At 32.6% G+C, this 144179-nt stretch overlaps 4 protein-coding genes and 3 long non-coding RNA genes across 10 annotated transcripts; 5 read left to right on the forward strand and 2 right to left on the reverse strand.

Moving 5' to 3' along the window:
• Positions 1–1028: 1028 nt before the first annotated feature.
• On the reverse strand, positions 1029–7214 carry LOC143048442 (baculoviral IAP repeat-containing protein 8-like). 2 transcript variants are annotated; one of them, XM_076222133.1, is made up of 7 exons: positions 7081–7214; positions 6105–6273; positions 4980–5155; positions 4419–4515; positions 3143–3283; positions 2163–2309; positions 1029–1476 (listed from the first exon to the last, which is right to left on the reverse strand). In XM_076222133.1, the coding sequence occupies exons 2-7, from the start codon at positions 6250–6252 to the stop codon at positions 1274–1276; spliced, it is 912 nt and encodes a 303-aa protein (XP_076078248.1). In that variant the 5' UTR covers positions 6253–6273; positions 7081–7214; the 3' UTR covers positions 1029–1273. The 2 variants fall into 2 exon arrangements, with proteins under 2 accessions (XP_076078248.1, XP_076078247.1); XM_076222132.1 differs by lacking the exon at positions 7081–7214 and having other exon boundaries at positions 6105–6331.
• An 8320-nt stretch (positions 7215–15534) lies between these two features.
• On the forward strand, positions 15535–20140 carry LOC143048443 (uncharacterized). Its single transcript, XR_012969834.1, has 3 exons — positions 15535–15616; positions 17096–17178; positions 17827–20140. It is a non-coding gene; the product is annotated as an uncharacterized LOC143048443 (long non-coding RNA).
• A 13123-nt stretch (positions 20141–33263) lies between these two features.
• LOC143049580 (superoxide dismutase [Cu-Zn]-like) lies at positions 33264–44166 on the forward strand. The gene is made up of 5 exons (XM_076223183.1): positions 33264–33321; positions 38039–38124; positions 42543–42639; positions 43040–43236; positions 43988–44166. Exons 1-5 carry the CDS (start codon positions 33264–33266, stop codon positions 44090–44092), a joined length of 543 nt encoding a protein of 180 aa, XP_076079298.1. The 3' UTR covers positions 44093–44166.
• A 2016-nt stretch (positions 44167–46182) lies between these two features.
• LOC143049356 (superoxide dismutase [Cu-Zn]-like) lies at positions 46183–58573 on the forward strand. Of its 2 annotated transcripts, none has more exons than XM_076223028.1 (5): positions 46183–46276; positions 55054–55139; positions 55649–55745; positions 56937–57130; positions 58415–58573. In XM_076223028.1, exons 1-5 carry the CDS (start codon positions 46210–46212, stop codon positions 58517–58519), a joined length of 549 nt encoding a protein of 182 aa, XP_076079143.1. In that variant the 5' UTR covers positions 46183–46209; the 3' UTR covers positions 58520–58573. The 2 variants fall into 2 exon arrangements, with proteins under 2 accessions (XP_076079143.1, XP_076079144.1); XM_076223029.1 differs by lacking the exon at positions 46183–46276 and adding an exon at positions 48819–48932.
• Positions 58574–63980: 5407 nt separating this feature from the next.
• On the reverse strand, positions 63981–68258 carry LOC143048446 (uncharacterized). Of its 2 annotated transcripts, none has more exons than XR_012969836.1 (2): positions 68114–68258; positions 63981–65181 (listed from the first exon to the last, which is right to left on the reverse strand). It is a non-coding gene; the product is annotated as an uncharacterized LOC143048446 (long non-coding RNA). The 2 variants fall into 2 exon arrangements; XR_012969837.1 differs by lacking the exon at positions 68114–68258 and adding an exon at positions 67310–67438.
• LOC143048445 (uncharacterized) lies at positions 67183–92145 on the forward strand. The gene is made up of 5 exons (XR_012969835.1): positions 67183–67512; positions 70266–70382; positions 72678–73108; positions 73825–73993; positions 87537–92145. It is a non-coding gene; the product is annotated as an uncharacterized LOC143048445 (long non-coding RNA).
• Positions 92146–125010: 32865 nt separating this feature from the next.
• On the forward strand, positions 125011–139864 carry LOC143049581 (uncharacterized). The gene is made up of 6 exons (XM_076223184.1): positions 125011–125244; positions 128264–128377; positions 130584–131017; positions 132054–132222; positions 133027–136535; positions 139859–139864. The coding sequence occupies exons 2-6, from the start codon at positions 128281–128283 to the stop codon at positions 139862–139864; spliced, it is 4215 nt and encodes a 1404-aa protein (XP_076079299.1). The 5' UTR covers positions 125011–125244; positions 128264–128280.
• Positions 139865–144179: the final 4315 nt, after the last annotated feature.

Here is a 144179-nt window from a genome sequence, read left to right on the forward strand (position 1 = left end):
ATATTAAACGAATTGCCAATTGTATATTAAATGAAATTCGACGAAACTTAAATTATCCCCAAACACAGAAAAAAAACATTGATCAAAACAATAAAGCACATAAATGTTGTTCGATTTATGTTAATACAAAGATGTGTGCATACTTCAGTTGTAAAAATGCTCATCATTTCTCATATGAGTTATCTATTTTCTTACAATTTTTGTGATTTTTCAACAGGATCTAGGTAGTATTAGATTCTGGATTTTGAAAAATTTATATCAAGAACACCATGTCTTTCCAGCTGATGACTCTAGCATGTAAACTAAATTCATGTTTGCACAAATATATAATTATTAATCACATTTCCTAAATTAGAATTCATCACTTCCTAAATTAGAATTGATCATTTCCTAAATTAGAATTGACCATTTCCTAAATTAGAATTCAAGTCAAGCGCATGTTTCGTCTACAAAGGACTCATCAGTGACGATCAAATAAAAAAGTCAAAAGTCAATCATCAGATTTATAAGGAAAATTCAAATCAGAGACTCTCTAAACAAAAAGTAAAATCAAGCTCAAACACATCAAACGAATGGAAAAAAAACTGACACATTCTTGACTTAGTACAGGCATTTCCTAATGTAGAAAATGGTGGATTAAACCTGGTTTTATTGCCAGTAAAAATTTGGTGAAGAAGTCCAAAATTGGGGTACAGTAGTCAATTGCAACATTGTGTTATTGTGTTATAATATTATAGTTTATAAAAACAAACAGCTAAATCAGCAAAGAAAATCAAAGTGACACATAGACACTCAAGTAATTTGTTAAGCACATGAGCAAAAACGAAAAAACAAAGAAAAATAAAATTTAACCATAGCACAAAAAGACAATGTTCTAATTTATAAATACCGAGCCACGCCAAAAATACACGACAAAAATGGACTAAACTGTTAAGGCTGAATGTTTCAACACAATGGTATGTCAAATTAGACAGCAAATACTTGCAGAATCTTTTAGACTGTGTTACAGGTATATAAAATTTAACTCGGATGATTTCTGAATCTTTTTATCCTTTGTAATGGCAAATGAAACAATAAAATAAATATAATTTGATGCCGTTGTTTCATTCACATAAACGTGTTATCCTATCAAGCATATAACGATATGATATATTTCAAAACATAATTATGTATAGGTAAACAATGAAATCATGATTTTATTAGTCAGAAATTTTATCCATTATCCTTAAATTGTATTATTTAATGCGGTATAAATGAGATGTAAATAAAATATCTAAACTGCAAAGCTGGCTCTAAAAGAACCTTTGACTTCTGTCCTACAGACCGGGCAGTTTCCAAGAGATGGTGCACACAAGGAACAGCTTATCAGGTGACCACAAGGTAAAAAGGCAATACACACAATGTTTTCACAACATATTTTACATAACATTCTTTCTTTCATCTCTCTGTTTTCATGGGTCATCTTTTGTGTTATGTCTGAAAAAAAAAAAATATATAAGACAAATCTCCTTATTATATTCCCACTGCAAATAGAAGAAGATTTAAGGCCTAAATTCTCAACAAAGTAAATAAGAGACGGCTTTTTTTCAAAACACAAGTTATTTTCTGTGGTAGATAGTTGAGAACTAACGACACAATGATAAAAAAGTTCTGAAAACCCGATATTTTCCATAACGTGCATGCATTTTCAACTAGAACCGATCTATCGGTTATTTCTTAACAACGAACATAACCATGATAACCATAACTTAAAACCACAGAGAGGGCACAGTTTTCTGAAATGGAAATAAATTGCATCTAAAAGTAGCGAAACTGATTCCATGATAAACCGTATAAGGCAATGGAACCTGGCGGAAATATGTCACTTATTTCATTTTAATTAGCAATTACGACATTCAATTTAATTTAAATTAATATGTGATTTCGTTATCCTTATATATATAAGCACGCGCGTTGTAATAATTTTAATCAGATTGGACGACACGTACCTCGTCAGTTGACGATGTGAAATGTGAATATTATCATGAAAATCCATTTTACATGTCTGCAATTTTAACGGGTATATCTAGCCTCTATGATATAACAAAAAGTATAAAAGGATCATAGGTATTTCAGGTTAGAAAGAAAAGTGGGTTTATAAACTGGCATAAATCTGAGTATACCTAATATTGGCTCAAGTCTCCGCTTTTTGTTGATATGTATTGTGTCTTGAAGAAAGGGTTGCATAGTATCACACTCGTTTAACTGTCCATTATTAGATAGATTGGAAATTGTTCTCAATAAGGTTGAAGATGTCAATTCTCGCCATCCTGAAAATATTTAGGTAAAGATTGAGATAATTAAGAGAACAAGATTAAATTAATAGACTATATAAAATGATGTAGTATGACTGCCATATTAAAAAGACTTTTAAAGAATACTAATAGAACCGAAGTTATTCTAGTAAAAATATCAGGCTCAAAAGAGTCTCTAAAACATATCTGTCTTATGGTTTCGTTGGTGGAAGGTTTAAAGTACGAATTTGTAGAAAATTGAGAAAATCAAAATCCAAAGACGGTATGCTGAGTGTTACTGTGGTCAAGTATTTCTGGGTAAAGATAACTCAAGCGTTCGAATATCTAATTCGGAATTACCGAATTTCACATCAGATCTTGCAGTTAATATATCTCGTCATGTAAAGACAAAATAAAATAATATTTTAGTAACAAAGGTTTTGACAAACTGTTTGTTTTGGGCGGTTTGATTTCCGTTCCAACCAAACACTGTCTTTCAATCATACGTATTAAGGTTACAAAGAATGTTTACTGTGTTCACTGGTAATGATTTCACTAATGTTGGACAAATGTCCAGAAAAATTTAGCCAATTTAAGGGAATACCAAATTTTCAAAACATTACAAAACAATATAGCCGAACATGAAGAGAGAAATAAACGTGCGAGATCAATGGCTGCATTTCGTTTTTAATACATTAGAGATAGCATGAACTTATTTCGGAAAGAAATGTCATTGATTAAAGTAAGACAATTTTTAATGATATAGTGTACCAAAAACACAGTTTTAACGCATTTAACTAGAAAGAACGTCGGATCATTTAATTCTACGATTTGTACTGTCACACTATTAAGCTCTAAATAATATTTACCCTTTTCTTGCAATACAATGTCGATTGCAGTTTTAACAGTTTTAGGTAAATAACGATATTCTATCAGCGCTTGTGCTGCATTTGTAAGTAATGGATTCTTCTTTTCTGCTGCCGTAGGGGGTCGTCCACAGGGTAGAATGTCTAGATATACGAATTCAAAGAACAGATTATGTATAAGACAATGTAAACGATAATAAACAGTGGCGGATCCAGAACTTTTCCTAAGGGGGGCGGGGGGGGGGGGCGCTGACTGACATAGGGGGGGGGGCGCTCCAGTCATGCTTCAACGATTCCCTATATAATCAACCAAATTGCCCACGAAAGGGCCCCCCTGGATCCGCCTATGATAAACATGTCTGTTTTCGGCATCTAATTTACTGGTAGGGCAGGATCTGCTAACCCTTTCGGAAAACTTTAGATCATCCCCTGGTTTTTTTATGGGATTCTTGTTGCTCTGTCTTTAGTGTACTTTGTTGTGTATCTGTACTATTGTCTGTCTGTTTGTCTTTTTCATTTTAGCATTAGCGTTGTCAGTATATTGGCGACTTATAAATTTGACTGTCCCTCTGGTATCTTCCGTCTCACCTTTACATACTGTTGATTCGTCATAAGACGTCTCTCTTTTACATACTGTTGATTCGTCATAAGACGTCTCTCTTTTACATACTGTTGATTCGTCATAAGACGCACATTTTTTCTAACTTATGACTTGCTGTTAACACTCAGTAATACTTCATTGTCATTGTCGAGTAGTATTTAATAAAACGACATTTTCTACATATTCTGATTATTTTGCATATAGCCGGCACGTGTTTGAAATTATTTATTTATTCTCTTAAGCTGATAAACAGAAACCTATTTCTGAAAACTTGGTGTTAGAGTCAGAGATGTTGAACATTTTCGTAGTTTGTAAGTTTTTTTCAGCTGTGGACATGATCCATTAACCTGAAAGTTGAAATGGCTCCTTGCTTTTACTTTATCCTCCATATTAAGAACAGCAAATGCACTAAATTAATTTATTAGAATCGATCAATACTCCCCTAAATTATTTTGAGTAACAGTAACAGTGACTAACATGTGTATAACTTTGTAGTGCAAATATAAAATGAAATTCATTATGAAAATACAGTGACTTTTTAATTTCATATTTACTAGACGACTACATTCAAATACGATTTTTTCCGATAGCGAAAAACTTTACAAGTTTGTATATATTTCACTTGATTTCAATTGATTTTGATGATTGCTATCTGTATAATGGATGTAAAATATTAACCTTCGACTACAACAGACTGGCTTGTACTATTTTTGTTTTCTGTATCTTCTGAATTTAACATGGTTGTGCTGAATTCAGAATGACCAATCAGGTTTTCCTTGAACGAAAATATATACTAAGAAAGTATGTCACATTAATGCAATGAAAAAAAAAAGAAAGTTAAATATTAGTGCTTTGGTCAGGTTTTTGTCTCGTTGACACATTCTCCGTTTCCATTCTCAATTTTATTAAATAGTATATGTCAACTTGGAACTGAGAAATGGGAAGTCGGTAGATCGAAATGTCATCTTAGAACTGAATTTTTAAAAATCGGAAAGTCACTACATGGCTTATCTTTATCACGACATAGTACAACCTAAAATAATTGAACTTTTCTTATAAATGTAAATATGCTAATACTTCTGTTATGAATTTTCACGCATTATTACATACAACTGTATCTGCAAATTAAAGCAGTAATCCTTGAATTGTACAAGCCGATTGGCTCGAATCTGATATAAGACCGGCATAAAATGTCATATATCAATTTAGAAAGACAATTGACTGAAATAGTAAACTTACTGCTTCCAGTTGTCGAACAGCAGTTTGTACGGCATCTATGAACTCTTGACCTTTCTTTTCTATGATAAATCTACATGCTGGTGACCATCTAGCGTGTTCAACCATAGGATCATCCTCAGGCTCCCAACTTCGTAGACCAATACCACAGTCAAAACAACGAACATGATCCTCGTTACCTAAATACATGCAATTCAATACATTTATGATCCAAGCGAAGCTGTGCATAACATGTACAAAATATGTCATAACTCTATGTAAATGTCAACCGAAGGCGAAAATTATGTTCCGAATTTAATGTGATGTCGCATAGGAAGTACTCTTTGTCCTGGTCTCCGCGATCGCATATGGTGTATGTCTAATTTTCGTATCGAGTTTGGGAGGTCTTTGGTTCAAACTCCCGCCGCCAGGTCAAACAAAAGAAAAGACTTTAAAATTGATATATGCTTCTTAGCGTTGACGAGTAACACAAAAGACAGAGAACATTGTGTCCGTATAGGACTGTCACCCTATGAACAAGCACGTTTAAAACACGACTAAGTGTGTAGGAAAAACACACTGCAGGGTTAATATTCTTATCACATCGACATGCCCACGTCCTCATTCACTCCAGTGGCGGATCCAGCGAGGGGGATTCCGGGGGTTGGAACCCCTTTTTTTGGAAGGGGACAAGTGGTTGAAACCCCCTCCTTTTTGTCCTGGATTAGGACCCCCCTTGTTAAAATGGCTGGATCCGCCCTGAATATGCATACCATTTTTTGCTTGACGTTAAATTTTAGCGAAGTTATAACGTTATGCTTAAATAATTTGTACGTGTGTCTGTGTGTGGTAACAAATAAATTGAAAGTTTTTTATCCGATGCGCCGTCAAACCTTTAATTTCTTGGCCAAACCATTATTTTTGTAAAACAAGGTTACGAAAGTGACGTTGAAGATATCATCCCTCTGTGATGTTGTTTCTATTGATATTTTAGTAAGATTATAACCTCCCAACCTCACAAAAACAACAACAATAAAGTTGGTCCTGTCTATGACAACTACAATGTATGCAACAAATTACATGTGTCTAGTTGTGTTAAGATCTATATGAAAACAATAACATTGTTTTTCTAAGTAAAATGTAAAGTACCTGTGTAAAAGAAACCAGCATCAACCAAAGACTCTACACAAGCTGTGTCTATGTTTTTCCATGAGCTGAACGTTATGACACGTGACTGAGTTATACACATATTTGGGTACTTCATTGGTCGGTGAGGTGGTTGATACAAATTCTCCATAACAAACTGGCTCTGAGCAAATTGATCATTCATTCAACATTCAAGATAGAAAGAATAACAAAAATGAAAATCTACATAAAAAGTAAACAGGGTAAAACATATATGCAATATTTACCCTTTAATGGCTTTATTTATAAGAGGAATTTTGGAAAGATGGAGAAAAACAATCACAAAACATTTAATAGAATTGTTATAACACGTATCATTTACCTCATCTACCGATTATTGAATGCTCGATACTTTCAGATACATGTGAAATATTTTTCTCCTCAGATCTAAAACCACGAGCCACAAGATGCCACAAACCTAGTCGGTATTGCTGATATTATCTTTCACGAACCTAGTTTTTATTGCTGATCGATATCATCGTTCACGCATCTAGTAGGTTTTAATAAAAGAACAGAATATTAAATTAAACTTTCTCATTGTATCATGTCACAACATTACTATCTCTGAGGGTAATGAAAAGACAATAGAAAATATAGCGTATTGCAAAACTTGAATAAAATATTTGGTGCTAAATGTAGAAAAAGCAAAGTTTTCCTCCACCATTTACTTCATGTATTATCTCTCTTTCTTTTGCGATGCTTATCCTTCGGAAAGAAGGAGTTTGTTTACACACTTTGATACAAGGACGTGCTTCCACCTGTTTGTTATTTTATGTAAAGGAGTGTTGTAGTTTACCGTCTGAATTGTGTCTAATACACAGAATAGATTTAAAGTAAAACGCATGTATACACTTTATCATATTTAAATATGTCATACGTTATATAACATTGTATAATGCAACATATTATATATAAATATATAAATAAGTAGATATTTTACCTGATCATGAAAATATACTAAACATAATATCACTTTCAGGAATGTTGACGTAAAATTCTGCACTAGTATTCATTTAATAACAACTTATATAACCATTTAACAGAGATAGGTGGTACCAGGAAGTGAAATCTGTTGATCAGAAAATTTACAAACTGAATTATTTTTAGCTATTACATGCATTATTAACTACCTTTGTACACTTTCTCCTTTATCATATGTCTGTCGGTCATTGCACTTTTCATTTAACACCTTATTTTTATATCGACTTTTTTTCATTTTGAATAGCTTTCAAAGATCCAAGCAGTCGGTTAATTTATTAATAGCAATAGCAAAGAAGATTAACAAGTGTGTAAAGGAATAAAAATTACAAATTTTCAGTTCATATCGAATTTTGGTTTGATGATTTGGTAAGATTTGAAAGGTGTTATCATGGTTAATGAATGATAAAATAAATCTAACGAAGGCAAGAAGATCTATAAATTATGCTCATTACAAAATATTTCTTTTTTCCTAATTTTAACGTATCATTGTCTTAAATCTGTATGTATTTTAAATTTATGATCGACGAAAAGTTGCCACCATTAAGCATTTACTATGGAGTTAAAGTAGAAACTGAATCTAATCCATATAAATACATAGAAACTAATTTGACAAAAATTCTTGATGATTCCGTCTTCCGATGCAATGAAAACGACGATGCACTACAAACGTTTCACCCTCTGATGAATAAGGTTGGAGCATGAATAGGAGTGAATTAGTTTTTCCAACAGCAAAATATACATGTTACATACTGCGTGTATGAAATGGACCACTAAAACACTTTATGTGCTTTAAATTGTGTTGTGAAATGTTCCAATTTTCCAATTAAAACTAATAATTAATCATTAAAGAAGGCAAAAAGGATAAAAGGGATAAAACAAAACCATAAGTTGAAGAAACAAAAACAATACCATGATTATAAAAAGACGAATTAACAGAAATCAGTGACGTCCATGTTTGTGATAGGACATATGCCAGTGTTAAACACGTTTTTGTGATCTAAACCATCTGTTTCCTTTTCCAAGCTCGATCAATTGACTAAAAGTTACACCCCCCCCCCCAAAAAAAAAATATAATAAAAAAAACAACCCAAAAATCAAACCCAAGTAATTAATTAATAACACCACATTAAAAAATAATTGTAGCTATTGAAAGCAGCCAAAAGAACTAATAACAGACGGTTTTATTTAGTAACTTTATACCCAGTCCAACAAGACTATCTACACAACAAAATAAAATTGAAATTAGTGCATCAAACTATGAATACGCGAATTTTATGCATCCAAAAAAAATGAGACGCAATAATTTAATAACTATTTAATTATTATCTTTACAATTCTAAGTCTATAAAACCAAATGAATTGATGATGTAATTTATCAGTGGTGTAAATATCGAAACAATTAGGAGGCCAATAGGCTATTTGCCAATTCCCGTAATTGACCCTGTAATTAGAGATCCCTAATTTGGTTGTCTCCCTTATGACATTATTTTTTTATTTACCATGGAGAGCTAGCAGACAGAGCAAATTTAATGGACGTCAAGTTGGTTACTTATTTCTTATGCCTTATTCGTTACTTATTCCCTATTCCCTATTCGTTACCTATTCGTTACTTATTCCCTATTCCCTATTCGTTACCTATTCGTTACTTTAATATTCCTTATTCCATATTCGTTACTTATTCCTTATTCCTTATTCGTTACTTATTCCCTATTCCCTATTCGTTACCTATTCGTTACTTATTCCTTATTCCCTATTCGTTACTTATTCCTTATTCCTTATTCGTTACCTATTCGTTACTTATTCCTTATTCCTTATTCGTTACCTTTTCGTTACTTATTCTTATTACCTATTCGTTACCTATTCGTTACTTATTACTTATTCCTTATTCGTTACTTATTCGATTTTTGATATCCTTCCCCCTTTTTAATTGTTTATATTTTTATCTCTGGTTATAGTTCTAAAATTTGTTGAGGTAAAATGACCTTTTTATGACCTATTTATATGTGTTTGTGCTCAACCGATCCTGATGCTTTATGTTCGATACTTATTTGTTTCTTATATGATTTTTATACGTTCTACCTTTTAAATGTTTTATATTCGTATGTTTGAAGATCTGGTTCTTGGTTCGAAGAGGTGAAATCACCTTTTAGCGCTTGTATAAAAATGAAGATGTGGTATGATCGCCAATGAGACAACTCCCTACAATAGACCAAAATGACACAGAAATTAACAACTTTAGGTCACGATACTGCCTTCAACAATATGCAACGCCCATACCGCATAGTCAGCTATAAAACATGTTAGCGGGGTGTACATCGTTTCGGAGTTTGACTAATACCTTGTTTATAACACGCGTATTATACGTTGCACCTTTTAGAAAATGATTTTCAATTGTGATCTTGTCTCTGGCGGTTACTATGTGTTCTAAGAGATGAAATAACCCTATTAGCGCGTATATACCCGTTCCAGCGCTCGGTTTATACCCTGTAACTTATTCGTTCCTTAATCGCTTTTAATACGCGTGGTATACGTTGCACCTTGTAAAAAAATCGATTATCGATTGTTTCCATGTCTCTGGCGGTAGTTATGTGTTCTCTGAGGTAAAAAAAAAACTATTAGCGCATAAGTACCCGTTTAACCGCTACACTGGTACCCTGTTACTTATTTGTTCCTTATTCTCTTTTTAAACGCGTGGTATACGTTGCACCTTGAAATAAATCGATTATCAATTACTTTCATGTCTCTGGCAGTAATTATGTGTTCTCTAAGGTGAAAAAAATCCATTAGCGCATATGTACCCGTTTCAGCGCTCGACTGATACCCTGTTACTTATTCGTTCCTTATTCGCTTATAAAACTTGTGTTATGCGTTGCACTTTAAAAAAGAAATATTTTTGAGTCTCTGGTGGCAATTGTCGGTTCTTAGAGGTGAAATAAACCTAATCGAACATATGTACCCGTTTCAGCGCTCGACTGATACCCTGTTACTTATTCGTTCCTTATTCGCTTTTAATACGCGTGGTATACGTTGAAATAAATTGATTATCGATTGCTTTCATGTCTCTGGCGGTAATTATGTGTTCTCTGATGTGAAAAAAGACCATTAACGCATATGTACCCGTTTCAGCGCTACACTGATACCCTGTTACTAATTCGTTCCTTATTCGCTTATAAAACCTGTGTTATGCGTTTCACTTTAAAAAAGAAATATTTTTGAGTCTCTGGTGGTAACTGTCGGTTCTTAGAGGTGAAATAACCCTAATAGAACATATGTACCCGTTTCAGCGCTCGACTGATACCCTGTTACTTATTCGTTCCTTATTCGCTTTTAATACGCTGGGTATATGTTGCACCTTGAAATAAATCGATTTTGAATTCTGTGCATGTCTCTGATGGTAAATATGTGTTTTTAGAGATGAAATAACCATATTAGCGCGTATGTACCCGTTCCAGCGCTCGGTTAATGTCCTGTTACTTATTCGTTCCTTATTCGCTTTTAATCCGCGGGGTGTACGTTGCACCTTTTAGAAAAGGATTTTCAATTGTGTTCATAACTTTTGTGGTAATAATGTGTTCTCAGAGATGAAATAACCCTATTAGCGCTCGATTTATACCCTTGTAACTTATTCGCTTATTCAATTATAATACGTTTGTTATACATTGCACCTTTTAGAAAAGGATTTTCAATTGTGTTCATGTCTCTGGTGGTACATGTAACAATGTGTTCTTAGAGATAACATAACCCTATTAGCGCGTATGTACCCGTCCAGCGCTCGGTTGATAACCTGTTACTTATTCGTTCCTTATTCGCTTTTAATACGCAGGGTATATGTTGCACCTTGAAATAAATCTATTTTGAATTCTGTACATGTCTCTGGTGGTAACTATGTGTTCTTAGAGATGAAATAACCCTATTAGCAAGTATGTTCCCGATCCGGCGCTCGGTTAATACTCTGTTGCTTATTCGCTTTTAATAAACGGCCTTTGTTTTCAAGAAGAGATCTCTTACTACCGACCTTTTCATGATGATGATGTACTTATTAATTTTAAACGAATTCATAATTCCCTTTTAGAGTTATTTTCTTTCGGAACAATACATCTTTCTTGTGAAGAACCAACAACACCAGTCTTCACATATACGTACACATAAAACAAAACACATTGTAATAGAGGGACGAAAGATACCAGAGGAACAGTTAAACTCATAGATTGAAAATAAACTAACAACGCCATGGCTAAAAATAAAAGACAAACAGAAAAACAATAGTACAGAAGACGCAGAAAACCATAAACCAAGCAACACGAACCCCACCAAAAACTAGGGGTGATCTCAGGTGCTCCATACGAAAAAGACATCCCTACGACTACATAAAGTCATATGAAACTTCAAATTAAAACAAAAAGTTGAATATTTGAATATACGTGAATGGCTAAATTTTAGTAAAAAAACATTTTTTTCTTCTTCTGGAAATGGAAAGTTCTTTATATAATCAAAATCTTCATAAATATCCTGTTGTTGAATTATTGTATTCCCGTACACTAATTGGCCGATATTTCCTGTTTACAGTTACCTTAACTACGAAACCTCTCAGTAGAACTTCAGCCATCACAGAGCGCAAGTGCCAGAGGGAAATCGTGATGAAAGAATGTAAACAAATCATTTAACTAGAGAAACAATGTCATGTCTTTCAATTGATTTGTTATATGTTTTCAACGTGCTCTGTGTTAAACGTTTATTATAAGTGTCTGGATCTGGTAAATTTCGGCTACAAACTCGGAAGTTAATTAGTTTGCGATCGACATGCACTGAATGAAATATAATGTGTCGAAAATAAGTTATAATTCGTTTAAGTATAGAAATAATGCATGCAGGACTTTGAGTATCTATAGATGTAAGAAGATGTAGCGTGATTGCCAATGAGACAACTCTCCATCCTAATCACAATTTTTAAAAAGTAAACCATTATTTGTCAAAGTACGGCCTTCGACACGGAGCTTTGACCCACACCTACCTGCAAGATATAAAGAGCATACAAAATGACCAGTGTAAAATCCTTCAAACTTGAAAACCAACGGTATTATGTATATATTATAAACGACAAACACTTATGAAGCCATCAACAAATGAGAACCATTCATGTATTGTTCAATAATGTTGATGACATTAAAATAACAAATGTACAAGAAACTCATTTCATAGCTATATTACTTTTACGTCAATTGCCAGGTAATCAAAAGTTAACAACATCTAGACCAACATAGAAAGCACTAAACCGGATAGTGCAGTTGGAACATAAACTTGTCTCGATCTAACTGTCAAATATATCTAAATTTTCCCTGAAGAGTACACACTAAAAAAAAAAGGACAGGAAAAAATCAGCAGGGTGATTGCAATGAAATCAACTGCTGATAAATCTGAAATAGTATTGGCCAAAGTTGAAATTAAGGGTAGCAGGTCATATTACTATATATTATCCCTTTACAATCCAGAAATATCAAATGAACAAAGCTTAAGTGGTTTGACACTTCGGTTAGGAGAGCTACTGAAATACAAAGTGCCACAATATAAATTTGGGCAAATTTCAATCTCTCAGGATGAGACAATGAAAATAAAATATACTCATCAAAATATCATCATCATTTGATAGCGTAGTACAATTAATTGAACATCCCAAATGAAAGGACAATACACTAAAGCTTTCGATTACAAATTTACAGGGTAACACGAATCGTAATCATGACTGGAATCTCATAACATGACGTAGTCTTTATGAAATTCAAAATGACACCATCTAAGCTTAAGCAAACATTAAGCAATCTGCAGATTTACAACAAGACAAACTTGAACACAATAGATAAAGAAGAAACAAACATCAACACACGTTAATACACATACTTCTGAAGAAATTTGGCTCAAAGTCAAAACAAAACTAAACGAACAAGTTGATGAGCGTATTCCGCATAAAACACTCAATCCATAAAATAAAACAACATGGATTACATCTGGTGGATCTAGTGACAGCATGATGAACGAATATTACCAAATAATACATCAGATACACAAAAGCAGAGACAATAATACTGGCAGTATATTGAAAATATTGTTATACGTCTAAACCTCCTGATTGCACCTCGCTAGTTCCCCATTCATTTTTAATACGGCTGGTAACATTATTGTCGGTGACCTAAACATTGCTAATTACACGTCTCCGCCAAAAACCGTAGACGTAGATACTTTTCCATATTGATTTTAGGCTGTGAGGTCGTTGATACATACAAGAATTAAGAAACTGAATGGGTCTATTACATTTGTCATACCCATGATGCAGCAATCTTCAAAGACCCAAATGTTGAAAAACAATCATCCTACCTCCATGGCAAATATGTTGTTGTTCCGGAAGATAAAGCCCAAAAACATTTTTTTTTGTCACACATGTAGGAGTAAACCAAATTAAATAGACTGCATGGTAAATGAATAAGGTATTGAAAATTAACTTGAAAACTTCCATGACACTTGCTAAAGAGAAAATCCTGGATCATCATAGATTTGAGCTATGTTCATTCGGAATCACAACCAAAGATAATCACTGTATTGTAATAAAATAGTACAAACAATCTTACTAAAGACTTTCATCTTCCAATAGTATTTAAACATTTGAATTTTCTACATTTTAAACCAGTATTCCCCATTCAAAACTAAAATACAAATTTGCAAAAACTCGTCCTGTTTTGTTTTAAACAAAAAAGGGCTATCTTAGGAAATAAATAAATCCTACTTTGTGAAAATCACTTTGATTCAAAACAACAAATTCTCTTAAACTGATATTATCAAGATGCTCGATTTCTTGATTGACCATTTATTTTTATCGTTTAGAGGACGTGTTTTTCAACAAACAATGGGCATTCCCATCAGAAAAAACTGTGTCCCTTTTCCTGCAGACTGTTTCCTTTTTCATATGAGGCTGCCTTCATACAAGAACTGTTTGGGAAGAAAGAAAAGAAGTTAGCAGCGTCTTTAAAGTTTACTTTCCGCTGTTCAGAAGATGTTCATTCAATCGATTAAAACAATACAATACGGGTACTTACGACTGGCTTCACATATTCGTACAGCTGTTTGAAAATGAAACTAAGATTGCTTTGACAGTAGGATCAAGGTACCATAAAAAAATATGCGAAAAGTGAAAAGGAAAACAAGATATATGTAGCCCGTGGTGCTCATGTTCATTGTTGGTGGTACTTATATATAACATTTTTGTTTGGCAAGTTTAGAGAGCAAGATATAGCTTAAAGGTGGTTGTTAACCGGACCACCATATATGGTAGACCAATAGAAAATAGATTGAAACCCAAAAGAATAAAATAATCAAGACCTTGACTGTCACATATTTGTAAATGGTTGCTGTATCCCGTGTGGCTTAGGTTGTCTTGTAGACCGGACCACTATGTCTGTTGGCCATCTGTTCCATAATAACCAAAGCTTACCCTGAAAGAATTGTTTAGAACTCAGATATTGATGTAAGGACCTACAGGACGATATCTGCATTATGTTTTGTCGGTGCTTCTTATCTGTTTTTAAATAAGAGCTTTTTGTTATTTCTCAATTAAATCTTGATTTCATGAATCCTTGGGGTTTATTTCAATCTCTACATGGACACAAAATAGATCAAAAACACCTTTATTCAATATTTTACTTACAAAGTTTTTGGTACTGGTACGTATGTCGAATTGAAAGATAGTTATGTATTTTTCAAAAATTATAAGTGTATTATTTTTGTTAAAGGAGATAGATTTGTAAAAGCAAATTGCTTGTTTCTGAATCCTTAATATTATTTCATTTGTATAATATTGTTTAATGTTGATTTATCTGAATAAATACTGTTTAAACTAAAGATAGTTACAAATAATTTAGCCTACTAGTGTAAGTTCTATTTCTGTCTAAGTCTTAATTCATTTAGATTAGCAACAGTTGTTTAAGTTTAGACATTTTAACCTTTAGAATAGGAATTATTCCAATAGCTCTGTTTAAGGCTACGGACAATGGATTTAAAATAGCCATTTATAATTACCTATGACGCACATGTATACCGCGCCATACACTGTTTCGTGTATTTATGCAATACAGTAAGTAGAAACATTAAGATTACATAATATATACCACGTATGTTTTGGTGTTTTACGTTAAATGTTTATTTTCATATATAACAATTTTTTGTAAATAAAATTCGAAAGTACGATAAAAATATTTTTGCATTTTTTGAAGCCAAATCTCTACAAAAAAAGTCAGCAAATGGAATGAAAAAAATGTATTTATTTCTATTAATACAACCCGTATAATAGCTGTTACATAACCGTTAGATTTAGATTCCGACAATTATTTGTTATTACTACAAACAAATGTTGTGAACTTTAAATGATATTGAATTGTTGAATTGAAACAGTTACTATAAATAGAATAATGTTATGATCCATACCATGGTGTCTGTTACTGGGGATCAACGTAAGTTATTTTATTTTAACTAATAGGTGTTTGAAACAGGAATTGAATGGTTTAGCCAATGATAAATCCGATGCATGTTTTCTCTTTATTGATCCAAAAAATTAATGCATGATTGTTAACATTTTTGTTCATTTTAATTTCTGTACATGTGTTATTATTGATTTGTGAACGTTTCATTATTGGAGATTATCTCTCTATAAATAGATTGACGTCATTCAACGGAAAACACCAACAGATTGGAATAACCTACACATATACAAGAACTACTATGTATTGAAGATAAAACGTAGAGTCTGTTACACAAATATCAATCACCGAATATTTTAGTTTAAACTTACACAGACTATCAACGAAACTTACAACGCGCAATATTGTGTTCACTTATAAACTGGAATCCGCTTGTATTACGCTACACTCTATGAACATGAACAAAGTGTATTAGTCAGCCAAGAACCAGCTTAGTTCACTTATCGCTACACTAACGGTGCGAAGCTTTAGAAGGATTAGAGAACCATTTTACGCGCGAACTATACTGGTTCTAGTTCAAAATGAATAGATCCAAGTGTTGAAAACATAATCATCGTCTGTAACTAAAAAGAATTATTAATATATTACTTTAAAAAAGTTGAAGATCATAACTTGGCCGAAACTTGAAATCTGATCAAAACAAAAGAGATTTACAAAACACTAACATTATAATATAAAACTGAGTAACACCTTCGATATAGAATATTGTGATAAACAGCTTACTTGGCAGTTGTTGTACACGTATACCCAGCAATACTATTCGTTACAGTTAAAATAATAAAGCATGCAAATCAAGAGTTTCACTGCCTTGCTTGTCAACTTCGTTTCGTTGTTTGCTCAGACAATGTAATTAAGATTGACACAATTCAATGGGTATGTTTTCCTTGCTAAGGAGATTGACACCTAAATTTCTATGTTGTTAGACTTTTGTTTCGGGTGAGGGCGAAGGTAGGCGCCTATCAAAACGTTTAAATCTGCTGCAATTTATTGCACCTGTTCTAGCCAAGAATCTGATGTTCAGTGGTTGTCTGTTGATGATGTTAATAAGTGTTTTTCGTTTCTAGTTTTTTTTTATATATAAATACAACTGTTGGTTTTCCTGTTTGAATGGTTGTGCACTTGTAATGGTTAAGACCCTTTATAGCTTGCGAATCGTTGTGAGCCAAGGCTTCGTGTTGGAAACCGTACTTTCACCTTAAATGGTTTAGTTATACAAATTGTGACTGGATGAAAAGTTGTCTCAATGGCACCCATACCAAATCTTTAATTTATAATGATATTTATGGTCAAATAAGTTACAATATATTGAAATATGCATTAAAAAGTTAAGAGTCGTTTTCAATTGTATACAGCGATGTTCAATGTGAAACTTGTGATTTGGTCAAAGTGAAAGTATGATATTAATTTGTTTTCGGCATTGATGTAGAACTCTATTTTAATGGATGTTTACAGGGGTCTCAAGAAAGAAAGTGGAAATGCATTTTGCACGAAGATATATTTGATTTTATTCGAATGATAAAGATCGATCGAAGCAGGTAAATTTATAACATTTTTTGCCCCAGAGTAAATTGAAATCATTTTGACTTTTACAAAGATAATATAAAAAAATGTATAGCTAATCCAACATTAATATATTGAGGATACATGTAACAGTTCTGAAAGGAAGCAAAACCAAGAAAATCTATTCCTGGATTGAAATGCTAAGTAATTCAATCAATTCAAAGCAATTTAAACAGTTCATTTATAAACATGACCATTTCAATGTTACTGTGACATTGACAAACACTCGTCAAAGAAGTAAGGCTTATAATTTTGTATGCCGGGCGCGAGTTTCGAATGCAATAATAAAAATAAACACCCATCACTGACGCTGGAATCAAAAAAAGTAATAATCATAACAAATTACAAAGTTAAAGAACATTGAGCACCCACATTTCAGAGGACAAAGAAAATTACGTTTCACTAAAACTAAGTCCAATATGTGGTTGTTGTGGTGAAATGTCCAGTACTGTCCAATGAGAGGTGCATATGAAGTATAATTTGTCCAGCCAGTAGTGTTGTTAATTTGTAGTCTATTGGATTATACTTGAATTATTAATTATCTTAAAACTTGTCAATTTTTTGTGTGTAATAGATAAATAACATTTCATTAACATAAAAAAGTGAATTATTATGTTTTTTAGTCGTTCAAAATGGAGAAACTGAAGTATCGTTATAACTTTATTACTACTAATCGACAATTTTAAACGCAACATGGAATTGGAAAAAGTAAGATGTTCGACGACAGAAGTTGTTTTGCTCATTAATGACCCAACCGATGAGGATACGTGTGATTTTATTCGCGAAAAACTTACGGACAATAACATACTTTGCCGTGGACTGTATGATACCCCTGGTGAACAGATACTTCAGGTATTTGTGAATTTAGCTCCAGTTGTTAAGAAAGCGGTATTCCTCTTTTCACATTCTTCATCAATAAATAAAGGACTTCAGTACCTTATGTCTATGGTTATTTTCGGAATAGCAAAAGAAAACATAATAACAGTATTCACACCATATGAAAAACCTTTGGTAGATGAATTAAAACTTTTACAACAAACAATAGTAATAAGAACGGATTCAGAGTCATGGCTCGATGACTTAGTATCTGAATTGACATTAATGTTACCAAGGTATACACAAATATTGAGCAAAGGGAATTTAATAGACAGTCTTATGTTTCAAGGTTTATGTATTCAACATATGCAAACAGATATTCTAGGAGTGCTAGTGGTTGCCGACAAACTATGTTTGCAAATTGATTTAAACGAGTATTTAAAATATCAAGATCGTCATCAAGTATATAAAACTCCAAAGGTGTTAGAAGAATTCCGATGTTTACGTAACATAAATTCGTCAGTTGTAATAATTGTAAAACAGAAAGAACGTCAAAAAGCCCTGAAATCTGTCAAAGAAGATATCGGTGCATTTGCTGCTTCTGTGATTGACACATCGTTGGCTTTAGCAAGATGTGATTGGTCAGTCGCATGTACCGTGAAAGGAAAATTTCAGGCGGATGAACAAAAATTTCTCTCCGACATTTACCCTTGTATTTCTTACACTTTGATGAATACATTTATAGAATCAATTAAAGAACCAATTTTACCACAATTTGAAAGTGTACAGGATAGAATTGAATCGTATCCACAGACATGGAAACAGGAAAATTTTGAATCTGTTGAAAGTATGAGCACAGCAGGCTTCTTGTACGCGGGATTTGGAGAAACGGGGCGTTGCTTTCATTGTGGATGTGTTTTGACAAATATTCGTCAACAAGGACTTCCTCTAGTTGCACATGCAGCAAGATACCCAACATGCAGTTATGCTAAAAGTAATTTAACAGATGAAGAAATAACTGAAGCGATAACAGGGTTTAAGAATAACGATGAAAAGTCGAAAATTGCCGAAGCAGTAAAAGAAAAATTTCAAAACCTTGATATCCGAATAAAGACATTCGAGTCATATGAAAGTAAAAATGGTCGAACAGACATTGACATATGTAAGGTAGCTGAAGCAGGATTTTATTACATTGGACTCGAAAACATTGTTCAGTGTTTTCAATGTAGTGTGAGATTTTACGGAATACCCACCGATCAAAGTCCTTGGAGTATGCACGCATCTCTTTCACCGACATGTGCTTATGTAATCAAAGAAAAGGGAGAATGCTTTATCAAGGAACTTCAGACAGCAAAAGATCAAACCTTGAATTCAGATTACACGGTTATAACATTTATAAGAAAAACTTGTGATAGTACAAAACGACGAGAGTGGCCAAAGAATTTATTTCGGCCATGGTGACATTAAAGAGTTTCACTGAACCATACCTTTTATAAGCATTGTTAAATCTTTAGCAATATACAGGTGACCAAAAATTTTGTTCTACCCTAGGTCTAGTTAAAAAAAACCTAGCAATACTCATTTGTTGTACTGAATATTTACATATATGTTCACATGTGTATTTCTCAAATAGGAAATATTTGAGTATCAAAATTGTAGCCCAAACGAGTTGGAGCTGATAAATCCCAAAAGGATAAAATCAAACGCTAAATCCCGAAAGTGAATCAGAGCTATATACAAGGATCCTAAATTTCTTGAATCTGAACGATTCACAAAAAAAATAAAAAAAGACAGAAGATATTCAAACTCACAATTCGATAACAAACTGACAACTTTATGTCAATAACAACACCTAAAACGACAAACAACAAAATACAATACACAAAACTCAATGTAGAAAGCAAGAGACTGAGCAACACGAATTAAACCCCCAACAAAACCAAGGTGATATCAGATGCTCAAGGAGAGTAAGCAAAACTCTGCTCTATATGTTAAACCTGTAGTGCTACTCCTATAATATAAATTTGAACATCTTAACCTCCGGTTATGCGTCAATTACTAATGTTGAAAATAAAAGCATTATAAAGAATGTATATGAATTTAATAAAGAGTCTAAGAGGTTTCTTATTGTGTAATATAGCACACTAAAGTGCAAATACATGCATATTGTGTACACCCATTCACATCATCACACATTATCTATTCGTAGATCTAATATATATATATATATATATATATACTTGTATCCCTCCGCTTTATGTAATCCGTTCATCCTGTTTCGACTTTTTAAAATTCAAGAGTCTATCCTAAATTGAGGTAGATTATATGGCCTTCCAAATACCGTTTTGATCCCTAACATCACTGTAGAGACATAAATTGTCGAAATGCGGATATGGCGTACTAATTTTTGCACCTCATGTATGTGGTATAGCATCTTTGCAGCGCGATTATTGTTTTCTGTTTGGTATTACAATAATATTAATATCCATTTTGTTATATCTTGTGATCAATTTATTTGACAGTCGTCAATGACAGTCAGCAGGGTTTAAGAACATCAGTTGTTCAATGCGTTTTGTTAAAATATACTTTTTCACCCTTTTGGTCTTTTCTGAAATGTTGTTTGTGCTGTATTTAGACCTATCTACAACGACATTTGTTTTACATGCACATGCAATCATAGGTTTGAACTTGGTTTTCAATTTAAACGTGTTTAGATTGTTCGTTTGAGCTTGTATTATGTTTTCCCTCCGGTTTTTATATTCCGTTCATCCTGTCTGGATTATTTTAAATTCTAGAGTCTATCCTAAATTTAGGTAAATTATATGGCCTTCCAAATACCGTTTTGGTCCCTAGCATCACTGAAAAGACATTAATTGTCGAAATCCGGAAATGGTGTACTATTTTTTTACACCTCATGTTGTGGTATAACATCTTTGCCGCAAGTATGTTGTTTTCTGTTTGGTATTAAATTAATATTAATATCCATTTTTTTACATTTTGTAATTAATTTATTTGACAATCGTCAATGGCAGTCAGCAGGGTTTAAAAACACCTGTTAGTCAAATGCGTTTGTTTGGACTGTAATTAGACATATCTACAACGAAATATGTTTTACATGCACACGTATAAAAATTGCGGTTTTTATACAACGCAATCATAGGTTTGAACTTTGTTTTCAATTTAGACTTGTTTATATATATTTATATGTAGAAGGTATTGTTTACATGTATGCTTTGTAAATATTCCATTACACGTATTATTAAATTGTTCATCGGAAAACACTATATAACATTGATAAACCGACATCTCATATTTTTTGCATATTTAAGCAAATAAAATATGTTTAACTTAATATGTTTTGACAATCGACCGTTCAAGTAGCCAGTCAAGGTCGTTTAAAACTTCCACCGTCGTATTTTGAGAAGTTATATCCATATAACAAATGGAGGATAAAAAACTTTGGGGGTGGGGGTCAACATTGCTGCAAGTTTTGTTTATTTGACATCGACTTTATATATATCCCTATTGATCATTCAAGTTTTTGCAAAATTAAGTTAAGCTTTGTCTTATAGTATGAGGCCAGGTGTTACCTGTGAATAAGGACGAAGTAAGAAATCATTTAGAATACTTTACTTTATCCCTCGGTATAGGAGTATAAATTTAAAAAAAAATATATGAAGTGTGTTCATACCATAGCTTGCATAGGCGGATCCAGGGGGAGGGGTATACTTTTGTTTGAAAAATGGGTTTGATCATATATAATATTACTGTAGCATTGCTGGAGTGGTCCCCCTATAGTAAGGTAAAATAGTTAATTGGTGACATGTTAAAATTAAATCAGAGAACCTATATGCTTTTTATCATGTTTATTCATGTAGAAGTAAAACTATACTATTTATCATTATACATTTGTTAATATCTTTCAAATGACTTTGGATGTCTCAGTTAAAGAAAGACAATTTATGCACATGTACACAATATATGTGTCTGCATTTTCATTTAACAAGGGAGCATAATAAGTGTTAGCTATATGTCCTTGATTAACCTAATTTTTTTAAAGATATAAGATCAAATAACACATTCTTAATTTAATATATAAAGGTATTTTATTTTGACCAATAAATGGTTAAAAGCAGAACAAGGAAAAGGTTACACGAAGACCTTGTTGTGTCAGAATTACTGACTAAACCATGTACCTGCACGCAATGATAAGCACTAGAGAGGAACCGAATGTAACCCAAGGCAATCAAAAGATACCTGCTTTACGACATGTATTTAACTCCTGTGCACATTACTGGACATCAATTACCTTATGACGTACGTGAACATCTATGAGTTATCCTATTTGCGCTAACACTTGCAAAGTCAACCTGAAGGGTAAATTTACAAACTGCATGGTTACATATGTATTCCTAGAACCACTGCAATAGTAGTTTAAAGTTATATGTAATGTGGAAGGTGATATGCGGTACTTTTAAATCTTGATGCCATGAGACATGACTTACATACCAATACAATAGACAAATTAACACAATTAAAGTTATCGGAGTGCAATTAGTTAATAGTTATCAAAGGTGTCAGGATTATAATTTAGAACACCAGACGCGCGTTTCGTCTACATCATACTTATCAGTGACGCACATATCAAAATATTTATAAAGCCAAACAAGTACAAAGTTGAACAGAAAAAAGTTGTGCCAAATACGGCTAAGGAAATCTATGACTTGGATAAAAAAAATCCTTAGTTTTTCAAAAAATTCAAAGTTTAGTAAGCAGGAAATTTATAAAAATGACCACATTATTTGATAATCATGTCAACACCGAAGTGTTGACTACTGGGCTGGTGATACCCTCGGGAACGAATCATCCACCAGCAGTGGCATCAGCCCAGTGGTGTAAATAGTTATCAAAGCTACCTGGATTATAATTTAGTACGTCAGACGCGCGTTTCGTCTACATAAGACTCATCAGTGACGCTCATATCAAAATATTTCAAAAGCTAAACAAGTACAAATTTGAAGATCATTGAGGAACCAAAATTCAAAAAAGTTGTGTCAAATACGGCTAACTATATAAGTAATCTATGCCTGGTTTAAGAAAATCCTTAGTTTTTCGAAAAATTCAAAGTTAAGTAAGCAGGAAACTTCTAAAATTTAACAGACTGTGTTTATTATACATGTAGTCTGCATGTAACACACTCTGCTCCTGCAGTAAATATTTTTGGTCTTCAATGAATAGAACATATTAAGGTAGATCATAAGTATATATTTTTTGAGACAGAATTTTCTTATAATTTGCCAAATTGAAGATTTTTCTATGCTTTTTTCAAAAATGTAATAAAAAGTATATATTTCAAGCTATAAGTCGTTGAAAATTGACTAAATTTGGTTAGTTTGTTCATGAAAAAACACATTAGTGTTCATAAAAAAGATAAATTCTATGAGATAGAGTTTTGAAATAAATTGTGAAAAGATAGGTTTCATAATATGTTTTAAGAAAATAAAAAGAAAACATAGTGTCACCGAACTTGTTTTCTTGCTACAAGTAAAAATAAAAAAATTCCCTATTACCCCAGTATAAATTTTGTCCTAAAAGAGTTATCTTCCCTTAAATGGTCATTTGAAAATGATGATTTTAAAATCCAAAATATTTGATATTTGTAAAAATATTTTAAATAAAACAATAAATTCACAAGTTTTCTTTATATAAATAAACAATCTAACCATTAAATTGCAATCTGTCTCCAAACTTGCAGATTTGGTCAAATAACTAGAACGATTTTGTACCGTGATTGTACAATCCAAGATGGCGGTATACCATGAATCTACCTTAACAAGAACAATTGAAACTAGAAAAAGTATCAGCTTAGTTTCGGTACAAATCAATGAATTAGAAAAAAACAATTATGATATACTCTACAGCAAGAAACAATAACTGCAAAATTAAGGGCTCCAATTTAGAACAAGAACATGCATAATGTCGTACGAAAAACCCATTTAAAAGTCAGTTGAAAAGGGCTTACTTCAAAAGTAAAATCACCAAAATACCGAAAACAGAGGAAAACCAAATCCGAAAGTCCCAATCACACACTTATCGATATATACATGATATTCATTGTTTCTTCACCATGTTCACTGCTTCGCAGTACATCACACCTTTTTCACTTCTTACTATTATAATTGATGATGTATAGTTGAGTTCCCTTTCTTTAAAAATCCCATTGCATCATTTTTTCTTTTATTTTACTCTTTTGTGATACATAGGCTACAGCCTTACATGTTATTGTAGAAAACAAAAGTTGTGTTATTTTTGCTAAATATCTATCTGGCCTATAGCTTGTATGTTCATTATATAGGAAGATAATATCTAGATGTAAATAAAATGTATGTACATTTTTCTTATGTAAATGTAGAAAGATTTTATAATTTTGAATAAGAAAAATATATCTCAGTAGTGCGTTATCATAAAAATTTAGGCTTCGTTTAAAAGAGGGTAACATAACCAGAGGGACGGTCAAACTCATTAATCGCAGAAAATAAACTGACGACGCCATGGCTAAAAAATAAAAAGGCAAACAGATAAATAATAGTTCACAAGACACGAAATGAAAGCCAAATGAAGACTTAGCAACAGGAACCCCACCAAAAAATGGGGTGATCTCAGTTGCTCCAGAAGGGTAAGCGGATGCTGCTTCACATGTTGCACCCGTCATGTTGTTCATTTCATTCCAAACCCAGTAAATACGTGTAGTCTCAATTAGTAGGTCACATCTGTGAAAGGGAAGGGGATTGTAGTTACAATACAGGGAACATATCATTTACATCTGTAAATCAGTTATTTCATATCGGTGAAGCCATGACAGCTAGGGGACTGTACAATTACGAAGGATTGATTTCAACTTTACCATTCTGAACTCTTGGTTCAATAGCTTACTTATGAGCATCAACCCTCCATCAAGGAAATCATGATAGGAAAGATTCAGTTCTTTTTCATTAGCCAGTAAGTTTTGTAACTACAATTATTGAAATATATGATAAAGAAAAGTTGGTCTGTGCATGTTAGTTCGTTTTTTTATTTATTTTTATGTCCCATTAATGGGCATAATGTTTTCTGGTCTGTTCGTCCGTCTTTTCATCCGTCCGTTCGTCCCGCTTCAGGTTAAAGTTTTTGGTTGAGGTAGTTTTTGATGAAGTTGAAGTCCAATCAACTTGAAACGTAGTATACATGTTTCCTATGATATGAACTTTCTAATGTTAATGACAAATAGAAAATTTCCCACATTTTCACGGTCCACTAAACATAGAAAATGATAGTGCAGATTAGGCATCCGTGTTCTGAGGACACATTCTTGTGTTTGCTTATTTTAATTGTATCTTTGAGTACCCTGTTATCCTCAATTTTTTACTTGTCATATTTTTCTTCATTCTAATGTTTTTGTCATCTATTCTGCACATTTCGTCCGTTATTCACAATTAATCTTTAAGACCAAACAAGGTGAGATCATGCACAGTCTAGTTTAAACAAAAACCGACGAGCGGCGAGTTTCCCAACAGAACTTAAAGAATGATTTAACAGAACGGAATATTTTGAAAGAGAAACGTAAATGATGCAACGTTTCCGATGTTCTTTCGACTATTTGGAAATTAAGTTGTGACGTCATTTCGATTTGTAAACAAATAAAACGCTTTCATCAGGTAAGTTTTGTTTATCATATTACACGGTAGAATCGTAAATTTTGACATGAAAAGGATACACATTTTATTGTTATGGTATTTTCGTCCATATTCTCATTGGTAGTCATACATAGGAATTTGCGGGAAATTGTACGACTTGTATTGCAGCGTCCGCCAGGGGCAAATGCAACTGTTTGAAAAAGTTCGAAAACACGTTTACGATTGTAATTTTATAAGTACAATTATTTTTTATTTTGATTGTAAGTCGTTTAATTGGTGTGCTTACTGTTATAAAGTACGTCCCAATAACATTTTACTCAATTCCCAAGCCCTAATTGATACCGGAAAAGATTTCTGTGCAAATGCTTAAACTACCGGAAACGATATTTGCGGAGATCTGGGATTTAAAAAAAGCGACAAAAATTTTTAACGATCTTGAGTTAGTACAATGGAGATTTCGGGAAATTTCCCTGTTTTTTTTTATTATTGATTTTTCTATTGTAATTGATATTATTCATTATATTGCTGTTAACTAAATAAAAGCTGACTGTACATAAGATTAACTACATGAAACCACATATTTCAATTTTCAGATACGCTTCATTACACATTCAGGTAAGGCTATGATGTAACCAAAATATATGTGACCACAATTTACATCTTTTTAAAGTACAAATAAGAATTAATCCTATAAACTACAATCTTTCTCTTTAATGTAAACAGGAAATACATGTATTTTTGATGTAATTGATATTGTACACTGCAAATAAAACATTCTATAACGCAACCTTTAATTAAAAACATCTGCGTTTACGTTATGTAAGTGAGGCAAGATCGATCAGCACATGATTATTTTTTAAAGTTAATGCTTTTACGAGAGTCTTTGTGTAAATCCTTCAGATATTATTTCTTTTGTTTTTCGGTCAATTTTCTCTTTTTGTATTTTTTTTGCCTTTATTCTCTTATCTTAATTTTTCTGTTCCATATATTGTTTCTTGATTTTTAACTCATGTGTCTCTTATCTGAATGGGCCCTTTATTTTGTAGTCCGTCAACTGTTACTCATAAATAGTACCATCTATTTGCAATCTTCTAATAATTTGGTAAAAATGAGTTCCCTGTGGATGTTGTCTTGCTGATAATCTTAACTATTAAATGTGTCAATCTATCTTTCATATATTTCAATCAAGATGATTGCCAAAACGCAAACATGGTAAAACTTGACATTAAGTGCGAAAACTCCAACGAGGAGATGCAAGACTATCTCAATAATGTTGATTAAATTGCTGATCATTTTTGATTTTTTAAATTCCTATCTATCTATTATATTTTCTATGATATACTAACAAACATCATCGTGCACGTGAAGGTATTACAATGTAACGAAAAGCACATGCTCGAGATTTCTATTAATCTATATCTGTTATCCAAATAATAACCAATACCTCTATATGTTATTTTAAGCCATTGCGGATATCTTGGTTGGCAAGCGGTGTCATCGTACATGTTTTGAAATTCAATACCCAATAAAAACTGTGGCCAAGTTTGGTCGAATTCGGCTCAGTTGTTTAGGAGGACAAGATTTTGTTAATAAACGTTTTCTGACGACGACAACCCAGGTGAGCTAAAGAGGGTTCGTGAACCATTTAAAAAAGAAATATTCTTTTCAAAATATTTTATAATATCAACTGCATTTGGCAAATTCGCTTAGGGCCTTGGTAGCCGAGTGGTCTAAGTAGTTACTACTGCAGCCAGTCATCATTGAGTTCGTGAGTTCGAACCCCGCTCATGTGGGTGCACTTCACTTCAATCTTAATTGACCAGGTTTGTCAGTTTCCCAATCGAATGTCGGGGGTTTTCCCTGGGCACTCCGTTTTCCTCCACAAATAAAAACTGGCTGCCACGTTAAAACCCAAAAATGGCACTAAAACCAGCGTTAATTTTGGAATTTTGGATCCTCAATTCTCTTCAACTTTGTACTTGTTTGGCTTTGTAAATATTTTGATATGAGCGTCACTAATGAGTCTTATGTAGACGAAGCCCGACTGGCGTACTAAATTATAATCTTGGTACTATTAAAACTCTAACAATCAATCAATCATATTCGCTTTCTTCAACATTAAACGTAACCTACAATTCATGTAACATATTTGATGGAATTGAAAATTGCATGTAACATGAATTGAAAACACCTCAGGAATGTCAAGTTTTTAGGATGAAATTTCCAAAGTATATTATTCCTTCAAGTAAATACAACAAGAGGTGTGCATTTTTTAAAAAAGCTTTTGAATGACGCACTGCTGTTGTATAAGCCCGTGACAAACATACTATAGGCGCATGTATTTTAGTTTATGTAATGTATCATACTTACGTGGGACATTTATTTTCAAATGAAACGAAATTAATAAAGTGGTTTTCCGATAATGTATAAATTGTGACAATTACAGCTGCAATGATATTGATATTATTCCTGAAGTATCAAATTCAAGCAACTTGTGTGGTATACCATAGCTCGTCATATTTATAAAGCAAGAAGGAAGAAAAACACATGAAAAAGAAGCATTAAACGCGTATCAAGTTTTTAATAGAAAAAAAGCTATAAAAACAATGATAAGGACGAAAATCGGCACACAAGAAACGACGTGGCTGTTATATGCACCAAAAGTTAAAGAAAGGACGTCACATTAACCTTTAATGCATCCTCGAAAGTTATGTTTTAGTTTACCATTGTTCAGACGTGGCTTTATTTTCAAACCTCACATACGGGCCGGTGTCCTATAGCGTCTACATGTTGAACATGTTTAATTGGTTTAGCTTTTGAATAAATCATAATACATTGTCCATGTTATATCTTCCAATGATAACCTCAATATAGAATCGAATAGTTCGGTTTGTCTTCGAGTTGCACATTCTAATTGGTATTCAGGGATTTTTTAAAAAGTATCCTTTAGTGTAAAATCCTGTCTCCTGTAGATTTAAAGGTCCATTATTATGTTTCTTTCAATTTAAAGTCCTTTCAAGATATTTGCATCAAAAATTATTTTGACCTATACTGTCTTGAACAATGATGAATACTTGTATAGAAAAGTGTTATAAAACATCGACAATCACTGGCAATATTATTTGTTTTTGTAGGAATATGAACAATATGCATTTTTTTTTAGATTTGTCAAACAATTCACCTCGATAACTGCCAAAAAAGCAAAATAAACAACTGTCAACACCATCGAAATCTTTAAGCCCTGGTCATAACGAACCCACGACACATCTATGCAGCGCGACAACAAAAATTTTTGTCAAATCGTGGCTCATCTGATCATCGTACGACAGTCGCACGATATTTTGAGCATCGTGGCGCTTTTGTGTGTCGTGGGACGAAAATTGGACATGCACCTTTTTTGCTCTACGATTTTTTGTCGTGAGAGTGTCTAACCACAGCCGTGCGACTGTCGCGCGATAAACACTTTGTTGTGGGTACTAAAATAAACCATTTTCATATTTAACAATCGTACGACTGTCGTACGACAATCTCACGACTGTCGCAAGACACTCGTGATACAGTCGCACGATTGTCTCATGAATACCAAATTTCGTACGATGGTCGCACAACATTGATCGCATGAGTGTCTGTCGTATGACAGTTGTACGTTTGTTGTGGAACATATTTTCGTCCCCGACCCCAGTGACGTCTGCAGTAGTTTCTGCATATGATTCAGGTTGTGGTAGGGGGTCCTCCGTCCTCATCATCCACGTTTACTGCTACCACATTTCGTTTGTTAATTTCGGGGACATTCTGGTTTAAATTCGCTGAACATTTAAAATATAAACTAATAAGAAAAACGTCGTTTACTTATACCGAACTTATAAAAACCGTTGAAACTGAACAATACTGAAAGCAAATGGCAAATGGCACGCAATTAATCGGGCCTTCTTTATATACCAGTAGGTCGGAGTCAAACGTGCGAATGACCCATGACTGTTGTGCGACAGGCGTACGACAGTGAAACGACAGTAACACGTGCATTCCATGACATGAAAACCTTTTACATTTTGCACGACAGTGCCACGTCAACTATTTTAAAGATCTTCCACAACAAAAAAATCGTACGATCTGTTGTGACCGGGGCTTAAGACAGCAACCAAGGCTTGGGAGAACGTATACACAATGAATTAATAGGCGGTACATAATACCTCTACGGTATTTTATTACATTTTTGTTAACACTTTCAAAACAACAAGCACTTTTGGAAACAATCGTCATTAGGTTTAGGAGGAAGGACAATAAATTAAGACTATCACAGGAAAGTAAGAATTTGGATATGAACAGAAATGTTGCCTTGTTACAGATATTCAGCCACTCAGAAAATTGGTATACGGGTTTAACGTGAAAATAGCGTGGTTCTTATTCATCAAACGGTTAGCATGCATTTGACCTAACGAAGCTTTGAATGTATACATCCCACACAGCAAAACAAACGTCCTACTTTAGAACGAGTTTTACTGCAAAAGTCCACGAATTACTATATTTATATACCGCATTCAACCCTTGGAGTCTTTATGAAGCGAAAACATTAAACAATTGGACAAGACCGAAAGATATAAAACGAAACAGTATTAAAAGGTTCAGCAAAATAAGTTCCACTCATATGCATTTTTAGGAATATGATAGTTTAAAAGCAACCTCATTGAAACATTGCATATTCCATTACAGGTTGGTAGACGGGACTAATTTCAATTTAAAGTTAGTAGTTTTGTTATATGATCACGGTGTTTAGGGATCTTAATGGTTTCCACAGACGACGAAATTGATAATAAACGATAACAATAAATTCTTAAAACAAATAAATGCTAAGAAAATTGTGTTGTTAGCGTTTGATTTTGTATAGCCAATGGAAATAGGTTCTTGATACTGACGGTATCAAATACTTGATTATTTTGGTAGGTCACTAATTAGAATACTACATGTTAATGATAGTTGGTAAGATAAATTCTTTACATAGTGACTGTGCTAATACGATATATATGGCTAAGTAAAATTCCATATAGGGATTCGACCTCATGTGTAATTTAATGACCCGTTATAAATACTTGTATAGAATATGGTCACTAACACACTATGTAACCAATTATATTAGGCCATCAGCATACTGTGTAACGTATTTATTGTTACGACTATCTTGACATGTGGCATTAAGACCAGTGATCAAGTCTTTGATTTAAAGATCATACTTCCAAAAATCTGGACAAAAACAAATGCCAACAATGTCATTTTGTTAGCTTAATGTTTTTTCTGAATTTATTTTAGAAGTTCATCATCAATATTTCCATCTGATGTCCGGACGAAATACTTCAGATTTTCCTCAACATCGTGTTGTTTTTATAAAAGGACGTAACACCACTACTAACCATATATTAAAATAATAAACCAAGACTTCTAACCCCATATGAAATTTACACGGTATCCACGCGGATAGAAATGTATAGGAGATGAGATAATATTACATATGGAAATCAAAAGAGTTTCCCTACTGGTCTCTATTTACAACTGATACCGGTTATACTAGGAGTATCTATTTAACATCTCGTCATTGTGTTATTGTGATATGGTTAACTCGTATTCTTGTCTTTCATTTTTACTTATGTGCTTAATTTGTCTATACGCCTTTTTATGTGTTTTTTTTTACATGTTTGTTTGTTTTTATAGTGATGAACACTGTAAAACAATGTTGACTGCTGTATCCCAATTTTTAACATTTTTATCTATTATGTCTGTTTGTTTTGTTCACACATCGTTGTCAATATAATGGATTTTTTATGCGATTGCAAAGGAGTGAGAAGTTTAGTTAGCTATAAAACCAAGTTTAATGCACCATTTTCTACGTAAGAAAATTCCTGTACTTAGTTATGAACATGACAGTTGTAATCCATTCGTTTGAGGTGTTTGAGCTTTTGATTTTGCCATTTGAATAGGGACTTTCCGTTTTGAATTTTCCTCGGCGTTTGGTTTTTTTATGATTTTACTTTTTATTGGTTGGTACATCTGTTGTTTTAATTTTTATAGTTTACTTAGACACACAGTTGCCTGTCTACATATTTGTGTATCATATACATTATTTTCATGTAATACTATAATTGTTATAAAGGGAAACAAATTGTTTGAGATATTTACATGCATATAATGTTCGTTACTTGGATTTTCGACCTGATATCAATTTATTCATTGTCAAACAAGTCTTTCATCATTCGTATCAAACACGTACAGAACTTATCAGTCGAAAGGTGTGCTTTACCGAAAAATAAATGATACACATAGTCTTTGTCCAATCTCACTAGCAACATGTATTCACGGTCTTACATCTTGTTACATTTGACATAATAGTAGTATACGTCTGGAATGAAATTCACAAAACAATTTTACGACAAAGTTTATCGTACGTATACTGAATTATGTAAGATTTATGATTAACATTAGTGGTATGATCTTTTTGCAACCAAATAATATAACATATTGCGTTCTATTCTTGTTTATGACATTTTGACAGAGTGAGAATTCGCATTACGAGAGATGAATGAATAGCAGAGAACGGTAAAGCCCTTGATGAACCGATATTGCTCCTTCGGAAGCTTGTGCAATTCCATCAATTAAAAACATGAACATTTACCATAGTTAGAATAAAAGACCCAGGTGAAATAAAATAAAAGCAAAAATATTTAACAGATGATATATCTTTGTATGTATGTCTCCCACCAAAGAAATTTATCATTTTCTTTGGTTTTCTTTTATTCTATCAAATTTATATTAAGCGAGTAAATGTCACAAAACGCAGAAACCTTCCAATTTCTCTTTTGCAGTGTAACTTTGGCGATAAAGTGTTCTGGTTTCGAGGATACGGTAGATTTTAGCCTGATAGTTTTTATTACAGATAGTAACATTGTCATCCAGTGCCACACACCATTTCTAGGTGTTGTTAGTTAAGTGCCAGTCTTTGTAAGAATCAGGCAATTTAGGTAAAAATTAAAACATGATTAGAAAAAACCCACCGAGTTAATCATGCTATTTAATACTAACCATCATCCTGAGTTAAAAAGTATTAGTCTTTCGTTTGTTTGTGTCTTGTAATATCAAATAACTTGCTTAGAAAATTGGTTAGAATGATAGCAAATTAAAGAGTTATCTCCCCTTATTCGTTAATTTCTAGTGCATTTCAACCAAATTGTATCCTCTATTACCAGAACAAAAAATGAAAATGAATGTTATTTTTGTGAATAACTACATATTATGAACTGAAATCAATGTCAAATAGGGTGGGTTTTTTTGGTCATATTTTCATCACTGCCTGATTCTTAGGCAGACTGCCACTTAACTCTTTCCCAGGATCAGTGAACTAGATTATACGAAATGCGCAAGATCTTTCTAATTGTAAGTTCTATTAAAATTAAACTTATAACTTACACATCTGACAAGTCGTAAAATATGTATACATAAATGAAACAGCAGGTTTCAACAGCACAGACCTGTACTTGTTCATATAAATACTGATCAACAATATACAAGTTATTAAAAAAGGAAGGATGAATCTTATACTAGCTTTAGGTTTGTTTGTTTTAACTGCTACACCAATAGTTCAAGGTAAGCCTTCTTGAGATTATTCGCTTAAACACAAATATCATCCGCAAAACAAAGGTTCATTAAGAAGGGACATATCCTAATGTTCAAAAAAGATTCTTTTAGTTCTATGAAACGTTACATCACCAAAACACTTGCGATTTAAAATTTCTAACAAGTTGGCAATATCTATAGTAAAGATAAGAAGATGTGGTTTGAATTCTAACAAGACAATTTACTATCCGTTAAAGACCAATAACGTGTGTTTAGGCAACGCCGTGCGACGTTCAACAAACTGCAAAACCCATACCACATAAGAATCTATAAAATCCCCTGACATAACAAATGTAAAACAATTTAAATAAAAGACAAATACCTGAATCGTTTGAAAAACAATAACGAAAGCAAATATGATGTACAGCAACACATAACAGTCCTTACTTGACAATAGGCAGTAATTTGTGCAAGCCTCAGTAAGACGGAAAGTTTTATTAAAATTATTTATTTACTTACATAGGTCGGATTTAATATATTCACAATTATTACAATTCAAATCTTTAATCGTCTGATGATTTGCATATTCTAAGGTAACTGAGTAAACAAAGCTAATTGGTAGTTTGATATTAACCAGACGGTATATGTACCTTTTTGAGGGTTAATAAAAAGAGTGATTGACTGGAAAAGTTTTTTGTAACAAAAATGAACTGTAAATATATGATAAATGCATTAATAAAAGAAAACAAATGATTGCACTATACGGAAGGATGCTCTTCATCTTTACCGCCTGTAAATATATTTTGTAATTGTCCTTAATCTTCAGACTTTTCCGCACCATATTCCATACTTAGTAGCGTCAAGTAAATACTAGTTACCTGACCACAGGAAACCTCTGTTTTCATTTTCCTCTTTGCGTATTCTGTGTTAAGCACGGATTTTTTCCCCGATAAATGTTCTGATTATATAAAACCGGATTTAAAGCAACTTGATGATATCGTATAAAATGATATCCAAAAAGTAAAATCACAAAAATACTGAAATCCGAGAAAAATTCAAAACGGAAAGTTCATAATTAGATGGCAAAAACAAATGATAAAAACACCAAACAAATGGTGTACAACTGATATTTTCCTACATGTTACTGCCATTTTTAAATGGAGAAAATGGCGGATTGGATTAATAGCGCTACACCTCTCACTTGTATGCCAGTCGCATCAAATTCTTTTTTTTATTAAAAATGATTTTCCCATATTCATTCAACAATTTAAATGTAATTTATTGTTGTTTAAGTTAAAATAAGTAATCTTCACACTTGTAAGCCATTTAAAAGTACAGAAGATATATGACACATCACTCACATGTTACGATTACAGTTATTTCATCTTTTCCGTCTATACAAACAATGTATGAGGATTTTAAATATCTCACGTTCTTTTATTCGAAAAAAGTATATCTTATTCAAGACAGTGTAAGTCTATCTGATATTTTTATAAAACAAAACTGTCTAAGATAAATGAATTAACAGTTTTAAGCTATTATGTGAAATTAACTTTGAAAATATCTGTTGATACTTAAGCCCACAGGTCGATTTATTATCACGATTTTCTTGGACAGTCTCATTTCTCGATGGTTTTGTTTTCGAGATCGAATTTAAATCAATATATTATGTTCTTGTTGTATGGTTACAGATGTAAATCTTTGTCTAATCTCTAGAAAACATGTTTTAACGAGAGGTCTTTTTTGTTCGCAGCCACATAAAAAAAAAAAAAAATATGTCTCTATGCTTACCGCGATCTAAGATCTATGTAAAAATATGATTGGCATTAATTTTAATGCTTGGCCTTAATTGTTATGCTCCCAAAATAAAATATTGAGCATAAAGTAATTGATTTGTCTTTCGATCTATTCTTTTACGTGTCCGAACAAAATGGTAATGAGGTGATTGATTGGCATGAAACTAATACAGATGGAAGCTATTGGTCAGGTTCCCTTCTACTGAATATATTTAAAATTTAAAGTGTGCTTTCTCATAACTAGAGTTGAAAATAAAAACGGCGAATATGTCAAATGACCAATAACCCGACAAACCTTGAAATACAAGAAATTCTTCTTAATAAATGTGCTGTTCTGAGAGCACTTGTTGACAATAAAAGATTTCAACTTGTAACATATGAGTACAAATCAATTTGATAAAAAGGAATGTCAATGGTATTTGTAGATGCTAAATTTTTATTATAAAAGTTGAGTTTTCTTGCATTTATTTGTACTGTATTCCTGTCATGTAATGTTGTCATTTTAGCGGTTTTTGTAACATTGCCATAAAGTGCCAGGTTTGGCTAAATAAGCAGTTATGTGTGAAATCCCCTTATAAATGAAATTAAAACCCACTATCATTATTTAAATCACCTTGCCTCAAAATCGAAGCTCAAAAACTATGTTAGATGTCAATAAAGATAAAATTACATACAGGCAAATATATTAAAGCTTAAAGATTTGTTCAACGATACAGATAAAAGATAAACTAGAGGCTCTAAAGAGCCTGTGTCGCTCACCTTGGTCTTGTGCATATTAAATAATGGACACGGATAAATTCATGACATAATTGTGTTTTGGTGATAGTGATGTGTTTGTAGATCTTACTTTACTGAACATTCTTGTTGCTACAATTATCTCTGTCTATCATGAACTTGGCCCAGTAATTACAGTGGAAAATATTTTCTACAAATTTACAAAAATTTATGAAAAATGTTAAAAATTAACTATCAAGGGCAATAACTCCTTAAGGGGTCAATTGACTATTTTGGTCATGTAAACTTATTTGTAGATCTTATTTTGCTGAACGTTATTGCTGTATACAGTTTATCTCTATCTATAATAATATTCAAGATAATAACAAAAAACGGCAAAATTTCCTTAAAATTACCAATTCAGGACAGTAACCTAACAACGGGTCGTCCGATCCATGTGAAAACATCAGGGCAGATAGATCTTGACCTGATAAACAATTAAACCCTGTCAGATTTTCTCTTAATGCTTCGGTTTTGAGTAATAAGCCAAAAACTGCATTTTACCCCTATGTTCTATTATTAGCCGTGGCAGCCATTTTGGTTGATTGGCCAGGTCACGCCACACATTTTTTAGACAAATTACCCCAATGATGATTGTGGCAAAGTTTAGTTTAATTTGGCCCAGTAGTTTCAGAGAAGAAGATTTTTGTAAAAGATTACTAAGATTTACGAAAAATGGTTAAAAATTGACTATAAAGGGCAATTACTCCTAAAGAGGTCAACTGACCATTTTGGTCATATTGACTTATTTGTAAATCTTACTTTGCTGAACATTATTGCTGTTTACAGTTTGTCTCTATCTATAATAATATTCAAGATAATAGCCAAAAACGACAAAAATTCCCTAAAATTACCAGTTCAGGGGCAGCAACCCAATAACGTGTTGTCGGATTCATCTGAAAATTTGAGGGCAGATAGATCTTGACCTGATAAACAATTTTACCCCGTCAGATTTGCTCTAAATGCTTTGGTTTTTGAGTTATAAGCCAAAAACTGCATTTTACCCCTATGTTCTATTTTTAGCCATAGCGGCCATCTTGGTTGGTTGGCCGGGTCACGCCACACATTTTTTAAACTAGATACCCCAATGATGATTGTGGCCAAGTTTGGTTTAATTTGGCCCAGTAGTTTCAGAGGAGAAGATTTTTGTAAAAGTTAACGACGACGACGGACGACGACGACGACGGACGCCGGACGCCAAGTGATGGGAAAAGCTCACTTGGCCCTTCGGGCCAGGTGAGCTAAAAAAATATGAATAAAATAAAAGGAATTCGTTTAAAAATTATTTCGGCACAACAAAGAACCTTCATCAGTGACAAGACCTTACAAAATGCCGTTTGTTGTTCCGAAATATTTAATTTATTTACCGGATTTGTTATCACATAAGCAACACGAGGGGTGCCACATGTGGAGCAGGATCTGCTTACCCTTCCGGAGCACCTGATATCGCCCCTAGTTTTTTGATGGGGTTCGTGTTGTTTATACTTTAGTTTTCTATGTTGTGTCATGTGTGCTGTTGTTTGTTTGTCTTTTTCATTTTTAGCCATGGCGTTGTCAGTTTGTTTTAGATATATGAGTTTGACTGTCCCTTTGGTATCTTTCGTCCCTCTTTTTTAGCAAAAATATCAATTTTCGTCTAGAACTTTGATATATATGAGCATCACTGAGGAGACTTTATATGTTGAATTGGTATCTGGTATAGTGAAATCAGTACAGTTGGTATGAAAACTATTACTACAATAATGTTGCTATAGTCTGCAGATTAATGTTTTACTAAGTTAACGAGTTAAACAATACTACTTATATTCCCAAGTAAGGATTTTAACAATGAGAAAACAACATACCGCATAGTCGGACAAAAAGACCCAAACATGAAATATAATAAACAATTCGATTGAGAAAACTAAGGGTCTTATTTATAACAAATCAATTAACGACAAACAAAGAAGACAGACATGAACCGACGACAACAACTGAACTTCATGATCATGACTTTGGACAAACGCATGTAGCATGTGGCGGGATTATGTTTGTTTGTATTGTCCGTGTTAACATCAATTTGTATAAAAATAAAAACCTTCTTATGTTTTGTTTGGCTTCTTTCTTTCTTACGAAACTAGTTAAATACATGAACATTCAAACAATATAAATAAATATATATTTTTGTTTGTCAACAGGGCAAAGAGATACCAGAGCATACTGCCAGTTGTATGACCCAACAAATCGAAACAGAGTACAAGGAAGACTAACCTTGCGTCAACAAGTATGAGAAAAAAAAATTAAGTTATTAAATGTGTTATATAGCCTGTTAGACAAAGATAAGTAATAAGTTATTTGTGGTTTTGAAAACACACAGTTATGCTTTGCAAGCTGGTATTACGAACGATTCCTCACATGTTTTCAATCAACCGAGTTGTATTCAAGCGAGAAACGTTACTGTACTCTATCAACTTGTTGGTTACTACCGTGTACATAAAACAGGACAAGTAATTGAGAAATGATCAAAGGTTAAGGTTAACTTTGACAAATATTATGAATGATTATTACAAATAGGTCTGTTCGTGTTTGTTAAACAGAAAAAAAATAAACAAATAACAAGTGAAGGTTGTTACGTAAACATACTTTAATTTAATAGTCATCCAAAGGCATACTTTATCTAAACGAGTCTTTTTATTTTTGTTGATTGTTTTTTTATAAACAACTAAAAATACTTCTAATTTATAATGTTCATTGTTATGTGGTATTTCTAAATGGCGATCACTTGATTATTTGAACAGGCATGGAAGAATAAGAAGGCGTAGTATGATTAATAATAAGACAACTATCCACCAATGACGTACATGTTAACAAATCCAGAGCACAGTATGGATTTTAAGAGAGAGAGTCAAACCCATATATCATTGCATTGTAAGCTATAACAAAAATCTGAATTGACAATTCAAACAAAAAGACATAGGCCTGATAAATCTTTAAAACAATAAACTTTAAATGTTTTTTTTTATATACAACGACCACCAACAATCATTTAAACCCATACTCAAATCAAGCAGTACATATCCATTTACTAAGTGTTATGACCTCAGAAACAGTCTGGGAAAACATTTCATTGCACGATGCCAAATACAAAGTATAAACTGGTTGTATTACCGTTAGTGCATAATATGCATAGGAAAATATATTTAGTAAAGTTAATGTTTTTAATACCACAATTGATTTTTGACCCGATAAGAAAAGGTAACAGTAGTATACCGGCGTTCAAAAGTCATACTAGTATATCGATTGAGAGAAAACAAATCCAGGTTACAGACTAAAACCCACTAACCAAAAAAAAAAAAAAAAAACCCATCAAATATAAGAGAAAAACAAAGGAACAACAGGACCACTGAAGTGCAACAAACACAAACGGCAACATAACGAATCTAACTAATAAAAAGTCTTTTTTTTCGTTTAGTTGGATTAGATAAAGTTTCAAGATCAGAAAATTTGTTTTGCTTACTTTGATCTAGATCTAAAAATTGCCGTATAGGTAGTATTTCATCGGTTGGTAGCTGTATGGTGAAGCGTTTGATTTTGCCAGGGTTTTTTCCTCCTTTTTGTCCCTTTACCATGGTTTTCGCTATTTTTGTTAACCCTTTTTTATACATTTATCCAAAAAAGGTGGAGATGTTTCGCAGATTTCTTGAGTCCTGTTTACACCAATTTAAGAAAAGGATAAAAAGCGTCTTTTATGGCATGACAGCACTCGTTCCAATTTAATTTCGATGAATAACGATAGTTTGGTCCCTTTTCTGAAGAATATCTTTGAATTATGTAACAAGATGGTCACTATAATCATATTTAAAACTCTATGTTTTACAGTATCATCTTCGGGAAGAATAATTTTCTATACTGACGCCTGACGTATAATTGAAAATAAAATTACCACCATTATCTATATATACATGTATAAACATAAAGGCAACAGTAGTATACACGTATATACATGACGCAATAATTAGTTCTGTGTTATCAAACAAGTAAGATATATATATGGTTTGAATTTGGAATATACTAGATAAAACGAATCATTTTAATTGTTTATTGTCCGTCGCCGTCCGTTAACTTTCACCAAAATATTCTCCTCTGAAACTCCTGGTCCAAATTAACCAAACTTGGCCACACTCAATATTGAGATATCTTGTTTAAACAATGTGTTCGATGACCCGGCTATTCATCCAAGATGGCCACAATTGCTACAAATAGAACATAATGGGTAAAATATAAATTTTGGCTTTAATTGCTGCAAAAAAAGCATTAAGAGCAAATTCAAAGAGTTAAAATTGTTCAGGAGGCCAAGATCTGTTTGCTGATAAATTTTTAGAAAAATCAGACAACTCGTTGTTGGGATACTGCCCCTGAACTTGAAATTTTAAGAAAATGTTGCAGTTTTTGGTTATTATCTTGTATATTGTAATATATAGAGATAAACTGTAAACAGCAATAATGTTGAGCAAAGTCAGATCTTCAAATAATGTAACACGACAAAAACGGTCTATTGGCCCTTTAAAGTCAAATTTTACATTTGTTTCTTTTACAAAAGTCTTCTCCTGAAACAACAGACACAAATTTTACCAAACTTGGCCACAATTAGCATTAGTTTATCTAGTTTAAAGAATGTGTCCGATGACCCTGCCTGACAACCAACATGGCCTATATGGCTATAATAGAACATAGGGGAAAATGCAGTTTTGGATTTATATTTTTGAAACTAAAGCAAAAGTATAACGGTTGCACTAAATTAGTCATGATAAATCAAAATTCTAGAAAAATATCATGTCATTTTTCAATTAATAGCGCACCATGTTTGAATAATAATCGATGTCATCCATTGTTTTTGAAGCATATAGATATAATAAAAGATGTTCTAGATTTTAACAAATGATTCGATATTATATTCGTTTATAGCAGTTGATACTTTTGCCAAAACAGTTTACGAATTTAAAGACAGTTAGGTTTTACGCTTTTTTTCATAGTCATAATGAATGCTCTGTTTTCTTTTTCAAAGTTTACAAAGGGTTGCATGATTTTAAACAGTTACTTTTCAATTTCTCTTTAAAAAAGAAAAACTTTGGATTTTCCCAATTTTCTTCTCGGTTGATAGAAATTGACCATAATTATTACAAATATTTATTTTTCTAAATAATGAAGTTGAACTTTGTAAGGAATATCTCATTTAATTACTTATATGTTTTCAGCTCATTTAAAATTCCAATATGCTTACATTGAGTGAAATCAAGCAAAGATGATAATTTACGATATTTCCAGAGCCAGACAAATGAACCTTGCTATAATATATGCCTTTGTGTCGGATTTAATTAAGGTATTTTAATCAAAATTGGCCAAAAAGCTTATTTTTCTATTTTGTCGGCGCCGTTTATGTTTAATTGTTCTGTCGAAAAATATTAGAAATGCCTTCTTAAAAACAACAAGCAAAATAACCTTTGTTACATAAATATGCTACAGTCTAAAGAATAATATATTTCTAGTTGCCAGCAATGGCAAGTACCCACACTGGTTGATCATGTCGTACAAAATCGATGGAAAAGTAGATTTTTTTGTATTTAATTAATAAAAGTTGCATTTTTTTTTTTTGGTTTAATAAACTTTTTATTGTTGCCTTTTGTTACCCAGTGTAAGATGCTAATAGCTTAAGTTTGAAGATACTTTGTTTTCAGTTTTTACTTACTTCATTAAATGTCTTGTTCTTCTTGTTTTTTGTTAACTCTAATCGACTAAACCTGCCTCGAAGGTCCTCAAATCAAAAGGTTAATTTGATGACGTTTAAGAGAAACTCTACCCGTTAGATTTAAACTCTATACACGAGTAACCCGACCGAGTTTATCAAATTGCAGTGGTCCTAACTGACAAACCTCTGTATATTGAGGAAGCGAATGAATAAATACAATAATTACGAAGGTAAAAATAAGTCCGTCTAATTACAGGTAAGAAACAATTACTAAAAAAGTCAAGAACGCAAACAGTATAAAGGCTGCCCACTTTTTTGTATATATCTGAAATGTCTTTGTGAAGGATGAAATGGTTCAGTTTACATGAGGCCAGTTCTTTTTTTTCCATTACCATGGCCCTTACTGGTTAGTTGCTGCTCACAAGGAAGCTATTAAACCAAGAGTTACAAATAGTGAAGTTGAGAATAACCCCCTCGTAAATTTTACGGATGCCATCACGAGTTAGTTGGCCATTATGGAATTATCGTTTCACAGATGATATCTGATATGTTCCACATGTCGTAACAATAATACTCTCACCACGAATGTGACCTACATAATTAAACTATCTACCGGATCGTAATAGCATGAACAACACGACGGGTGCCACATATGGAGTAGGATATATTCACCCTTTCAGAGCACATGAGATCTTCCCCAGTATTTGATGGGGTTTGTGTTGCTTAGTCTTTAGTTTTCTATGTTGTTTTTTGTGTACTATTACCTGTCTGTTTGTCTTTCTATTTTTTAGCAATAGCGTTGTCAGTTTATTTTTGATCTATGAGTTAGAATGTCCCTCATGTATGTTTCGACCATCTTTGACTGATCCTCAATGATGGACTAAACAGCTTACACGGTACCGAAATATCAGGACAACAATGTAGAGCTGTTAATCTTATGCATATATTATTTTCAGTACAATACCCAACTTGTTCAAATAACAGGGAGAATATATGGTTTGAGACCTGGATTACACGGCTTTCATGTCCATGAACGAGGGACGTTTGGACGAAGTAAGTAAACGTATCAAAAAATCACTTGTGAAAAAGTGGTATCTAATAGATATTTCATAAGTACTAAGGTTATGTGTACTAAGCATGTGTGTTTTAGTAAGTTTATTATGTTTCAATCTTTGATTAATATATAAATCTCTGATTTCCGGGGCATATAAGTATTTGGTTTTGATCACAACTAACGAGCAATAAACATTTAATTTCGCAACTAGTGCTTTGCAGTATCAAAGATCCTTTTACTATAAAAAATAATTTTAATTTACGTAATATGAAATTAGTACGATATATACGAATAAAATGTACAAACATTTTCTATGTATAGAGTAAATATATTTGATAAAAAAAATTGTTGTTTCCTTAATTCTTGTATGCTGCATATAAATAAATCTAACATTTATAGATTGCAGTAATGCAGGACCGCATTTCAATCCATTCAACCAAAATCATGCAGGACCAAGTGATGCACCGCGTCGCCATGTTGGAGACCTCGGCAATATTTACGCAAACAACTGGGGAGTAGCAAATTTGGCTTTTTACGACTATTTTATTAGAATACGGGAAAGACGAGAGCTTTCAATCCTCGGCAGAGGTATTGTGGTAAGTTATCAACGATTATCTGTAGATATAAAGGTATTGTCGTAATGTGCGGTAAAACTTATTTTTGCATGAGGGATTTTTAATGAATTTAAAATGAAATCATCAATACAATTTTATATGTATGAATGTTAACACACAGATTAGATGTGGCACTCAATGGTAGTGTTTTTGAAAATGCCTACGGATAGGCCATATGACACCGACACATGTTAATATTGATGTGTTAGATATTTGTTTTTCGTTAAATTCTTTTTACATAAATTAGGCTGTAATTTTTGTCGTTTTGTGGATAGTTGTCTCATTGGCAATCATACCACATCTTCGTTTTAATAATAACTAAATTAAAACGAAAATGTTATATAAATGCATAAAAAATTGTTTAACCAAAAACAAGTTAATATTTGTTTTACAAAAATAAATGAAACAAATATTTAGTTTAGTTATTTGACTGAAAAATAGCCGACCTGTTAGCATACGCTGACACACAATCTTATTGTGTAACACAAATGAAGAATTATGACTTTATACGTATATTTCAACATGTCCAAAGTTTCCTAATTTGTAAGTTGTTGTTCTTATTCTCTACACATTTAACAAAATAACTGGTGTGAAATATAGGCCTGCTTACAAATGACTATTGTGATCATATTTGTGATACATGTATTTCTTAGCTTTTCCAAGAAGAATATATTGGTAAAGTAGTTTAAACAAGATTCAATAAAACACCCCTATGCTCTTGACTTTTCCTTAGGTTCACGCAGATCCTGATGATTTAGGAAGAGGAGGTAATGACGAGAGTCTGAAAACAGGAAACGCTGGAGCTCGACTTGCTTGCTGTCAGATCAGGACCTTTTAGTTTAAAAACTCACATTCACAGTGCTTTCTGAACATATGTGCAATCAAAAAGTGATTAAAATTTGCTTATTACTCTTTTATCTTCATAATTTCTCGGTATGTCTCATATCGTCAGATCATATGTTGCGTACGTCATCGAGTTCGTACTATGCATACTTTTTAAAAGGAATAGTAACATCACACTGCATTCTAAATAGCACGAAAACCTATAATACGATAATAACTATCAAAGCAAAGAAAGGCTTTAAATGGGAAAACAAAGACAACCAGACTTTCGAAATCAACATAAGTTGATAAGTTGACATTTGAATTGTAATCCTGGGTTCGTGTTTTCGCCATGGCAATCATCATGGTTGATGCTTTACTATATTGGCCAAGCACTAAAATTCGGACAATTGATTTTAGATAAAGGCAACAGTATTATACTACTGTTTGAAATTCATAAATCTATTGAGATACAACAAATCCGGGTTAAAACACATCACCTACAAGAGGAAAACAACGGAAATCAACAACGCCAAAGCAACACACATGGTTATACATAGAAACGAACCACTTTATAACAACTGTCAACTTTCCGACTTGGTTTATTTCGTTACATTGTAAACAGAAATACAAAATGTACTAGCAGGGACGCTATTTGAAAAGATACGTAAAATGATGAATAAAATAGACAATCCGAAAAAGAACGAAAACGCTCTTCCTTTGGTTTTGAAAATTTAAAATAATTAAGGATTCCACTAATACAATTAAGTCTGATTTGCATCTTGATTTACATCTATAGATTGATAATCAGGGTCTTCGTGAACAAAAGAAATGAGTTCAGCCTACCAGCAACATTCCAACCACGCCTGTATATGGTGTATATATATATCCTAGTTGATATGATTCCCAGAGCTTGAATTTTGAACTCAAAAGAAACTTTAGAATATTTCAATTGTCAAAACCAAAAGTCCGTCGTCTTTTACTTGCATGTTACCACACATATTGAGACGTATCCCTTAATTTGAACATGCATTTGCCATGACACATGACACATCAATCCTGATTTTGATTTATTTGCGTAGCTCAGTCTTTAGTTCTCCGTCTTGTCTATTGTAGACCGTTTCGTCGTTTTTCTTGTTTTGCTATGTATTTGTCAGTTTATCTTCACATTGTGAGTTTGAATATCTGTTTGACATCTTCCGCCTCTGTTTAAATGTTCATGCTGAACCTATGAAACAATTGTTTATTAGTGTTTCTATGTAGAAGGCAAAATGTGGACGTTAGAACAAAAAGTCAAATAATGGAAATATCGCCTGTAACGAGTTGTCTCACGACGTTGGTAAACACTGCCAAGTGCTTAACATAGTTGACAGATATGACAATTAGAGCTGTTTTAAAATTGTCAGATTTGTGACTCTGCTATGTTCAGTTTTACATAAAAGTAATATAAGAAAAATCTTAAATTGTTAATTTTCAATCCATTACTCACAAATCTCTTAAAACAGATGTAATTGCATGTGAACTATAATTCATTATACACCAGAAACATGTTGCATATAGCTTTATTGAGACTAATGTTATAACAGTATTTTATTTGTTTAGTCTATTCAGGTTACTAACACCAGCGTCAATGACGACGTTAGTCTGGACGGTACTAGACCGTCTACACATAACAAATATAACAGTAACACCGTGTTTTCAATACTTGTCTAATAGTTTGTAGCAAACACAAAAAGAAAATATGTATCTCCTTCAATTTATAGGATAAGATGGGATGCATTATTTGTGTTGTCTTGTATATATGTACAAACCTATATCATAAAAGAAGGTCAAAAGGTACCAGAGGGACATTCAAACTAATAAGAACAAAATAAACTGACCACGCCAAGCATAGAAGAAAAGACAAACAGACAAACGATAGTACACAAAACACAACATAGAAACTAAAAACTAAGAAACCAAAATCTTAGGGTGATACAAAAATGTATCAAGTGCTCAGGAAGGATAATCAGATAACATTAACACATTCACACAGTACAATGATACGTTGCAACAGTCTGATACTGTTAATGCTTAATATATATTACACAATCGTGTAAAGTTAAAAGTTATACATGTAATAATTGTTCGACAATGAACATGATTTGTATAATTCTATTAAGTATTATTGCATTAAGTAAGGCAGCTTTCTTTTATCAAGGTAAGTTTATATGTGGGTTTAATTTTGAATATAAGCAAGATATGATACAGCATACATATATCTATGAATACATTCCACGATGATATTATAATTTCTCGAATTCTGCTGTTTTTGTTTGTTTGTTATTTTTTTCATAGTGACTTTGATCAAATTGTTTTTTACTGAGGAGTCGCAGACATTTGTGTCTCTCATTGTTTAATATCTTGAGAGATTTCAAATCGTCTTAGAGCAACCTTGTTTTCTCAATTACTGTCATTTCATCTTTGTCACATATAAAGAATGTATCAGTATTTGTATTATTACAAACTAGTATATATTTATAATTAATGTGTTTCCGTCGGTTTTAGTTTGTAATTCGGATTGTTTTCGGTTATGGCAATCGTAATGACTATTGAACAGTGGTATACAACGTTGCCTTTATTTCGAATATCTTTACTATAAAATGAGAAGACCGTATTTTGTGTGTCGTTTCTCTTTCTTCCATAAAAAATTAATCATCGTGTATTTGTTTCCTAAAGGTACACTGGCATAGTCGCATTTTTGTATGCTCGCTTAAGGTAGTTCTGTTTGGGTTATTTTGGGAGGAAAACGAAAATAAAGGCGTCCGGATATTGATTCTGTCATCAGATGGACTTTTAAGTCATTGACAAGACTTCTGTTAAGGACTTTTAAAATCACTTGTAATTGCTTAGGTACTTTTAGACAGGACAAATATTTTCGCTTTTTCTGTGTACAATAAGCATACATATATAATAAATAAAGTGTATGTGCTGTTTACTATCAATTCCAAGTTCACTATCAAAGGCGGTCACATATTATTTAGAGAATACAGTATATGTCTGACAGTATACAGAAAAAAGTGAAACAAATTGAAATGAAGACAGCATGGCAATGAGTACTCGAGTACAAGTTTGTCTTTTATAAATCTTAAGATATTTCTACTCACATTTCCGTTCCGTTTAAATATCCCCTTCGTAGTACTAATTAAAATCCAATTAAACGTAAATGTGTTTAACCTGAGACTAACATGTGTTATAGTAGTACTAACAACGTCCGTGCCTTCTGTGAGATTGCTTAAATGTGCAGGCCTTGTTGTAACAAAACGTAGACAGTCAGGCAGACTTTCATCTGAAGTTGGTCCATGTTGTGTTCGGTAGACTGTTGTTTGTCTTTTCGTCGATTTTGTTTTAATGTGTGTCAATTTGTCTTCAATTTGTCTATCACCTCTCTTTTTTAATATGTAATACTTATGTTAAATAACAAAGATAAAGGTAATTAGCAAACGCTGAACATTTATCAATCAAGGGAAATACCTCCTTTAATGAGTTGTCTGATACTTTTAATGCAAATACAAAGTGCTAAAGAAAGTTGGTAGAATTTGATATTCAGAACTTTTCACAATAGTCAGAATTTTTACTCTTATATGGTTCTTACATATGAATTGCTAAAAGATTAGTGTCAGGTTAAGCAGGTGTGAACATGTCCACATGTTATTGATGACCATGGATACAATTTATATATTGATTACCTTAGTAGCATTCTAATAAAATAAGCTTACAGAGAATGAGAATTTTCAAAAGTCAACGACGGACGACAGACGCCAAATTAATCAAAATCTCACAAAGACCTACGACAGATGTAAAAAACTGTGATATCTTACACATGTTACACAGATGAGCTAATCATCCAGTGTGCAATTGTATTAAAGCTAATGGAATGTATATGACCTTGTTAGTTTTTAATAGAACTTGATTGTTAATTTTACAATCCATTACCGACAAACTACTTCCTAATTGGTAAAAATTTATTTGCGCGTGAAGTATGATTTATTATACACGTGAAACATGTTACGTTTAAAAGTATACAATAATAGTTTATGTAATATATCCAGGTTACAATCACCAGTGTCAAGGACATTTGATATTCTGTGCTTAATTTTCGACGATAAGATTGCGTTTTCAAAACAATTACTGGATTAGTTATCTTTTTCTTTGTATAACTTTGCAATAAAACAATTATCACAATAGGGAAGAAAACATGAATAGTCTCTAAATGTTATTCAATGATTGATACAATGGATTTGTACTGGAATATACAAGTTATAGACGAACTGTTTGCTCCATTATAGTAAGACAATAAAGAACATAGTGCTGTTTTTACACCAAATAATAGACAGAGCAAGCAACGGAGTTCGAAACACCTTAAACATCATTTTGGACACCGAGTACTACGTCATCATCTTTTTGACAGAAAAATCTGACCTCTTGCATCCTTGATACTACCTACGATCCTGCCTATCCTAATTTGCAGCGGAATAATTTTGTTCCCGTTTTATTATTTTTTGTTAAATTCGGCTAAAGTTGTTGTACTACATATGGTCACCATCTTTACTCTTATTTTTTACTTATTAATTAGGCGTGTTTACTATTTTAACATTTCGAATCTGTAAAACGCATAACATTACAGTTTCCGTCTATCGTTACAAATATAAACAGTAATACTATACGTTTCAACAGTCCAGTCCTATACTTGTTTTATACAAGTTACTTATCGTGTAAAGTTAAAAGTCATAAATACAAAAGTTGTCCAACAAAGAACATGATTTGTATATTTCTATTAAGCGTAGTAACATTAAGTACTACTTACCAAGTTCAAGGTAAAGATTGTGTTATTTTGTTTTTAAATAAAGCAAACTTATTATAGAGCATAGATGTATCAATCAAAATATTGTACAATTTTATCATAATTACATACTTAATGATTTTTGTGTGCGTGTTACTTTTTTTTAACGAGACTGAACACCGGTTTACTACTGTTGCCTTTATTTCTCATCAGTTGTTGTCTATACGGTCCCCTATTTTGGCACATTGATTGAGATGCTATATTGCTTTATTTGCATATTAATTTTTCATTCATGTCTCATTTAAGTACCCAATAGGTCTTTTTACAGAAACACGTATTGTAGTTAATTTATTTTGTAAGCACAAACAAGAAATGAAATGCATACGTAGAAGTATGTTGACAATTCAAAAATGAATCTCTTCACAGTTAAGGATAAGGGACTGCCTAATTTCAATCCTATAATATCATGTTCGTCAACCTAAAATACTCCTTTTATTAGATCAAATTATTGTCCATTTCCATAAAATGATGTTTGCAGTGATATATATACAAATTAATGCTTAAATAAGATCAATATTATATCTGTTTGTGGATAATATGCAATCGAAATCATGAAAATGCATCTTCAAAATCCAAACATGTTGGCATTTACAGAAATCGTCTCGTTTGTTTAATCAAAAGTTATCAAATATTTCTCTGTTACATTTTAAAACTTGAGTATAACAAATATATAATATGCAAAAAAAAAATCCCTTATAATGCATTCACATTAATCTTTCAACAGCCATTGAAACAGATGTAAACATTCCAAGAATACAGACTAGGTTTCTTCTTAGAATTGTTTTACATTTGTCATTGGTAATCATACCTCATATTACTTTTACCTCATAAAGAACTCAGTTTCTTTTATTGAATTTAAGGTAGATTCATGGAATACCACCATCTTGATGTATACAAGTACAAGTATACGCAGTACAAAATCGGTCTCGTTATGTTCCCAAATTTGCAAATTTAGAGACATATTTGCAATTAATTGTTTAGACTTCTTTTATATAAAGAAAATTTTAAAAACTTGGTAATTTATTTTTTTAGTTAAAATGTTTAAAGAATAATCAATTTTTTAAAAATGTTTTGAACTGGTAGTTTTTTTTTTTAATTTTTACTTGTAGCAAGAAAACAAGTTCGGGGACGCTATGTTTTTTTTTTTTTTTTTTAATTTTCTAAATAATGTATTAATGTATAAAACCTATCTTCTCACAATTTATTTCAAAAATCTTATCTCATAGTTTTCTTTTTATACACACACATGTGTTTTTTCATGTACATGTACAATCTTACCACATTTGGGCAATTTTCAACGACTCATAGCTTGATAAATACCCATACTTTTTATTATATCTAAAACAAAAGCATAGCAAAATCTTTATTTTTGCAAAGTATAAGGAAAATCTTTCTCAAGAAATATATACCTAAAATCTACTTTAACTGGTTTTAGCCTGACAGAATTCACATTCATAAACTGTATCACTATGTGAATCAAGGGAATACAATAACGTACTCGCTTTATTTGTTTATATTTTACCAAGCACCAGTCAAAAACTCATTAAGTACTTTGGCATCCATTATGTTTTGTGCTACCAAATGCAATGATGTGGATTTTCTGTAAAATTCTGCTAAAAACTTGAAGAGATGTAAATATAACTGTAAATGAGACAATTATCCACCAAAGTTCAAATAGAGTGAATGCAAGCAACTATAGGAAACAACAACAATGAGAAAACACCATACCGTATAGTCGATTATAAAAGGCCCTGACATGATAAATATGAAACCATTTAATTGAGAAACCTGTTTAATTTATAATAAAAGAATTCACAATTGAATAATTATGACAGTCATGGACCAACAACAACTGAACTTTTGGTTCCTGACTTGGGACAGGCACCGATGTTATGTAGCGGGGTTATACTGGTTTGCTAGCTGACTTACGTTAAGCATTTAAACAACAAATGATCCTTTTCATCATAAGCAACACATGTATACTCTATGTTCTATTACTACTTCTGTATACGGAGTGTTCAACTGCCAATGATGGTATTGCACGTTCGATATATTCACAGGGCAAAAAATATTTAAATAGTCAAGGTCAGACATGTTTTTGGTATTAATATTTTCGTCAATTTAGAATCAAACTTATCAACAAAACAAAACATATTTGACTTTTCTGCTTTACTTTTTGTCCTGCTGAAAATTTTTGATCGAAGAGTTTTTGTTTAGCTTCTACATTGTGTGGATAGAAACACAAATATGAATAAGCATGGTGATGTCAGGTTGTCGTCAGCTTCTGAGGTTGAAATATCCCTTTAATATTTAAAGGTTCTCTATTAACGCATACCATGGTGAACTGATTAAGGTTAAGGTCGTAACAAATATACATAGTCAAATTATCCAAGTCCGGTCCTATACAAGTCACAAATCGCGTAGAGTAAAAAGTTATACATAAAAAAGTTGTCTGTCAATAAACATGATTTGCATATTTCTATTAAGTGTCGTTGCACTAAGTACTGCTTGTCTACCTCAAGGTAAGCTATTATGTTGCTTTAAGCGAGATATGATAGAGCATAGTTATATCAATGAATATATTCCAAAATAATAGCACAATTACATACTTTATGATTTTTAAAAGACTTTCATCAGTTTGTTTTTATTGAATGAATCTTTATTGCATTAGCAACAACATTGCTTTAGCATAATACAATATACATATATGACAAATATGACAGAATACAGAGAACAATTAAATAAATTAAATACATTATTATTTGAAGTGTCACAGACTTGAGGGTCTCATTATTTTGTATCTTTGAACGATTTTTCAATTGGATAAGGCAACCCTTTTTCCGTAAATACTATCTTCATATAAACAAGATGTCAGCGTGTTTGTTAATATATACTCGTACATTCGTACATATATAACGATTCTTTAAATTATTTGTTTTGCCTTTTATTCTTTGCGTTCATGCATAAGTTAAGTAATCATTAGCTTTTTTTAAACCAATATTTATACTATTTTATTAACTTATATTAATAAGTTGATAAAAGAAATAAATTGCATATATGAACAAGAGGAAAACAAGGCTTGCAGTTATTTATTATGCCATCGTGCACTATTAAATTGAGAATGGAAAAAACTAAAATCACAAAAATACTGAACTCTGAGGAAAATTCAATTGGAAAGTCCCTAATCACATGGCAAAACACATCTAACGAATGGACAGATTAACAGACAGTAACTATAAGAGAAAAATATCAGATTGTTTTTATCTATATTTATCTGCTAGGTGATTGTTTTGCAGTAAAAAAAATTTTTCCTAAAGGTTAAATTATTCAAACATCAAATCTTCATGCAATTTTTGGAACCATGAACATGATCTTTTTAAGGCCGAACGACAGTATCCAGCGAGAGCTTAGTTATGAAAATCTCCTCCTTTTTCTTATCTTAATAATAAAAGGAAAAGGTTTTTTCAGTTAACATTTGGATCGATTCTAAGATTCAAGTGATTTAGACAGCAAAGTATGTATCAAATGTTCATAGAATTTTATGAAATGTTGGTAGAATTCTTTTCAAATTGTCTAGTGAACATGATTCCTTTCCTCGGTATTGGCACTTATGAACGATTTATTCAAGATTTTATAGCTGATTAATGTTTGAAATGTTTTATTCTGCATTTGAATGATTTATAACTTAGTGCATTTTTAACATACTTGACTTCAAACTTATTAATAATTATTTTATTTTCCAAGCGTAAATTTCCGATAACACAGCAGTTCCCCATATTTTTCAATAAAACGGAATATAACTGTTATACAAGTAGGAGTTTTTGGCTATCTAGAAAACCATGTTTAACCCAGCATTGCTTTTGGAAAATGCCTGTACCAAGTCAATAATATGGTAATTGTGATTTACGTGATCCATTGATTGGATGCGCTTGATTTTGTTAGTTTTTATTGACCTTTCCTTTTTGAGATCGGTCTTGGGTTGTACTTTTCCACAATCACAACTTTTTTCTAATCTAACACATTGTGTCCTACTCCTGATTGAGCCATTTTAACTAAGTGGTGTGACTTTTAAAGACAAATAATTGTGATATGATCATGATGATGACAACAGGAAAAACGTACCTCGTTTACGTAGCCGGTCTTGCTTCTTTTGAATAAGATGGAGTTCATGCGTCTACCTCAGTACTTGTTTGTTATTTTGATTTATATTCTGAATCGATCTATGAGATTTAGAATCGTAAACTACAGTTTCTTATACTTTTGTAATTGAGGGGTTATATGTAAAAAGTAAAATCACAAAAATACTGAGCTCCTAGGAAAATTCAAAGCGGAAAGTCCCTAATCAAATGGGCAAACAAAAAGCTCAAACACATCAAACGAATGGATAACAACTGTCATACCCATGACTTGGTATTAAGCACTATTTTGGGAATATAATTTTCTTCTCTTCCTTATTTTACAGATAATGGAGTTTTTGGTTTCTTTTTTGTTGTGAACATTAAGAGTCAGTCTTACGTTAACCTTTCTAGACACCAACAAGTGAGCTATATACCTCCCCAGAACTTTCGAGGCTTGATTAAAATTTCAAACCTTTTGAATACACATTTAAATTAAGAAAATCCAATATAACTAAAGGTATGTTCTTATTTCACATTTTACACCAAGTCAAAGATTCACAAACAGTTCTTGCATGTAATATACAGTCTATGTTTTATAATGATAAATGCCTTGGAAAATTTCAATAACAACTAAATGGTGTCAACATTCATTGTTGACCATTTTTGTACCTCGAGGGCATATTTATTTTTATTGTACATGTTTTTGTCAAATGTTTACAAATACTTGTTTTTACTATGTTAATTCACAACTTAATACTTTCATAATGGTGTATAACGGAAACACAACTGACACCGTTACACCATTATAAGACAACACGGAATAAGATTGATTCATGATTTTACGTTTTCGTCCTATGTAATAAAAAGATTAAATAATATTACGGAATGCATGATGTAACGAAACGAACTGATATAATGTGGATTTGTTACAGTTTTGCATAGGATTACATATAAAGCTGACTTTATTCGATTTATTTGAATGTCAGCACAAGTTATCCACCTTATATAAAATATTGATAATGCACAATTTATTCAGGATTTTATAGCTGATTAATGTTTGAAATGTTTCATTCTGCATTTGAATGATTGATAACTTAGTGCATTTTTTAACATACTTGTGACACATGCGATGATATTCAAACACTCATGTTGTGTAGGGTTGGTTGAAAATTAAACATTACGACAAAAGAGATGATTTCAGCTTTCCAATTGTGAACTTTCCATTTCTAAGTAGCAACATTCCAGCAGGAACTGCATACGGGGTATACATCTCCCAATTGATACGATATTCCCGTGCATTTCCTATCATGATTTTCTTGATAGAGGGTTGCTGCTCACAAGGAAGCTAATAAATCAAGAGTTCCAAATGGTGAAGTTGAAATCTTCCCTTCGTAAATGTTACGGACGCCATCACGAGTTGGTTGACCGTTATAGAATAACCGTTTCACAAATGATATCGGATATGTTCCTTACGTCGTAACTACAATCCCCTTCCCGTTCATGAATGTGACCTACCGAATTAGATTATTTACCGGATTTGTTATCACAAAAGCAACACGACGGGTGCCACATGTGGAGCAGGTTCTGCTTACCCTTCCGGAGCACCTGAGATCACACCCTAGTATTTTGGTGCGGTTCGTGTTGTTTATTCTTTAGTTTTCTATGTTGTGTCATGTGTGCTGTTGTTTGTTTGTCTTTTTCATCTTTAGCCATGGCGTTGTCAGTTTGTTTTAGATATATGAGTTTGGCTGTCCCTTTGGTATCTTTCGTCCCTCTTTTGTGTAATTATGATCCATCCTGCTGTTTATTTTGATATAAATTAGGTCATGTACAATGCAGTGCGGAAAAAAGTAAAATGTCAAATATACGTTAATATTCCCTATCGCTATTTCCTGAATTTGTATATAACCAGGTAACTGAAAGCAACAAAAATTTGTACACATAAAATTGATAGCTCAGTGTTTTTTTTCTAAATAGGTCATGGATATTTGACAGCCTCGTGTAATTTGTACGACCCGACTGGGAAAAACAATGTCAATGGTCAGCTGAACTTATACCAGAAAGTAAGATTAAAATACATACAATATATAGTGGTATATCATTGCATACACTAAAACATAGAAATTGTTAGAAAAATTACATAATAAAAAATAATGTTTGCGGAGTTGTTACAAAAAGAGAAATTACAAACTTAGAAAAAGTGAGAAAAAAAAACATCCACTCTATATGTCGTCTAGACATCAGTTATTTTCTTCTATGTGAACCAACGATTACAAAGACATATTCACACTCGAAAACAAACTGAAAATGTCATGTCAAAAATACAAAAAAAAAAAAAAAACGACATAACGCACATAACATAGACAAAAACACACCATACACATGTAAAAATCTAGTGACTGATTGAGCTACGTCAACCCCACAAAACAGGGGATAATGTGCACTGTAAGTTACTTAGCGTACCATTGATAAATATTATTATATGAGATGCGCATTTATCTACCAACCTCTCATCAATTTTGATATACTAACGTTTTTTAAGAAGGTAACCTTGTGTATCTGACATTTTTAGTATGGAAGCCAAGAAGTGTTGATAACGGGAAAGATAAATGAGCTTAGTCCAGGATTACATGGTTTCCATGTCCATACAAAAGGAGATGTAAAACAAAGTAAGTACCGCAAGCATTTCTTTCTCTCAAAGAAAATAGTCAAAATCAATATTACACTAAGTATTCTAAATAAAAGGATATAGAATGAGCACTCAGCAACACAAACAGGTTAAACTCCACCAACGAGGTAATCTCAGGAGCTCTGAAAGTCTGGAACACCGCAAAGGTTTCAACTTCAGTAATACCACTGGGTTTGTCGATTGTTTAATGTAAAATAAAAGGTGAAAAGTCGTATCCATTGAAAAGTTATTTACGCATACAACCACATTCAAGGAATCCGTATAAAAACAAAAGCAGTTTTTGTGCTTACAGATATAACAAATACATGTGCTCCTCGATTGCTCGAGCACGCAAATAAAAAATGCACTATTGGAAAATTGAGGTAATCTCTTTCGTCGTAAATTTAGGTTCCCTATCGCTTCAAGATTATTGAAACCTTTTGGAATTTTTTTTCTCTTTTTCGATTATTTCAAATATCAATGGTCTATATCAATGTCTTGTTTTCATGGTAATTATCAAGAAAAATACATATACATGCAGAATTAAGTAATACGCACTTTTCACGTACGAAGCTGTCGGATTCTTTTATGTCACAAAAATGTGAACTGAAGATAAAAAAAATCCAATGCCCAAGAATGGACTGGCGACTTCTTTGTTTGCAAAGTAACAGATTAATTCTATTCCATCTTTCGTATCTTATTAAACACTCATTATTTACATATTCATTTTGAATCATGACGTCAGATTCCCAGTTACAGCCGATGTGTTATCGATCATTTAAATTAGTAAACAAAATCTTATATAGAAACACAAGATCGCCAATGTTTGTTTGTTTTTGTTTTTATTTTATCTCAACTTTATTTTTCTTTCTGATCATATGTCCAATGTTAACGTTTGAGCAAAGAAGCGATATCCGTGTTACTTACGTTTCGTCTTGATCAATCTTTAGTTTTGGGTCAAGTGTTCGGCTGAATTAAATATGTCTTGTCGTAAACTTGTCAAATTGTTTTTCTTTATTTGTGTATTCTATATTCGATTGAAGATTTGTCGTTGCACCTTCGTATCTTACGATTTTGTTGATCTTATGATGTTTCAAAAGTTTGTGGTTCACATTTCCATTTTCGTTTTTGCTTATTTTATGAACTACTAGTCTATTTAAAACATTATTCAAATCATTTATTTAATTTGTAGATTGTACCAGTGCAGGGGGTCATTTTAACCCATTTAATAAAAATCATGGAGCACCCTACGATGCCATCCGCCATGTTGGAGATCTTGGAAATGTCAAGGCCAACATGTGGGGAGTAGCTAATATCAATATTGTTGATTACATGATAAGTTTACAAGGAACCTCAGACAGATCAATCCTGAACAGAGCTATAGTGGTAAGAAAATATTTTTATATATTTTACATTTAAAACAGGTAGTTTATACAAAGACAATCCAAAATGAACAGCCTGATATTTTTAACCTTGATTCGGATATTTCTGTCTCACAAGGGAAATTCAAAACTGAGGATATAATTTTCCGTTCTCGTTTCCCCCTTTCTTGCACCTTTATGTCCATTTGGTCTCAATTTACGGTGTGCTTATTTACCAACTCGTGTTTATGTATTATAGGAATTCAGTAAACGTAATCTATGATATCATTACTTAAAACCTTTACTTAATTCTTTCATAAATTCAAACATATAGTTAACTTTGGAAGTTTGATTGTACCTGTAGAATCTAATTACGAACGAACAGGATTTCACTTTCTGAAATTTTCGGTAATGTTGGTTTTTTTTTTTGTTCAGAATTTCTTTATAAAATTGAACTTGAAGGAACTATCATATCTTTCTTAAATTCAAAATATCAAAGCTTCATATGAATATGTTTATAATTAACAATATTTATCACGATTTCTTATTTGAAATGAATTGGACAAAAGTAAGATACATGAAGCTTAAACGTAATTGTTTTTTTTTATATATTTAGATCCATGTAAAGTAAAAGAAAGACATGTTTTAACAAAAATGTGATACTGTAATCATACTCAAATCAAAATGCAAATGAATTCACTTGATTTAATCTGTCTTCTGATGTAATTCCAAATAAAATAAGGATAATTTTGCATTATATATATAAGTCTTATTTTATAAGAGGTTGTTATATCAACTATGATGTTGATACATGTATATATAAATGTAAGTAGATTATTTATGGTGTTAAAGGTAAGAATGTTTGCAAGAAATATTTCTGCAAATGTTAATAAAAATTACTGATCTATTATTTAGTTCACTTTATTGGAATTATGAATGATAAAGGTTATTTATTTAATGTATGAAGTTAGCCATTAACTAATAATCGTAACATAAAGCCTTCCAGATTTAATTCCCTTTGACAGAGTCTTGCCAGAGAGTCGACTGATTTTACACACCAATAAAGTCCCGGATATTAAAACGTGTTACTTTTGTTGTTTGCTCTATGGTCGGGTGGTTGTCGCTTTGACATATTCACCATTTCCTTTCTCAATTTTACTAAACGTAATAATACAATTGTGACATAATTTGATTTACGTAGCGTATTGGCAGACAAAACGGAATTAAACATAAATGTATCAGGATAACACATGTGTTGATATGTTGCTGATTTCTTTTTCTTGTAATATCTTAAGTAATAATATTGTAGATTCATGCTGGTGTCGATGATTTAGGAAGAGGGGGAGATGCAGGAAGTTTGAAAACAGGAAATGCAGGTGGAAGACTTGGTTGTTGTCAAATCAAAGCAACATGAATATTTATGTTATAAATAACTACATGTTTTTAATAAAAGACAAAATAGAAACAATTTGAATTTGATTTTGAAATTCGCAACAAAGATGTCACCAAAACAGTGAAATGTAAAGTATAGCTACTTTTATGTTATGTTATGAAGCCTTTGTCTTATTGATTTATTATAGTGTCTTTTCAATAAAGTACAAAAACCGGTATTTGAATGTAGTATTGCAAGATTTTTTTATCGACAGGGTAAGGTTTTATAGGGCTTGTCCCCAATAACTGCCAGTAATTTTCAGACGTTTTAAAATTTTTCACTTTTTCTTTATTTCTCATATTTAGGTCACCGAACTTTTAGAGATTAGTGCCTTTGCTGCACGTTTTGATAGGCCTGTCAAAATAAAAATACGTCATAGAAAATGCTTTTGTAATAAACATTAATTATATGACATTCAGTATGATAAATTAAATAACACATAGCTGAGAGGGGTATAGAGCAGATTGGTACCCCTCGAAAAAGCAATGTCAACCTTGGCTTCGCTATGAACTATATATATAGTGTAAGTGTAATATTAGTATACTCACTGTCTATTAGTGTTTGCTTTGAGTGGGTGGATATGTCATGTATGAACACACTTTTGTATATGTCATGCAAATAAAATATGTGGTATGTGGTGCACGTCTTACTGTGTAATGTCATCACTCTCATTAAATTTACTGTTTATATAATAAGCTGCATACAATAAAATCTATCTTATTGAAATGATTATCAATACATCTGTTAACTTGAACGTATATCGGGTTGAAAAGTCTCTTCGAAAAGTATGTTACTGTTTTAAAATTTAATTGAATTGTTATTATAACTCTAAAACAACACCAGAACAAAAATCATACTTTCGTTATTGATTGTTCCAAAATTCAGTCATGGAAGTCTTATACATGTACATGCATACCTATGTATACACTTTCATAAGGTCGATTTCTTACCGACGCTCAAAGATAGAATTATTTAACTTCAGACCTTCTGTTATTTTTATGAAAATGTGACCATATTTAGATTTTTCAACAAGCATATTCTTATAGTACAAAGTTCTGCCCAATGATATATAATATAAATGACTTGTAAATAGTTCAAGTGCATATATTCAGTGTGAAGATTACATGAAAATGTTACATTTTGTTGGTCATATATTATATGGCATAGGTAAATCATTTCAGAAACGTTGGAATGCATAAAGTGTTTAGAAAAAATTAAAGAGACTTGTTTATGATCCACTAAATCATTATAGATTAAATTTATCATACCTTATCGGTTATCCTGTTCTACATAAATAAGTACACACTATTTTCGCTATTTTTAAAATTGCACGCGTTGAACTATTTGATCGGTCAATATTTACTGTCTGTAGTCTCGTTCAGTATAATAAAACACTTACTACATTATAGCTGAGTAATCGTGGAATAGTCAGTCAGTAAGTCACGTAGGATTCAAGTATTGCCCTCAGCTACGCATCAGGACAACATTTTGAAACACTAAACTTACTTTTCTACTCATATCCAGTCAATAAATATAAATTATTTTGCAGCTAAAGGATGTGCTGCAATGTCAACTAACACAATATTTTTCTCTCCTGATAACGACACAAAAGAGACATTAAAAACAGAGATAACAGTAATCTTTACAGTTACATGTAGTGCTAATAAGTCAGGTTGGTGCACATTTGTCATTTGGTGCCATCTTTCATTGAGATTCAATACTAATTACTAAGTAATTCAATTATTTGTCACTCAAACATAATGCTATTTTAATTGCATGGAAAAGTTGTATTTGTCATAAATGAGTTTGTTATTATTGTAACATCTTTTTTTTAATATTACCAAGATCTCCAAACGGGATATTCCCGAATAATCGAGACATGCACCTGGTATAGATCTGTTTCGCAGAAATGATAAGTTATAGGTTAAATGTATTAAGTGTATGAACTAGGCATAAATGTCTGTCTGTACAGGCGTACCTGACCTTGAACTTATTTACATGGATAGTTTATTATTGCAGTTTATATGATACTTGCATATAGAACTTTTTAACATCCGTTCACAATGACCATCAAAACAGGTTAGAAATTTCAGTGTGTATTTTGGTCTTGTCAAATTTCATTACTTTATATTTTGGAGTTGAGATTATTAGGTGAGATGAGTGTTTGTATTTGTGTTTGTGTTTATGTTCGTTTTATTGTGTTGTATGGTTCGGTGTGTTAGGTAGGTTTACCTACTGGAATTTAGATACTTTCATATCAACCGATCATATAACCTGTGTTAAATGTTCTCCGTTATACCATATCTTATGTGAGTGATCTAATGAAAGAGAGGGGATTACTTGGAATTCCAGAATATTCTACTGTTAGGGGAATTACGTTTACAAAAAAACTATCAAATCCATTTCCAAAATAAACAGGAAGAAAGATTATGAACGTATGAGAAACCCCCAAATTCTAGAATAACCTATATTAACTAGACCAAATTTCAGTTGGAAAAAAGTTAATAACAAAAATACTGAACTCCGAGGAAAATTCAAAATGGAAGGCCATAATAAAATGGAAAATCATGACCTCAAACATAACATTGTTGGTCCTCTTAACAACTAGAGAAATAATCTAGGTCAGGGAGTATAAATTTTAGAACTTCAGTTTGTACTTAAAACTACATGTATATATAATCTTCCTGTCTGCACTTAGAGAGATATAAATGTGGTGATAGAACAACAACCAAACAAAGATAAAAGACATTTAATAAAAAATCGATAAGATAAGAAGGACAAACGTTACAATATATAAATTATGAGGGTACACAGCAATGTTATGCGCACAATTGTGTTTGTAATAGCTTGCTGTTTCACAAATTGTTTTTTCTTAAAAAAAAATGAGTTTTATAGTAAAGTAACATCTTGTAGCTGTTAATTCAAGTAAGGGAGAGAAGATACAGGGTATTGAATAACAGGAAGATGTTATCAGCATAATAACAAATAAACTCGTCATAGATACCAGGATTTAATTTTGTATTTTGAAGACAATTAAGTACCAAAATTCCTCAAGTTTGACGAATACAACTAAGGTAATCTATTCATGCATCGTGAATATTTCAAACGTTTTGTTTCATACTACAAACGTGTTAGAAATCATTCGCCAAAATGTCATTTTGATCTTTACATCATCAATACAATTTTTTTCTGATTTCTAGTCTTGTAGCTAATTGTTTTCCATTTGTATTTTTTAATCACTATCAACACTAGTTAAGCAATTTGATCTGACACGGTCGTTTATATTTAGAAAGCTCTGAATAGATTGAACAAGTAATCATTCAGTCTTTCGTTCAATATTCCGGCTTATCACTGCGGCTGATCCAGCTTTATTCAGGCAATTTGCTCAGTATTTTTGTGATTTCACTTTTAATTAAATAAGTAATATTCAGTAGCTTCTCAGACACTTTTATAAGTTGTTGTGACATGTATAGGTAATTAAAAGTTCCTGAACGGTCTGAGATAAAGGTAACAGTAGTATATCTCTGTTCAAAAGTCATCAATCGATTAACAAACTACTCCATTATGAAGTAACTGTATTATAACACAGTAAATGTGATAATTTCTTTCACATATTATTATTATTGTGTCTGGGGGACACAAATGATGCCCCGCAAAAGCAAGTTTTTATTTGAGAGTACACAAATATGAGCACGGGAGCACTTAGGTTTATGGTTCACTGAAAGATTATACAAATAAAAACTCCAAAAATTGACAAAATACAACTTTTTCCATAACTATTTTACAATAACAATCAAAACCCTGTCCACATGCACACCTTCAATATATGAACAAACAGCCAGAAAAGTGAAAACTTCCTAGCATTCAAACTGTAGGAGGTGTTATCCGGAAATGCTATGCATCTCTTACTCAATTATATACTCCAAAAAACCAAGTTCAACTATCTTTCAAAAAAGCAAATATTAAAAACAATCAAAACCCTGACCACATGCACATCTTCAATATATTAAAAAACAACCTGCAAAGTGAACACTTTCTATCAATCAAACTGTAGGAGGAATTATCTGGAAATGCTTTGCATCTTTTATGCAAGGATTTACTAAAAAAAATGACAAAGTTCAGCTGTCTCCCAAAAGAGCAAATGTGAAATGTACCGAAAAAACAGAATTCAAACCACAGACGATACGACATTAACCACTATCGAACCGTACCAACGAACGAAAAAAACGTAAAATCTCAGCACATGAATGTTGGAAATATGCATACCGACTCACGTCATATAGCAATGCCAATTCACATTCGGCAAGAAAGTCATGATCGGGAAGAGTACATGTTCGGTACTTAGCAAACAGACGATGTAGATGGTAAATCACCGAAAGCCTTATTATTGTGAAGCCTAGGTGGTCGTGTGGTCTAGCGGGACGGTGGCGAAAGCTTTATTATTGTGAAGCCCAGGTGGCCGTGTGGTCTAGCGGGACGGCTACAGTGCAGGCGATTTGGTGTCACGATATCTCAGTAGCATGGGGTCGAATCCCGGCGAGGGAAGAACAATAAATTTGCGAAAGCAAATTTACAGATCTAACATTGTTGGGTTGATGTTGAGACGAGTTGTATATACATAATGTACACAGCCATGTATCACCATCATTGCTGGTGATCCGATGGATAAATCTGTTGTAGAGTTGTCACTGACTCAGACGTACTTATATATATATATAGAGAGAGACCAGGTGGTCGTGTGGTCTAGCGGGACGGCTGCAGTGCAGGCGATTTGGTGTCACGATATCACAGTAGCATGGGTTCGAATCCCGGCGATCTGTAAATTTGCTTTCGCAGATTTTTTATATATGTATATATATACACGCTTACAAATGAAATGTAGATGATCAGAAATGACAATTCCATGTTTCATAAGTCTGTCGTAACTTTGATACGATTGAAAATCATGTTAAATCTTCCGATAAAGGTATAAGAGATCATTCTAAGTACTAAATTAAAGTGGTGGCCGTACTCAAATCAAAATGGCGATTATCGTAATCATGGTAATGGTGGCGACCAATAAATTTAAATTTCTGACAAAAACCGTAAACACCCTGACAGGAAACAGAAGCTATGAATTATTATAAGAATGATGTATTACAGGTGCTGCTTGCTTTTATCTGCATATACATATAATTATCAGTTCACAATTGACAAATTTGTAATGTCAAAGATTTTAAATCTCAAACGACCTTCGCTGTAAATTATTGTGTAAAAATCAAGATATGAACTGAATTTACTGCATTTGTAATAAATAAATGTAAGTTAAATTTTATTGGTGCAATAAAGAGATTCAAAAATCTTATTGTGTTAGTGAAAGACTTCATGCATGCATGATAACTCATTTTTAAAGTTGATTGTTTTTGTGAAGTACTGCCTCAGGCGAAAATGCAAAAAAAAACCATCCATTCCATATGCATTTATTGCGAAGACCAAACACATGATCTCGGATCTATCACTTTTTACATAGTCTTTCAATAAAATAAGAACCATAACAACTTTTTCTTACTATCATATTCTTATTGTATTTGACTTTTCATTTTTTTAATCAAATTTCTGGTATGATGGAGCATTTCTTTTTGTGGAACATCAACAGGAGCGAGAAATGGTAAACGCTTTTTCTCCGCATCTTCGGCCAAAGAACAGTACCGTAACACTTCATCTAAGTTTTCATTCAACTGATAACAGGATGCGATCATGTAATATGCATTAGGGTATTGCTTCGCACATTCAGGCGCCATGTTGACAAATTTTTTGAATAGCTCAATTGCTTTCTCAGGATCACTTTGCATATACATATATGCAATACCATAAAGGGCTGCATAATTAGAAATGTCTAGTTCGAAACTTTTCTGATACGAATCTAGTGCTCGCTCAGGCTGCCCAGTAGCAACGTATCTCGACCCAAGATCATAATATAAGTCAATCAGAATGACTCGATGGCAAGGTTGGCAATCTACGTTCTTACTCACTTTAAAGGCTAGCAGTTCAGCCGTCTTTATATTTTTCTTTGCAGATTCAAAATCGGACAGAAGATTTTTCTTTTGTTTTGCTTTCGATTCGATCCTCCATAATATGATGTATTGTGCGTACTCAGCAAATATATCATCAGGTTTTAATATTATGTATTGGTTGAGTAGATTAGGTGTATTTTCTGTTGAACAGAAAAAGAAAAACATACTGTTTTCCCAAATATGACCATAAACAATATTCTCGAAAACCGGTCGAAGAAGTTCGCAGTCTCTCAAATCATCAACTGTATCTTTCTCATATTTTTGTAGTATTTGTGATGCCGTTTTAAAGTGATAGACAGCTAGTCTATACTTATTTGCCGTAGGCGAATTTGGGCACTGTAAATACACTCTTGGGTCAGTCAGTTGTGTTCCTTTAAAAATTCGTGTAGAATCGTTAGCTTGCCTCGCCCGTTCTTCTACATAACTTGTGAACAATTCAAATAATGCTGAGTTTTCAGGGTTTTGCATAAGCGCCAGGAGATCTTGGACTTCTTGCGTGTCAGGAACCGTTATGACGTCTAGATTTTTATCTACGTCCGCCATTTGAAAATTAGCAGTTTTATTGATTCTCTTTTATTTTGGAGTATCAATCTGTAATGATAAACATGTATATGTACTACTAGCAAAGCGTATACAATAATCAATGCTTTGAAAAGACAACAAATTCCACTTCCTTCAATCTGGTGAGAATTGTACCCGTTGTAGCCGTAATGAGACCATTTTCCATAAATTTAATATTTTTAGAGACATAACTCTTTTAAAAAAAGTCGATTGTCCATCATTTTGAAAGAACTTGTCTGAGATACTGCTAATATTAGCATATAGTTTAAGTCTTTATTAAATTCTGGCAAGAATTGTATCCGTGAAAACACTAACGAGACCATTTACCATAAATGTAATATTTCTAAAAGGCATAACTCTTTGAAAAAGTCTATCGTCCACCATCATAGAACTTGTTTAGGTTATTGATTGTATTAACCTATTAAAGTATAAGTTCTATAAAATCTGACAAGTAATTTAACCTCGCGAGTGCTTGAGGTAGTTGCTCCTTGTATCTTTTCGAACTTATCAGTTGAATAGTAAACGATCAATTAAATTAAGCATTTGAAACATCAACGGTTTTCAAATATTTTTTACCTCAAAATTGAAAAAAAGAAAACGACACATACAAAAATATCTTGAAAAGTATCCCTCTTTCAATCATTGTAAACTTGAAATATATTAGTTGTATTCTGAGTTTTGTTCACATTCCTCCCCTTTCCGATAGAGCATGTATGAATAAGACGCATACTTACATCGTACAATCGTACAAGTCGTACCGATATATGGAAACGGTCAAAACGAAAGTAATCGAGAAATTCACCCTTTTCCAAATGTTTTTGTAGTACGTATTCCCACAAGCAAGAAAATCTTAAACGTTAAAGATTTTTATTGACCTTCCTTTATTCCATGAGTTATACATCCATAACATTTTATTATGCAAAGGACTAGTATAAAAGGATAAAAGCTTATTATGAAAGATTGTACTTGAGTTGTCTCTACAAACTGGGAAAATAGGCCCTATATGTTAATAATATCTGTATAGGGTGATATCCCTTCTATAAAGAGATAACATTATCCCTCTATGGAAGGATATATATATAGATTCTACCACTGCATCGAGTGTAATACGATATTTATCCACTCGAGACAGTTAAATTTTCAAATTTAAAACGCGAGGCTCGCCAAGCGTTTTAAATATTTAAAATTTAACTGTCGAGAGTGGATAAATATCGTATTACACGATATTTGGTGGTGGAATCTGTTTTTCTAATGATTTTCAAACAATACGCAGACAAACTTATTCCTTCTTTGCGACTGATCTGCAAAAAGATGTGTTCTTTCTATGCGACGTCGTCAGGCATGGTCGCCTTTTTTCATGCCGTCACAATAGGAAATTCAGAGGAAAACAAGAAAATTCGACGTCATAATCGGATTTTAACCAATGAAGAACTGAGATCAAAGGAACCACACGTTGATTAATTTTTTTTATACAACGGGTGCCGAAAGAGATAAATTGACGAAGAATTAGAGAAATTTGTGTAGACTGGATTTAAAGCAGAACATGGTAAATGCGCATTTTTATACGTATTATGGCAGTAACAAGCCATGCACCAATTGATGTACTTTGTTTAAAATGCACATGTCTGGTTACTTCTAAACTGACTGAATATACAAAATATGTAATATCCACTCAGTTGTGCCTCAATTTACAGATTTCTATCTTAGATTTTACATAAAATTTAAAAGTCAATTCAACCTATTTTTTATGCATATTTGAAAAAAATCACCAATTGACCATCTTTGGATCCATAAATTTGACTCCATTTTCGAATAATTATAAATTGTTAGAACAGCTGCAAATTACTTTGACTGCTTATGGTAAAGGTTTTCTTTTTAATGATTGTGTTTTGTTTGTTTTAAGATACACGATGCAAAGGAACAGATAAACTAGGTTGAAATCGATTTAAAAATTCCCAATTGTAGTTATTGTTAGATATATGACGTCTTGATATATACATGTTTTATTGGATATAAATTTTTTTTGGATAAAGCGATTGTTGTATATTTTTATTGACAATGATTATTATAACCAATTACGTACATATTCAGCAACTATTCTTGTCATTATACCAATGTTTAAATATTCAATCTGGTTATATTTAACGATTTTACTTACCTTAAAATCACAGGTGCACACTACTTGACTGACTGTCAGGTTACTCAAATATTTTAATTCATTTTAGTTTCGGAGAAATGAAAGTAAAACTAGGAGTTAGGAAATATGTGTGCATAACTTGCGAGATTTGTGTTTCATAAAAGTGAACACTGTAGTTACCTTGTGATAGTCACGGAAACGTGAACCTCGACTTTTTGTTGGAAGTAAGTATACTTTTTGATACGTGCTTATTCATGTGTTTTCCTCAATAAAACATGATCTTAATAAGGTCAACCGCTTCTTTTTAAAGGAAAAGAATTATCTAGGTTCAGAACTAAATCTGTAAAATCAAAGTTTCAGTTACCAATGCAAAAACATGAAAGATCAGGCATTTTTTTCCCGTAAAAGACAAGGCGTGACCTTGCTTTATGGACAGAAAACAACATTTCATTTACCAACTGAAATGCTTGTTATTGAGTTAAGCTTTTATAACTTAGTAAAAAAGAAAGTTAATTAATGCTTATTTTCCAAATCATTTGGTGATACATATCTGAAATACTAAAATAACGAGGTCCATTTTGTTAGTCGTCATGAGATAAAAATGGTAAATAAAAGAATTCAACAATTGTAGTTAATTTTAGATATATGACGTTTTGATCTATACATGTTTTGTTGGATATAGATGATTTTTTGGATAAAGCGATTGTTGCATATTTTTATTGACAATTATTGTTATAACCAGTAACTTACAAATACAGCAACTATTCTTGTCAGTATATCAATGTTTAAATATTCAATCTGGTTATATTTAATCATTTTACTTACCTAAAAATCACAAGTACACACTACTTGACTGACTGTCAGGTTACTCAAATATTCTAATCCATTTTAGTTTCGGAGAAATGAAAGTAAAACTAGGAGTTTAGAAATATGTGTGCATAACTTGCGAGATTTGTGTCTCATAAAAGTGAACAATGTAGTTACCTTGTGATAGTCACGGAAACGTTCACTTCGACTTTTTGTAGGAAGTAAGTTTACTTTTTGATACGTGTTTAAACTGTGATTTCCTCAATAAAACATGATCTGAATGAGGTCAACCGCTTCCTTTAAAAGGAAACGAATTATCTAGGATCAGAACTAAATCTGAAAAATCAAAGTTGCAGTTACCAATGCAGAAATGTGAAAGATCAGGCATTATTTTGATCGTAAAAAACAAGGCGTGAACTCACTAAATAATCAGAAAACAACATAGTCCAATTTGTTAGTCATTATGGAGTAAAAACGATAAATCAAAGAATTCAACTTTATACAGCTTATATAGGACAATGGTGTTGATTAAAAATTACACCATTCTGGACCCTTTTGTTTTTCACATATTTGATATTGCCAATGCAATAATTAAAAAGTTCCGGGTCGAACCCGATACCGATACCCATAGTATATTCACCTGTCACCTATTACCTTATCTGCATGTTCCGCAGCTGGCAGGCGCACCACGGGTGTGTTATAGTATAGATATATATGAACACCTTTATTTATACTTTTTTTTCTATAAAAATGGTAATCGTAGATATTAATATCTTGTTTTGGGTTATAAAAATTCTTATTTTCTGGAGAAACAAAATATTTGGTGCGGTTGATGAATTGATTTTTTAAACAACCAGTCGGTATTTCAATGGATACTTATCAATCCTTCTGGCCGAATTATTTTTGTATTCGTATGAGGCTCTGTTGTGGTGGTTTTGGTTGGATATTGTGTTAGTTCTTAATTTTTGTTCGTCACAGCATCTAATTTTAATAGCCTTTGAATACCATCATACTCATAACAATTGTTCAAACTAGCTACATATATAGTACTGTAAAAAAATGGTATGAATTTCAAATTTCTTTATTCGTTACAAAAATACGTCACTGTTTATGATGTTCTGTAATTGCGTTAATGGAAGACGTTTGTTGTTATTCTGCCGTTTACATGATGAACGACTATTTTCTTATTTATTTGTGTGTTTGTTCTCTGTACTACGTTCGTTTGTGCTGTATTTCTGTCGCGTAGTGTTGTCATTTTAGCGATAGTTTTGACATTGCCATAATATTCAGGAGGTTTGGCTAGCCATAAAATCAGGTTCAACCCACCATCGTTTCTTAGATGTCCAGTACCAAGTATGGAATATGGCAGTTGTCAACAAATAGTTCGTTTTTACATGATTTATGTATGTTAATGTTTGTTTTTGTTGCACTGCAGTGTTTCTGTTGTTCCGATATTTTCCTCTTTTAGTTGATATATTTCCCGCGGTTTAAGTTTGAAATTCAGGTTTGCATTCTCTGATCGATTTATGACTTTAGAATATCGGTATACTACTGTTGCCATTAAAGAATTGTGCTTCAAATTTCATTAACCAAACCTTACTACACTCTGATAATCAGAATTAAGTTCTTATAAAAAGTAAAATTACCATAAGATACTGAACTCTCAGCAAAATTCAAAACATAAAGTCTCTAACCAAAATCAAAAGTGCAAACACATCAAGGGAATGGATAACAACTGTCATATTCCTGATTTGATACATGCATTTTCTTATGTAGAAAATTGTGGATTAAATCTGGTTTGATAGCTGGCTAAACCTCTCACTTATGTGACAGTCGCATCAAATTCCATTATATTGACTACGACGCGTGAACAAAACAAAAAGACACTACTGGCAAAAATGTCACAAACGTTTTTCAAATTGTAATTTTCACATGAAAATATTGCAAAAATGGCCACTTTCGTTCTTTCTTGCTTCAAGGTCATATATTGAAAATCAATGTAAAAGTCTCTCTTACTGTATCATGTTCCAATGAGAAGTTTGACAAAAGATCAAAATCTAGAATGTCAAATTCACATTTCAATTGACACTAGTTTAAAGGTCCTAAAAGAAAGCCCTTAAATCAAACGAGCCTATCACCAAATTATATAATATAATCATTTATTTTTCAGCAATTTAATGTGTTGTTATGGCAACTAACACGATACATACGACTCCTGATGATGATATAGAATTGGAATTACAGAGAGAGATAACAGAAATATGCAAATCTGGTGTAAATAAACAAGGTTGGTACACATAGAATCCGTATTATAAACGTCAACATTATCTATTATCTTTTGTTAACCGTTATATTAGGTAAAGTGATATCGTGTGCTTTTATTGTAATTTTATCTAATAAAGGAAATTAAACCTTTAAGGCTTTATTTATGTAAACAATGGTTTGGGTTTTTATCCAAGCTTTATCAAAATAAAGAACGAGTTAGAGAAGCAATGCAATATGCAGAATAAGGTCTTGCTAGCTTACGGGTGCATCTGTGTTAACCATCACTTATTCATGTATATCAGAAGAAAAAAAGTTAAAACTCCTTAAAATTACGAGATGAAATCGAGGTAGCAATAAATAGCATAACACAATATCACAGTTGGTAAGAATGTCATGCGAGAGAACTTTCTAAGCTGGTGATTCGCTCGTGACTGGCTTTGGTGTGTCCTGATTCTGTGCTGTTGGGTTTATTTACATTGTCCTGAAATTTTTACAATTTTTAGCTGAATAGTGACAATCTAAGTCCTCCGTAGATATTGAAGATGACATTATTTCTTGAAATCCTTTGAAACACTCTTTAATTATATAGAGTCAATGAATTCGTCGAATTTTATGAACATTAAAGGAACAGGGGGGGGGTCTCATCGTCATTTAAGCGGTCTCGGGTAGGTTTTCACTGTACATTTCTTTTTTGGGGGCTTTCCGTATATATATATTTCTATTTATATTTCTAAATTTGTTCTGGAGTGATCGGTTTTTGTTTTTGTTTTAAGACATATTAGATATAAAATTTCAGTTTTGATGTCGGTTTATTGATAAAAGGTTATATAACATAAAGAAAACAATGCAACTTACATAAGCATTCATTGATAAAGGTCTATATTTGAGGACATCGATAGTTTAAGACAGCTTGAAGGGGTCATAAAACGATTTCCTACTATCTTTTCACTCCTTTCAACTATTTAAATCATGTTTTTAATATTTTTTTATGATTTTCAACTAAATTTGAATATCGAATATAGAACAACGAACCGGCTGCTAACTTCACATCAATTATTAATTTTACTGTTTACACTGTATTTTGTTGATATACATATTGTCTATTCTACTTACTAGTACACTTGGTACAATCGAAAACCAGTTGTTGGCATGACACGGGTTATGTTCTTCTCATATATTTTATGATGGTATAGTACTAAACCCCTAACGGGAGGGTTTGTGCCTGATATTCATATGATAAAGACATAATATTTTAATCAGTTTAATTGGGGTCTGGAGCTGGCATGTCAGTAACTGCTAGTAGTCTGCTTTTATTTAATGTATTATTGTCATCTTTATTATTTATTTTGTTACTAATTCTGACATCGGATTAAACTGAGTTCACTGTGCGTATTGTTGTGCGTTTGTTTTTCTACATTGGCTACAGGAATAGGGGGAGGGTTGAGATTTCAAAAATCATGTTTAACCCCGTCGCATTTTTGCGTCTGTCCCAAGTCAGGAGCCTCTGACCTTTGTAAGCCTGTGTAATTTTTAATTTTAGTTTCGTGTGTATAATTCGGGGTTTAGTATTACGTCCATTATCCCTGAACTAGTATACATATTTGCTGAAGCTGAAGTATGCCTCCGGTGCGGAAGTTTCTCACAGTATTAGAGACCCATTGTCGGCTGTTGTCTGCTCTAAGTCGGGTTGTTGTCTTTTTGACATTTTCCCATATCCATTTTCAATTTTATATGCCTGTCATTGTTTTATTGTTCAATTATAATTTTTGAATTCTTGTCTTGTCTTGCCTTTGTGCTTTGTTTACATGTATATGTCTGTCATTGTTTTATTGTTCAATAATAATTTTTGAATTTTTGTCTTGTCTTGCCTTTGTGCTTTGTTTATATGCCTTTTTGTGTTTCTTTGATACACAAGACGTGACTCTGTACCTATACATTCCGTCATTGTGCTATTGTGCTATGATCATAGTTTGAATTCGTATCTTTCATTTTCGCTTATGTGCTTTATCTTTATGCCTTTTTATCTCGGTAAAGCGGAACGTCTACATATGAGCATACTCTCCATGGCAGCATTACAGAATTGCGTTAGAATTTTTCAAATAGAACAATGAAAATTAGTTTTACTTGTTATTGAATGGGGCTTGCTTTAGTTATTAAGTACATGCATTAGGAATTGAACGCACACGTTTTTGTATTTGATTAGGCTCTTTTGCTTATAAATACACAAAGAGAATTATCAATTACAATTAAAACATCATAATATCTAAAGTACTTCAATTTATATGCTCGTAAACTTTTAGTTCATTTTAATTTGTAGTTATAAAGGCTGATCTAGAAGAAAACCAGAAAAGATGGCTCCTGATTTCGATTTGTCTGCATAGTGTTGTGTCCCCTACCCTACGAAATTATGTAGAACCAGTTGTTCTAAGGCTATACAATTCCCTGAAACTCTCACACGGAATTGATGTACAAACGTACCCTAAGCAGCAAAGCGTATATTCTAAATATAGAGTACAATTTAACTATGGTGCAATCAATAAAAATAATTCCATACTAATTGGTAAGAAACCAGACCTAATTAATTATGACTACAAAGTGGTGAATCATGTAGAGTTTTCAAAGTTATTCCTGCAGACACACATGGCTCAGTATACAGCTTTTGATGAAACATGTGATATGTCTGCACTTCTTAGTTTAATTATCAGTATCGACACATTTCCTCAGACCGTAAGGAATGTTGCAATGAAGGTATGTTATAATATATAAGTTTAAAGATTACTTTGATAATCTAAATTTCAAAATGTGCATGGGTTTTACTATAGTCGCCGTCACGTAAAATTGGTACAAAATTTTCCGAAATATCGACCGTGTTTACTCGAGATCATGTCTTTCAATTAGCAGAAGAAAAATCCTGTCCAAATAACCACAACTGTCCTACCTTTTTTTGTGTTTGCACAGTATAATCCTGACCTTCACACAATCCAAGATTATTTTGTTTTGTTATTACCGGACGTGTTGCCGTGAAGTTCCACATGCCCTCCATTTTCTTGTGTCTCTCGGAGCATTTCGGTTCAGTTTCTTGTAAATTCCTCCATTAATTGTAGAGCACTACCTAAAGGGTATAATTTTAGCAAGTCTATACACCTTAAAACACAAGGAAACAATTAATTAATATATACAGATGACTGAATTTGGTTATAATAATCACTAAATAATAAATATCATAATTAATTCATAGGATTGTCATCATAAAGTTTTTTTTAAATAATAATAGTTCATAATGTGCTGAGGTGTAAGAAAACGTTAAGTAGCAGCTGCTTATATTTACAAATAAGTCTTTAAGTGGTCTCAAATTAAATTTTCTTATAATTGTTAGTTAAACGTGCTGTACATACATATATTCGTATGTATGATTTGTCTACAAATCTATTAATTCTAGAATCTACATTACAATTTTCTTTCAGCTTCGTTCAGATGTGCGGAATCCTTGGGCACATTGTAACTTTAACGAATGGGATACTTTAACATATCAGAGGTCTTTTCAATTGATGCATCAACTCATAAAATGTCTTACTTTGAGCATACCGGACGAGACAAATGTTTTAGCAGACTTAACAAAATGGGAAACTAATGGTAAGTATGTCATCGGTTCATCTATGTTACTATTCTTTGAATAATGAAATAGCCAAACACAAACATATGATAAGTAAATGTATCAAAAGATCAATTAGAAAACAGTTTTGCATAATTAAAACGTAAACGAAGTGTTTAATTACAGGATATTTTCTTCTCACATTTAATCACACGTACAAAACTTGATCAATTAAACAATAAAAAGATGATTTGTTTTCAATAAAAAATCGCAAAACATATCAGACTTATATGCTAAAACAACACCAGTGAGTTTTGTTTATACTAGACTCCTAAATTGAACTCAAATCAAAATAGGTGTGAGGCCAAAAACATAACGAAGTTTAGGCCACACCAATTTGATTCCTTGTTCGACGGACCCGCCCGCACCTATTTTTTTCAAAACAGATTTGTTTTATTTCTTTTATATTCCCGCATCCGAAAATGTAATCATGTCCATTTCCCACACCGTTTTATTTGGTAAATATTATAAAAAGATATCAAAATTTGTTTTTTAAAATCAGTCTAACCTGTATATATATATAACGATTTTAAACATAAAAGCACCCCACCACACTGTGTAAATATCTGTGAGAATATTTGTTTCAGCCTATTTATCCAAAGTGGGAGTGCTCCGACATAAATTTATAACAGCGGAAATACCTGTAAACCCCTTACTTATATTCCCTATCAAAAAATGTTGGTTGTTAGAATAAATTAAAAACAACTTCTGAAGGATTTGCCTTCAACTGCAATTATATTGTATGCTGGCGAAACAAAACTATCCATAGCCGCTGCATGTTTATGCACCTGTCCTGATTTATTCAGGGGCCTGTCGTTCAGCAGTTATCGTTTGTTGATGTTGTTCATTGGTATTTTCCCTTTTGGGTATATAAATTAGATCGTTGGTTTTCCTGTTCGAATTGTGTACGCTAATAATTTTGGGGTCCTTTATAGCTTGCTGTTTGGTCTGTATCAAAGCCCTGTGTTAAAGGCCGTACTTTGACCTGTGTTTGTTATTATCAGGTTGAGAACAACCCTCCCTCAGACAAGGGGTCATTTTACTGATGTAGAAAAGAAAATAGAAATACCAAGGATTTGTATAGCTCTTCTATACAAAACCTTTGAAAACTAAGAATTTTGTACTCAAAAGGAGGAGAATTACATCATATTTTAAAAAACTTTTTCTTAAAGAGGGGTCCACTTATTTTGAATAATATTAAACTGTTAAAGCAAATGTGTTAATTTAACATGATTAAAGTCCAGGAATATTACAAAATTCTTGGACATGTTTTGACCATTTAATACCAGATAGATATATAGTTCTTTGAGAAAATATGAGCCCTTTTGTACAAACAAATATATTATAACTTATATTGAACCCTTATAAAACATGTAAAAGGGATATTTATAACATTAAGGGGTTGCCCCCAAACTGATTATGACTTGGATGCAGAATTGTCTCATTGTCATTCACACATACATAGACCAGATTTAATTATTTCTTGGTGAACAGGGAAAAAATACTTCAGAAATTAAAGAAATGTCAAAGTACAAGTGATAATATTTTCAAAACCTACTATTTTATGTTTACAAAAAAAATTATAATCGCTCGCCTTTACTTTTCAAGCTTCGCCTCAAAAATTTGCAAATTAAATATTTTTCTATTAAAATTTTCAAATCGCTTGCTCACCCCAAATTTTGGAGTCCAAAAATCCGTAGAACAAGAAATTAAATTGGTGTGGCCATAAGAACATCGAAAACCACAAAAGGTGTAAAATGTGCATATGACTATAAATGCCTTTGAGAAATCTTAGTGTATTGATACCGACCGTGCGAGGGCTGAAAAGCCAGTCAAGGTCGTTAAACACTTCCATATATATAGTGTATTGATTGATATCACGATTTTATTAATAGTATAAGTACAACCAATGAGACGATATCATCTGTCAAATTGTGAAATTTACATTTCTTTGTTACAACTTTGCCAGAGCGACGGCATATGGGGTATATATATCGGTTAATACGCTATCTAACCTTTATGGACGCCATCACTAGTTAATTACCCGTTATGAAACAGATGACACCGGAAATGATCCAATTGTCGTATTACCACTACCATGTTTTCTTTTTCTCGAATGTGACGAACCGAATTAGATTTAAATCCGGGTTTGTACTTACATGAGCAACACAACGCTTGCTAAATATGGAACATAGTCTGCTTACCCTTCCGACACATCTGTTACAATCCTCAATTATGTTTAAAAAAGGATTTGTATCGCCTATATTTTCATTTTTGTTTGCTTTGTCATTGTGCTTTATATTTTTTGAATGGCTAATTTTATAATTCTCTTATATGCCCGATATTGTATGATTTTTTCATGTTTTATGGTAATAAAAGAGCCAATTACCGAGCATCTATTCCGTGATGTCAAATCACTTGATGTAAAATATCAATAAATTTGAGAAGAATAATGATGTTTCTTTCATTGGTACGGTTAGATAGTGGTTAATGTCGTATCGTCTGTGGTTTAAGGCGGTATGGGAGTCTAAAATAAAAATGATAGAATTTGTTCATACTTTGCCAAAACGTTGTATCTATTGATACATGTTGAAAAATATAATAAAAATGATAGGTCACCGCGCATTTTCTCAAGCTAAAGGACGGGACAAAATGACACATTTTGTATGGACTATACAGGAAAAAACACCATTTTGTGATTAGAAACTAAACAAAATGATAGAATTGTTAAATACTTCAGGAAAAGATAGCTTTCAGACACTGCTTTGAGAATATCAAAAGAAAAGATAGGGTCACCGTAAGTTTTTTCCGGCTAAAATATAAAATAGGAAAATTCAATACAGAATCCTTCAGAAAATGCACTTTTTTAGAGTTACCTCCCCTTAAAATGCCAATTTAAAAAAAAAAAAAATAAAAACAACCAAAAATAATTAACATTTGCAAACATATCAATATTTAGAAGATATATTCTTATAAATTGGTACTTTTAAATGAAAATGTACATTAAACATCTGCATTCCTGCATCAAATTTTGCTAACTTGATGGAAAATCTGGACCTTTGATTCTCTGTTTTTTACAATCCAAGATGGAGGAAGACACCCATACCACCTTAAATTCTGTTTTTTCGGTACATTTTACATTTGCTCTTTTGGCAGACAGTTGAACTTTGTCATTTTTTGAGTAAATGCTTGCATAAAAGAAATAATACGACGGCTGATACTTGTTGATCAGAAAATGCTTTTCATTTAAGAGCACCTGCTATATCATGTGATATTTGATGTTCAATATTCAAGTTCAACGTGTTTAGTTTTCAAAATTGTATTTTGAGAAATGTTTTTTTTTTGCTTGGTGCTGTAGTTTGTTTTCGACTTATGAGTTCGATTTTCCCTTTGATATCTTCTGTTTCTATCTAACAAAGGTATCTGGTAGACACGAACACAGTTTGTGTAAATAATGAACGCAATTCAATACTCAGTCTGGCATATTTATGTAAATTAAGAAAAATAGAGATATTAGAATAACAAAGCGATACTGTACTGAAGCTTATGTTAGAAATATCTCCCATGATAAGTCTATGCGGGACAAAAGTCACATTGTATTTTTAATATGAATTTAGCCTGATATTACTTTTGCCTATCTCACGACCGACACTCGGCTAACCGAGAGATTGGTCGGTTACTCTATATTGAGTATGCGGCTATATGGGCGGTTGGTCTGCTAATCGGGTTGGTTATACGTCTGTTAAGAGTAAAACGCGCAATTTAATGCCAAACTCTGTTAAATATACAGATTTTTGGCATATTATAAGAACCAAATCAAAAAAAGAAAAGTGTCTGACAAAATGATATCTATCATAGAACACTTTCCACCTGTAAAAACATTTCATAGTCTGTGCAGTTTTCCTCAAGACTAAAAAGCGTTGCGCAGGTATGTAGTTTTTATGCTAATACGCATAGCAATTCTTTTAATAAAAGGCGAAACAAACAATTTAAGATATCATTTTAAGGACACAAAATAGTACTTTGGTTCTAAAAAATAAATTGACATTAGTAAATGTTTCATAATTGTAACAAAACGTGAATAATGCCACGTTTTAGTGAAAATTATGGGAATAAAGTCTGTAAATGGGTTGGACAATTAAAATTGTGTCAGTTAAAAGTTATTTAGCCACGACAATAGTTTTGCTATCTTTATATTTCCCCATTGAAAAAGTTAAGATTGAGATGCTCTTGAGTAAAAAAAAAATGACAATACGGTGCAACAGTATCCTTCTCGTAAAAGCATTTTTATTTTGAATGTCTTTGCATTTTATTGAAGGGCGTGTCACTTCAATATAGCGTGATATGGATTGCCACATGATATATGCGACCATTCTTGGGTGAAATTAATATTACTTTAATAATACACTTTTTGAAACCATTTTTATCAATTTTCAATTTCCATTGTAGAAATTGTTCATTATTCATGTGTTGTTTCCGTATATTTTATGTTTCATTGTTCATCTGTTGTTTCCGTATATTTTAGCCGCTCGTCTTGAGCCTACCCATTTAATCCGATAACACCCCATATAGCAATACAATTATACTTTTATTGCCATTCATAACTCTTAACAGACCAATTAACAGACCGGGTTTTATACATCCGACCCATTAACAATAAAGGTTTTAAATAAAAATTGATTAATGTCACCAAAATACAGATTTTCGTGTAGATTTTTCACACAATGATATTAATATGGTTAACAAACATAATGCCTGTCTTTTTTCGATGTTCAAAATATTGCATGCAAGTAAATTCAACCAACGTGTCATTTTGTGTACATTGTGTGTGTGTAAAATCTGTATAAATTTATTGATGAGTAACCCGCCTTTTCATTTTATACATCGTTTATCGAAGCTATGAAAAAAAATAATTACACCACTGGATTCAGTACATTGTTTTGTCAGACATGAATAATTTTTATGATAAAAATATATTTAAAAAGTTATACAATGAAACATAATGAACTTGCAATGCTTTTCTCGATAACACCTGATTAATAGACTTTAGCCAACCCGATTAACAGACCAACCGCCGATATAGATTAACCGACCAATCTCTCGGTTAGCAGAGTGCCGGCCGTGTATCTGGATGAATATTACATAATGGTACTAACTAATATTGAGGACCTACGATCAAAGTTAAATAAATTCATCATAGATACCATGATTTAAATTTAATATTTACACCAGACGCGCGTTTGTTAACAAAAGCCTCATCGGTGACGCTCGAATAAAAAAATGTACGAAGTTAAAAAGCATTGAGGACCAAACCATTGTAAACGTTTGAGAATCGTATTGATACTTCGAATGCTTCAACGCAAATTGTTCATTAGTGTTAACAATAATGATACACTTAGTCAGTGTATGTTAAGTGCGGATCCTAAAATACCATTTTCACTGTATATGCCATGCATTTCTGATGTAGAATGGTAAATAAACAGACGAAAAAAATTTGATTTTTGAAGAAAATGAAGAAAATTGTTCACATGTGCTATATTTAGTAATAAATAATACAAGTTATACAAAATAAGAGATGGGAACGGGTTTTTAACGCACCGAGAGCCATCCATACGTGAAATATATACCGAAATAGGTGAATATTTAGGACGTTTTACGAACAAATCGTGCAGGTGATTAAAAACTAGCAGGAAAGATGTAGTTGCAAAAAAAATATTCATTACAGCACAATTATTAATGTTGTATAACGTAGAATAGCTTTTGTTATTCAGTTTGCCCATATTGTATTGAATTCCACTATGATGCTATCTTTATGCGAGTCATGTTTGCTGTTGAATAATGAAACTTTACTTTCATTTTCACTGTAGAGCGATTCATTAGTATTGTACATGTATATGCGGTGCATTTTCACTGTATGAATTTTATTAATTTTTATGCATTAAATTCCAAATTCAGCCGACTTTCACAAACAATAATTAAAGTAAGAAAAGGATTTGATAGTGCTGACTTTGAGATGAAAAAGTTTGATTGAACACTCCAATAAATTCAATATAATTAATATTTATTTCAAATAAAACACACCGTTGTCATAATATAACAATATGTTGATCATTTCAGAGTTGAAAGTGTTTTTAGATTAATGCAAAATATTTTCAAATGCATGCCAATTTGATAAAATTCATGTTTCTGCAGTAGTCATTATACGCATGTGCAAACAAATTTTATCATTGGATTTCGAGTATGGGTCTATTTACCAATCAGAAGAAGCATGTCATAGAATGTTTTATAATTCATCAGAATCTTTATTTAAAGTGTAGTTATATTTATCCAATGCATTGAAACTTCATCACTGAATACGTACATCTCGCATGTCTATCGAAATAGAATGGGATAAAAGGGGATAAAAACAACAATACTTTCTAATATTTTTTTATAAATCACTTCTTGACCAATTTCAATGAGGTTTTGAAGTAAGATTTTTGATTTTTGGGTCCGGTTTTAAATTGGCCCACAGGATCCAAAATAAAATTTGAGGTTCTTTGGTAGGCTGAATCCATACATGATACATGATAAAAGGGATGATTTTTCATTTCCTATCGTTAATTATCCGTTTTTAGATGGCGACGTTCCCTTGTAACCATCTTACGGTGTTTATATATCTCAACTTGTACGATTCGCTCGTGTATGTAACAATGTTTTAGATTTTAACGAGAGAAATTTATGTATTACTGAAAAAAATTATTACACCAGGGTTTTCGATATCTAGTAGTCAAAACATTTACTAAATTTTATTATCGGTATAAAGACATCATTCGTAAATATAGCTCAACATGCAGACTTCTAATACGTTCAGGTATTTCACATCCAATTTTTTATGGAAATATTCTTTATAAAGCACAAAGGTGTCAGTATTCACCTCAGAAACTTACAAAACCGTTGAATAGACTTATTAAGAAGGGATATAATTACGATACTGTTGTCAAGTCAATAAAGATTGCATATTTTGGCGTTAATATTGAGTCACTGATAAGGTCTTTGCATCGGAACTAAACACATTTCTTCTAAAAACAGTTGTTGGCATGACACGGGTTATGTTCTTCTCATATATGTTATGATGGTATGATACTAAACCCCTAACGGGAAGGATTATGCCTGATGTTCATATGATGAAATCATAATCTTTCAGTCAGTTTAATTGAAGTCTGGAGCTGGCATGTCAGTTAACTGCTAGTAGTCTGTTGTTATTTATGTATTATTGTCATTTTGTTTATTTTCTTTGGTTACATCTTCTGACATCAGACTCGGACTTCACTTGAACTGAATTTTAAAGTGCGTATCGTTATGCGTTTACTTTTCTACATTGGTTAGAGGTATAGGGGAGGGTTGAGATCTCACAAACATGTTTAACCCCGCGGCATTTTTGCGCCTGTCCGAAGTCAGGAGCCTCTGGCCTTTGTTAGTCTTGTATTATTTTAATTTTAGTTTCTTGTGTACAATTTGGAAAAGTTGTATGGCGTTCATTATCACTGGACTAGTATATATTTGTTTAGGGGGCAGCTGAAGGACGCCTCCGGGTGCGAGAATTTCTCGTTACATTGAAGACCTGTTGGTGACCCTCTGCTGTTGTTTTTTTTATTTGGTCGGGTTGTTGTCTCTTTGACACATTCCCCATTTCCATTCTCAATTTTATGATTGTGTTTATTATTATTTTTTTAATTTTTGGCCCATTTAACAAATTTGTGGGGTCCAAACTGTCAAGAATTAAATTCTTTTGGATTTCAACAACAGTTGAATATTTGGAGTACTTTGGAATGCTGAATCTTACTGTGTTTTTAAATTTGGGATTTTGGTATTTTGGGCTAAGTTATCGAAATGGTCCAAAGGGTCCGAAATTCAACATTTTTTTTATTTCAACAAAAATGAAGTCTAGCTTGAATGTTGTGTACATACTTACCCCAAACTGTTCAGGGTTCAACCTCTGCGGTAGTATCAAGGATGCTGTACAACACGTACATCATGTTCCAATTCAACTTTATCAGTATACGTTTTTGACAGATAAAGTTTTAATGACTTTGGATAATTATATGTCACATTGTCGTTTCATTTTATACAGTAAAGAACATGCAAGCAACAATCGAGCTAAAAACTATCTTTCCTTCAGAATATGGATGTTGAGGCATTTGGGGGCTCAACAATAGGGAGGCAAGTGAAGATGAATCACAGAAAAAAGAACTAAAGTTAAGGAGGGGTCTTCATACCAATGCACGTATTGTCCTTTCAAGACAAAATGGGTAGCTAGTTTTCCCAGGCATAAGAAATTCCACACTAATGGGTTAAACAAATGTGACCAGTGTGAATTAAAATTTTAAGGCTTCTCAATAAGCATAACAACTGAAAGCATGGAGAAAGCCTGATTTGTACTCATTGTTCCAAACACTTCAAAAGCAGAACTGGGCAGTGGCGGATCCAGAAATTTTTGTAAGGCGGGCCCGATGGCTGACCTAAAAAAAGGGGGGGGGCTCAAGTCATGCTTCAGTGATTTCCTATATAATCAACCAAATTTTTCCAAGGCCCCCCTGGATACGCCAATGCTGGTATAGCTTCCCATATGAAGAAAGCAACAGGAACTTTTAATTACATCTGCTCGTTTTATAGTTAAACATTAAAAATGCTTCGCTGACTGCAGAGATCGAACCCTGAACAGTTGGGGCAAATTTGAAAATAATATTAAAGCTTGATACTATCTGAATTTGGATTGTAATCAAATATATGACGTTATATAGGTTTCTGACACAAGGTAAATGTGGTCTAAGATCTTAAATCGTCTGCGCAATACTGTTCAACTGAAGGTTTCTTCCCGCCCATAACATTTTGTTTTCCTTCTAGGATAAATAACCATCAAACAAAATCCCAGTCTTTCCTTTCTGGTAATGAACCTTGTAGTACAATTTTAGAGAGGTCCATACACTTGAACACAAGATATTGTCTGGAAACTAGAAAAATGTTTGTTTTGCCATTTCTTTTGCCCCTAATTTCTGCATGTTTGGGGCAATTATCCCCGAACAAAATCCCAGTCCTTCATTTGTGATAATGCGAAAAAGATCCAAAAACGTACATAAAAGTAATTATCCAGAAACTACAAACATGATTGTTTTTTGTCCCTTTTTGTTCCTTCATTCCTAAACTGTTAGTACCATAACCCCAAAATGAAACCTAACATTCTAATTGTGGTATTGAACACTGTGGAACAATTTTAGAATAATCAAAATTCTTATACACAAGTAATCATCCTAAAACTAAAAACATGCTTTTTTATGCCCCTTTTTCGTAAACGGTTGGAACCATCATCCCCAACATTATCCCAACCTTCCTTTTGTAGTATTGAACCTTCTTTAAAATTTATATAGATCCATTAAAGTTGTCCGGAAACCAAATGGGTCTTCGGACGACGCAGACGATAACAACATCATAGCAATATACGAACCGGAAAAAAAAACATTGCGGGGAAACATTTCAGTTTACAGTTCACACATGTCAATACTTTACATGGGAAAACGTATAAATGGCCAGCCAGTTTCTATAGACATATACAAGTTATGAATAGATATAAATATTAAAGTTATCAAATAAGTTTCTCATTTGTTGCAAGTCTAATTATTGTATTAATCTACAATAAAAATTCATCGTATTTTCGAAAATTTTACATCAGAAATGAATGCCATACAGTGATAACCCATCGCATCTATAGTGAAAATGGATCGCTTTTATTAACTGATATTCTATGTTATGTTGCTTTTATTACACATATTTGAACTTTAATACTGTTATTTTACATTAAAAAGACACATTATAATGAAAATATGTTAAATTTTAGTTTCAAATCAATTATTTTGGTATTTTCAAAACGTAAACAAATAAAGTTTTCCCATGATCCTTTATTCTACAATGAACATACTCGCATACAACAGTGAAAATGAACTGACTGGATTCGCACTTTATATACACTGCTTAGTTAGGTGTAAGTAAAAGTTTTAAAGAATCTTTTGACGTTAAATATGGGCTGTTGCATCGTCAGAATATAACAAGAGATATCTTAACCATTCATAAATTAAATGTTTGATCATTCCTTTAACAACTAATTAATAAACTGCAATATACAATGAGCTTTAGAGATTAAAGCATTTTTGATACCACCACGCTGTGACATCTCTTAACATTAAGGATGTTTGCTCCTGTTGTTTTTGAATTTTTGCCAGATATTCGGAATTCTCTGGTTTTATCCATGTACTGCCATTAACAAAATTTCCCCGCTAACCCCTACTTTTCATTTCATAATTTTATTACATGTAGTTCAAAATGTCACATTTGAATATCCATAAAATCCTTGTTATTTTTTATAACTTTTGAAAGGAAAAAGGTGCCAATGTTAAGGTGGTACCTAACACTACAGGAAGATAACTCTGTAAAGTCAACTAAACGTTTTAATTACGTTGTGTTGTAATAGGAATATTAAGCTTCTCAATGATCAAAATTGGTGTGTGTTAAATTGCTATATAACCAGTGTAATTTTTCTGACAAAACGGTTGGTTCAAAGTTTTTTAAATTTTTATATTTTTGTCAAAGGGTCAAAGTAAATACTTTGTCAAAATTTTATGAAAATTAAACGAGCCAAATTAATTTTAGTGAAAGTGTTGGGTACTACCTTAAATGTATGAAAAGTCTAGGGAGAATTATTTCCCAAAATTTTCAATGGCTCATATCTCGAAAACAAGCACACAGACCCATCATTTTTTTCTACTTTTTTAGTTCCTTTATTTATATGCTATCAATTTTTAATAGTCTTTTAAAAAGCTTGTTATTTTGAAACAGAGTAGCTTACTTTCTAAAGAATGATAAACTTATTTTAATAGCTAAACATATTCATCATATGTAAACAAAAAATACATGTTGGAAGGCTGCAATTAAGAACGACGTCAACACAATTACATTTACATCCCCTATAAAAACTTTTGTTTGTTTCAAAACTTTACAAATATATATGTATATTACATATCTCCCCTTTACACTAGTATATATGATATACAGCGTACACATGCATCAACATGAATCGACTGTAATACTAGTCAGAGGTTTACCTAGCTTTAAACCCAGTTTTGCTCCACCATTTCCTACATAAGAAATGTCTGTACCAAGTCTGGAATAGTGACAGGTGTTATCCATTCGTTTGAACTGTTTGAGCTTTTGATTTTGCCATTTGATTATCGACATTATATTTTGAATTTTCCTCGGAGTTCATTTGTTTTGTGATTTTACTTTATTCAGCGATAGTAACAACTACATGTACATCAATTAGTCGTTTCTTTAATCATCTATCAGAAATTCTTACAATTGATTTCTATAGCTATAATACAGGAGACCTTCAAACATGAATACTGTCCTTTCTGGTTAATAAGATCTTCAATATTTGTTTAATATTTTGAACCTTTGCCTCGAGCATCACTGAAGAGACACTAGTTGTCGAAATGCGTATCTGGTGCAGCAAATTTGATACATGTACCTTTATTTTTTTGAATCAGATTCTTCTATGTTTGTCTTCAATATTTAAAAAAGAATAAATAAAATCATGTATCAATATTAGTGTGCCTAGCGGAAAGAATCTACAGATCATGTGTAAACAAGAAGATTAAATAAACTCAACATACCAGGATTACATTTTGTATTTACGCCAGACGCGCGTTTCGTCTTCAAAAGACTCATTAGTGATGCTCGAATTCAAAACAGGTAAAAGGGCAAAATAAAGTACGAAGTTGATGAGCACTGACGACCAAATTCCAAAAAAATTGCCAAATATAGCTAAGGTAATCTATTTCTGAGGTAGAAATTTGCCAACTCTGTTTATTCTATATATGACTAGCTTTTTCATATATATGCTGATGCATTCATATCAATTGCTTGTTTGCAATGATTATTTACATTGAATTGTTCCAAGCGATCTATAGATTAAGGATTCTACAAAAAATATGTTGCATTTGTTTATTTTATTTTTTAACATGTCGGCTAAGGATCGACTTGCATGTAGTTTTTACTACTACTGAATGAATGTTTTCAGTTGTTCCATTATAAGTAGTAACTTTCTATCGTTCACAGCCTTCGCCGCGGCCTTCTAAGCTCTAATAATGCTGATGATATGTTTTTTTACATTTTTTTCTGTCAGGTATAACAGCCTATGCCGATTTGTATCAAATTGATACTGAATATTGGACTTTTGAATATATTTCCATACCACATATAGATGTACTCTTATGTTATCTAAACATACCTATGAAACGCCGTAACTGCCTTATGGTACTTCCTTCTTTTTCAAGATGAGGTTTTTCTTTATTATGATGAGTTTTATCTCTATTATGATGATATTTTTCGCTATTATAAGGTTTTTCTCTATTATGAAGAGGTTTACACTATTATGATGAGGCTATCTCCATTATGATCGATGAGGTTTTTCTCTATTATAATGAGGTTTTTCTTTATGATGTTGAATATCTGAAAGTACATAACAGCCACGTTTGTCTATTCTCAAGACCCAACACATCGTGTTTCTGCAGTACAGAATAGGAGAAACTATACAATGTTCCGTGGCATATACGAAGAGTTGGTGATTCTTCAGAGTTCTGACCAAATCCTTCATGTTATACTAAGCTTTGACGAGCTAGTTAATATTTCTATTATACGTTACCATTGTTGGTTTTGGAAATAACACTCTACATTACGCATTGCGACGTAGTTTTTTACAATGTTTACGCATAGCTTTATTTATATTTCCTAACGAATAAGGATATTTAGTTACAAATACTAGTGGTATCTGCTTGTAGTTTAAAGCGGAGTAACTCTGATCATTCGATATTGAGAGCCGATTTACAGTTACTATGTTTTTCATGCTCCTTATATCCCCTTTGCTTAAGATGACCCTTGATACCTTTGTTTGTACTTTGTCAATGACGTCATTGATAACTTTGAATGCTCTAATATTAAAAGTTTCTTGGCTGCATGTACTTCCCATACTAGCGCCTTTGTCATGTACAAAGTCGGTCATTAAATTCAAAATAATTGGTTGTCAACACTGTTAGGTACATTTAGACTTTCAACATCATAAAGAAAACCCCTCATCATAATAAAGATAAACCTCATCATTATAGAGAAAACCTCATTATGATAAAGAAAACCCTCATCATAAAAAAGAAAAACCTCATCATAATAGAGAAAACCCTTATCCTATTAGAGAAAAAACTCATCATAATATAGAAAAATCTCATCATTATAATAAAAAACTTGATCATAATAGAGAAAAACCCAAAAATGAAAAGAAAATCTCAACATGATAAAGAAAAATCTCATCATGATAAAGAAGGAAGAACCACAAGGCATTTACGGCGTTTAATACATACCGTTACACAATATTTAACAGTAGAATGTACTTTTTTTTTATTTCTTAATGTATTATAGTTGGTATATTTTGTTTCGTTCCAGGATTTATGTTTTTACAAGGTTATGCTGTTGACCAAATTGTAGTTAATGAATTAAAACAACAAACACAAGTTCTAGCAGAATACGCTTTAAAAAGGAAATCGGGTCAGGATTTAGAATTCATTAAGATATACGATGCTACATTAAAGATAAATGGTGAAATTGTGTCTTTTTGTAAGCGTATTGATGCTATTGAAATTAGCCATAATGAACAACAAACAGCAATAAAAGAAATGAACAAAGATGTTAATATCATATATGAACGGACGTTAGCAATCGAGAAAAATCAGACAGAATATGGAGAGCATATTGATGGAGCGATTATCAATATGAGAGAGATTACCCAAGATGTAGAAAATCTTAAAACTGAAAGTACATCAACAATAAACAGAGTGGAGTCGCTGGCAGACGAAGTTACATCTGCAACTGAAGGTGTATCAAATATCAGGAACGTCATTTCTGAAATGAAGGAGGATATTGCAGCTTTCAAAAACTATATGTCTCGATCTAAACCTGTAGGTAAAATCTTCTTTTACCCACCAAATCGGTCAGAATATTTCGTTGCTCGAGAAAATGAAATAAATCGAATAAAAATCATCTTTGTAGACAAAAGTAACGAACACCATACACTGGTTATATCCGGTTTAGGTGGATGTGGCAAGACCATACTTGCAACAGAATTTTCATGGAGATCTCAAGAATTTTATCAAGGTGGTGTATTTTGGATGTCAGCTGAATCTGAAAGTTCATTAGAGGATTCTGTAACTACACTTGCTATTGATGTTGATACAATAGGAAAAGACTTCAGGGAAACTTTCAAGAAAACTTTAAAATGGTTTTCAAACTTAAACGAAAGATGGCTTTTAGTGGTGGACAATGCGGACGAAGAATATCTCTCTGATTTGACCAAAGAACTATTAGATGGGTCATGGAAAAGAAATACGCGTGGCCATATCATCATAACTACAAGACGAGAAACAAACGAAATTGAGGAGTCACTGCTTGTAAAGCGAGAAAACATTATCTGTCTCACTATATTCGAGACGAAAGAGGGATTAGAATTTGTAAAGAGAAGAACAGGTAGAAACGACATCACAGAAGACAATTCAGTAGTATCACTTGTTGAAGAGCTTGGTGGGTTACCATTAGCCTTAGAACAAGCATCTGCTCATATCAAAAGTATAAAATGCTCATTTAGTGATTATGTTAAGAGATTTGAGAAAAAAAGAATTAAGCTTCTGAAAGCAGCTATATATCCGAGGAAAATAAGCAAGGATAGGCTTTCAGTAGCAACAACTTGGCAAATGAACATTGATTACATATCCAGGGAGTCGGAAAATGAAGGATTAGGAACAGCTTCTATTACCGTCATGGAAATAGCGTCTCTCTTTTTTGCTGACGATATCCCTATAGAACTTATAAATGTTGGAAACCCTGTCGTTGAAGACAATGATCTCACCGAGGCACTTGATGATGATGTCGGATGCAGGCAGGTTATTGAAATTCTAACCAGATTTTCATTATTCCAGTTGATGAAAGATAAGTGTCTTTCTGTACATAGGCTAGTGCAAGAGGTGATACGGGATAATATGAATAACAATCGTCGTCATTGTATTTTTGAACATGCTTCGCGTATGGTAAATAAAGCTTTAAACTCATGCGTGACCCCAAATCATGTACTCCACGGTGATTTTAAAGATACAAAACGCGGTTCTCTATCTAAATGGAGTAAGTTAGCTGCAAATGCCAATACTTTAAAAGGACATATGTTACGTTTTGTGAAAGAAGATCAGTCTAGACAGAATATTTGCTTTAATAATCAAATGTTAAAGATACTTCAAACAACAGCTCTATACCATAGTATAAACCAGCGACAAGCGTTCGCACTTGCTGATCAAGAACAAATGGTTAAAATAATTCCAACATTATCAGTTGACATTAATTACTACCATGAGCTAACCTGCATAAAAATCCCCTTATTACTGAAAGACAGGGAGGTGATTGTAGATTGTCTGGCATCCGTTATACATGACGACGCTGAGGAGATAAATGAAATTCCATCTGTAATCCCGTACACATCCGAAAAATTAAGAGAGATGGGAAACGAAGCTTTTAAAGAGCATAGATACCATGATGCTATCCAGTGTTATACTGAAGGGATACGGTCTTGTTCTACAGAAAATATCGACAGCAGATTTTACTCAAACAGAAGCTTAGCATATGTAAGAATCGAAGATTATGCACATGCATTGATCGACGCCAGTAGATGCATTGAGATTGCACCTGATAATTGGAAAGGGTACTGCTGGAAAGCATATTCAGTTTCCGGGTTGATCGAAATCGGATCACTTTCTTCGAATATGGAATCTGTTGGCTTGGCCTCTGCATGCATTGCATCATACAAAAATAAACTTTGTCTTGTTGAACATAAGATGAAAATCTGTTATCCAATAATAAATTATAAAATGATTGAGAGACCGGAAAGTTTATGTGATGAAATTATGTTGTTAACTGAAAGGCCTTTTACTACAATCATGTTGCGCAAAGGACGTTATACTATTAGAGAACCACTAGCGACAACCAAAAGCATTCAAGTTATTGGTGTCGAAGATGGGGTCGAAATAGACACAGGACAATTATTCAGTATTCGTAGAATAGACAAGGATTGCTTGCACATAGATATTGAACCTGAGAAAACTATTCACGCACATTTTGAAAATATCAAATTCGTTGAAGGAGGATATCAAATCACAGTAGCCAATAATTCTGTGGCGACATTTTACAAATGTAAATTTTCCAATGGACAAAAAGGTTGTGAATATTTTCCTAAATGCAAAGGTAACGAAGGGTGCATAAACCAACAGAAATGCAAAGCCAACTTTCAATCTAGCCTTTCGATGTCATTTGCCAATAAAAGTATAGGCGAAGTAGGTTTTGCTGGAGTTTGTGTATCCGCAGGAGGAATTGCACATATAGAGTCATGTGTTTTAGATAGATGTGGTGGCGGTGGTGTTTTATCATGTGGAAATGGTTCCTTGATAGAGATAAGAAACTGTGCAGTAAGCAATATGAGGCAAATGGGAATTGAAGCAAGGGATGGAGGTTCAATTAAAGCCATAAACAATACAATTTCAGAAAATCAGTTTCATGGTGTTGCTATTGGACCGAACGGATATGGATATATAAGTGGTAATATTATTCAGGGGAATGGAGCAGAAGGAGTGTGGAGTGGTGGAATTTTAGATGAACACGAATCCGTAAACTTGAACGAGAAAGGTGCGTCGAGTGCTGTTCTGTGTGATAATATTATCAGACAAAATGGTTTATCAGGCGTATCATTAGATGGAGGTTACTTTGATGTGAAAGGAAATAGAATATATTCTAACTTGCTTTGGGGTATGATGGTGAAGTCGAGATCTTATAGCTACATTCTAAATAATGATATTTCTGAAAACAAATGTGGCGGGATCAGAATTGGAATTAACTATACTGCAGCAGTTTTAATTTATGGAAACACTATAAGAGATCATAGTGGTCCGGGAATTTATACGGTCAATTCTACAGAAAATATCTTAAAGAAAAATGAAAAAATGCATAAACTAAAAGGGATAATTGAAACAATTACAGTTGGAGATGGGGAGATAGCTGGAGAGTCAAGAAAACCTTTTATTTTTGGTAATAATGTTTTTAACGGAAACGAAAGAGGCATACAACATCCAAAGGATATGGTCTATGTTATAGAAGCTTGTTGTTATTGTCGTAAAATTTCACAGCAAATGAAATCATGTTCAAAATGCAAGAAGGCGAAATATTGCTCGAAAGATTGTCAAACTAATCACTGGATAAAACACAAGCATCTGTGTAAGCTCTTACATGAATCATATGTAATTGAAGTGCAGATGTGTGATACAGGACCAAATAATCTTAGACTTGATAGAGGGCTTTCTGAACTGTTTCAAGCTACAGTAAACATGAAACCATTCAGTCCAAAACTAGAAGTATCTCCTCTTGACAGAAACAGCTCTAAACGGTTTATAGTAAGAATTCAATCTGGAAGAGAATATCCATACTATGATCCACACAGTAAACTTATGGTGTATAACCAAACTGTAACATTTGATATAACGCTTTCAAATCCTAAACTTTACCATCTTTGTAACGAGTGTGGAGTTCTCGCTGATGAGAAACTTACTGTTAAGAAAATCTTTTGCTGGGCATCGTTTAAAAACAAAGGAAAAACAATCTGTTTTCACACAGACAACCTTCCACCTTTCCAAACATGGTGAAAACACGTACAAGACTATTACACACAATCCATTTATTAATCACATTTTCAATACATTCAAGCCATACAAATTATAAAGATTACAAAAATAATAAACAGATCAACGTTATGTGTTTTTTTTGTGCTGGTCATTAAACTTTTGGCTTTAAGTTATCCCCAAAACCACTATTTCTATTCAACTGTAAATGTTTAAATACAAAGTTAACACTTCAGGTAAAAAAAAACCAATATGGCGTAAATTTCAAAGATGAGTCCTCAATCCATATCTTTGATGTAGAGTTTTGCATAGATTGATTAAAACAAAATAAAATCACTAAAGTTCCAAAACAGCTTTTGAATTACTAATTTTTGGCCGTAAATACATGTTTATACACAATGGGAGAGCTGATTTTCCAGATTAATTACAAAGACCGTGATATTGTTTCTTACATCCAATTTACAAGCTCCTGATAAGATGAAGAGGCCTCACAAAGAGTTGTCCAAAAGGGTTCCCATGTATTATATGTTCCCCTTCGCCATTCATAAGCGTCTGGACTAGTAAGCATTGGAACCAATTCCAAGCTTGTTACTCATTCACACCCGCCATGGTATATTGCACGTTTTTCGTGCTGAAAAACACTAGACTGAGTCGTGGGAATAGCCTCAATAAGCTAAGTCTTTCCTCTTCCAAAAACACATGTTTTTTTGCTTCGTTAACCCATTTGATTTTGTTCGATCTTAAAACAAATTTAAAACCAGGTATCGTTTTATCAATGGCAGTATCAATCCATATCTGGTGATGTAGGCTGATCAATCACCATTCTAAATGATAAAGTCACATCTTCAAACGCCATCCATGTCACTTACGCAGTTTCCTTTCCAGCAAACGTGTATTCTCTCAATGACTAGTGCATTTTAAAGGTCATGGATAGATACATATCTAAAACTTTTACCACTTCCAAATGCAAGCCAAAGTTTGACTGCCCTATGTCACGGAATAGCGAAACAGCAATGACAGCAACATCAGTATCTACTGTTCGAGTCATGACTCAGTTAAGTCTGTGTTTCACTGCATCAGACACATGCATTTTTATTCTAGAGCCAGCCTCTTCATGTGAACATGGTGCTAAACTTGAAACATCATCATGAGGTGGATAACACAGAACATCCTCAGCATGTGTTGCTACAACTACATTTTCCTCAAAATCTATTGAGCAATCTGCTGTGAATGAAGACTAAAAATTTATTTTTTATTGTTGTCATCTCTCAGAAAACTTTGACAATTTTGAGGAATTCGTTTTGACCCTGGATTCACTTATGTATTCCCTTTCCTCTAAATGTATCTCTTTCTTCTTGTAGCAGCCTGTAAACTACCGGAATTGTACGCATCCGAGACTACATCCACTGTTGTTATCGTTTCAAGGTGTTTCATAACGAGTATGCTGATAAGGTATTATGTGCTTTCCTTAAAAAATACCCTAAAACTGTTACAGGAGTTGATGAAGTCTTGGATGCGTGTGGTAGTTGTAGCAACAAATGCTCAGGATATTCTATCTCATCCACCACGTGAAGTATTTCAAGTTTAGCACCATGTTCGCTGACACTAGAAGCATGGTGCATGTGTCTGATGCAGTGAAACACGAACCCAAATGAGTCATCATTCGAACAGTTGTTACTGATGATGCTGTCATTACTATTTCGCTATTCCGTGACATAGGGGTAGAAGAACTATGGATTGTGTTTGGGAGGGCAAAAAGCTTTGGATAGATATCTATCAATTACCTTTCAAATGCACTAGGCAATAAATGATCACACACACTTATTGTGATCCATGCCTTTACCGGTTCTATGCTCGCTTGAAAAGGAAACAAGACTGCGTGGGAGTCATTTATGGCATTTGAAGATGTGACATTAACATAAGGAATGATGATTGATCAGCCTAAATCACCAGGGTTTATTTGTAAGATCGCACAAACTTATCAGATGGGGTTAACATGGTTACAAAGCAAGAACAGAACTATTTGCGCAAAAGGGACGGTTAATCATCATTAAGGTCTCATCATTTTGTCAGAAGCTTGTACATTGTGAATGTATGAAAAGATGCCGCGGTCGTTGTTAATGCGGAAAATCGGATCTACCGTGCACTGCTTTGTGTGCATGTGGTGGTGACTGTGAATAAACATGTATTTTTGGCCAAATAGAAGTAATTTTAAAAATGTTTTGTACTTTTATTAGTGATTTTATTTTGTTGTAATCAATCTATCCAAAACTCTACATCGAAGATATGGATTGAGGACTCATCTTTGATATAATATTTTTACCGGAAGTGTAAACTTTGTATTTAAACATTTACAACAGAAAAGAATTAGTGGTATTGAGGATTACATAAAGCCAAAAATTTAAGGACAACACACACAAAAAAATCACATTTTCTTTACATTTTGAATATTAAATATTTCTATGTCCGCCATTTTAGATATTTCCGGAAGTAAGGGTTTTAAAGACATATATCTGATACATTGTATCCATGAGAAGCACCAAAGAAAGGTTCCTGTACAATGTAATACTAGTAGTAATACGTTAAAACACTTTTCAATTACCCTCCCTAAAACATAAACTAATTTTAGTACAATGTCTGCCATGTTGGATTTTACCGGAAGTAGGGTTTTCGAAGACATCTTATCTATATAATATATCTAAAATATTATGATAGTAGCATGATAATAACACCTTTTCAAATACTAGCCATCGATATTGGGCTGATTTAGGTATGATGTCCGCCATTTGGATTTTACCGGAAGTGAGATTTTTTTTCAAATGCCTCCCTTTCTGAAATAAAAGAGTAATAGTTGAGGAAGGTCTATGCCAAATTTCATGCTTGTAGCAGGATGTGCACAATTCTTCTAAAGTATGCTTGTAGCCACTGCACTATTTATACAACCATCCATGGAGCACTACTTAGAACTCATCTTGTTGATTAATATTCTGAGCTGTTATTTACTATCACAATTGGATTAAAAAAATATCGATGGTCAATTTTTTGATGTAAGTCGATTAACTCCTTCAATCATTTTTGTGGCAGATGTATCTTTCAGTTAAATGTTTGTCTCTTATAGCAATGGATCCTGTAGATCTTAACTGTAGAAACTATATACTTCGTTTGAATAACTGTTATATAAGTGGTGAGCGTTGTTTTATGCAATTGATGAGTTGGTCCATTCTGTTTTGAAAATAAATTAAAGACAATCTAGTATGGTATAAGTCAAGGAAACAAAAAATATAAACAAAAAATATACATTGGGATATCTACAGAGAGCAAGGTATAGATATAAATAACCGTTAATTTCATCGAGACAGAACTTAGAAACTGATTATAAAGGAGTATCTTGAACATAATAAAAAAGATACTTATTCCACTGCGCAACTGTTGAGTCATTTGCAGTCAAAACAAGCGTCGAATATTAATTTTCATCTTTTCATCTAGGATCAGTATATCTCGTGATCGGTAAGATTCTGTTTTCATTCGTTTAAGAAATATCTTCTCTTTTATTTAGTACTTCGGCACTGACATAATTTATTAAAACCTTTCTCAAAATGTCCGTTAATAAATTTTGAAATTAAAAAAAAAACAAGGTTGCAACTCCGTCAGACCAAGTCGATCTTTGATAGATTTGGCGGTCTTACAAACTTATTTGGTTTTATAGCTCTCCATCTGTGTTGTTTAATATGCATCCTGTTCGTTTGTGTTCTTCCAATATTCATCTTTGAGTGTTTCCAATAAAGGTACAGAAGAGCTTTGCACTAATGGGATTAATATGTTGTTGTTTTAATTAGATTGATCTCTAGTTTAAACACTTGTTGTCAACCATCCTGCTAATAATTATACTATGCGAAATACGCTAAATAACTACTTAAAGTTTTGCGTTAAACTAGCTTTCTGTAAAATGTAAAAATAGAATTGGATTATATCTCCTATAAATAAACAATATATCTGCAACACAGATATTCTGCAACTTTGTCAATGAAATTTAAAACCTACATTTTTATTCAATGCGTCAACATAGCATTTAGATGCAATACAGAGATCTGTTGAGTATAGATGTACTTCAGTGAGACAGAAGGCAAACCGCAGATAAATAGATTTAAAAAACAGAGGATAACATCAACAATGATTATGTCGTCTGCCACATGTTCCAAATTTTACCCGATTTTCGAAATTAACACGTTACATAGCCATAAGATTAAATAGATATAAGAAGATATGGTATGAGTGCCAATGAGACAACTCTCCATCCAAGTCAGAATTATAAAAGTAAACCATTATAGGTCAAAGTACGGTCTTCAACACGGCTCACACCGCACAGTAAGCCCCCAAAATTACTAGTGATAAAACCATATAAACGGAAAAACCAACCTGTTATCAACACTTTAATGGTGATAAAACATGAAGAAAATCACTTATCAAAATAAATTTCATGAACCCCTTTTTAATCCCGATCATGCTTTTACTTATAGGAAACCTCAAATTTGAGAAAAAAGTTGAATATGTTTTGTATACTTGAATGGCTTAGTTTTATAAGCTAAGTCTTTCCTCTTCCAAAAACACATGTTTTTTTGCTTCGTTAACCCATTTGATTTTGTTCGATCTTAAAACAAATTTAAAACCAGGTATCGTTTTATCAATGGCAGTATCAATCCATATCTGGTGATGTAGGCTGATCAATCACCATTCTAAATGATAAAGTCACATCTTCAAACGCCATCCATGTCACTTACGCAGTTTCCTTTCCAGCAAACGTGTATTCTCTCAATGACTAGTGCATTTTAAAGGTCATGGATAGATACATATCTAAAACTTTTACCACTTCCAAATGCAAGCCAAAGTTTGACTGCCCTATGTCACGGAATAGCGAAACAGCAATGACAGCAACATCAGTATCTACTGTTCGAGTCATGACTCAGTTAAGTCTGTGTTTCACTGCATCAGACACATGCATTTTTATTCTAGAGCCAGCCTCTTCATGTGAACATGGTGCTAAACTTGAAACATCATCATGAGGTGGATAACACAGAACATCCTCAGCATGTGTTGCTACAACTACATTTTCCTCAAAATCTATTGAGCAATCTGCTGTGAATGAAGACTAAAAATTTATTTTTTATTGTTGTCATCTCTCAGAAAACTTTGACAATTTTGAGGAATTCGTTTTGACCCTGGATTCACTTATGTATTCCCTTTCCTCTAAATGTATCTCTTTCTTCTTGTAGCAGCCTGTAAACTACCGGAATTGTACGCATCCGAGACTACATCCACTGTTGTTATCGTTTCAAGGTGTTTCATAACGAGTATGCTGATAAGGTATTATGTGCTTTCCTTAAAAAATACCCTAAAACTGTTACAGGAGTTGATGAAGTCTTGGATGCGTGTGGTAGTTGTAGCAACAAATGCTCAGGATATTCTATCTCATCCACCACGTGAAGTATTTCAAGTTTAGCACCATGTTCGCTGACACTAGAAGCATGGTGCATGTGTCTGATGCAGTGAAACACGAACCCAAATGAGTCATCATTCGAACAGTTGTTACTGATGATGCTGTCATTACTATTTCGCTATTCCGTGACATAGGGGTAGAAGAACTATGGATTGTGTTTGGGAGGGCAAAAAGCTTTGGATAGATATCTATCAATTACCTTTCAAATGCACTAGGCAATAAATGATCACACACACTTATTGTGATCCATGCCTTTACCGGTTCTATGCTCGCTTGAAAAGGAAACAAGACTGCGTGGGAGTCATTTATGGCATTTGAAGATGTGACATTAACATAAGGAATGATGATTGATCAGCCTAAATCACCAGGGTTTATTTGTAAGATCGCACAAACTTATCAGATGGGGTTAACATGGTTACAAAGCAAGAACAGAACTATTTGCGCAAAAGGGACGGTTAATCATCATTAAGGTCTCATCATTTTGTCAGAAGCTTGTACATTGTGAATGTATGAAAAGATGCCGCGGTCGTTGTTAATGCGGAAAATCGGATCTACCGTGCACTGCTTTGTGTGCATGTGGTGGTGACTGTGAATAAACATGTATTTTTGGCCAAATAGAAGTAATTTTAAAAATGTTTTGTACTTTTATTAGTGATTTTATTTTGTTGTAATCAATCTATCCAAAACTCTACATCGAAGATATGGATTGAGGACTCATCTTTGATATAATATTTTTACCGGAAGTGTAAACTTTGTATTTAAACATTTACAACAGAAAAGAATTAGTGGTATTGAGGATTACATAAAGCCAAAAATTTAAGGACAACACACACAAAAAAATCACATTTTCTTTACATTTTGAATATTAAATATTTCTATGTCCGCCATTTTAGATATTTCCGGAAGTAAGGGTTTTAAAGACATATATCTGATACATTGTATCCATGAGAAGCACCAAAGAAAGGTTCCTGTACAATGTAATACTAGTAGTAATACGTTAAAACACTTTTCAATTACCCTCCCTAAAACATAAACTAATTTTAGTACAATGTCTGCCATGTTGGATTTTACCGGAAGTAGGGTTTTCGAAGACATCTTATCTATATAATATATCTAAAATATTATGATAGTAGCATGATAATAACACCTTTTCAAATACTAGCCATCGATATTGGGCTGATTTAGGTATGATGTCCGCCATTTGGATTTTACCGGAAGTGAGATTTTTTTTCAAATGCCTCCCTTTCTGAAATAAAAGAGTAATAGTTGAGGAAGGTCTATGCCAAATTTCATGCTTGTAGCAGGATGTGCACAATTCTTCTAAAGTATGCTTGTAGCCACTGCACTATTTATACAACCATCCATGGAGCACTACTTAGAACTCATCTTGTTGATTAATATTCTGAGCTGTTATTTACTATCACAATTGGATTAAAAAAATATCGATGGTCAATTTTTTGATGTAAGTCGATTAACTCCTTCAATCATTTTTGTGGCAGATGTATCTTTCAGTTAAATGTTTGTCTCTTATAGCAATGGATCCTGTAGATCTTAACTGTAGAAACTATATACTTCGTTTGAATAACTGTTATATAAGTGGTGAGCGTTGTTTTATGCAATTGATGAGTTGGTCCATTCTGTTTTGAAAATAAATTAAAGACAATCTAGTATGGTATAAGTCAAGGAAACAAAAAATATAAACAAAAAATATACATTGGGATATCTACAGAGAGCAAGGTATAGATATAAATAACCGTTAATTTCATCGAGACAGAACTTAGAAACTGATTATAAAGGAGTATCTTGAACATAATAAAAAAGATACTTATTCCACTGCGCAACTGTTGAGTCATTTGCAGTCAAAACAAGCGTCGAATATTAATTTTCATCTTTTCATCTAGGATCAGTATATCTCGTGATCGGTAAGATTCTGTTTTCATTCGTTTAAGAAATATCTTCTCTTTTATTTAGTACTTCGGCACTGACATAATTTATTAAAACCTTTCTCAAAATGTCCGTTAATAAATTTTGAAATTAAAAAAAAAACAAGGTTGCAACTCCGTCAGACCAAGTCGATCTTTGATAGATTTGGCGGTCTTACAAACTTATTTGGTTTTATAGCTCTCCATCTGTGTTGTTTAATATGCATCCTGTTCGTTTGTGTTCTTCCAATATTCATCTTTGAGTGTTTCCAATAAAGGTACAGAAGAGCTTTGCACTAATGGGATTAATATGTTGTTGTTTTAATTAGATTGATCTCTAGTTTAAACACTTGTTGTCAACCATCCTGCTAATAATTATACTATGCGAAATACGCTAAATAACTACTTAAAGTTTTGCGTTAAACTAGCTTTCTGTAAAATGTAAAAATAGAATTGGATTATATCTCCTATAAATAAACAATATATCTGCAACACAGATATTCTGCAACTTTGTCAATGAAATTTAAAACCTACATTTTTATTCAATGCGTCAACATAGCATTTAGATGCAATACAGAGATCTGTTGAGTATAGATGTACTTCAGTGAGACAGAAGGCAAACCGCAGATAAATAGATTTAAAAAACAGAGGATAACATCAACAATGATTATGTCGTCTGCCACATGTTCCAAATTTTACCCGATTTTCGAAATTAACACGTTACATAGCCATAAGATTAAATAGATATAAGAAGATATGGTATGAGTGCCAATGAGACAACTCTCCATCCAAGTCAGAATTATAAAAGTAAACCATTATAGGTCAAAGTACGGTCTTCAACACGGCTCACACCGCACAGTAAGCCCCCAAAATTACTAGTGATAAAACCATATAAACGGAAAAACCAACCTGTTATCAACACTTTAATGGTGATAAAACATGAAGAAAATCACTTATCAAAATAAATTTCATGAACCCCTTTTTAATCCCGATCATGCTTTTACTTATAGGAAACCTCAAATTTGAGAAAAAAGTTGAATATGTTTTGTATACTTGAATGGCTTAGTTTTATAGTCCAGTCAATCTAGCATACATTTGACCCTAACCTGAAAGTAATTGCAACAGAAGATCTTTAAGTTTTAATCTTTTGCATTATACTCCAAATATACACAGAAAAAGGTCCCATAAAATCTTACTTTAGGAAGACTAAAAAAAAAACACCATTTAAAATTCCTATGGAGAATTGCATTGAAAAGGGAGATAACTCGTGCAAAAAAGGCAGAAATATCAATAAAAATTGATACAAAATTATAACTTTAACGCTTCTTTTCAACAGAATGTATTGATTCTTGTTTTTGACTCCTTTACAGCGGCACTTCTGTATAATTGAGGAACTTCGGAATATAGGAACTGAAGTGACTCCCCTTTCCAGAAACTTGAGTCTACAACCTTGGGTTTTTGATTTTTGATTACTTAGCTAAACGCGTTGCAGGAGACATAAAAATACCGGGCGTCCGACCGTCCGGTCTTGTTATCATGTTTCATGCGTACAATTCTTGCCAGATTTAGTGAAACTTATATCATCAGCAATGTATTTGACACTTTCGAAAATAAGTCGTAATCAAATATTTTTAACTTTGAAATATAAATTGTAATGGAAATCTCATTTCATTTTTGTGTGAAGCTTTTATTTCTCTTAACATATTGAAAAGAAAAAAGAAAAAGAAAAAAGTGTTGTTTTTTTTTTGTTATTCCCTTTGATAGATAAAATATGACATGTAATGTGTATGGCGGGGAACATTGGAACTGTGTTCTTTAATTGAAAATAAAATTAATATTTGAACCTAGATAGAAACGGGAATTCATAAGTCTAGGAATTATCACGATCTATTACAAATTACCTTTTTTATCACGTCGTTGACCATGTCACAAGAAACGATATCAGGATATGGTGTTTTAGGTGTTAGTTGCTATATATAGTCAGATGAGAAGCCATCACTCCACTAGGTTCAATTTCAGATTAAACATGTCCACTGGTATGTGTATCATCATCCTCTCTGCTTGCCTTAGCCGATGACAAGGACTTTCTTTTTACGAACAAAAGTTAACTTGAAACACTATTCTGCGATTGAACTAACTTTTTTAAATAAACTAAATTATCCTAAATGAGAAACCAAACTTACTGCTTCGAAAATGACTATACGTTTTCCTCATATCCTCAGCCTTGTTACATTTGGATACTTCTGAGTTGAACTGCTGTTTTTTTTTTTGTTTTTTTTTTTTGTCAAAATGATGTGGATGCTTGAGCATCTGAGCATACATGCAAGCTACGCCACTGATTTCGGCCACCGCACAACGTAAGTGCGAGGGGAAACCGTGATGACAGCATGGTTACCAACATGCACTGGAAGATGGATATTAATTATAACTGATTCTTAAAAAACAAATATATTAATACAACAAATTATTTAACAAATATTGCGTAAAAGGTTATTTAATAAATGGGAATGCATGGAATATAAAAAAAAAGGAAGCACATGATGGGTCTACTAAATCCAGGGCCGTAACTACATTGAGGCAAATGAGGCAAATGCCTCATGTTGGAAATTTCAAAAAAAAAAAAACGGAAACAAAAAATTGTCTTCATATCAAATTGTTTTCACTGAAAGTCTCTTGCAAGAAGCACGTTTTCTTTACTATCTGTTGTTGCCCCTGCATGTTTTCGTGATCCATGTTTCTATTTTACTTTTAGTTTTCAGAGTAGATGGTCTATTGTTTGTACTTCTGTGTCCCGGGTTTTTCTTTTGTTTGTACTTCCGTGTCTCGGGTTTGTCTTTTGTTCATTTATTGTCCTACTTTATGACTATAGTCTGAGTGTTGATTTTCATTTGTAAGCGTTTGGTTTTGCAATAGTGCATGTCCACCGATGTCCAGACATTATGTGAGAAAATATTTTAAGAATATACGATGCTATACTGGACACAGCAAAAAAAATGTCGTTTCTGCATGGAGAATTGAACTTGATATCAAAGAAAACTGGCTCTTTTTTGTAGAAAAAAAAATAGATAGCTGACATGGTTTAAATTAAAGTAAGACCTCTAATTTCCCCGTATCAAGTCATCTATATAAATTATAAAAACATCAATGCATTGCAATATGACCTTTTACATTGAAGGGTTAAACTTGCATAAGTTCAGACCCTTTAACAGAAAATAAAGGAACATGGAGTAAACGTGCACGGAACCTAATCTCACACAAAGTCAATGCATAGAAACAAATACAATGATCAATGGTCAAAGTTTTTATTCTTGTTCTTCATCTTGATAGTTACTGGAGGGTCTTCAACAATAAAAGAATCATTAATACCGTAAAACAAGGTCAAGATGGTCCTTAGTGACGACTTTTCAGAACTAGTATAATTATAATACTGCACTGTCACTATATTTAAATCTAGTAAAAAAAATAATAAAAAAAGTCTAAGCACTATACAAGACAACAACAGATCGACAGACAGATCCGGTTTTAATGATTATGAGATTATGAGATTTACAATTTTTGCTTTATCCTACATATCGGTCTAATTTTAATGTTGTCCCTGTGAAACCTAAAAGTCTTAACTTACAATTAATCTATGTTTTAGCTTTGAGACCAGAATATTGTCGAAAAAAAAGCTAAAAATTGCGTTCAATGTAAAAAAAAAAGTCCGGGAAAAGCTCAGAATGCCCGATTTTGCGTTATTTTTCTCAGAGCTTCAGACCCCTCGCCAAAAAATTTTTGCCTCGCTACGCTCGGCAAATATATTTTGCCTCACTATTAAAAGAGGCTAGTTACGGCCCTGAAATCACGTATTTGTCATATGCTCCACGTGCTCTGTGTTGATTGTTTATCAATATCACGATCTAGTAAACTGTGGGAAAGAATCCGAGAGTTACTTAGCTATCACTAAACGAAAGTACCTTGTCGTAAGGAAGGATAAATCAGACTTTGTAAAAACATCACATTGAAGTTCCAACAACACAAATTCTGAAACAGACATTATCAAGATGCTTGATGTTTTGATTGACAACATATTTGTTACGTTTTGAGGACGTGTTTTTCAGCAAACAATCGGTATTCGCATGGGAACCAACTGTGCTCTACATCGTGACGACTTGTTTTATATGAGGCTGACTTCATAAAGGCACGTCTTATTAGGACTTATATTTTTCTGTTCAATCTTGTCGCACTAAGTGCTTTTTATTGTCAAGGTAAGTCTTCTTGTTGATTTTGTAAATATAAGCAGCAAGATGGTCCGAGACCACAATTGTCGTCCCTTGATTTTCGTTGTTCAAAAATATAGTCCCTAGTGTTGACAGTGGGTTACTTGCCATTAATTTGTATACCCCTTCCAAATTTATTTCTCCATGTTTAATTCCTCAAATTGCAAGTAGGGGGTGAAACTACACTGTAAAAAAATTTGGGTCCAGAATTTTAAAGGAAAGTAGTGATTTGGTCCAGCTGAAAAAGGTTGAAAATTAGCACTTCGGAAGCTGTCAAAAGATTTCAAGACGCCCTAAACATAAAATTGTCCATATTTTGAGTTAGAGCCGATGAAGTTTTCTATAATTTTGATATAATTTGTCCCAAAAGTAGTACAACACACTGTAAAAGTTTCTTTGAGAAAGCGCAGGTGGGATTTTTTTAATTTTCATTTATGTTCTAAAAGAAATGCACTACGAAATAATTGTGTTCTCGGACCAGATGATATAAAGAATGAAATGCTTATAAGAATATTGTAAATACTTGAATTGTTTTGACTTGTACACCTTAAGAATCAAACACGTGATCTTGTTTGTCATGTTTATTTGTTGTTATCTAAACTCTTTGTGTGATTTCTTTGCATTTAGTTCCGACCCTTTTTACAGATCCAGTCATTCTTACATTCAATTTGTATCTGTATTACATGTAAGAAAGTCATCAATGCATTTGATAATCGTAACCAGTTCTTGAGAGCGAGGACTAAGATGCTGATTTTTTTAATGTCTCTCATTGTTAGGTTGATTTCAGATTTAAGTTAATATCTTCTTTTCTCAAACAAATATCATACTATTCAATTATGAGCAACTCCTACGGTCAACTGTGGTTTAGAAATATGGTCACCCGGAACTCTTCCTTCCGGTAGTGTAACATACGCGCACTGTAGAATTTAATGAGTAACAGTGACAGTCAATGTTAGCCATTCCACTCGGTTAAACAACTTTTAAATTTGTTAATTTGTTCTTCTCGTCACATGAACTGCTTGCCACTGGACTTCAAGCGGTTTTTTTTTTGGATTCGAGTGTCTTTTATGAGTCATTTATAGACTAAAAGCGCGTCTGGTTAACAAAAGTAAAAGCCTGGTATGGCTGATCAGGTTTTTTTATATAGAACATAACTGTTATGACATGTAAATCTATATATCTATAGGTACTCCGTTGTATTGGAGGCAATAGTCTGGATAAAACGTTTAGTAAAAGCTTGTGTAGGTTGAATGAGGTATTAGGATAACTTACAAAGATTTACAATTTCGCTGTACAGAGAGAGGCGAAAGATATCAAAGGGACATGCAAACTCTCATCAGTCGAATAAAGTCTGATATGTATATTTTTTTTATGAGTTGTGATGGCTTTGGACTAGCTGTCAGAATATGTGTGTACTCTCAGATCTATACTTAGTGTCGTTGTATTGTTGGGATGTATAGGTTCCCTTTCAGTTCAACTGTGATAGATATATTTCTGTTTTGTATCCATCTGATGACTTAAGCCCTTTTCAACTGTTTTTTTTTATATGATTTGTTCTTCTGTTGGGCTGTTACACCACTGTTCTAGGTCAAGAGAGGGTTGGCGCCTTTAAACTTGTTCAACCCGCCACATTCTGTATTATGTGCCTGTGCCAAGTCTGTAGCCTGTAATTCAGTGGTGGTCATTGTTCATCAGTTTGTACATAAATCACACTGTTAGTTCTTTCGTTCGATTTATTTTTACATTTGTTATTCAGTGCCTTTTTATAATTGACTATGGAGTATGGATTTTGCTAATTGTTGAGGACCGAATATAGTACGGCGGCTTTGTGAGAAATTGTGCATATCCTGCTACAAGCATGCAATTTGGCATAGACCTTCCTCAACTATTTCTCTTTCATTTCAGATAGGGAGGCATTTGAAAAAAATGTCTCACTTCCGGTAAAATCCTAAATGGCGGACATCATACTTAAATTAGCCCTATATCGAAGGCTAGTATGTGAAAAGGTGTTATTAACATGCTACTATCATAATATTTCGTACAAACCTTTGTTTTGTACTACTTTTGGATATATGATATAGATAAGATGTCTTCAAAAACCCTACTTCCGGTAAAATCCAACATGGCGGATATAGTACTAGAATAAGCTTATTTTTAGGGAGGGTAATTGAAATGTGTTTTAAAGTATTGTTACTATCATTATATTGTGCAGTGCAGGAACCTTTCTTTGGTGCTTCTCATGGATATAATGTATAACTCTTACTTCCGGTGATATCAAATATGGCAGACATAGAAATATTGATAATTTTTCATTTAATTTTTTTTTTTAATCATTTTTCAAAATGTAAATAAAATGTTTTTTTTTAGCTGATCATTAAACTTTTGGCTTTACGTCATCTTCAAAACCACTAATTCTATTCGGCTATATATGTTTGAATTCAAATTTAACACTTCCGGTAAAAAAAACCAATATGGCGTAAATTACAAAGATGAGTCCTCAATCCATATCTTCGATGTAGAGTTTTGAATAGATTGATTAAAACAAAATAAAATCACTAAAGTTCTTAAACATTTTTAGAATGACTTATTTATGGTCGTAAATACATGTTTTTTTTTCAAAATGGGAGAACTCATTTTCCAAATTTACAAAGATCGTGGTATTGTTTTTTTACATCTATAATGTACAAGCTCCTGATAAGATGAAGAGGCCTCACAAAGAGTTGTCCAAAAGGGTTCCCATGGATCATATTTTCCCCTTCGCCATTCATAAGCGATGGGCTAGTTAGCATAGGAACCAATACCAAGCTTGTTACTCATTCGTACCCGCCATGGTATATTGCACGTTTTACTTGCTGAAAAAGACTAACCGAGTCATGGGAATAGCCTCAATAAGTATTTTCTCACATCTTTAAACACCATCCATGTCACTAACGCAGTTACTTTTCCAGCAAACGAGTAATCTCTCAATGCCTAGTGTATTTGGAAGGTCATGGATAGATATTTGTCTGAAACTTTTCCCACTTTTAAATGCAAGCCAAAGTTTGTCTGCCCTATGTCACTGAAAAGCGAAACAGCAATGACAGCAACATCAGTATCGACTGTTCGAGTCATGACTCAGTTAAGTCTGTGTTTCACTGCATCAGACACATTTCAAGTGTCAGCCTCTTCGTGTGAACATAATGCTAAGCTTGAAACATCACCATGTGGTGGATAAAACAGAACATCCTGAGCAATTGTTGATACAACTACCCTTTCCTCAAAATCTATTGAGCAAACTGTTCCGAATGAAAACTTAAAAGTTCTTTCTTATTGTCGTAATCTTGTTTTGACTCTGGATTCGTCTGTGTATTCCCTTTTCCCCTAAATGTAGCTCTTGCTTTTTATAACAAATGCTCAAGATATTCTATCTTATCTACCTCGAGATGTATTTCAAATTTATCACCATGTTCACATTAAGGGACTGGCAATATAATCATGGTGCATGTGTCTGATGCAATAAACACGAACTAAAACGAGTCATGATTCGAATAGTCGTTACTTTTTCGCTATTCCTTGACAGGGTTAGACGAACTATGGATTGTGTTTGGGAGGGCAAAAAACTTTGGATAAATATATATCAATGACCTTTCAAATTCACCTGGCAATGAGTGATTACACATACTTATTGTGATCCATGTCTTTACCAGTTGTGATATGATTCTCTGATTGCTTGAAAAAGAAAAAGGCTGCGTGGTAGACATTGGTGGCATTTAAAGATGTGACTTTGACATAAGGAATGATGATTGATCAGCCTAAATCACTGAGGTTTAACTGTAAGATCACACAAACTTATCAGATGGGGTTAACATGGTTAGCGAATCAAGAAAATAACTATTTGCGCAAAAGGGAAGACTAATTGAAGGTATTCTTTCAACTTGGTCTAGTTTTTTCCATTATGTAAAACGTGCAATATACTAAGGCAGGTGTTAAGGGGGACGAGCTAGGAATTGACTCTTATGCTACCCAGATCAGGCTCTAATGGATGGCGAAGGGACAAAGAGGATAACTTTTAAATTATTCTTTCTAAGGCCTCATCATTTTGTCAGAAGCTTGTACATTGTGGATGTACTGTAGAATGAGGTTCAATGCCATAAAATGCTACATCCTAAGCCCTAAGCATCAGAAAAAAAGCCATAAAATCTACAGTTTAAATGGACACATACTTCAACAAGTCAAATATAACCCGTACATAGGCCTACAAATTTCGGATGACCTAAAATGGACCACCCACATATTAAAGTGGCAAAGAAAGCAAATTCAACACTAGGCTTTCTAAGAAAAAACTTGAAATACTGCCCACAAGATTGCAAAACAAGAATGTGTCCGAAGTACACGGATGCCCCACTTGCACTATCATTTTTCATGTTCAATGGACCGTGAAATTGGGTAAAAAATCTAATTTGGCATTAAAATTATAAAGATCATATCATATGGAACATGTGTACTAAGTTTCAAGTTGATTGGACTTCAACTTCATCAAAAACTACCTTGACCAAAAACTTTAACCTGAAACTCCCACTTTCATTTATTATGTTAAGTTGACCGTGAAATTGGGGTCAAAAGACTAATTTGGCTTTAAAATTAGAAAGATCAGATCATAAGCAACAAGTGTTCTAAGTTTCAGGTTGATTGGACTTCAGCTTCATCAAAAACTACCTTGACCAAAAACTTTAACCTGAAACTCCCACTTTCATTTTCTATGTTCAGTGGATCGTGAAATTGGGGTCAAAAGTCTATTTGGCATTAAAATTATAAAGATCATATCATATGGAACATGTGTACTAAGTTTCAAGTTGATTGGACTTCAACTTCATCAAAAACTACCTTGACCAAAAACTTTAACCTGAAACTCCCACTTTCATTTATTATGTTAAGTTGACCGTGAAATTGGGGTCAAAAGACTAATTTGGCTTTAAAATTAAAAAGATCATATCATAAGCAACAAGTGTACTAAGTTTCAAGTTGATTGGACTTCAGCTTCATCAAAAACTACCTCGACCAAAAACTTTAACCTGAAACTCCCACTTTCATTTACTATGTTCAGTGGACCGTGAAATTGGGGTCAAAAGTCTAATTTGGCTTTAAAATTAGAAAGAACATATCATAAGCAACAAGTGTACTAAGTTTCAAGTTGATTGGACTTCAGCTTCATCAAAAACTACCTCGACCAAAAACTTTAACCTGAAACTCCCACTTTCATTTTCTATGTTCAGTGGATCGTGAAATTGGGGTCAAAAGTCTATTTGGGTTTAAAATTAGAAAGATCATATCATAAGCAACAAGTGTTCTAAGTTTCAGGTTGATTGGACTTCAGCTTCATCAAAAACTACCTTGACCAAAAACTTTAACCTGAAACTCCCACTTTCATTTTCTATGTTTAGTGGATCGTGAAATTGGGGTCAAAAGTCTATTTGGCTTTAAAATTAGAAAGATCATATCATATGGAACATGTGTACTAAGTTTCAAGTTGATCGGACTTCAACTTCATCAAAAACTACTTTGACCAAAAACTTTAACCTGAAACTCCCACTTTCATCTATTATGTTCAGTTGACCGTGAAATTGGGGTCAAAAGACTAATTTGGCTTTAAAATTAAAAAGATCATATCATAAGCAACAAGTGTACTAAGTTTCAAGTTGATTGGACTTCAGCTTCATCAAAAACTACCTCGACCAAAAACTTTAACCTGAAACTCCCACTTTCATTTTCTATGTTCAATGGATCGTGAAATTGGGGTCAAAAGTCTATTTGGCTTTAAAATTAGAAAGAACATATCATATGGAACATGTGTACTAAGTTTCAAGTTGATTGGACTTCAACTTCATTAAAAACTACCTTGACCAAAAACTTTAACCTGAAACTCCCACTTTCATTTATTATGTTCAGTTGGCCCTGAAATTGGGGTCAAAAGACTAATTTGGCTTTAAAATTAGAAAGATCATATCATAAGCAACAAGTGTACTAAGTTTCAAGTTGATTGGACTTCAGCTTCATCAAAAACTACCTCGACCAAAAACTTTAACCTGAAACTCCCACTTTCATTTTCTATGTTCAGTGGATCGTGAAATTGGGGTCAAAAGTCTATTTGGCTTTAAAATTAGAAAGATCATATCATAAGCAACAAGTGTTCTAAGTTTCAGGTTGATTGGACTTCAGCTTCATCAAAAACTACCTTGACCAAAAACTTTAACCTGAAACTCCCACTTTCATTTTCTATGTTTAGTGGATCGTGAAATTGGGGTCAAAAGTCTATTTGGCTTTAAAATTAGAAAGATCATATCATATGGAACATGTGTACTAAGTTTCAAGTTGATCGGACTTCAACTTCATCAAAAACTACATTGACCAAAAACTTTAACCTGAAACTCCCACTTTCATTTATTATGTTCAGTTGACCGTGAAATTGGGGTCAAAAGACTAATTTGGCTTTAAAATTAAAAAGATCATATCATAAGCAACAAGTGTACTAAGTTTCAAGTTGATTGGACTTCAGCTTCATCAAAAACTACTCGACCAAAAACTTTAATCTGAAACTCCCACTTTCATTTTCTATGTTCAGTGGACCGTGAAATTGGGGTCAAAAGTCTAATTTGGCTTTAAAATTAGAAAGATCATATCATAAGCAACAAGTGTACTAAGTTTCAAGTTGATTGGACTTCAGCTTCATCAAAAACTACCTCGACCAAAAACTTTAACCTGAAACTCCCACTTTTATTTTCTATGTTCAGTGGATCGTGAAATTGGGGTCAAAAGTCTATTTGGCTTTAAAATTAGAAAGATCAGATCATAAGCAACAAGTGTTCTAAGTTTCAGGTTGATTGGACTTCAGCTTCATCAAAAACTACCTTGACCAAAAACTTTAACCTGAAACTCCCATTTTCATTTTCTATGTTCAGTGGATCGTGAAATTGGGGTCAAAAGTCTATTTGGCTTTCAAATTATAAAGATCATATCATATGGAACATGTGTACTAAGTTTCAAGTTGATTGGACTTCAACTTCATCAAAAACTACCTTGACCAAAAACTTTAACCTGAAACTCCCACTTTCATTTATTATGTTCAGTTGACCGTGAAATTGGGGTCAAAAGACTAATTTGGCTTTAAAATTAAAAAGATCATATCATAAGCAACAAGTGTACTAAGTTTCAAGTTGATTGGACTTCAGCTTCATCAAAAACTACCTCGACCAAAAACTTTAACCTGAAACTCCCACTTTCATTTTCTATGTTCAGTGGACCGTGAAATTGGGGTCAAAAGTCTAATTTGGCTTTAAAATTAGAAAGATCATATCATAAGCAACAAAAGTACTAAGTTTCAAGTTGATTGGACTTCAGCTTCATCAAAAACTACCTCGACCAAAAACTTTAACATGAAACTCCCACTTTCATTTTCTATGTTCAGTGGATCGTGAAATTGGGGTCAAAAGTCTATTTGGCTTTAAAATTAGAAAGATCAGATCATAAGCAACAAGTGTTCTAAGTTTCAGGTTGATTGGACTTCAGCTTCATCAAAAACTACCTTGACCAAAAACTTTAACCTGAAACTCCCACTTTCATTTTCTATGTTCAGTGGATCGTGAAATTGGGGTCAAAAGTCTATTTGGCTTTCAAATTATAAAGATCATATCATATGGAACATGTGTACTAAGTTTCAAGTTGATTGGACTTCAACTTCATCAAAAACTACCTTGACCAAAAACTTTAACCTGAAACTCCCACTTTCATTTTCTATGTTCAGTGGATCGTGAAATTGGGGTCAAAAGTCTATTTGGGTTTAAAATTAGAAAGATCATATCATAAGCAACAAGTGTTCTCAGTTTCAGGTTGTTTGGACTTCAGCTTCATCAAAAACTACCTCGACCAAAAACTTTAACCTGAACTGACGGACGGACGGACGGACGCACAGACGGACGCACAGACGAACGTTGTCACAGACCAGAAAACATTATGCCTCTCTACTATCGTAGGTGGGGCATAAAAACAGCTTACATCTCGCTCGTTGATCAAAGATGGAATATGGATCCATAGTATGGGACCCCAACACGGTAACAAACATAAATAAGCTAGAAAGGCTACAACGGCAAGCGGCAAGATTTATCACCATAGATTACAAGTGAAGAGAGGACGGGTGTGTCTCCAATATGCTTGCCCAACTGGAACTACCATACCTCCAGACAATTGCAAGACGAACAAGCTAGAAGTTGATATTTATGTACAAAGTGGTTTAGGGGCTGATTCCCGCTATTGAACCAGACGAATTTCTAAAAAAGGACGTCCTATGAGAAACATAATGCCAAGGAGTTCGAAGAATACCACGCAACAAATATTGTGGAAAAGCAAGTAAAGAATCACTCTAAAGTGTTTTGACATTCCACTCAGCAAAACACCACAATACTCAAACTCATTCTTTGTAAAGACAGAAATCGCGTCGAATCAGCTAGACGACACTGTAGTGTGTGCATCAAGCGTAGAGAACGTCAAATCTGCTCTAACACTTCGTCAAAAAATCGACGGCGCTCTCTGAAACCGTTATATTAAAGTCAGAATTGGTATCGACAACGTATGCATACATATACAGATACAGAGGATGTCGCGGTCGTTGTTAATGTGGAAAATCGGGTCTCCCGTGCACTGTTGTGTTTGCATGTGGTGGTGACTGTGAAGAAACATATATTTTTAGCCAAATAGTAGTAATTTGAAAAATGTTTTAGTACTTCAGTAATTTCATATTGTTTTAACCAATCTATCTAAGACAATATAATAAAATCAGGGGTTTTGAGGATAACTAAAAACCAATAGTTTAATGACAAGCAAAAAAAAACCAACAAAAAACATTTTCTTTACATTTTGAAAAAAGTTAAATATTAAAATAGAAAATTGATATGTCTATGTCCGCCATTCTGGATATTACCGGAAATGAAGTTTTTAAAGAGATGTCTTATACATTGTATCCATGAGAAGCACAAAAGAAAGGTTCCTGTCCAATGTAATGATAGTAGCAATACATTAAAATACATTTCAATTACCCTCCCTAAAAATAAGCTTATTCTAGTACTATATCCGCCATGTTGGATTTTACCGGAAGTAAGGTTTTTGAAGACATCTTATCTATATCATATATCCAAAAGTAGTACAAAACAAAGGTTGGTACCAAATATTATGTTAGTAGCATGATTATAACACCTTTTCACATACTAGCCTTCGATATAGAGCTGATTTAAGTATGATGTCCGCCATTTAGGATTTTACCGGAAGTGAGACATTTTTTTCAAATGCCTCCCTATATGAAATAAAAGAGTAATAGTTGCAGAAGGTCTATGCTAAATTTCGTGCTTGTAGCAGGATGTGCACAATTTGTCTGAAATATGCTTGTAGCCGCCGGACTAGTTAGACAAAAGACTACATTAACGAAACAAGTACAGTAGGGTTCATTTTCAACAAAACAAACACAAAAAAACCTAAAATCCAAGCTTCATTCAATTACTGTCACATGTCTGACAAATCTCGCTTTTACCGGGGAGAAACAGGAAATAATTACTGTTTTTCGAATGTATGATTGTATAATGATTCATTTCTTTTCATTTTAGAAAGCAGAATTATTTTAATTGCAATGAGAAATTCAACATACAAAATATTTCACAGCAGATCGAGTATACACGATGGTGCAATTGGGTTAAAGTAAAAGTCCGAAAAATCTTAAACTGTAGAATTATAGTACATGTATATCATTATTGTTTGATGTATATTTTACATTGAGATTCTGCGAAAGGAAACCATAAATTCACCAACATTCCAACTGACTTCATTTTAGGGAAAATGACATATGAAACAAACATAAATATTAAGCTATGTATGACCTTAGAAGCAGAACCAAATACAATTAAAGTTCAAAATATGAACTGGCTTCCGAAGTTGCACAAAACACCTTACAAATATAGATGCATTTCGTCTTTGAACCATTGTACCAGTACTAAACCTTCCATTTTACTTACTAGGACATTTGGAAAATAAAAAAACCTAGTCAAAAATTGTTTAAATAAGGTTTTGGAATTAATTACTTTTGTAGTGTTAAACGCAGCATCTGTTGTAACTACTTTACCGTTGTCAAATTTGAAATATTTACAAAACTAGATCGTTCAGTGTTGTTTATTTGGAATTTTGTATTGACGCAATCGTTCTTGTTACATCATAATTTTGGATGTAACATAAATGTTGTATCGCTGCTTTGTTACTGTGCTGCTGAAAGAGTGGTCAGTGTTGGCGACTTTACAGCATTTATAATTCTTCTTCCGCATTGTTTGTAAAACCCAGTTTTAGAAGTCTCTTTCTTTACTCTAGATGTGACAAGTGGGTCTGCGATAGGCAATAACAGGAGGGGATGGAAACATTTCTTTTAATAAGGCAGCATGGCTTGTGGATAGTAGATGAAATACTTGTCAAATCGGGATGGATTTTCTACATCTTAAACATTGAGCTGCAAAAATTTCTTTACAGCCTCAAACTTTTATCTGGATGGCTGCACGCGAACTGATGAAGCTAATTTGTTAAGCGAAATATTGCGTGAATAATACATAAAATATAGCCACTAATTTTATAACACACATTAGTGTGTAAAAGTTACATTCTTAGACACTTTAATTTAGTAACTGCATCAGCTTATTCACAAACTTATCCACCCCCTAGATAGATTGAATGTTGATTATTGCTATTTTTAGACACTATATATATAAAGTCTCTGAATGATTGTAAAATAAAAACTATAACACAAATTTCCATACGTTTCGGCCATTACGGCCTTCTTCATTATAATCCATTGGGTTTAAGAACATCAGTGGGTCGAACAGTCTCCGGGACAAGTTTGCAATTCCGCTGAGTGCAAAAGTTGTCACCTTAATTGTTGGAGTTAAGTCAAAATGAAGTTGATAACTTGGTTGGTATTGGTTCCCTGATATTTGTCCTAAATTTTTTTAGCACCACTGTTGAAAAAGTTATGCCCCTTTTTCAACAATTTCCTCAGAGGAAAAGTAGTTTTCCTCAAGGGCAATCAAATTTCCTTAAAGGAAAAAGATTTTTCCTCAAGAGAAATTATTTTTTCCTCAAGGGAAATTGTTTTTTCCTCAAGGGAAAAAGATTTCCCTTAGGGAAAAAGATTTCCCTTAGGGAATTTGCTGCATAAATATTTCCTTTGAGGAAATTCTATTTCCTGAGAGGAAATTCTATTTCCTTTGAGGAAATTCTATTTCCTTTGAGGAAATTCTTTTTCCTTTGAGGAAATTTGCGGCTTCAAATTTTCCTTTGAGGAAATTCTATTTCCTTTGAGGAAATTTGCGGCTTCAAATTTTCCTTTGAGGAAATACTTTTTCCTATGAGGAAATTTGCAGCTTCAAATTTTCCTTGGAGGAAATACTTTTTCCTGTGAGGAAATTTTTGACAAACACTTTTCCTTGAGGGAAAATTCCAGACAACAAATTTCCTCTAAGGAAATCATTATTCCTCAAATTTCCTTTTGAACATCAAATTTCCCTTAAGGAAATGTTTACCCTTATTTTTCCTCTATGGAAATTTCATAACCGTTGATAACAGTACAAACAGTTTAAATATAATTTTTCCTTGACTGAATTATTGATACAAAAGATAATTAAAACTTTAATACAAATTTTCATGGTGAGTATTAAACATACATATGCTTTTTCGGTCTTTTGGTTTTTGGAAAATGTTGTTTATGCTGTATTTAGACCCCTCTACAACGAAATTTGTTACATGTACACGTAATAAATTTGCGGTTTTTATCCAACGCAATCATATGTTGGAACGTTTTTTTCAATTTAGACTTGTTTATATATATATTATATATATATATCTAAATAAAATAAATCCAATATTTCCGTAAATTGAGGGTAAATTATATGGCCGATCCCTAACATCACTGAAGAGACATATATTGTCAAAATCTAGATCTGGTGTACAAAAATAATATTGACACCTTATGTTTGTGGCATAACATCTGGGCCATAAGAAAATTGTTTTCTGTTTAGTATTACATTTATATTAAGATCCATTTTGTTACATCTCGTTATCGATTTGATTTGGCAATCGCCAATGGCAGTCAGCAGGGTTAAAGAACATCAGTTGTTCAACCTGTTAGTCAAATGCGTTTTGTTTAAATATACTTTTTCACTTTTTTGGTCTTTTAGAAAATGTTGTTTGTGCTGTATTTAGACCATTCTACAACGAAATTTGTTTTACATGCACACGTATAAAAATTACGGTTTTTATATCCAACGCAATCATAGGTTTGAACGTAGTTTTTAATTTAGACTTGTTTATATTTTTTCGTTTGGGCTTGTATCATCTATTTCCTCCGGTTTACATGATCCGTTTATCCTATATTGACTCTTAAAATTCAAGAGTCTATCTTAAATTGAGGGTAAATTATATGGCCTTCCAAATACCGTTTCAATCCCTAACATCATTGAAGAGACATATATTGTCGAAATCTAGATCTGGTGTACAAAAAAAAATATTGACACCTTATGTTTGTGGCATAACATCTGAGCCACAAGTTATTGTTTTCTGTTTAGTATTAAATTTATATTAAGATCTTTTTTGTTACATCTCGTGATCGATTTTATTTGGCAATCGCCAATGGCAGTCAACAGGGTTAAAGAACATCAGTTGTTCAACCTGTTAGTCAAATGCGTTTTGATTAAATATACTTTTTCACTTTTTTGGTCTTTTAGAAAATGTTGTTTGTGCTGTATTTAGACCCTTCTACAACGAAATTTGTTTTACATGTACATGTATAAAAATTGCGGTTTTTATCCAACGCAATCATAGGTTTGAACGTAGTTTTTAATTTAGACTTGTATATATATATATATATATGATATGAAGAGTGATTATGAAATTTAAAAATGATAATTCATTTCAAGACAACTGCGTTTCTGTGGAATAACAACACATTTATTTTAGAATTGAATGCCTCTTTTTGTAACTTCATTGGGGTGTCAAAGCATTTCATTGGGGTGTCAAAGCATTGACCTAAGTACATTTTGTATGAAGCGCGGAAGAACTTCATTCTAAAAATGAGTGCGCAGTCAATGTTTTTACAACCCTATGAAGTTACAAAAAGAACCATTCGGTACTTATAATTACATTTTTGTTAGCTAGGATCAATAACACACTATTTGTATCGAGTTTTTATTTAACTTACTTGTGCACTTTATTGTGGGACCTCGTGTTATCCTGAATGATAAATTTCATTGTGTAATGAAGTTGATTAAGGAATAACGCGAGATCGCAATTAGCCAATCAGAATAACGTATTATAATGAAACATACATCTTATATGATAATTCACGATTATATCTCTAAGATGGCAAATACAGGTTGCATTTCGTTAATATAGACAATGACATTTTCCAAAGGAACTCCCCTTGCGGTTAAAACTATGTCACTTTCATAGGGCTATGCGGCATATTTTCATCATTAATATGCCACCAACTTGTTAGAGAATAAACGTAAACTAAAATCTGTACTACCCCTACTATCACTTTGTGCATACTACAGAAATTGATTAACATCGCAACATTATGTTATTTATACTGGTAACACGAGATAAAACATAGTGAATGTTACAAGTGTGAAAACATAATGTCATGGAATAGAAAGTTTACTCGATCAAAACATTGCAGATTTTTGTTTACATTTGCATGTCCTTCATTTTCTGGTTTATCTTATTATGGATAGTGTCGGTAGTTCTATAAAAAGTGTAGGCAATTCGTGTGCAGAAATTAGTTGTTAAAATAAGCGTAAACTATTTCATTTATGGGGGAAACGTAATTTAACTTTAATCGGGAAAATTCTTATTATAAAACTCATTAGTTTTACCACTTTTTACATTTTTGGCAAGTGCCTGTACAGTTCCGGAGAAATTCAGAAAAGAAATAGAAAGTAAATGTTATAAATACATCTGGGATGGTAAACCAGATAAGGTTAAAAGAAATACCATGATAAAGTCAAACGAAGAAGGGGGTTACAAATGATCGACATACAAAGTTATTTTATGTCTCTAAAAGCATCTTGGGTAAGCAAACTCATTAGTAATGATATTTCAAACTGGAAGTTGATTCCATTAAAATATCTCAGGGTGGTTGGTGTTAAGGTAACACGATACCGAATGGCATATATCCCGATTTCCAAACTGTTTGGCACACGTGTTCTTTGGATCGAGTTACATCGGAATATAAATTAAAAAATGGGGGTCACCATTTTTGTTTTCTTGGTATTTTCATAGGAAAACGTCAATTTCGGCGACCAATTTACCTAGGTATATAGGGGAAATACCTTTTTTCGGCTTACCTTTTTAGATTTTCTAATGGATAGCTTTGTTCTTATATACGGAGAAAAACAAAAAACTAACATAATATCCAGAATTGCATACTGAATCCATACACGTATAGAAACTCATATGTCACCATCCTTGTTTTTGAGATAAATGGCTTCAAAGTTGATTGATACCATTATAATTGGACCGAAAACGTGTGACGTTATTGAATACAGAATGAAACGTTACGGTATTACTACTCAAAGATATGGAAAACAAAATATGTGTCGGGATGTGAATGGTGTTTTAATATTTGATTTTCATTTCCGCTGTCGAGTTTCGTAAGTTTCATAGTAACAATATGCAATTCTGCTGATATAATTTATTGCGACCTGCACCTGGAAATTTCACTCAAATGAATTAACATCAACCTTGTCTGATTCAGTCGGAAAGCTGACCCCGGTTTGACCCCATTTCTTAAAGCAACAATGGACGTCATGTGATTACCATATATGGGCATATTTTTACCAAAAAAAGTTAAGCCCGTTTTTTGGAATTTGTAGTATTTTGCATGAATTAAAACTAATTTCCTTTAAAGTGAACATTCTTCAGTATATAAGAAATATATTACTCAACTCATTTATGGATTAAACTCATTTTTTTCTCTCAAAATGTGTCTTCAAAGTCAAGGTGTTGACGAAAAAAATTGGTCACAGAAAATGAAAATCGTAATTTTCTTTCTAAACTTCTCGAAAAGCTATGCTGAATTTAAATTATGTTATGTAACATAACTTGGACTATGATATGTCAAATTTGTGCCAGTTGATATGCTAAGATACGCAAATGTGCCAGTTAGATGTGTCGATATTTCTGACGAAGCGGGGACGACGGTAATTCACGAGTTACGTCCCTTTTTTTGTCACTTTCATGAACAAACTATTGTTATATCAAGCACCATATATATGCTGTTATTTACATGTGGATATTATTAAAATAATCTATTTAAATATATTTTGATACTGTAAACATGTGCAAAAAAATAGAGAAACACATTTTATCACTTTTCAGAACTCAGTCCCAGTGAAATAAGCCCTAGACTATGTGCCATAATAATTTAATATTAATTTAATATTCCAAGAGTTATTTTAATATTTATATTTTGGTAAGTATTTTTACTGCTGTAACCAAATTTTTTTAACACAGAAATAAATTTCTACTCAAGTAATACAAGGGGTAGTCAAAATATTCATGAATAATGGATCTGACAAGACAGGATTAAAATGATAAAAAACAGGAGTTCCTTTTCATTACTGATACCTGGTCCTACCTTTTTCATTTAAACTTAAAATAGATCATAATGAAAGTATTCTCAATGTAAAATCTTCATTATTTTAAATAAAAGGAAATTAGTTTGCAATCCGTGTATGAGTTAACAAACTAAATATAACAATAAATGGTGTCTAATTGATTTCATGCAAGTTAGTTCTAATGACTGGACTCAAATAGTAACAAAAAACACTAAACCAATAAATAAATGGTGCTAATCATGAACTTGAAATTAAACAAAAACAAAAAAGACTCAGTAATATTTTTCTTCTTTTATTTGAAAAAAATAATAATAACATTAAACAAAAACTATGCATTTTTATATTTATATAAACTAAAAGTATTTCAGAGCAGTTTCTGGGGGCTAAGTCAACAATTATGTTTTAGATCAGAAGTCAAAATTAAGTCACACTTCATGTCAGTATGATCATGCTTTGAATAAGATTTATTAAAATGCTACTCTGAAAGAGATTGATTTAACGCAGCAACTATTTGATTTTCGGGGAGGGGGTGAGGGTGGGGGCTATGAATTTTTTTCCAGACAAAGGTTTTTTTTCGCCTTTGTCGAAAACCATTCTTCTCTTACAATTTTATCATTTCATTTAATGGCAGCTAAGGGTAAAACAAATATTTTTTTTTGTCTCAGAGTCAAAGACAAATTATTTTTTGATAAAAGAATTGGAAACAAAAAATCAATACCCCCCCCCCCCCCTTTACACTAGAAGATCAAATGGTTGTTGGCTGCCTAAGTTCAAATTTAGGACAATACTTTTTCATTTACTTTTGCAGGATTCCTTTTTCACAAAAAGAAAATATTATTATTATAAACAATGAATGAGTTTTGTGTCAGTCATCTAAAGCAGTTAAGGTTGTGCAAAGACAGTATACGATTTCCTTACCTTGTTTTTAGTTAAGTCAAACATTTCACCGACTTAAAGAGAATTGTTAATCCAGTCAAATATTCACAGCTGAACTCGCCATTGTTTTTTTTTCAAACAAACACACTAAATGTGTGTACATTGTGTTCAGATGCCAGTTGACATCGACGTGTAAGACCGAAAAACTACAATGTCAAAAAATGTGTTTCGTTTGGAATTTAGTTCCAGTGGGGATTCCTAAGGGGTGATAGAACGTTAGACTTGTTTTTTTTTTACTTTGAGATACGTATTAGTTATCTTTCATTTAGTATATATAATATTTGTTTATCTGTGAAAAAGAAGAAAAATAACACTATTAACAGACAATTTCGCATAACTTATAAACGTCGATCAACGGCGTTACGTAATTGTTTAAAGACGGCCAATTTAACATGTTTAAGTATTATTTTCTATCATAAGAAGAACCATGATCAACCATATGCTTTACAAAATCAAAGGAAATCTGTTTCTGACCTTAATGGCAATTTAAAAACAGACAAAAGAAAAAATTCCAAATTGGCGCCAAATTATTTTTTCCGCGAAATTAACGCAATTTTAGAATGGCGGGTTTTAATATCAGTCCCATTGTTGTCTTAAGAAAGTAGCAACAACGGTCGTTTCTGAGGGCTTGCTTTCCGACTGATTTTCACACCAAACGAGCATATACTTGAAACTTGATAGAACTGGTTGGTTCCACGTGAATCTAGCTTATGATAATAGTTCATGCATAAATCACCGGAATTGGTACACGTTAAATTCACGTAATTTTTTAAAATAAGATTATTCAAATAATGTCTTTATTCTAAAATTTAATTAAAATCATGAAAAATACCTTCATATTTTGGAAAGTTCACGTGAAAATAACATGAAAAATTTCACGTGTAATTCATTTGAATTACTGAGTTTTTAACTCCATCATTTAAGACAATGGTGGTGTCGTTGCTTCAATCATGCAGACATAGAGTACTTTAAAAATTTGATTCAGTTAACAGTTTTATAATTGTTCGGTTTTTGATGGTTGTTTAACGTTCAGTGGCAAATAGTTCATGCATGTTCGGGACGATACAATACAATTTTGAAAACAGTTGTTAATAAAAGACACGTTTGATGCAGCAGTCAAAACACGTTTAACATTCTTTTAGTTGTGAATATTATGAGGGAAAATAATGATCCTGATAAAATACACATTCTAAAAAATTAAATAACAAATGACGAAATCATAAGCTCAAATACATCAAAAGAATGATAAACAGCCGTCATATTCTTGACTTGCTACATATATGTACATTAGTTTGGTTTACTCTGTATGGTGTAAATGTGTGAGTTGGTTGCTCAGCAAGTCAAACAAAACTTGCAAACTGTATGCAAAATTTCACAAAGTTCAACAGTGTCATTTGTGGAAAATTATTTACGAAATAAATCTTGAGATCATACATGCATTCTTTAAGTAAAACAAACTGAAAATGCGAAATATAAAAGTTCCAGCTTGAAATTCCACATGTAGGAGTTGTAAGCCAGAGTCTGCGTAAGCCTTTTATATTTAATCAAAACGCCTAATCCAACAACCTGTCATGAAAAAAAATTAAAGAAAATCCAGACGATATGCGCACCTTTAATATGAGTATGGCTTGTATGTGTGAACTTTATTCGATAACGTCAGAAACGATAACTCGTGGTGTAACGTCATTCGGTATCGTGTTACCTTAATTGGTTTATCTTTAAGATGAATTTCGAAAAGAAGAAAATTCTGGAATATATCAAACATATCCCTGAATTTTATAGAGAAGTATTTAACTGTTGGGTAATATCAGGCGGTGGACAAACAAAAAAACCTACCAACTTCACAGAAGTAAGGAAACAGGTAATTTGGGGGAACAAAAGATTAATGTTAAAAATAAAACTATTATTTTTGAAAATTGGATTAAGAGTAACTTGATATGTGTCAATGATATTATAGACGACACTGGTAATATATCTCAACATTTTATTCTGGATAAATAAGAATGCAAGATTAATTGGATTGCAGAAATAAATATTTAAAAAAAAGCCATTCCAAAAGACTGGCTTCAGATGTTACAGTCTGAAAGTTCTATAAAAAGTATTGTAAATATTCCTAGACAGAAACTAATCTGGAAAGGTAATTACATTGAGGCTTCAAGTTTGTCATCAAATATAGTATATAATTCAATTTGTAAAGATAAAACTGACACATCAATTGGTGTTAACAAATGAATGCGTATTTTACAAATTAATGAGAACCTTAGTATTAACCAACTATATGTTTTCATGTTTCATTATTTAGAAGAAAATAAGTTAACAATATATAGATGGAAACTTTTACAATTCATATTACCAACAAAACAATTATTGTTTAAATGGAAACAGAAGAATTACAATCTATGTAATGTATGTAACGAAGAAGAAGATTATAACCATTTTTCTATTTCTTGTCGATTTTAGAAAAATTTTGGAAAAGTATTTATGAGTTAATGATAAAATCAAATTTAAATTTTAGAGTATCATTAAAGCAATTAGTCTTTGGATATAAAATTTTTGACAAAAATTATTTTGGTCTGAATTATTTCCTAACAATCTTAGGTTTTTCCATATACAAATCATATTATGTATCTAATCAGAAATTGACAAAGGTAAATGTTTATCAAATTTTTGTTCGAGAATACATAAAAAGATACAACGAAAACAAAACAATGAAACTTAATCCATTACTAAAGTCACTAAAAAGAAGTTTAGACGATTGATAGAATAAAATATAATGTATTAAAATGTTGTATAATTGTATTTCAAGAAATTTATACATATTATTATAATATATACATACATGTATATACGAGCAGCTGATTGCTAACCTGGGCAATCGGTGGAATATTACAGGATGCATAAAAAGCTTGGTTTCTTGGTGTAACAATGTAACAAGCATATTTGATGAATAAATATATAATGTTGTTAAAAAAATAACAAAAATAATCGTAGAACATCAGATCTTGACAAAATCAATATGTGAATAAGACAACGAGTTGTACAATGACTGCTCTTGTTTGAATCCATATATGTTTCATTTATGCCGTCTTACGAGCCAACATTGGCTGTATCATAGCTATACATAAAAAATATTTGCATATACATGGTTTTGTTTGTTCTGAACATTTTTTCTAGGTTGTGCAGGGGCCTCGGTGGCCAAGTGGTCTAAGTAGTTGCTACTTTAATCACTAGCCAGTCAACACTGAGGTTGTGAGTTCGAACCCCGCTGTGAAAACTGTTAAAATATGGGAAAATAAAGGTTGGCAGGTAGGTGAAACTTACCTAAATGAAGAGATAAATGAAAAATGAACAGAATGATGCCCGATTTATATAATTTCAAGGCCCTCAATCGGCATCAGATGCGACGAAGCAGCGCATCTATTTTGGGTGGGCAAATATCCACTTTTTGATATTGGACGAACTATGACGTCCCACGGCCCAAGCTTGTCTAGCAAAACAGCCGTTGGACGTCAGAGTAATCTCGGACTAGGAAAATATCTGTCATATTCCTGACTTAGTACAGGCATTTACTTATGTAGAAAAATGTTGACCAAACCTTAACCTCTCACTTGAAACTCAATTTTGTGATACATCGCAGGATAGATTAACCAATTTAACACACCTTTCGTATAACCTACTCATATCATACTGCATTCGGTATCGAGAAATATTGCTATGCGAGAAATAGATAAGAGGCTAAAACTAAATGCTAACGTATTTATTTTATACACAGGGCTTTCGTTTTACAAAATAACTTCAATTCACAGATTTGTTTTGAGTGCAATTCCTTTAATTTAACACTTTTAAAAAAGTCAGAAGAAGATTTACTTAAGGGGATACCAAATATTTTTACTAAAATGAATTTCACTTTTTTAATTTTGATAAATTGTTGATAATATATACAAATTTCAGGAAATCTGAACCAAACAATTGTATAGGAACAATTTTATTGAATATATGGCAGTTAAACAAACACTAATTTTGATCATTGAGCTTGATTTCTTTCATTTCAAAGTGACTGATAAAAATGTTCAGCTAATTTTATAATAATAAACTCATTTGTATAAACTGTTACTCATTAGATAAAAAGAATTTGCTTAATATGTGATAGGACAATATATTGATAGTATAATTTTATCAAATAGTTGTAGGCAAATTGATCGGTTTGGTTTGCATTTTTAATTTAAAATTCATACAATCACAGATATTGATTATTACATTTTTCTTATATATGCAAAAAAGAGGTTAACGATATCAAAGGAATATTCAAACCAACTGACATACCATGTAAAATAAAAAAGAAACTCTCTCTATCGGACCCGTGTACAGGACCTCACATTTGGAAAAAAACTCATGTGTTCGGGTTTCTTATAGGATATTTATTGCTACTCAGAAATCAAGACATGATTTTATTTGTGACAAAAACAATTATTAATAAACAAATATGCGTAATAATATATATAAATATACATAAGCATTGTCAGAATGTAAGTCTTACATGATTTGTGTATGATACAGAATATGTAATATGGATTGGATCACATTTAAAAAATTAGAACAAAAAAACTTGTACATGTAGTAAAGAAAAATAATGCAAATTAAAAACAAATCTTCAAAGAGTCGCAATTTCAGGTCAGATAAATGTTTATTTTCTTATCTCTGACCTATAAACCTTTAATTTTATTTCAAATCTTATTATTAATTTTGAATTAATTCATCAATTGAAATCCTGCTCGTTTTCAACAACAATGAATAATTGACTATGAAATACAAAATGTTAAATGACGAACTTAAATATTAAAATATCTGTAACATGAGTATTACATTAATATAATTTAGTTTCATACGTCATAAAATCAATATTCCCTGCTTCAGTTATTTTATTCAAGGCGTTTTGGTATACAAAGACTTATGAAAGTTGTAAGGCCATTGTGAATGTTTGTTATACTTTATCAATCAATACACCTTGCTGATAGAGTTGAACAGGTTTACTTCGTCAGACTAGCACAGTTTCAGACAAAATGATAGTTAAAACAAAAATTAACATTTGTTTGTGAAAAACAAAATGGAGGATTTTGCAAACAGGTATCTAGGAACAGAAAGACAGAAATTCGACACTTTGATAAAAGTGAGTATAATTTGATATTAATTCATTTATTCATATTTCATTTATTTATGCGTACAGTTTTCCTCAACTGTGATAAGTCTGAATAGGAATAAACAATTTTATCATTTGATACATATATGACGTGGCTGTGTACTTAAACATCCTGTCATTGTGTTATTGTACTATGGTAAATTTGTAAATTCTTGTCTTTATTTTTTGCGAAAGTGTGGTGCTTCTTTGTAAATATATGTATGTTTTTATAGTGATTAAAATTAAAACATAATTTTGACTGCTGTACTCCTCTTGACCTATTATGTCTGTTTGTTTTGTTCACACATCGTTGTCAATATAATGGCATTTGGTATTTGTCATGCAAGTTAGAGGTTTTGCTAGCTTTAAATTCACCATTTTATGCACAAGAATGTTTCTACCAAATCAGGAATATGACAGCTCTAATCCAATCGTTTGATGTGTTTGAGCTTTTGATTTTGCCATTTGATAAGAGACTTTCCGTTTTGAGTTTCGTATTTTTGTGATTTCACTTTTTGCTATAGTGACACAAAACGGGTTTGTGGGTCATTTAAACAAAGGTGCACCATGATGTTTATTCTACTATTGCAGCTTACAAGAAAAACACCTAACAACCATTTATTTTTGGCGAAACATGATTCAGAATTTGACATTTAACACTTGTATTTTAAAACGATGTGATTCCAATTTTGACCAATATGACATAAATAAACCAAAGACAACCACCGAATTTTCTTTTCTTTGAACTACAAACTTAGTATTTCAATTCAAATGTTATTATAAATGTTTACTTAATTCAGCAATTGAACCCCTGATCGCTTTCAATTACAATGAACAACTGGCTATAAAATTCAAAATGTTAAATGACAAGCTTTAATATTTAAATATCATTTAAATCTTTTTAAACAAAAATTCACGAGGTAACACGTGAATAATAATATTTTAAATCAGTTGCATACGTCATAAAATCAATATGTTTTGCTTCAGTTATTCAATTCAAGGCTTTTTGATATATTAAGACTTGAAATTACAGTGCCATTGTGAATGTATGTCATTTTTTATCAATCAATGTGCAGAATTGGTACATCACATACGAATTCATAACTTATGTGATTTCATTCCATTTTGATGAATTTTATAAATTTGGTCATATCAGAAACTGCAGTGCGGAATTTTATTCTTCAAATCTGAGTTATGTTTAAAAAATGAACATGCGTTAAATTATAACACAGAACGTGAAGTTCTATGTGCTTGGTATCGATCTGATGAGTTAAGGCCTTTTCAACTTATTTTTTTAGTTTTTTTTTTATATTATACTGCGACATCGCTGTCTCAGATTAGGGCGAGGTAATTCGCTAGCAAACCCCGTCACATAATGTTGTAAATGAGTGGTTGTGCATTAATTGTTGCTGTATAACATATTTGTTTTCGTTTATTGATTTCTACATTAATAAGGCCATTGATATGTCTCATTTAAATCTTTTAATTTTTTATTTCGGAACTCTAACTTTTTATAGCTTATTATACGGTATGAGATCTGCTTATAATTGAAGTCCATACAATAAGCTATATATTTTAATGTCCTCGTCGTTAAATTTCTGGTGGAGACATGTATGATTTGCAATCATACCAAATCATCTCTTTAGAAATATATAGTCACAAAAAGAGCTTATAAAATAGTCATCTATTAAATTTGAATTAAACGCAAAACTTTTTTTTACATACTAGTAAATTAAGCCGTTTATTTTCTCATTTGAATTGATTTACATTTATCATTTCGGGGCGTTTTATAGCTGACTATGCTGTATGAGCTATGCTCATTGCTGAAGTCCGTACAGTGCCCCATAGTTGTTAATTTCTGTGTCAATTGGTCTATTGTACAGAGTTGCTTCATTGACAATCATACCACATCTTTTTTTTTAATTTTTTATAGTAATGAGACAACTATTCACAAGAGCTCAAATGAAATATATGTGAGCAATATTATGCCACTGTACGGCATTTTACAATCGCAATAAACCCTAATATATTATTCGAAATATAATACTGACTTGGAACAGCCACATACGGAATTTAGTAGAGTTTAATATGTTTGTGCGCGCTTACATTGGACAGTGGTGTAACACATTAAAAACGTGAGTTACAATTGACTTAACTCCAAAAATTTATACGAGGCACAAACAAAGTGAACTAACATAAAAACATTCGACACAAAGTACCGAAATATAAGTACATAAGTACTCGTATTTGCTGAAAGCAAGTTCAAAAAATATTCAGAGAAGATGTAAAAATCATTTAATTTTGGATTTAAGTATTACATGTAATCTATTATATTTGCAACGGATTACATGTAAAAACGTCATTAACAGTCTGAGAAACGCAAGACCTATTGAAATGCGAAAATAAGATTAAATACTAGTAGTGTGGTTCAGACTTTAAACAAGTAAAATCGAGTATAATTCAGATTTGGCGAATTATAATCAGTAGAAACTGTCTATCTATAAGACTCCAATTTTTCTGAAGTGATACTAATTACAAAATTACCGTAATGACCATATTTTTGTGTAATTAACATCATGTAACTCCAACTTAAAACTCAGATAATTTAATTTCAAATTATTAAAATTGAAATTTCGGCATATTTCCGGACGCTTATTTAAATACACAGATTTTGAAAAGCACCTGCATGTATGTATCAGCCATGAACAAAGTTTGTAAAACGAAATGACATCGTGCATATACTATATTTACATAAAAGGGTAACCTTACACTTGGATGGTCAAATCAAATACGTAGTGTAAGAGCGGAAAGATGAAAATATTTTCTATAAGTTGCTCAAAAATGGCTAAGGTAAAATAATGACTTGGGATACCGAACTGATGCAATGTTATTAGTCATTGGTTATTGAAAGGTAATGTCATGATTTGGAAGGTACAGCACATGGCCACTGCAACTGTATTTGTATCAACAAAGAATAATTGATTGTTAGCTTCATTTTCTTTTGACGCAGCTAGGTGATGTGCTGAAATGAATACAACCATATTCTTTTCCCCTGAGGATGAAATAGACGTGGAATTAAAGACAAAGATAACAGAAATATGCACACCTGGGGTTAATAAAACAGGTAGGTAGATACATGATGTATAGCCATGTTAAAATTTAATGTTGCAATGTATATGCGAATTGCTAATCTTTTGTTCGAGGTAAAGAGAACAAAAAAAATCATAAACATTTCGTTTTCAGTTCTTTTTGTTACTTTTTACTATTAAAAACCACGGAGTAAGAAAATATAATTTCATATCGTATACAGGATATGAATTGTGTAAGCAAAATGTGTCTGACTGATATATATATAATAAGAACATGGGGCAAGTGTGCCTTTGATATCATTGTTACCACCGACAAACTATCAAAATAACAGATATGACAACAGATATAAAACGTAGACAAGTAACTGCAATTAAAAACACTTATACTCTGTCGTAACAATGTTATGAAATTAGCTCATAGATGGTTGCCCTTATATGTCAGAAATTTGACATTTTTTTAAAACCAAAACCCTGCCTTAGATTTCCAATATCAGCAACAGGACAAATCACTTAAAAGCATTTACAGGTACCTTGCCTGTAAATGTCCCTGTTGCAAACGGGTATTTTCTTAATAATTAAATATATATATTGTATTCAATACAAGACATTTGGTGATTTCCTTAAAATAAAGGTTACATGGTTATTACTTAGTTGCAGTTTTATGAGACTAATACGATATGCCGTATTAGGGACACGCTTTTATTTATTTGAGAGGTCAAACTGTTTTACATAAACATAAAAAAAATATTTGTGAATGCTATGAGTAAGAAAGTAACTAATTTCATTCATACGTATACATCACAATCAAGCAACTAATAACATACGTATACTAATCAATTATGTAATAAAAATTCATTAATGAAATTATAACCATTTGAAAAGTGCGTCTTTCTGGTTTTCATTGGTTTCCTATTTTTACTTTACAACTGTAATTAAAAAATAACACCAGTTAAATGTTATCTGATTCAGATTGAAACAAATTAATGTATGTGCTACCTTATTACGTTGTTATTCATTCGGTTAATGTGTTTGAATTTTAGATATTGCCATTTGATCAGGGACATTCATTTTTGAATTTTCCTCATAGTTTATTTTTTTGTGATTTTACTTTTTGATAAAGAAAAGAGAGGACACTTGTATGTTTTTGACACATATCAATGGATGTCGCAATGGTTTTTTTTATTCTTCTTTTATCTATGTTATAATTGGTAATGACATAACTCTTTCTGTGTCCAATGCTTGTAGGATAACATATTATTTTTAACATTCCTTTCCATTCCATTTTCTCATGGTCTTTAATTTAATAGTATTGTTTTAAGGTCAAAGTTGTTTTGTTGTTATTTTCTATGACGTTGTCAGTTTCTCTTCGCCTTGTGAGTTTCGAATCTCGCCTTTACATTTTCCATCTCTTCCAAACTTCGAATGTACTCTGTACTCTGTTATATGTATGTCATTTACAGCTCTTTCGATGCTCTAATATTCATTTTCAGTGAATCAAATGGACGTCTCCTTACTTAATTATCTGTATGTAACCGGTTTGTTAGTTTTGAATTGACGAAGTAACAGAAAAGAATGTGTGACCGCATTTTTATATGGAGACTTGGTTAATTGTCAAGTTTATCAAATATTATCACTAAACTCTTACTGTGTGCGGAAAATTGTAATTTGAGATTTACTGCTAACAACATTGAGATTTTAGGAGAGAAGCTTCCTGTAGGAACATGCATTTATACAATGGGTCGTTTTTAATGTCTTCCAAATTTTGCGAATTATCTTTTTCTTTATTCCTTTTTGTACTTATATGTTACATATTTATTTGTTTTTATAGTGATTAAAATAATAACAAAATGTTGACTGTTATATCCCTATTTTGACATGTTTCCCTATAATGTCTGGTTTTTTCCGCACATTGTTGCCAATATGATGGAATTTGATGCGATTCTCATACAAGTGAGAGGTTGAGCTAGCTTTAAATCAGGTTTAATCCACCATTTTCTACATAAGAAAATGCTTATAACAAGTCAGGATTATGATAATTGTTATTCGTGCGTTTGGTGTTTTTAAGCTTTTGGATTTTGTCATTTGATTAAGAATTTTCCGTTATGAATTTTCCTCGGAAATCAGAATTTTTATGATTTTACCTTTTCCGAAAGACGTTGTACACATGTTATACATAAAGAAGAACATGAACACGTAACGTTACATGGAAACTAAATGTAAACACTTTTGCTTATTTTGCAGTTATTAAAGCCGACTTAGAGGATAACCAAAAACGATGGCTACTTGTTGGGATTTGCCTGCAAAGTATTGTTTCCACTACTTTGAGGAATTATACAGAACCAGTTGTACTCAGCCTGTACAATGCATTGAAACGCTCTCACAAAATTCATACACAAACGTACCCTAATCAGCAAAAGATGTATCCTAAGTCCACAAGGCAACTTAACTATGAAGCTATCAACAAGAACCATTCCATAGCACGAATTGGTAGAAAACCAGACATAGCTAATTATGACTACAAAGTGGGGAATCATGTAGAGTTTTCAAAGTTGTTTATGCAGACATATATGGCTCATTATACAGCATTTGATGAAACATGTGATCTGTCCGCACTTCTTAGTTTAATTGTCAGTATTGATACCTTTCCCCAACCTGTGAAGAATGTGGCTATGAAGGTATGCGATCTCATAAAAAAATGTAAATGTAACTACTTTGCAAACGGCACACGTTTAGGATTTTAATTAGGAATAAAGGATACCAAACACTTAGTTAAAGACAATGAAAATCTGACAACGTCAATGGCAATCATAAACTTGTCTATAAATGAAAGAAATAAAAAACCGCAAAATATTACATTGATAAAAAAAGATTGAGAAGAATGAGCCCCCCTTAAAATACTGGAAGACTGCGGGAAAATCAACCTGCTCCCTTTTTAGCCGCTGTGGTACCTTTGTGAAAGTAAATTGAAAAGTCATTTTTTTTTTCAATTATCACCAGATATCCGTTAAATTGATATATCTCGGTACATCATTAGATACATCCTCAATAAAACTAAAAACTTATGTATTAAAATAAAACTTTACCGAACGTAAGACATGACAAGATTTCAATTCTCTTAGGCAAAGTTATCTTTAGATGGATTTTTGTATATTCTGATTGGTATATAGCTCTTCAATTAGAAGAATAATTATGTGCCTATAAATCCCTGGCTTTCAGTGTTACAGCTGATGAAGGTAAATTCAGAAAGAGTCTTCGGACGCAAGAAATCAAATAATGTGTTGTTTTCATTTTTGATGACGACGCGGATTAAACTGCATGTGATATTATACATAGAAATATATATAAAATGGTACTTCATTATACTTTAATACTTAGAAAGAAATAATTCTCAATTTTTGATACAAAAAAACGATATATATAATCGGATGCTATAATTTCAAACGTTGAACCATACCTTCTTAAATCAAAGCAAATTAAGATTCCATCGAGACAACAGATGAACTGTTGTCCAAACTCCACCCTTTTGTTTTAATGACACATGTCCTGATAATCCGAAAGAATAACGCTTGTCCTCGTTCACATATATTTGTTAAAAATTGTTGTAATTTTTTTTGTTTAAAGAACTTATAATTGTACCTTATGAAATAGCAATTTAGTAAAAATGAATATCTTATGTACCTACAGACGTATGAATCTTCTTTTATATTTCAGCTCCGTTCAGATGTACGAAATCCTTGGGCCCATTGTAACTTTGACGAATGGGATACTATAAGGTATCAGACGTCATTTCAATTAATGCATCAACTGATAAAATGTCTTAATTTGAACAAAACAGACGAAACAAATGTATTATCAGAGTTAACAAAATGGGAGACAAACGGTAAGTCCTTCAAAAATCCATTATACATCTAGCTACAAGTTTGCGATAATGTTCTGATAAATGTCCTGGTACCATTTTTGTGATAACAATATAAAGTTACATATCGATATTTTGTGTAGAATCAATACATTTTGTAATAAGTTGTGATAGACATCAAACAATAAATGTCATAGTATGCTCGGCTAAACATATGAATAACAAATTTAACGAAATAGTAACTACAATAATCATACCAAAAAATATATATATTAGTTCAATATAACAAGCGATGTCACATTTGTAACAACAATGCATTAGTAAAAAGCTAAGCTAAATGAATTGTGTGGGTTTTTTTTTTTTTTTTTTTTTTTGTTGGTTTCCATCGCCTGCTTCAAAATAAAAAAAAAAGACAAGACATCCTTGATTTTGTTCTAGTTGGCTTCATTGTATGTCTGTTCATTTAACTTTAACATTACGACTGTCGTTATATATGTTAGAATCTAAACCTTTTTGGAATTTTGATAGATATAGACAGATTATTCTGCATGATAAGAAGACAGAATGTATACATGTAGTAAAATTGAGAATGCTTTTTTCATAGTTTGCCGTGTTCTACTGATACAATTACTTAAAATATTTCTAAGTGAATATTTATTTTATATATCATTTTCTTTCTAGCATTAGTTTTGAATTTTAACGTTTCATATATATGTAAATATAAAGTTAACGTGAGATCGGCCAAAGTTATAACTGTATATTAGTTCATTAAGTTACCTGAATATTAAATGAAAATGTTTACATTGTGTATTCTTGGTTGCATTTCAGGATTTTTGTTTTTGCAAGGATATTCAGTTGACCAAATTGTTGTTACAGAACTACGACAACAAACACAAATTCTAGCAGAATATGCACTAAAAATGAAAGCAGGTCATGATTCTACATTCATAAAGGTACACGAGGCTATGTCGTTAATAAATGATGGTATTGCGTCTGTTTGTAAGCGGATCGAAAACATTGATATAAACCTCAATGAACAGCAAAGAGTAATGGAGGAAATAAATAAAGATGTGACTATATTATATGACAGAACGTCGACCATTGAGAATGTCAACACAGAACAAGGGTTGTGTATTGAAGGAGTAATGACCAACATACAGGAGTTAAATCAAGATGTCGGAAATTTCAAATCAGAGAGTTTGTCGACCATTATTAAAGTAGAAAAACTTGCAGATGAAGTAAAAGCGACAACTGAAGATGTGTCATATATCAAGAGCGACATTTCAGAAATAAAAGAGAATGTTGGCAATTTTAAAACCTATATGTCTCAATCTAAACCTACAGGTACAATCTTTTTCTACCCACCAAATCGGTCAGAGTATTTTGTGTACCGAAGAAAAGAAATAAATCAAATTCAAAGTGAATTTGTAAATAAAGATAACGAAAACCATACATTGGTTTTATGTGGTTTAGGGGGTTGCGGCAAAACCACACTTGCAATTGAATTTGCATGGAGATCTCAAGAATTTTATATGGGTGGTATATTTTGGATGTCTGCTGAATCGGAAAATACTTTGGAGGATTCTATTGCAACGCTTGCTATTGATGTTAATACAACAGGTAAAACCTTCAAGGAAACGTTCAGGAAAACTTTAAAATGGTTTTCGAATCTGAATGACAGATGGCTTTTAGTTGTTGACAATGCAGACGAGGAATATCTTTCTGATTATATTAAAGAATTATTGGTCGGGTCATGGAAAAGGAATACTCGTGGGCATATGCTTATTACTACAAGACGCGAATCAAACGAAATAGAAGAGTCCATGCTTGTTAAACCGAAATATTGTATTTGTATCTGTATATTTGAGCCAACAGAAGCATTAGAATTCGTTAAGCGAAGAACAGGTAGAAATGACACTAATGAAGAAAATGCTGTCTTATCACTTGTCGAAGAGCTTGGTGGGTTACCTTTAGCATTGGAACAAGCATCTGCTCATATCAAAAGTATAAAATGTTCATTTGCTGACTATGTGAAACGATTTGAGAAAAAAAGAATAAAGCTTCTGAAAGCAGCTCCATCTCCAAGGAAAATGACAAAGGATAGGCTTGCAGTTGCAACAACTTGGCAACTTAACATCGAATACATATCCAGAGAGTCAGAAAATGAAGGATTGGGAACAGCTGCTATAACTATCATGGAAATAGCTTCGTTTTTGTTTGCCGATGATATCCCGAAAGCACTTATAAATATTGGAAACCCAGTCGTTGAAGACAGCGCTCTGATAGATACACTTGATGATGATGTTGGATGCAGGCAGATTATTGAAATTCTGACAAGATTTTCACTTTTTCAGTTTATGAAAGATATGAGTCTTTCTGTACATAGACTGGTTCAAGAAGTTATTAGGGAAAACATGAATAATGACCGTCGATATTGTATTCTTCAGCATGCTTCGCGTATGGTAAAAAAAGCATTAGACTCATGTGTGACTCCAAATCATGTACTTCGGGTTGAAAATAAAGATACTAAACGCGGCTCACTGTTCAAATGGAGTAAGCTTGCAGCCAATGCCAACACATTAAAGGGCCATTTATTGCTTTTCGTGAAAAACGATGAATCAAGACAGGAAATTTTCTTTAATGACCAAATGTTAAAAATATTGCAAACAACAGCTCTATACCATAGTATAAATCAACGACAAGCTTTAGCCCTTGCTGACCAAGAACAAATGGTTCAAATAATTACAACATTGTCAGTTGACTTTGTATACTATTATGAGTTAACAAGCATAAAAATTCCATTATTACAGAAGGATAGGGAGGTAGTTCTAGAATGTCTTGCTTCTGTTATACACGATGACAATAAAGAGATTGAGAATGTTACATCTGTTATCGTCCCTTATAAATCGGAAATTTTGCGAGAGATGGGAAACAAAGCTTTTAACGAACATAAATATCATGATGCTATCCAGTGTTACACTGAGGGAATACGGTCCTGTTCTACAGGAAATATTGACAGCAGATTTTATGCCAATAGAAGCTTAGCCTATATAAGAATCAATGATTATGAACATGCGTTGAACGATGCTAGTACATGTATTGATATTGCACCTGATAACTGGAAAGGATACTGCTGGAAGGCCTATTCAGTTTCGTTCTTGATAAAGACGAATTCACTTTCCTCAAATATGAAAGCTGTCGGCATAGCCTCGGCCTGTATTGCATCATATAAGAATAATGTTTGTCGTTCTGAATATAAGATGAAAATATGTTATCCCGTTTTAAATTACAAAATGGTGGATAATCCGGAAAGTTTAAGCCAGGAAATCATGGCGTTAGTAGATAGTCCTTTTACAACACTAATGCTGCGGCAAGGACGTTACACAATTAGGCAACAGGTTTTTACAACCAAAAGCATTCAAGTCATTGGTGTTGAAGAAGGGGTTGAGATTGATACAGGAAATGGTTTTTGGATTTGTCGTATTCCAAGTGACGGCTTGCCTGGACATATTGAACCTGAGGATACAATTTATGCGCATTTTGAAAATATCAGGTTTCTTAAAGGTGGATCCCAAATAGGAGTAAAATTTAATTCTGTTGCAACATTTTACAGGTGCAAGTTTTCGAACGGAGGTATAGGTTGTGAATATTTTCCCCAATGCAAAGGTGAGGCAGGGTGTATCAATCCATATAAATGCAAGACAAATCATGAATCAAGTCTCAGGGAAAAATTTGCCAATACCAATGTAGGTGAAGTTGGTACTGCAGGGATTTGTGCATCTGACGGAGGAACTATATATATAGATTCATGTGTCTTAGACAGATGTGGTGGTGGTGGTGTTTTGTCAACTGGTGATGGTTCGTTTATAGAAATTAAAAACTCCACTGTATGTAATATGAGACAGATGGGAATTGAAGCACGACAGGAAGGAGTTATTACAGCAACAAATAATATAATTGCCGGAAATCAGACTCATGGTGTTGCTATTGGACCGAACGGATGTGGGTATATAAGTGGTAATATAATCCAAGGGAATGGATCAGAAGGTGTGTGGAGTGGGGGGAATATAAAAAAAGATGAATTAATGGAAACGATAGTAAGGATGGACGAGAAAGGTGCTTCTAGAGCTGTTCTCTGTGATAACATTATTCGACAAAACGGTTTATCTGGCATATCATTGGATGGAGGTTATTACGAAGTAAAAGGAAATAGAATATTCTGTAACTGGTTATGGGGAATAATGGTGAAATCGAGATCATACAGTTACATTCTAAATAACGATATTTGTGAAAACAAATGTGGTGGGATTAGGATTGGACACAATTATACAGCCACAGTTTTTATCGACGGAAACACTATAAAAGAGCATATTGGTCCCGGAATTTATATGATGAATTCAACAGCGAACTTATTGAACAAATTGAAAAGTGGAAAAAGAAAAAAAGCACTTGCTGATCAAATTAGAATGACACCCGTTGCAGATGGAGAATTATCAGGAGATACTAGAGAGCCCTTTATTTCAAGTACCAATGTACTCAACGACAACGAAAGAGGCATCCAGCACCCACAAAATGTATTCTCTCTGATTGTAGCTTGTTGCTTTTGTCGCAAAACATCACAGCAATTGAAGTCATGTTCAAGATGTAAAAAGGCAAAATATTGCAAAAAAGATTGTCAAACTATACATTGGAAGACACATAAACACATGTGCAAGCTTTTGAATGAAACATACTCCATCGAAGTTCAAATGTGCAATACACAGCCCAATACACTTGGAGTACCTGCAGCCAGTCGGGAAGAATTTACGATTAACCTTAGAACATTTAGTCCAAAACTGGTAGGAATAGGAGAGGGGAATCCCCCGGACAGAAGAAGCTCTGAGCAATTTATAGTGAAAATTCAATCGGGAAAAGAATATGGATACTATGATCCGTTCAAATGGCTGATCGTTTATGATCAAACTGTAACATTAGATATACAATTATCAAATCCGGAACTGTATCACCTTTGTAACGAATGTGGAGTTCTTACTGGTCAGAAACTTTCTGCAAAGAAAATATTTTGCTGGGCATCTTTTAAAGATAACGGAAACACAATTTGCTTTCATACATATAACCTACCTCCAATGCAAACATGGTAAAACACTAGAGAATTAAATGACTCCCTATAATTTCGTTTTTATCAAAAATGTTTAATAGCAAAAGAGATTAACCACCTAATATAACCAACAACCGATGTAAATGATCACGTTACAGATTAAGCAACCAAACGTGTGAAGTTTATGAAATATCCTCATAAGATCATCTTCAGTTACTCATTACGAAACTATGTATTACGTTTGTCTAGATTGGTCAAAAACTAGTATTTGAAACTTGGTTTAGCAATTTCGTGATATTTAAGACCACCACATGCAGTCCAAAGCAACACAATGGTGTAGGGTTCGGTTTAATGAATATAAACTAGCAACACAATTCCGTTGGAACAAACAAATAGAATTTATGCATTTGGAAAATAATTAAATTATCTTAACAATTAAAGAAATACCTATTGGGAAAGAATTAAATTTCAAATAAATTGTAAATTTTCTTACATTCCTGATATTTAAAAAAATAAATAAACCATTTCCATTGGTTCCGTTTAATTTGATGTATTTATTTTGCAATGTATATTCTTCAGTCTATTTTTATTTCAAATATTGTTCTTATGACATTTTGGCAAACGTACACAAAAATGTCAGAGAGCTTGTTGCTTGCCTGATATGATACAGTATTCCTACTGTGTTTAAAAGGAATTTGAACTATTTGGTTTTTTTCTGGAAAACAATTTTTAACACCCATCCGTTATCCCGAATGTATAGAAAAGTAGTCAGATGGGAATGGAAATGGGGAATCACTAATGTAACAACAGCCCACGAAAAGGCCGTGAAATGTCTGTGAAATATCACAGGGCCGTGAAAACCCTGTGAAAATACCCCGTGACTTTTATAAAAAAAAAAATTTGAAGGCCGTGAACAATATTATATGTTAGAAAAAGACCGTGAAATTTCGATATTCCGTGAAAAGGCCGCGATGATTTGTCTTTTCATGCTTGATAAAAAAAAACCACGGCCTTCCTTTTCACTGGTTGTTGAAACCAGTGAAAAGGCCGTGCTATTTTGTCATGTCATTTTTTTCTTATCCTAATTCAGATTTAAAACATCCCATGTGATTATTGTAATATGGTCTTATTATTTTCATACACATTTTTCTAAATATCCAATAAACTTTTCATTATAAATATATGTCTGTTTAAATATTATTATATACAATACTACTGTACAGGACTGACTTTTAAATAGAACCATTCATTGTTATAATTAATTACTATGTGCCAATAAATATTTTGTATTAAAAGATAAGTATTTTGCTTCTCGTCTGCACATTATTATCAACAATGTAAACATTAATGGAACCGAAACATGTAAAAACGAGAACTTCTCGGAATATGAGACCGTATCCGGATTCGTGTTTCTTTTAGAGTTATTGTAACATATTTCCGCAAGGTTGGAAATTTGATTGACGCCAAAGACGAGTGACAGCAAGTTTGAGGTAAGTTAAGTTATTAATATTTTATTCTTTTATGCAACATATCACCAAAATGTTGATAACATTTGTGAGCATTTACATCATTGTCCATTGAACTGATTTTCACTGAATTTGCAGAAACCGCGCTAACATGCATGTGATATATTCACTAATATTTGAGTCTGTGGCACTTGATTCCTTTAATAATTTCGATTAATGATTTCTAAGACTTACCGGATCCTTCAAATACGATTACGGTTTTGTTTTGTTTATGTATTGGGGACAAAAAAAGGGGTCCTTTTTCCCCACACTGGCCACATAAAAAATAACATTTATGTACAGTACACTACGTAGACATAGACATAGATGATTGGAAATGAATATAATAGCAATAAGTATCTCTGAAATGGAGTTCACTCTGATAATCAGAGGCGTAACCCCCTTTGAATGTGTCGGGAGCTATTTAAGTATTTTCTGACTTGGCCATCGGGACACAGAGTTCGAAAGGGATTAATCAGAGGCGTATCAGGGAAAGTATTTAATATTTGTACGGCAAAATGTCCTTTCAAGAAGAGTTTGTGCCATATCATAAGAATAATTGGTATGACAATGAGGTGACTCATTACGGCCACTTAGTCTAGACAAGTTTGACTTTAGCCATACATATCATTTCTTCAAAGAAACATTTTGATTTAATAGTCTGTCTTAAAAGTGTCTTTAGTCTTTACAAAAATCTAAAAAGAATAATATAAGTTGACTTTACAGAACTTCGTTAACTAATGATGCCATATTGGATATGGGGGCAGATTTTCTTGAAAATGGTATGAAAATATTGGAAAACCTATGCATGTTTCTAAGTGGCTGTTCTGTTTCAATGGTGTTTTTAGTATTTTTCATACCATTTTCACCTCCAGTATGAAAATATGCCCCCTATTCAATATGGGATCATTAACCGTGAAGTCATGTATTGCATGAAATGATATTGTGGCTGTTTTAAGTACATGTATGAACATAAATGCCAACAATTATTTTGGATATATAAATAGTGTGTTGATATACATGTATAATGTATGTAATGCTTCTTTATTTATTCTAGGAATGAAGAGCAAAACGATATAGCAGTCTTCACTTAAAATAGTTCAAAAATCCAGTTGGAAAGAAGAGCGTTTCAGTTAAAAGTATTTCTTGGGAAGTAACAGGAACTTCTTCAAATATTTTCTGGAATAGTTATTTAAAAGGACAGTTAAGTGAAGGATTACATTAGACAAATATTACTGAAGTGGTAAAATCAGACCCAAGAGATGTACAAAATTTCTACAATACATGTTACAGCTGACTTTAGCTACTTAATCACATTGATATGTGTGTGCTTTGATGTTTTCTTTACATAATTACTACAGTTCTATAAAAATTAATATTTTTATTCTTTGTCACAATTATTACTAAAAAGAATACAGCATTTAATATGATTTACCATACTCTAACTTAAGTTTGCATTGTACTTAAATAAGTTGTCTGTAGATATTTACACTAGGTTTTCAGGCATTTCACTTCACTTGATTGAAACAGCACTTAGACTTTTTGTTAAATTATGGCCTGAAAAATACATTTAACATTTTACAGTTCAGTTCAGTTCAGTTCAGTTTCTTGTTTATTCCTCCATTAATTGTGGAGCACTACCCAAAGGGTATAGTTTTAGCAACTATGTACACCTTAAAACATAAGGAAACAAATACATTATAATTATATACAGATGACTGAATTTGGTTATACTAATCACTAAATGATAAATATCATAATTAATTCATAGGATTGTCTTCATAAAGTTTTAAAAGATATATAATAATTCATATGTGCTGGGTTGTAAGAAAATGTTAAGAGACAACTGCATATATTTACAAATAAGAATTAAAATGGTCTCAAGTTAAAATTACTTATAATTATTAGTTAAGAGTGCTATAAATACATCGGGGACTATAATGAAAATTGTATTTTATAAGACTTATGTAGAATGGTTGGGGTTTGAAAAAATTTAAGCTAATATATATACATAAATTTTCTTCACAGTTTAATTTGCTATATGGGGATCTTGTCATTATTCTTTAAATTATAACTGATATCTTACAATTTTAAAAAGAGAAGATTTATTTTTAAATACATGTACTTATAAGTCATAAAATAGTATGATGATATACTATTAGTAATGAACTGTTTTATTTTTAAAAGTTTGCTTATACTGTACTTGTGATCAAGTTTTTTATCCTTTTTGTGCGCAGCAAGTGCATCTCATAACACATATTTCTAGCCAGAGTTTCAATGTTTTCATACACAGTTGAGTAACAGTTTATGTCCTTGCTAGTACAGTCCATTATGAGCTGCATTAAATTCCCTTGTTGTATGATCTTCTTGTATGTTGAGGTATCAATTTCATCCATTGTCTGTTCAATTTTTGAGCAGTATTTAGATCTTATTTGCTCTAATTCTTTGCAGTGTAGAATAAAATGTTCTAGATCTTCATTTCCCTGTTCACAGATTGTACACATCGGGTTAACTTTCGGATCGAACTTAGCTCTTTTGGCTTAGAATATGTACGTTTGAGTACTTATTCTTGCTTTTATTTCTCCTGCCTTTACATCTTTACTATTGTTTTTTACACTTTTCCATATATTGTGAGCTTCATTTAATGGATTGTTCTGTATCTCTATGTATTTAAGTGATGTTTTTTCCATTTTTTCATTATGACATTCATTTTTCCAGTATTCCTTGATCTTTATTCCTACTAGTCTTTTCCATTCGATTTTATTCAGTGGATTTTCTAGATAGTAGCTGCTAGATTTCAAATTGTATTTTGATAGAGTTTTATCCATTTACACCACTGGGTCGATGCCACTGCTGGTGGACGTTTCGTCCCCGAGGGTATCACCAGCCCAGTAGTCAACACTTCGGTGTTGACATGAATATCAATAATGTGGTCATTTTTATAAATTTCCTGTTTACAAAACTTTGAATTTTTCGAAAAACTAAGGATTTTCTTATCCCAGGCATAGATTACCTTAGATGTATTTGGCACAACTTTTTGGAATTTTGGATCCTCAATGCTCTTCAACTTTCTACTTGTTTGGCTATATAAATATTTTGATATGAGCGTCACTGATGAGTCTTATGTAGACGAAACGCGCGTCTGGCGTACTATAAATTATAATCTTGGTACCTTTGATAACTATTTACACCACTGGGTCGATGCCACTGCTGGTGGACGTTTCGTCCCCGAGGGTATCACCAGCCCAGTAGTCAACACTTCGGTGTTGACATGAATATCAATAATGTGGTCATTTTTATAAATTTCCTGTTTACAAAACTTTGAATTTTTCGAAAAACTAAGGATTTTCTTATCCCAGGCATAGATTACCTTAGATGTATTTGGCACAACTTTTTGGAATTTTGGATCCTCAATGCTCTTCAACTTTCTACTTGTTTGGCTATATAAATATTTTGATATGAGCGTCACTGATGAGTCTTATGTAGACGAAACGCGCGTCTGGCGTACTATAAATTATAATCTTGGTACCTTTGATAACTATTTACACCACTGGGTCGATGCCACTGCTGGTGGACGTTTCGTCCCCGAGGGTATCACCAGCCCAGTAGTCAACACTTCGGTGTTGACATGAATATCAATAATGTGGTCATTTTTATAAATTTCCTGTTTACAAAACTTTGAATTTTTCGAAAAACTAAGGATTTTCTTATCCCAGGCATAGATTACCTTAGATGTATTTGGCACAACTTTTTGGAATTTTGGATCCTCAATGCTCTTCAACTTTCTACTTGTTTGGCTATATAAATATTTTGATATGAGCGTCACTGATGAGTCTTATGTAGACGAAACGCGCGTCTGGCGTACTATAAATTATAATCTTGGTACCTTTGATAACTATTTACACCACTGGGTCGATGCCACTGCTGGTGGACGTTTCGTCCCCGAGGGTATCACCAGCCCAGTAGTCAACACTTCGGTGTTGACATGAATATCAATAATGTGGTCATTTTTATAAATTTCCTGTTTACAAAACTTTGAATTTTTCGAAAAACTAAGGATTTTCTTATCCCAGGCATAGATTACCTTAGATGTATTTGGCACAACTTTTTGGAATTTTGGATCCTCAATGCTCTTCAACTTTCTACTTGTTTGGCTATATAAATATTTTGATATGAGCGTCACTGATGAGTCTTATGTAGACGAAACGCGCGTCTGGCGTACTATAAATTATAATCTTGGTACCTTTGATAACTATTTACACCACTGGGTCGATGCCACTGCTGGTGGACGTTTCGTCCCCGAGGGTATCACCAGCCCAGTAGTCAACACTTCGGTGTTGACATGAATATCAATAATGTGGTCATTTTTATAAATTTCCTGTTTACAAAACTTTGAATTTTTCGAAAAACTAAGGATTTTCTTATCCCAGGCATAGATTACCTTAGATGTATTTGGCACAACTTTTTGGAATTTTGGATCCTCAATGCTCTTCAACTTTCTACTTGTTTGGCTATATAAATATTTTGATATGAGCGTCACTGATGAGTCTTATGTAGACGAAACGCGCGTCTGGCGTACTATAAATTATAATCTTGGTACCTTTGATAACTATTTACACCACTGGGTCGATGCCACTGCTGGTGGACGTTTCGTCCCCGAGGGTATCACCAGCCCAGTAGTCAACACTTCGGTGTTGACATGAATATCAATAGTGTGGTCATTTTTATAAATTTCCTGTTTACAAAACTTTGAATTTTTCGAAAAACTAAGGATTTTCTTATCCCAGGCATAGATTACCTTAGATGTATTTGGCACAACTTTTTGGAATTTTGGATCCTCAATGCTCTTCAACTTTCTACTTGTTTGGCTATATAAATATTTTGATATGAGCGTCACTGATGAGTCTTATGTAGACGAAACGCGCGTCTGGCGTACTATAAATTATAATCTTGGTACCTTTGATAACTATTTACACCACTGGGTCGATGCCACTGCTGGTGGACGTTTCGTCCCCGAGGGTATCACCAGCCCAGTAGTCAACACTTCGGTGTTGACATGAATATCAATAATGTGGTCATTTTTATAAATTTCCTGTTTACAAAACTTTGAATTTTTCGAAAAACTAAGGATTTTCTTATCCCAGGCATAGATTACCTTAGATGTATTTGGCACAACTTTTTGGAATTTTGGATCCTCAATGCTCTTCAACTTTCTACTTGTTTGGCTATATAAATATTTTGATATGAGCGTCACTGATGAGTCTTATGTAGACGAAACGCGCGTCTGGCGTACTATAAATTATAATCTTGGTACCTTTGATAACTATTATCTACTCTGTTGATACAGTCTTTTCCTCTTTGGTCTGAAAATGCTATTT

The sequence above is a fragment of the Mytilus galloprovincialis genome, chromosome 10 (assembly GCF_965363235.1).
Source record: "Mytilus galloprovincialis chromosome 10, xbMytGall1.hap1.1, whole genome shotgun sequence".
NCBI lineage: Eukaryota > Metazoa > Mollusca > Bivalvia > Mytilida > Mytilidae > Mytilus > Mytilus galloprovincialis.

Excerpts from the sequence above, each read along its gene's own strand:
- LOC143049581 (XM_076223184.1), top strand. The coding sequence starts at position 128,281 with ATGAATACAACCATATTCTTTTCCCCTGAGGATGAAATAGACGTGGAA. Across the intron at positions 128,378-130,583 it reads ACCTGGGGTTAATAAAACAG|TTATTAAAGCCGACTTAGAG; the intron begins GTAGGTAGATAC and ends CTTATTTTGCAG. Across the intron at positions 132,223-133,026 it reads AACAAAATGGGAGACAAACG|GATTTTTGTTTTTGCAAGGA; the intron begins GTAAGTCCTTCA and ends GTTGCATTTCAG.
- LOC143049356 (XM_076223028.1), top strand. The coding sequence starts at position 46,210 with ATGAACATGATTTGTATAATTCTATTAAGTATTATTGCATTAAGTAAG. Across the intron at positions 46,277-55,053 it reads GGCAGCTTTCTTTTATCAAG|GTCATGGATATTTGACAGCC; the intron begins GTAAGTTTATAT and ends TTTTCTAAATAG. Across the intron at positions 57,131-58,414 it reads TCCTGAACAGAGCTATAGTG|ATTCATGCTGGTGTCGATGA; the intron begins GTAAGAAAATAT and ends ATAATATTGTAG.
- LOC143048442 (XM_076222132.1), bottom strand. The coding sequence starts at position 6,285 with ATGAATGATCAATTTGCTCAGAGCCAGTTTGTTATGGAGAATTTGTAT. Across the intron at positions 2,310-3,142 it reads CATTGTATTGCAAGAAAAGG|GATGGCGAGAATTGACATCT; the intron begins GTAAATATTATT and ends AAATATTTTCAG. Across the intron at positions 1,477-2,162 it reads GAGACTTGAGCCAATATTAG|ACATAACACAAAAGATGACC; the intron begins GTATACTCAGAT and ends TTTTTTTTTCAG.
- LOC143049580 (XM_076223183.1), top strand. The coding sequence starts at position 33,264 with ATGAATCTTATACTAGCTTTAGGTTTGTTTGTTTTAACTGCTACACCA. Across the intron at positions 38,125-42,542 it reads GACTAACCTTGCGTCAACAA|TACAATACCCAACTTGTTCA; the intron begins GTATGAGAAAAA and ends TATTATTTTCAG. Across the intron at positions 43,237-43,987 it reads TCCTCGGCAGAGGTATTGTG|GTTCACGCAGATCCTGATGA; the intron begins GTAAGTTATCAA and ends ACTTTTCCTTAG.